This window comes from Acomys minous, assembly GCF_964271855.1.
Source record: "Acomys minous genome assembly, chromosome: 1".
Taxonomy (NCBI): domain Eukaryota; kingdom Metazoa; phylum Chordata; class Mammalia; order Rodentia; family Muridae; genus Acomys; species Acomys minous.
The window spans coordinates 54,576,121-54,715,157 of NC_140483.1; the positions used below are offsets into that span (position 1 = coordinate 54,576,121).

The 139,037-nt window shown below is 50.4% G+C and overlaps 4 protein-coding genes and 1 long non-coding RNA gene across 12 annotated transcripts; 2 read left to right on the forward strand and 3 right to left on the reverse strand.

Moving 5' to 3' along the window:
- Positions 1-38,387: 38,387 nt before the first annotated feature.
- Positions 38,388-60,902, reverse strand: LOC311607467. Its single transcript, XR_014782602.1, has 3 exons — positions 60,693-60,902; positions 57,482-57,565; positions 38,388-38,713 (listed from the first exon to the last, which is right to left on the reverse strand). It is a non-coding gene; the product is annotated as an uncharacterized lncRNA (long non-coding RNA).
- A 12,874-nt stretch (positions 60,903-73,776) lies between these two features.
- On the forward strand, positions 73,777-81,687 carry GPR37L1 (G protein-coupled receptor 37 like 1). Its single transcript, XM_084786603.1, has 2 exons — positions 73,777-74,482; positions 80,306-81,687. Exons 1-2 carry the CDS (start codon positions 73,853-73,855, stop codon positions 81,122-81,124), a joined length of 1,449 nt encoding a protein of 482 aa, XP_084642729.1. The 5' UTR covers positions 73,777-73,852; the 3' UTR covers positions 81,125-81,687.
- Positions 81,688-86,783: 5,096 nt separating this feature from the next.
- On the reverse strand, positions 86,784-96,320 carry ARL8A (ARF like GTPase 8A). Its single transcript, XM_084786665.1, has 7 exons — positions 96,053-96,320; positions 90,818-90,898; positions 90,267-90,340; positions 87,946-88,039; positions 87,755-87,822; positions 87,422-87,492; positions 86,784-87,000 (listed from the first exon to the last, which is right to left on the reverse strand). Exons 1-7 carry the CDS (start codon positions 96,173-96,175, stop codon positions 86,951-86,953), a joined length of 561 nt encoding a protein of 186 aa, XP_084642791.1. The 5' UTR covers positions 96,176-96,320; the 3' UTR covers positions 86,784-86,950.
- Positions 96,321-97,920: 1,600 nt separating this feature from the next.
- Positions 97,921-111,360, reverse strand: PTPN7 (protein tyrosine phosphatase non-receptor type 7). 2 transcript variants are annotated; one of them, XM_084786620.1, is made up of 10 exons: positions 111,175-111,360; positions 109,214-109,387; positions 108,510-108,693; positions 108,187-108,271; positions 107,014-107,090; positions 105,729-105,866; positions 105,275-105,385; positions 103,969-104,123; positions 100,920-101,033; positions 97,921-99,929 (listed from the first exon to the last, which is right to left on the reverse strand). In XM_084786620.1, exons 2-10 carry the CDS (start codon positions 109,333-109,335, stop codon positions 99,836-99,838), a joined length of 1,080 nt encoding a protein of 359 aa, XP_084642746.1. In that variant the 5' UTR covers positions 109,336-109,387; positions 111,175-111,360; the 3' UTR covers positions 97,921-99,835. The 2 variants fall into 2 exon arrangements, with proteins under 2 accessions (XP_084642746.1, XP_084642745.1); XM_084786619.1 differs by lacking the exon at positions 111,175-111,360 and adding an exon at positions 110,359-110,470.
- A 2,209-nt stretch (positions 111,361-113,569) lies between these two features.
- Positions 113,570-136,334, forward strand: LOC311600130 (receptor-type tyrosine-protein phosphatase V-like). Of its 7 annotated transcripts, none has more exons than XM_084786461.1 (37): positions 113,570-113,673; positions 114,266-114,425; positions 114,731-114,854; positions 116,043-116,120; positions 116,381-116,449; positions 116,856-116,904; positions 117,126-117,398; positions 117,580-117,849; positions 118,037-118,300; positions 119,205-119,459; positions 119,558-119,803; positions 119,898-120,173; positions 121,578-121,850; positions 123,553-123,816; positions 123,999-124,265; positions 124,814-125,095; positions 125,351-125,491; positions 125,758-125,968; positions 126,257-126,324; positions 128,193-128,319; positions 128,427-128,474; positions 130,439-130,532; positions 130,630-130,720; positions 130,830-130,906; positions 132,031-132,165; positions 132,784-132,906; positions 133,393-133,553; positions 133,688-133,823; positions 134,160-134,227; positions 134,358-134,445; positions 134,526-134,604; positions 134,697-134,773; positions 134,953-135,081; positions 135,192-135,308; positions 135,422-135,585; positions 135,782-135,917; positions 136,139-136,334. In XM_084786461.1, the coding sequence occupies exons 5-37, from the start codon at positions 116,393-116,395 to the stop codon at positions 136,196-136,198; spliced, it is 5,106 nt and encodes a 1,701-aa protein (XP_084642587.1). In that variant the 5' UTR covers positions 113,570-113,673; positions 114,266-114,425; positions 114,731-114,854; positions 116,043-116,120; positions 116,381-116,392; the 3' UTR covers positions 136,199-136,334. The 7 variants fall into 7 exon arrangements, with proteins under 7 accessions (XP_084642587.1, XP_084642590.1, XP_084642589.1 ...); XM_084786464.1 differs by having other exon boundaries at positions 114,759-114,854; XM_084786463.1 differs by lacking the exon at positions 116,043-116,120 and having other exon boundaries at positions 116,293-116,449.
- The last annotated feature ends 2,703 nt before the right edge of the window (positions 136,335-139,037 follow it).

Sequence of the window (139,037 nt, forward strand, 5' to 3'; positions counted from 1 at the left end):
CAGGCCTGGTGGTACATACCTTTAATTATAACACTCAGAAGGCAGAGGCAGGGGGATGTCTATGAGTTCAAAGCAGACTGGTCTACATAAAAAGAACCAGACCAGCCAAGAAACTATGTCTCAAAAACAACAACAACAACAAATCTAAAACAACCCAAATACCGATTCATTGAAAAATCTATTTGTACCAGGGATGGATGATACAAAGGGAGCCAAGACAAAGAGTCACCCCTTACAAAGCCACAAGAGTAAACAGATCCTGGGATGGCCAGTTACACAGAAGTGGCTACTTGGGTGTATGGATACACGCCTGTGATTCCAGCTACTCACGGGTGGTAGAGACAGGAGGATTAAAAGTTTGAATCCAACCTGGGCTATATAGCAAACTGGCCCATCTCAGAAAGGACAGCAATGAACCTGAGTAGTGATGTTGATGTCGCAGAGCAGAGTCCGGATTCTGGACACACGTGGGCAGGTGCTGGGAAAACAGGCAGACACTCGCCGGGGAGCAGAGAGAGGCAGGGCACCCAGGCAGAAAGAACATCAGATACAAAGAAGGGGATGCGTGAACGGTTCACAGATCATGGAACGTTTTGTTAGGTCCTAAGGACAGGGGTCTGTGGATCAGAGAGACGACAGAAGGCTCTCTCCCGCCTCTGGATTAGATTCCCAGGCTCATGCTCCCTCCCGCTGAGATTCTTTTTCCTCCTTTCGCCTTGGGCCTCCTCCATCCACTTGTTAAGAACACAGACTGGGCAGTTGGCTGAGCTGCCTCACACTTGTCATCCCTGTGCTAGGAGGAGTGTGAGTTTAAGGCCAGTCTAAACAATTTAGGGAAATTCTGATTTAAAAAAAAAAAAAAACTTAAAAGGCTGGGTATGGGGCCGGGAGGCGGTGACGGACACCTTTAATCCCAGCACTCAGGAGGCAGAGGCAGGCGGGTCACTTGAGTTTCAGGCCAGACTAATCTATGGCACATGTCCAGGACAGCCAGGGCTACATAGAGAAACCCTGTCTCAAAACAAAACAAAACTTGCAGATACAAAAAGACTGGGTATGGTGCCAAAGCCTTTAATTCTGGTGCTGTGCTAACTGAGCCCAAGCCCTCCACCCTGCTACCCCTCCCCCCCCTCTTTCTCTCTCTTCCCTCCATCCCTTCTATTTTTTGTTTGTTCGTTTTGTTTTGAGACCGGGTCTCATGGTATATTTATGGCTGCTCTGTAACTTGCTATGTAGACCAGGCTGGCCTCAAATTCCCACAGATCTGCCTGCCTCTGCTGAGATTAAAAAGCATGAGTAAGCCAGGCGTGGTGGCACATGCATTTAATCCCAGCACTTGGGAGGCAGAGGCCAGGTGGATCTTTATGAGTTCGGGGCCAGCCTGATCTTCAAAGTGGGTCCGGGACAGCCAAGGCTACACAGAGAAACCCTGTCTTGAAAAACAAAACAACAAACAAACAAAAACAAACAAACAAACAAAAAGCATGAGTAAAGGTATCATAAAGCACAGGCTGGCCTCTAGCTATTTTATTTTATTTTATTATTTATTTTGGCCTCTAAGTCTTTTTTTTTTTTTTCGTGACAGGGTTTCTCTATGTTATCTTGGCCATCCTGGATTAGCTTTGTAGACCAGGCTGGCCTGGAACTCACAGCAATCCGCCTGCCTCTGCCTCCTGAGTGCTGGGATTAAATGCATGTGTGTACCACCACTTGCCCGGCTTGGCCTCTAATTCTTCATGTATCCCAGGATGACCTTGAACTCCTGAGCCTCGAGCTTCTGCTTTCCTATTGGTAGGATTGCAGATCTGTATGCCACCTTGCTGGGTGGGCTGTTTCCATCCTTCACAGACAGGGTCTCACTATGTAGACCAGACTGACCTGGACCCCTCCATCCCCTTCAGGTCTCAGGTGACAGGCACATGATACCACACCAGGCTACAACTGCCCCCCCCCCCACCCCCTTTCTCTCTCACCTAGTACCCACCCTCCCGCTGCCTTTATGTCACTCTTGCTGTGTTTATGGTTTCAGCAGAGCACACAGCTGTGCAGCCAGCATTCTACAGAAAGTGCTCTTGTCCACGGTAGTAATGACCTCTCAAGTGTTCGGCCCAACAGTCCTCAATAGCTTTTTGAGCTAGCAGCAGACATGCACTGTGATGACATTCCCTTGGCTTGGCTCTCAGGGACACTTTGCTTAATGTCTCCTATGCCCCTGATTGCTAAAAATGAGCCCAACCCAGAACTCGGTTCTTAGCTTCCTGTCTTTCTGTTGTCCTTACTGAGATGTGCCTTAGCCCAGTGGCATTAAATAGCAGGGTCCTCTGCAGGGTCTCCTGCCTCCAGACCCAGTGCTTCAATGTCTTATTTCCTTTTTATTTTTCTTTCTTTTTTTTGAGACAGGCTTTTTGTTTTTTGTTTGTTTTGTTTTTGGTATTTTTGAGACAGGGTTTCTCTGTGTAGCCTTGGCTGTCTTAGACTAGCTTTGTAGACCAGGCTGGCCTCGAACTCACAGTGATCTGCCTGCCTCTGCCTCCCGAGTGCTGGGATTTAAAGGTGTGTGCTCTTAACCACTGAGCCATCTCTCCAGCCCCAAAGGTAGCCTGAACTCATGATCCTTCTGCCTCAACCTCCCAAGTGTGGGACTATAGGCATGTGTCACCATGCCCAGCTTCAGAAAATATTTTTCTTAATTACCTTTCTGCTCACGTCCCTTCCTCCACTATAAGCTCCACCAGGGACTGGTGTTTTGCCTATTTTATTCAGTGTCTATCCCATGGAAAATATTAATTTCTACACAGTTATTTCAGGATAGAAACTAGTTCTGATTTATTTGTTTGGTTGGTTGGTTGATTGGTTGGTTGGTTGTTGGTTTTTTTCTGAGACAGGGTTTCTCTGGGTAGCCCTGGCTGTCCTGGACTCACTTTGTAGATCAAGCTGGTCTTGCACTCCCAGAGATCCACTTGCCTCTAACGCCTGAGTGCTGGAATTAAAGGTGTGCCCCACTATGCCCAGCTCCACTCTCCTTCTTAAGACTGCCCCCCTTTTCTCTTTTGAGACGGAGTCTTACTTTGTAGCTCTGGCTGTGCTAGAACTTATTATGTAAACCAGGCTGTCCTGGAACTCAGAGAGATCTGTCTGCCTCTGCCTCCTGAGTGCTGGGACTAATAAAGGTATGTGCCACCATGCCCACTGCTTTTCTTTCTTTCTTTCTTCTTTCCTTCCTTCCTTCCTTTCTTTTTTTTTTTTTTCTCTTTGAGACAGGGTTTCTCTGGTGCTCTTCTTTCTTGATAAAATGCCTGTTTTTTATTGAAAATAAATAAAAGGGGAGAGAGCATTGTTGTGGAGCGCTTACCTAACAAGCAAGAAGCCCTAGGTTTGAACCCCAGCACAATCCTAAACTGCATATAATGGTGTAAGGCTGTAACCTCAGCACTTAAGGAGGCAGAGGCAAGGAGGGCAGACGTTCAAAGTCATCCTTGGCTACAGACACTTTGAAGCCACTCTGTCTCAAAACAAACAAATACTCACCCACCCCCACCCACCCCCAAAAAAGAGAGAGGGAGAGAGAAAGGCATATACTCCTGGGAGAGAAATTGCCCCTCCCGATATGTCAGGCTTTTGGGCTAAGAGACTGCCCCGCTGTAGCGAGTCAGCTTGACAGCTTCAGTTCAGGTTTTCCCAGGACCCCAGTCTTCCCGCTCTGAGTCACCTTTATTTTAGCCCCAGAAGCCATGGTCTCTGGAGGTTTCCCAACCTCAGTCTTCAATCTGCTCAGATCCTGCCCTGGGCGTCATCTCACCTGTTGACTTAGAGCCTTGAGATATGGGCCATCCAGTAACTGGCTGCCGCCAGGCCTCAGAGACAGATCGGTGTCAGCAGCTGTACGAAATCCCCTGGATGCTTTGTCTTGGGTATTGCTCAAACAGGTTTGAGAAAATGGTAGCAGCAGGCCTGCCATGGAACCAGACTCCTTACTGCAGGCATAGCCCACAGCAAACACCATCTTGCAGCTGCCCCATCAGGCATTTACAGTGTGGACAGCAGGTGAGAGAGCGCCCAGGGCACAGGAGTATAGACTCTGAAATAGCTCAGTGACACCTGGCTCACTTTTTGCACGGGGAGCTTTCACTCTGGCCCCTTTTCCCTCCTTCACTGCCTTCCTTCCATGGCTCCCGGCATGTGTCCCACATTTAGGAAGATCTTGCTGATCTTGGAGGAGGGAGAGCGGCTCCGCCCTTACAGCTGTGCACTTTTAAATGAATTCTCAATTTATTTATTTACGAAAATGGTCTCACTGACTGGCCTGGCAACTCCCTATGTCAACCAGGAGGCCTCAAACTCTCAGAGATCTGCCTCCTGAGTGCTGGGATTAAAGGTGTGCACCTCCATGCCTGGCCACAGCTGTGGAATTTTCCACCACTGGTCACCCTAGACCATTGCCACCTCCTAGACTATTTCTCTTTAAATAGGCTTCCTTTTACATCGCAAGGGTCTCAAAAGGATAAGCAGTGTATGAATTGCCTAGATGAGGAAAGTTTGTAGAGACAGACAGTCGGATGGCAGTTGCCAGGGGCTAGCAGTGAGTGGGGTTTAGGAATTACTGCTTAACAGCCTTTTTTTTTTTTTTTTTTTTTTTTTTTTTTTTTTGGTTTTTTTGAGACGATGTTTCTCTGTGTAGCCTTGGCTGTCCTGGACTAACTTTGTAGACTAGGCTGGCCTCGAACTCACAGCGATCCGCCTGCCTCTGCATCCTGAGTACTGGGATTAAAGGCGTGCGCCACCACCGCCTGGCTCTGCTTAACAGACTTAACAGACAATCTCAAGATAGGGTGGTAGAAAATTGTAGAGGTGGGTGGAGACTGTTGGGCAACAGTGGGACTGTCGATGATAGCACAGGACTGTGCACTTCTGACACGGCTTAAATGTTAAATGTTTGCAGTAATTTTATTACGAATTTAAAAGCTAGGGGATGGGGGGAAGAGGGGGTTTAATAAGTAAAAGGGTTTGCTGGGCACACATGAGGGCCTGAGTTTGAATCCCCAGTACCCTTGTAAAAAGCTGGACATGGCTACCTGTGAGCCTGTAACTGCAGTGCTGTGGGAGCAGAAAGCAGCAGACGCTTGCTGGCCACCAGCCTAGCTCCAGGCTCAGTGGGAGATGCTGCCTCAAAGGGATAAGATAGAGATGGATAGATCTGGACATCCAGGCTCTGACCTCAATGTGTGTGTATTGTCCCATACGTGCTTGCACACACGCACGCAAAAGCTGAGCATTGTGGGTATTTGGGAGGTAGAAGCAGGAAGAGGCTGAGGCAGGAAGAGGATTTTGAGTTTGGGCCCGCCCTGTCTCTACAGAAGACTTGGTCGCACACAAACGAAAACCCAGGTAATAAACATAACATTTTTAATCTCACTCCATAGGCAGTCACATCTCTGTGAGTTTGAGGTTAGCCTGGACTACAGAGAGAGTTTCAGGACAGCCAGGCCTATTACACAGAGAAACCCTGTCTCAGAAACAAAACCAAACCAACCAACCAACCAACCAGCCAAACAAACAAACAAAAACAAGCACACAAAAAGAGCCCTTGGCAGAAGTGGTTCTTCCACCCATCCCTAGGGTCAGGCCCCATGCCTAGCCAAGGAAGTGAGAAAGGGGTCTTGAGAGAGTACTTGGCAGACAGGGACTGGAGCGTCTTCTCCAACAAGCCCTAAGCTTGACCCAGACCCAGCATTCTGACCCTTTGTCCAGCACTGGTTCCTGATCACAGTTCTTGCAGTGTCTAAGGAAAGCCCAATGGCTTCCAAGTATCTTATGTCCCATCTTACCTCTGAGTGCACAGATCTGCTAGGGGAGGGATAACAACACTGACTTGTGTGTGGCGGCTACATGTGTGTCGAGACCAAAGGATAACCACAGACGTTGCCGCTCATGTGCCGCCACCCACTTTGTTTTTTGAGACAGGGTTTCGGAAGGGAGCGATGGCTCAGCCGTTATAAGGCTCGGCTCATAACCAAAAATGTAAGAGACAGGGTCTCTCCCTGGCCTGGGATGCCAAAGTGATTCCTCACCAGGAATCTGCTTGTCTCTGCCTCCCCAGCACTGAGATGACAGAACATACCGTCATGAGTCCTGGGTCCCAGGGCTCAAACTTAGATCCTCATGCTGTCATGGCAACTGGTTCACTGATAGCTATCTCTTCAACCCAAAATAACAATATTCTTATCATTTTTAATGGATTTTTTTTTTTTTACTATTTACAGAATACCATTATATTTGTCATCAACTTGGCTTTTTAAAAAACTGTTTTTGAGGGGGGTCGGGGGCAGAGGCATGGTCTAGTATCCCAGGCTGGCCTCCAATTTGCTACATAGATGAGGCTGGCCTTAAAGTTCTGATCCTCCTGCCTCTATTTCCAAGTGCTGGTGCTATAGGTATGCGTTACCATATCTAGTTTATGTAGTTCCAGACATCAACCCATGAGCACGCTAGGCAAGCGAGCTACCATTTGAGCGCATGCCCAGTGATATATGACAGTTTGGAAGCAGTCAGACCAAGTATTATCTCTACTTTCCAGTAGGAGAAGAAAAGCTAATACCAGAAGCTAGAAAGGCACATGCTCCCAGACTCACTTCCCACAGGACGTGGTGGTGCACACCTTTAGAGCAAGCACCGAGGAGGCAGAGGTAGACAGATCACTGTGAGTTCAAGGCCAGCCTGGTCTGCAAAGTGAGTCCAGGACAGCCAAGGCTACACAGAGAAACCTTGTCTCAAAAAACAAAACAAGGGGCTGAAGAGATGGCTCAGAGGTTAAGAGCACTGACTGCACCTCAAGAGGTCCTGAGTTCAATTCCCAGCAATCACATGGTGGCTCACAACCATCTATAATGTGATCTGATGCCCTCTTCTGGCATGCGGGCAGAGCAATGTATACATAATAATAAATAAATCTTTAAAACAAAACAAACAGACAAACAAAAATAACCCACTTTCAGCTGGGCATAGTGGCGTACCTCTTTAATCCCAGCACTCAAGAGGCAGAGGCAGAGGCAGGAAGATCACTGTGAGTTCGAGGCCAGCCTGATCTACAAAGTGAGATCCTGTCTTTTGTTTTGTTTTGTTTTGTTTTTGAGACAGGGTTTCTCTGTGTAGCCTTGACTGTCCTAGAGTCACTAAGTAGACTAGGCTGGCCTAAAACTCACAGCAATTGGCCTGCCTCTGCCTCCCAAGTGCTGGGATTGAAGGTGTACGCCACCAGGTCTGGCTTTTTTCTTTTCTTTCTTTTCTTTTCTCTTTTTTTTTTTTTAGAGGGGAGAGTCTGTCTCAAAAGACAAAATAAAATAAAAAACCAAATCAAGGAGCCAGACATGGTGATGCACACTGTTAATCCCAGCACTTGGGAGGCAGAGGCAGGTGGATCTCTGTGAGTTCAAGTCCAGCTTGGTCTACAAAGTGAGTCCAGAACAGCCAGGGCTACACAGAGAAACCCTGTCTCGAAAACACCACAAAAACAAAAAAACAAAAAACAACAACAAAAAGCCAATCAAACAAAAATAAATAAATAAATAAATAAATAACCAAATCCAGGCATGGTAGCACACACCTTTAATCCTAGCACTGAGGACACAAAGGCAGGTAGATCTCTATGAGTTCCAGGCCAGCCTGGTCTACAAATCAAGTCCAAACAGCCAGGGCTATATAGAAAAAAATCCTGTCTTGTGGTGATGGGGGTGGGGGCAGGCAAGAAAGCCCACAGGCTCTAAGACAGCTAGCCTCTGGAGCCCTGCCTCTATGCTTTTCCGTGCCAGGCCTCTGATGATCTATCTGTGGCCCTGACCAAAACAGTCCTCCCCTGGTCTTCCCCTGGGTTTCACCGAAACACCCTGGGCAAGAGCACAGCCTCCGGGGCCTCCTTGCTTCCTCCCTGCACTGCTCAAAGTCTAATCCACAATCCACTTGTGCATGTATCTTGGCTGCCGTCTGTCTGGTGCCCCTCCAGAACGGAGGCTGGGGTGGGCCGGCAGAGCATTTTGCTTCCCACTCTAATGTAATCCGTCCCCCTAGAAGGGTGCCTGGAATCTGGTGGGTAGCCAAGAAGTACTTGTTGACTGATTGGAGGGTTTTAGAACTTCTGTAGGGTAAGTAAGTATTGGAAGCCTTCCGCGGAGGCAAACCCTGAGAGGCCAGAGCATACGTTCACTTTCCTCGGTTCCTCCTGACTGGCTGGGGCCCTGTCACAGGACAAGGGCCTCCTGTCCTCTACCTCTTCAGGCGCCTAGAAGCAGAAACGTGAAACCTAAGAGCCCTGCCCTGTGGCCGGCTCAGCAGACTCTAGCCAATGACATGCGGCTAGGTATTGGCTAGCACCATAGACCTGGACCATGGCTAGGAGAAAGAGCAAGTGGGCTGAGGGAAGCCCTGCCCACAGGTGACAGGAGGTGGAGGAGTCTTGGAGGGCAAATAGGGACGGGTCCTTTGCCCTGTGCGCCAGCCCTCCTGCAGCGTGATGCGAACAGACTCTGAGCCCAGCGAGGTGCAAACAAAAGGCTTGTTGCCTTTGTCCTCCTCCTGCCCCTTGTCCTCTGTTTACATCCTTCCTTCCCGTAAATGAGTTGGGCACTGGGCCCTGGTGGCGGAGAGCCAGACACACCTGTAGGACAGGTTGGGCTGAGAGATCTTGTGGGTGGAGAGTGGGTGGCAGTACTGGCAGGTGGTTCAGGCCCTTGGGGTGCAAGCTGTTCCTTCCCATGGCAGCCAGGCCTTGCTGCTGCCGTAAGCCAGGGATTCTTGGCCCATTCTAGAATGACAAGAAGCTTCCTGGGAGCTCCCTTCTCTAGAGGAGGCCAGGAAGTTCTGTGCCAGTAAATAAAAAGGTGGGTGGACTCAAGGTTCTTTGTCCTTAGTGGGTATTTATTTTCCTAGAGGGAAACTGAACAGGCCTGGAGTGACAGTCAGACACCTGCCCCCCCCACTCCAACCTTGGTTGCCTGACACCGGACAGTGCCCTGTGCCCTAGGCAGAGGTGGCTGCCCAGGAGCAAGGTTCTATCCCGCCTGATAACTGAGGTACCCTCAGGGGCTCTTTTCCCGCTCTGGCCTTGAGGCCCAGAGCAGATGACTTGAATAAGTCATGCCTCTAGAATTGACCAGAGGAGAAGGCAGACTCCAGGAAAGGGGGACAGAAAAATTGTTAAGGGCCAGGGCAGAGCCTCCCTCCAAGAGAAGTGTTGGTGTTAGCAGTCAGCTGCATCTGCAAGCCCCAGGCCTGCTTCAGTGGGGGGAGGGTCACGGTCCAGAACCTTGAAAGGGTAGGGAGCATGGGAAAAGTGTGATTCAGTCTGGGAGAGAAGCTTCCGCCTCTGCCAGAGGATTAGCTGACCAGGTTGACGTCGTCGGATTGTTTTCCACCTGGCTCTTCTCTGTCACTCTCAACAGTGATGACAGGTCACTCGGTCACCAAGTATGTACTGACTGCCTACTATGCGCCCAGCCCTTGGGTCATGCTCAGATCATGGCTGTCTGAGTTCACCGGTGACTACCGATACTTGGCATTCATCTTGGTGGGGGCTGTCTGGGCCAGCTTTCTCCCCACTCCATCCCACCCTGACTCCTCTCCTCTTGCCTCTGGATCTTCATCTCCTAATGGACTCTCACCAATGACCTTGCAGAACACGCCTGCTGTCTCCCTTTCTGTTGAATCGATACTTAATTGTTTTCCCCTCCAAGAAGAGTGCTAACCTTTACCTCTAAACTGGAGAGTGGGTCCCTTCCTTGATCAGCTCCTGGGGCCAGGTAGTCAACATGCAGGCTCAGCTCTGAGACTACCTGAGGCATCCTGGACTGGGAGACCTGAGGTTCCCTCATCCTTTCACTGTTCCCGAGATGCCTACTGAGGTCCACTAGCTGCTGCTCCAATTCTGAATGTCCTGGGACACAGGACTTCACCTCTCCCCTGCCACAGACCCCTGCATGTCCTGATGTGGTCGGTTTGCTATGTAGGAATCTGGAAAAGACTTCTTTTGCTCCCTTAATGGGGATGCTAGGTGCTGGGCAGCTGGGTCAGTGGTATCCCAGGCAACTACAGGGAAGGGCTTCTATGCCCAGGTCGTGTCATGGTCACATCCCCTAGACATACAGCCTACTGTCCAATGAGGATCCTTGTTCCTTGAGTCTCTCTGAGCTTTATATTTTTTAAAAAATTATTCCAGGCATGGTGGCGCATGCCTTTAATCCCAGCAGTGGGGAGGCAGAGGCAGGCAGATCGCTATGTGTTCAAGGCCAGCCTGGTCTACAGAGTGAGTCTAGGACAGCCAAGTCTACATAGATAGAGAAACCCTGTCTCGAAAAACAAAAATAAAAAATTATTAATTTTATTATGTGTCTGTCTGTCTGTCTGTCTGTCTGTATGTGCACCACATGCATGCTTGGTGTTCCTGGAGGTCAGAAGAGGACATTGGGTCCCCTGGGAGCTGCCACATGAGTGCTGGGGACTCAAACCTAAGTCCTGTGTGAGAGCAGCAAGTGCTCTTAGCTGCCTAGCCAGCTCTCCAGCCCCTGTCTCTCAGACCTAATAGTGTTCAAAGTTATCTGTCCAAGGCCCGCTGCCTAGAGCCCCTCCCCCGAACCCATGTCACCAGTGCTAGGAATACAGCTTCCCCTCCAACACTTTTTAAGCCTTGAATTCCACCTCTACTGAATTTCCACGCCACCGCAGCTGGACCTCCCCTCCTTTACATGAATCTGTCCCCTGCACTCTGGATACCCCAGTGGCCTGGCAGTGACTGAGTAAACTTCAGGACTCCCACAAGGGACCTCAGATACTGCCAGACAGAGGACAGGGTGGAGGAGATAAAAGCAGGTGAGATTTCTGCCTTCAAGAAGCTCCTTAAAGATAAGGGGACTGGCTGCAGGACTTCTCTGCCTGGCCTGTTATTGGAGACCATACATTAAACTGATAAAAGACAGACTATCACACAGAAGAAAGGCATTCAACTTTAATTGATATTTTAATTTTATGTGTGAGAGGTGCGACTCAGGCCTCTGATCCCAGCCCCTCTGGAGGATGAAGCAGCCTGGATTATACAGCAGGATGGAAACCGACCAGGAATACAAAGTCAGAGTCTGTCAGAGGAGAGGGGTTGGGGGTTGGGGGTGGGGGCAGCTGCAAAGAAGCCATTAGTCTCAGAGGCTTATACATACCTCGTTAACAAAAGGCAATGTGGGGGTCCCAACCCAACTGAACTCCAAATTCCCAATTTAGCTAAGAGGTAGAACGACTGGTGAGCAGCCATGAAACCATGGGTTAGGTTGTCAGATCCCCAAAGCTGTGTAGAAATACAGTGTTCAGGAGGTGGAGACAGAATAATCAGCAGTCCAAGGTCAAGCTCAAAGCAAACCTGGGCTGAGACCGTTTCAAAAAAGAAAAGAAAAGCAGTAATAAGAAATGATTAGAGAAGCCTCCCAGCACTCGGGAAGCAGAGGCGGGCGGATCACTGTGAGTTCGAGGCCAGCCTGGTCTACAAAGTGAGTCCAGGACATCCAAGGCTACAGAGAGACCCTGTCTCGAAAAACAAAACAAAACAAAACAAAACAAAAAATTAGAGGAAAGAAAGTGCTCTGGGCTGTTGGAGGTGCTCACTAATGAGAAGGAAAATCAGACATAGGAAGTGAGTGGAAGACAGGGTCTTTGTTGGGTTGGGCAGGGTGGATTGCTGTTCTGTGAAAGGTGGGAGTTTCACTATGAATCCCAGACTGGCCTAGAACTCCCTCTGTAGACCAGGCTGGCCTCAGACTTGCAGCAGTCTCTCTGCCTCAGCCTCCTGAGTACTAGGATTAAAGGTTAAACCACCAAACCCAGCTGATAAGAATTTTAAAAAATTATTATTAGGGCACTGGAGAGAGGGCAGGGATTAAGAGTACTGACTGCTCAGATGGGTGGTGGTGGCGCACGCCTTTAATCCCAGCACTTGGGAGACAGAGGCAGGTGGATCGCTGTGAGTTCGAGGCCAGCCTGGTCTACAAAGTGAGTCCAGCCCAGCCAAGGCTACACAGAGAAACCCTGTCTCAAAAAAAAAAAAAAAAAAAAAAAAAAGAGTACTGGCTGCTCTTCCAGAGATCCTGGTTCAGTTCCCAGCACCCACACAGCTGTTCCCAACCATGTGACTCTAGTTCCAGAGAATCCAGTGTCCTTCTCTGGCCGCCTCAGGCCAAGCACGTAATTGGTGCAACGACATACAGGTAAGCAAAACACTCATGCTCAACATTTTTTTTTTTTTTAATGAAAAGGCAGGGGTCGGGGGGCGGCTGGGGCTGGAGAGATGGCTCAGCAGTTAAGAGCACTGGCTGCTCTTCCCTAGGCCCTGGGCTCAATTCCCAGCACCCACATGACAGCTCACAACTGTTTGTAACTCCGTTTCCGGTGGATCCAACTCCCTCACACAGACATACATGCAGGACAAACACCAATGCACATAAAATAAAATAAAATAAATTGAAAACGGGGGGGGGGGGTTAATTGAAAAGGGGGATGCCCTTACTACTGATTTCTATCCCTCAGATGATAAAGGTTTGTGTAACAAGGTTGCTTTGAGCAGAATCATCCCCAGAAATAAGGGTGCTGTGCCATTCTTCCTGCTGATACAAAATGGGGAGACTCTCTAGAGGGGATGGGTGTCAGTGTATTCATTTATTAGGCTTCTGTTTGTTTGCTTTTGTTTACTTAGTTATTTGATTGTTGTTTCTTTCAAAGCAGGGTTCCTCTGTGTAGCCCTGCCTGTGCTAGAACTTGCCCTGCAGACCAGGTCTGCCTCAAACTCACAGAGATCCACCTGCCTCTGCCTCTTCAGTTCTGGGATTAAAGGGGCGTGCCACTACCACCCAGCTCATTTATTAGTTTTATTTTACAATAGGAGCCAAGGGAATCCAAGTTGACTTTTACTTGGTATATAGCCCAGGCTGGCCTCACTCTCCTGATCCTCCCGCCTCAGCCTCTCACGTGTTGGGATTACAGTTGTGAACTGTCACGCCTGACTACTCTTGCCTTTTCTGGAAAGGACACCCCAGCTCATGTCCCTGTCCCGGGCACGTAGGCATCATGACTTCACCTGTCTATGGCTGTGATTTCTCCATCTCTGTTTCTCTGTGGGTTTCTCTTCCTCTTTCAGAACAGTTCATCTCAGAGTTAGCAGAAGGGATGGGGAGGTTGAGGAGAGGTAGGGAAAGCCGCCACTTCTTAGGTATGGATCTGGGTTATGTGTGTTACCTCACCTAATTCCTGCAAAAAAAAAATCCTTTGAGGTAGGTGTTATCACGATGCCCTTTTTCATGTGAGGAAACCTCAAGAGTCACAGGGTGAGTTCAGTCACCCAAGGCTGGGTTGTGAGCGCTCAGGGATGGAGCCTTTATCCTACAACAGGATTTTCAGAGCCACTCAGACATTTTGCCAGGAAGGATCAATTTGTTTTATTTCTAGTTGGGTTTTGTTCTTGCTCTTGTTCTTTGTATGGACAGGGTCTTACCTTGAAGCTTCAAAGCTCAGGAGTTGGTTTTGTTTTTGCTTTCGGATCTAATAGTGTGGCCGAATGTGGTGCCTCATGTCTGCAACCCTTGCATTTAGTGGGGAAGAGGCAGGGGCATCGTGAATTTCAGGCAACCTGGGCAACATAGCAAAATCCGAGTCAGCCTGGACTACAACAAGATCTTGTCTCAAAAGGTAACCAACCCACAGTGGTGTGATGAGAACACCCCACTCCCCCATAGGTTCATATGCTTGTTTTGTTTTGTTTTGGGGGTATGAAGCCAAGATTATTATTTTGGTTTGGTTTGGTTTGGTTTGGTTTGGTTTGGTTTTTTTTTGTTGTTTTTTTTTTTTTGTTTTTTTTTTTTTTTGAGACAGGGTTTCTCTGTATAGCCTTTGGTATCTCTTTCTTACACAACCTCTGACTTTTAGATCAAGATGTAAGCTCTCAGCTATTTGCTCCACCATCACAGATGCTAATCTTCTGAAACTGTTAGCCTCAAATTAATCTATTTGCTTGTTTGCTTGCTTGCTTATTTTTGAGATAGCATTTCTCCATGTAGCCCTGGCTGTCCTGGAACTCTCTCTGTAGACCAAGCTGGCCTCAAACTCACAGAGATCCCCCTGCCTCTGCCTCCTGTGCTGGGATTAAAGGTGTGCACCTCCAGCTTGCCCTGCATTTTAGTTTGTGTAAATTCTCGTTGTCATGGTGCTTTACCTCAGTAATAGAAAAGTGTCTAAGAACGAGCCAAACAAAATGTAACTCTGTAAAACATCATAAAAATGAAGAGACTCAAGACATGGTGACACATGCCTATAATCCGACCTCTTGGGGAGCTGGGGGAAGGTGGGGGGGTTACTGCAAATTTGAGGTGTCTGCTCTACACCATGAGTTCTAGGCCAGCCAGGGGTTCATAGCTAGATTCTATTTCAAAAAGACCAAAAAGGGACTTGTGGGGATGACTAAATTGAAAAAGTGCTTGTCATGCGAATGTGAGATCAGAGTCTGACTCCCTAGAACAAGCGGAAGAAAGCTGGTGTAGCAATGTGCTCCTGTAATCCTAGTGTTGAGGAGGTGGAGACAGAATTCCTGCCAAAGAGTCTAGCTCCAACAGTGAGCTCCAGTTTCAGTAAGAGACCTCAATGTAATAATAGTAGTAGCGAGGGCCGGGCGTGGTGGCACACGCCTTTAATCCCAGCACTTGGGAGGCAGAGGCAGGCGGATCGTTGTGAGTTCGAGGCCAGCCTGGTCTACAAAGCGAGTCCAGGACAGCCAAGGCTACACAGAGAGACCCTGTCTCGAAAAACCAAAAAAAAAAAAAAAAAAAAAAAAAAAAAAATAGTAGTAGCGGTGGTGGTGGTGGTGGTGGTGGTGGTGGTGGTGGTGGTGGTAGTGGTGGTGGTAGTGGTAGTGGTAGTACCAGCAGCTCACTGGAAGACATCCAAAGTTGACCACACATGCACACACAGACACAGAACACACCAAAACCAAACTAAAACAAAACAAAAGACCAAAAGAGGAAGAGAAAGAAGAGGAAGAGCAGGAGGAAAAACAAATTACAAGCCTATTGCTGTTGTTTTGTTTGTTTGTTTTTCAAGGCAGAATTTCTCTGTGTAGCCTTGACCTGTAGTCTAGGCTGGCCTTGAACTCAGGGATCCTCTTGCTCCTGCCTCCCAAGTGCTGGACATAAAGGCGTGCGCCACCGCGGCAACCACCCAACTACCCATTCTTGTTGTTACTGGGATCAACAAATACATCATATTTTCATTATTGCTATAAAAATTCATAACCAGGCCACGCAGGGGTGGCACATGCCTTTAATCCCAGTACTTGGGAGGCAGAGGCAGGTGGATCGCTGTGAGTTTGAGGCCAGCCTGGTCTACAAAGCAAGTCCAGGACAGTCAAGGCTACATAGAGAAACCCTGTCTCAAAAAACCAAAACCAAACCAAACAACAACAGCAAAAAACTCCATAACCATGGGCCATCAGTGGTCTATAGAACACCCCAATGCTGCCTGCATCTCTGGTGGTCCTTCCTCAGAGCAGCCATTCTCTGAGGCCAGGTGTCAAGAAACACGTCTTAGCTGGGCGACATTGGCACACGCCTATAATCCCAGCTGAGGCAGGTGGAGCTCTGTAAGTTCGAGGCCAGCCTGGTCTACAGAGCGAGTTTCAGGACAACCAGGGCTACACAGAAAAACCCCATCTCAAAACAAAATGAAAGAAAAGAAAGAAGAAGTCTGGGCTCTGTGACTTGCTTCTTTCATTCCAGCGCTTGAGAGACTGAAATAGGAAGATCCTCAAGTTTAAGAACAGCTTGGGCTACGTTGTAATACCCTTACTCTAAATAAATAGACAGATTTATAAAAGTTTAAATTACATATGATAATAGTCTATAAATCCTAAAATTATGCAAATGTGGAAAGACATTGCTGCATCTCAGTGACTCCCAAGGCTTGAGAGAGGCACCCGCAAGCAAGAATTGCTCTCGGACTGATCTACCAGACTATTTAATCCAAACCTCCTCAGACCCCCATCTTTTAAAGAATATGTATCCAAGAACATGTGTTGTCTGAGCAAATCCAGCAGTTCTGGGTTGGGAAATGCAGAGGCACCTAGGCCCCATCTTTTGGTCTCCCACTGGTCCTTTGTGGATGGTTTACCCTACAGAAAAATCATTAGGCAGCCTGTGGAGGTGGTGGTGTCACCCATAGCAGTATGGGGTGGCACTAAAGCCTCTGATAAGAAGTGCCTTCTCATAGGAGACTAGGTAAGTCACTTGGCACCCGTGCAGCTCCAGTGTTACTGTGGAGAATGGCTGCAGATTCAGAGCTGAGTAAAAGAAAGCCAGTAAAGGCAGAGAGCATTCAGAGTGACGTCATTTGGGTAACATTTCCCACAACTGTAGGTGTGTTAAAATTGCCTGAGGCTAGATTAGAAACTTAGTGGTAGATCACTAGCCTAGCATGCACAAGCCCCCAAGTTCAATCTGGGGCACCGCAAAAGAGAGAAAGGAAAGGAGAGCTGGAGAGACGAGTCTGTGGTTAAGGCCACTTGCTGTTGTTGCAAAGTGTAGAGTTGCTTCCTAGCATCCATACGGTGCCTTACAACCATAGATAAGTTGAGATCCTGGGATACAACATCCTCTTCTAATTCTATAGGCACCATACATGTACATGGTGTGCAAACATACATGCAGCAAAACTCATACACATAAAAACATAAGCTGGAGAGATGGCTCAGCGGTTGAGATCACTTGCTGTTCTTCCCCCCCCCTTAGATTTATTTATTATTTTGTATTATGTGTATGAGTGTTTTGCCTTCATGCATGCCTTTGTGCACTACATGTGTGCCTGATGCCTTCGGAAGCCAGAAGAGGGCATTAGTTAGATCTCCTGAGACTGGAGTGACAAAAGATCGTGAGCAGCTATGTGGGCGAGGAGAATCCAACCTGGATGCTCTGCAGTAGTAGCCAGGTCACTTAATGTCTGAGCCATCCCCTAGGCCAGACCCTCTGTTCTTGCAGAGGGTCTGGGTTTGGTTCCCAGCACCTACATGGCAGCTCACAACCATCTGGATCCAGGAGATCCAAAACCCTTTTCTAGCCTCTGTGAGCACCAGGCACACATGTGGTGCACACACATACATCCAAGCCAACCAGACACATAAAATACATCTGAAAAAATGTTTTTAAAAACTGGGTGTGGCCAGGCGGTGGCGGCTCATGCTTTTAATCCCAGCACTTGGGAGGCAGAGGCGGGTAAATTACTGTGAGTTTGAGGCCAGCCTGGTCTACAAAGCAAGTCGAGGACAGCCAGGACTATAAGAGAAGCCCTGTCTTGGAAAAAAAAAAAAAAGCTTAAAAAAAAACATAAAAACCAACAAATTTAAAAAGAAGAAGAGGGCTGGAGAGATGGCTCAGAGGTTAAGAGCACTGGCTGTTTTTCCAAAGGTCCTGAGTTCAAGTCCCAACAACCACATGGTGCCTTATAACCAGAAGGTGCCCTCCTCTGGTGTGTAGGCACATGCAGGCAGACTATGTATAAATAATAAATAAATAAATCTTTTTTAAAGGTGGGGGAGACTGGAGAGATAGCTCAGTAGTTAAGAGCACTGTCTGCTCTTCCAAAGGACCCAGGTTCAATTCCCAGCACCCACATCACAGCTCCAAGAGATCTGACACCCTCACACCAATGCACATAAGGTGAAATTAAATAAATTATATATTTTTTAAAGAATTATTTATTTATAGCATATACAGTGTTCTGCTTTCAAGTATGCCTCTACACTAGAGGAGGGAACCAGATTTTATTATAGATGGTCATAAGCCACCATGTGGTTGCTGGGAACCGAACTCAGGACCTCTGGAAGAGCAGACAGTGCTCTTAACCACTGAGCTATCTCTCCAGCCCCCAAATTATATTTTTTTTTAAAGAAGAAGAAGAAGAAGAAGAAGAAGAAGAAGAAGAAGAAGAAGAAGAAGAAGAAGAAGAAGAAGAAGAAGAAGGGCCAAGTGTGTCTCCACAAACCACACAACACTCTCTGGGTCCCCATGACCCTGGCCACACATGACCTGTCACAGAGCAGGCTTCTGGAGAAGCACCTTCTAAGCTTAGCCTGGTTCCCATGATGTAATGGCATTTAGGCTGAGCGTGACTATCTATGGATGTACATACAGACACCGAGCATCTGGCTGGACACTCACAGACAGGTTAGCAGCTGCCATCTTTCACAGTAAGATTTAAAATGCCTTCCATTCCTCTTTTCACTTGTTTGACATTCTTTGACTCATAGAGTGACATTTTTAAAAAATAGTAGCATTGGGCTGAGAATGTAGCTTAGTTGGTACAATGCTTGCCTAGCATGCGTAAAGGTCTGGCCTACACCCTCAGCACTGAGTAAACGGTAGGCTTGCTGTCACACACCTATAGTCTTAACTTTGGGAGATAGAAGTTCAAGGTCATCTTTGGCTACACAATAAGTTCTAAGCTACAAAAGACATGTATTTATAAAAGAAAAACTAGCTTGTTAAAAATCTAATACACACTCACTTAGCATAACATTGAGAGTCCCTACCTCCCCTCACTGTTTTTCTGTGTTTTCTTTTGGCGTGAGGCATGAGGGCGGTCATGCTCTATAGCCCAGACCAGCCTAGTTCTTGTTATGTACATAGCCAAGAATGACTTTGAACTTCTCCAATCCTGCCTCTCTGTGCCTACCTAAAATCTGCCGTTTCAAAGACTATAATTTGGGATAGAGAGATGCTCAGCCAGGCTCACAACCAAAATGTCAGTATAATTTGATGATTTTTAGTAGATTCACAGTTGTGAACCGTCACTTAGACGTTTTCATCACTTAGAAAACCAAGCCTGTCCCTTTCTGTGATTGCTCCCAACCCTCCCTCCCCATGGCCCTGACTGACACAGGAGTCTGTTTGCCGCCTCTATAGGCCAGCCTATTCTGGATATTTCAAATCAATGGAATTATACAATACATGTTTTTTTTCACTTGGTATGACATGTTCATCTCTGCCCACCATCTGCTTTTTCAAGTCAAGGTCTCCTGTAGTGCAAGCTGGTCTGGAACTTGGCTATGTAGCCAAGGCCTTTTGTCTAGCACTAAGGATCAAACCCAGGGCTTTGTGTAGGCTATGCAGCCAAATTCCTTATTAACCGAGCTCCGGGGTGTCATTTTTAAAGAGTGATGAAAAGGCAAGAGAGATGGTTATGAGCACTGGCTGCTCTTCCAGTGGACCTGGATTCAAGTCCCAGCACCCACATAGTGGTTCTAACTGTCTATAACTCCAGTTCTGAAGACTCCCCCGATGCCCTCTTCTTGCCTCTGTGGTCTACTAGGTCCATACACAATTCACAAACATACACAGAGACTACTAGACACAAACACACATAGAGGCTAAACATGCATGCACCTGCAATCCCAGCACTCAGGGGGCAGGGGCAGGTGGATCTCTGAGTTTGAGACCAGCCTGGTCTACACAGCGAGTTGCAGGACAGCCAGGGCTACACAGAGAAACCCTGTCTCCGGAGGATGGGGGACAGAGGGCGTGGAAGAAAAGAAAAAAGAAAAACCAAACCAAACCAAATACTCATACACATAAAGTTAAAGTAAATTAAAAAGAAAGGGTCCATAATTTAGATCATGGAGTAAATCTGCTTTTTGTGGGGTTTTTTTGTTTGTTTGTTTGTTTTGTTTTGTTTTGATCTGTTTTTGTTGAGACAGGTTGTCACTATAAAAGCCCAGGCTGACCCTGTTCATCTTTTCTCAGCCTTTCAAGCGCTAGGACTACAGGTGTATGTTGCTATAGCTCCATGTCTGCTTTGTAATTCAGGCTTTTGAGGGTTTGGTTTGGTTTTGTTTTTTGGCAGGGGGGGCCGTGTGTCCTGAGAGGTGGGGTCCAGACAGGTCCTCATGCATCCTGGCTTGGATCTAAGGATGACTTTGAATTTCTGGTTCCTCTGTTTCCACCTGCTGAGTGTTGGGATTACAGGTGCGGACCACACCCTACCGATGGGGCCCTGCAGATCAAAGGCTTCATACATGCTATGTAAGCACCTACTAAGCGAGTTATAGGCCAAGCCTTGGTAAATCAGCTTTTAAAATGTGGTACATTGGACTGGGATACTGAAAAAAAAAAAAGATAAAATTATACCTGGGCAGTAAAGCCACAGGACTTTGCTGGTAAATGGAATTATATAATACACGGGTTTTTCACTTGGTAGGACATGTCCATCTCAGCCCACTACCTACTTTTTCAAGTCAAGGTCTCTTGTTAGTGCAGGCTGGTCTGGGACTTGGTGAGGCAGAGGAAACCAAAGAACCTGCCATGGGGTGAAAGGATTTTAAGGGAGGAAGGTGATGCTGAGATGGGCATAGGTGCTCATAGATTCCAGAAGCTCCTTGTAATTGCTAAGGCTGTCTGGGACGTAGTCCTTAGGCCTGGGATCACAGTAGGGAAGGGCTAAGTCTAGGGCTAAGGCTAGACTTAGGAGCACAGGGCAGGTATGGACAAGCCTTGGGTAGCTCAGTGAGGCACTGTACCACAGGAGATGAACCCTGGGAGAAAGGGAGTGGGGCTGCCCCTGCCTTTCGGTATCTAAGACAACCAGAGTTGCCGCATGCTTTGACTCCGCCAGAGATCTAGAATGGGCCAAGCTGTGTTCCTCAGCCACCCAAGCTACCTGGGGGGTGAGGTGTGGCCTGCTACCCAGCTCCCAACCTCCTTTGTACCCCGGGTTCCATGGTTGGTGTAACCTGAACTGCCTTCATTTGTGTGTGGGCGGGTGTGGTCCTGTGGGCCCAGGGCCAGCGAATGGAGCTCAGCTTCAGCTCTGTCAGCTGTGCTGGGTGCCAGCACTCTGCAAACAGGCTGAAGTCACGAACCCAACAAAGAGTTCAGCGGGGTTGTCATTGAGGTGGCAGCACCAGCACTGAGAGCAACTGTAACTGCACAGGGTGGGGCTGCTGACCGCTGTTCCCGCTCTGGTCTCCTGGTGACTATCTTAGGAGATGGCACCCCGAGAAGACCGATGGCAAAGATTAGCTGGGGAAGCCCAGGGCCCTGAGAACCTCCAGGAAACACTCGGGTAGTGGGAGTGGAGGCCAGTGGGGACCAGGTGAAACTGCCTTTTCTGGACTCTTTCCCCACAGCCCTTCCTGTAGAGAGGAAAATCTATACTGCAGGGCTCAGTTCAACAAGGAAGGGGGCTGGGGGCTGGAGAGATGGTTCAGCAGCTAAGAGCACTGACTGCTCTTCCAATGAACCCAGGTTCAATTCCCAGTACTACATGGCAGCTCACAACTGTCTGTAACTCCACGATCTGACGCTCACAGACATGCAGGCAAAACACCAATTCACATAAAGTAAAGGTAAATTAAAAAATTTTTTAGAGCCGGGCATGGTGGTGCATGCCTTTAATCTCAGCACTCGGGAGGCAGAGGCAGGCAGATTGCAGTGAGTTCGAGGCCAGCCTGGTCTGCAAAGCAAGTCCAGGACAGCCAAGGCTACACAGAGAAACCCTGTCTCAAAAAACCAAACCAAATCAAACCAAACCAAAAACAAAACACCTCCCCCCCCAAAAAAGGAGGGGGGAATATGGGGCTGAGAGATGGACCAGTAGTTAAGAGTACTTGCTACATTTGCCCATGGCCAGAGTTTGGTTCCTAGAACTTGCTCTGTAGACCAGCTGGCCTCTGGACTCACAGCGATCCACCTGCCTCTATCTCCCAAGTGCTGGGATTAAAGGCATGGGTTACCACACACAGCATTATTCTTTTATTTTTGACACAGGTTCTCACTGTGTATCCCTGGCTAATTGGGACTCATTACATAGACCAGGCTGATCTTAAACTCACAGAGATCCACTTGCCTTGGCCTCCCAAATGCTGGGATTAAAAGTGTGTACCACTATGCCTGGCCACAGTTTTGATTTTTGATCATAGGATTTGTTTTCTCTCTGTCTATACAAAACCTCTTTATTCTTGGAATAATAGAAGTTAGTTAGCTGGGCGGTGGTAGCGCACGCCTTTAATCCCAGCACTTGGGAGCCAGAGGCAGGTGGATCACTGTGAGTTAGAGGCCAGCCTGGCCTACAAAGTGAGTCTAGAACAGCCAAGGCTACACAGAGAAACCCTGTCTCGAAAAACCAAAAAAAAGAGCTGGGCATGGTGGCACACGCCTTTAATCCCAGCACTCCGGAGGCAGAGGCAGGCAGATTGCTGTGAGTTCGAGGCCAGCCTGCTCTACAAAGCAAGTCCAGGACAGCCAAAGCTACACAGAGAGACCCTGTCTCGAAAAACCAAACAAAAACAAAAACAAACAAACAAACAACAACAACAAAAAACAAAAACAAAAACAAAAAACAAAACCCCCCAAAAAAAGAAAAACCAAAAAAAAATAAGAAGTTGTGTTCTTTCTACCTAAGATGTTGAATTTCCAAATACTGATTTGGTATCCGGTATGCACTACCACCCTGAAATTTGAAGGGTATTTCAGTTGTTTGGGGGTATTTTCTTGATTTAGTGCAGTGATGACTCCTCTATTTCAGCCCTGTCCCTTTACGAAAAACAATGGCAACAACATTGCTTTGTTCTGAGACAGGGTCTTACTGTGTAGTTCTAATGGCCTAGAACTCATATAGATCTTCCTCCCTCTGCCTCTCAAATACTGGGATTAACGGCATATCTTCACCCTACCCCAGCTATTTTATTTTATTTGTGAAGATTTACTTTATTCGTGTGTGTGTGTGTGTGTGTGTGTGTGTGTGTGTGTGTGTGTGATCTTTGTGTGTCTCTGTGTAGGTATATGCACATGAGTACAGGTACCCACAGAGCCCAGAAGAGGGTGTCAAATACCCTGCAGCGGGTACACCTACATGCCTTCAGAAGTGATCTTGTTTTTGTTTGTTTGTTTGTTTGTTTGTTTCAAGACAGGATCTCTCTATGTAACCCTGGCTGGTATGGAACTCATTTCATAGAGCAGGCTGGCCTCAAACTCACAGAGATCCACCTGTCTCCTGAACTCTGGGATCCAAAGCATGCACCACCACAGCCATCATGATTTTTGGGATCCAAAGCATGCACCACCACAGTCATCATGATTTTTGGCAGGAGGTCCCAGTCATTCTTCCCTTCATAATGTGAGACCGTGTTGTCCTGTTAAGGGACAACAGGCTGCTCCCTCCACTCCCCCAAGAGCAAGCAATGAGAAGGAATACAAATTGAAAACGGCAACACACACCTGTAACCCAGAACTAGGAAAGCAGATACAGGAGGCTCAAGAGTTCAGATCATCCTTGCCTACAAAGAGAGCTGAAAGCCAGCCTGTCTATGAAGTGAGACGGGACATAGTCTCAAACAAAACAAAAGCCATAAATGGGTCTATATCACAATCTTCCTGCCTAAGGCTCAGGGACCATGCGTCACAGGGGAAAACCCATGGGTGGGGAAGGCCTGAACAGAAACAGTGTTTTCTGGTTCTTTTAGGACCATTGCACTCATGAGTAGCAGCTGTGGTTGCCTGGATAAGACCAGCAAAGCATGATGGGAAGGGACTCACAAGCTCCCATCCGCAGAAGAAGAGTTGATGGCTTCTGGGGGAGGGAGAGCCAGTTTTCTTTAAGGGTGTGGTCCCTGGTTGGTCCTGGGTATGGTCCCACACCCATGAGTATATGGGAAATACAAACTGGAATCAGCCAGCTGTAAAAGGAAAAAAGAGGTCAAGTGTTGAAGTGCATGCATCTAGAACCGTGAGTCTCAACGCTCCTAACGCTGTGACCCTTCAATATTGTCCCTCATGCTGTGGTGACCCCAACCATAAAATATTTTTTTTTTTGCTACTTCATAACTGTAATTTTGCTACTATTATAAGCCATAGTGTAAATATTTTTGGCGACAGAGGTTTGCCAGAGGGGTCGCATGACCCACAGGTTCAGAACTGATGCTTTAATCCTGGCACTTGGGAGGCAGAAGCAGGTGGGTATCTGTGAGTTCAAAGCCAGCCTGGTCTACATAGTGAGCTATCAGCAAGACAAGGCTAATTGACGAAAAAAAAAAAAAGCATATGAAGTTAGGAGTGGGTGAAAGATGAGGGGTAAATCTATCAGGAGTTAAGGGATGGTTGGGGATTGAATATAATCAAAAGATATAGTATAAGTATATAAATTCTCAACATACACACACAGGTCTGGTAGGGTGATGCACAGCTTTAATCCCAGCACTGAGGGGTTGGGGCATAGAGGCAGGTGGAACTCTGTGAGTTCAAGGCCAGCCTGGTCTACAGTACGAGGTCCAGGACAGGCAGGGCTGTTACACAGAGAAACCCTGTCTTGAAAAAACATAAAACAATAAAAAGAATTATGAAGGTACACTCCATTTTCCTGCCCCTTGCCACTAGCTGCAGGTGGGAGAGTTGGCACTGAGGTCATGAGAATGGGAGAACAGGCCCTCCACCTTGCCTGGGCAGCCGGTCCCGTGGGCATGAGAGCCGGAGAGCTGCACCTTGCTAGCTGCCTCATTGGCTAAGCTAGCCTGGGCAGAAGTGGAGAACTCACCCTAGTGGTACCAGCACAGGAGAGATGGTGGGCTGACCAACTTAGCTACTGCCTAGGCCCAGATCCAAGCCTTTGAATTGGCCTACCCCAACATGTACACCATCTATGACCTGTTGGAGCACATAAAAGGACCAGCCCTGCAGAACCAAAGCTGGAGGGTCTCCATTGACATGGGGTAACAACAGGCCATCTCAGAGGAGTCCCCAGAAGGATGGGTATTAACAGTGTAGCAGAAGTCAGAGGCCTCAAACTAGACCAACGACTCATTGCAATGGACATTTGCAAAGGTGAGTGACACACTACAGCTTCCATGACAAGATGATTTGTTAAAATTCTTATTTTTTATTTGGTGAGGGCCTTGCAAGGCTAGAAGACAGATCCGAAGTGACAGGAAGATGGGTGAGATTAGGGTGCATGATGTGAGATTCACAACGAATAGATTAAAAAGTTTACAGGGCTGGAGAGATGGCTCAGCAGTTAAGAGCACTGCCTGCTCTTCGAGAGGTCCTGAGTTCAATTCCCAGCAACCACATGGAGACTCACAACCATCTGTAATGTGATCTGATGCCCTTTTCTGGCACTCGGGTGTACATGCAAATAGAGCACTCATATACTATAAATAATTTAAAAATTAAAAAAAAAGTTTACAAAAAAAATTATGGAGGTTTAAGCCAGTAGTCCTAGCACTTGGGAGACTAAAAGGTGAGGGGGCAGGAGAATTATGATTTAGAGCCAGCCTGGGCTACAGAGGGAGATCATGTCAGGGGGGAAAACAACAACAACAACAACAAAAGCTAACAGAGTTACTGCATAAGTCAGTAACTCCACTTTTAAGCCTATACCCAAAATAAATAAAAACATAGCCAGACAGTGGTGGCACACGCCTTTAATTCCAGCACTAGGGAGGCAAAGACAGGTGCATCTCTGTGAGTTCGAGGCCAGCCTGGTCTACAGAGATAGTTCCAGGACAGCCAGGGCTACACAGAGAAGCCCTGTCTTGAAAAAACAAACAAAAAGAAAGATAGAGAAAGAGTCTGCCTAAAAAAAAAAAAAAAAAAAAAAAAGAAGAGAAGGAGGAGGAGGAAGAAGAGAGAAAAGAAGTAGGAAAAGCAACAGAGATAAAGGAAAGGACATGGAATGTGATGGTGGTCCAGCTACTGGTACCCTACCAGAAGACAAGGGATAGCTGAGAGGAGCAATGAACAGTTGAATGCAGGTGAAGAAGTTAGCCGGCGCCGGGCAGGTGTGGTGGTGCACGATTTTAATCCCAGCACAGGCTGTTCAATGTGAGTTCAAGGCCAGCCTGTTCTGGTCTACAGAGTAACTCCAGGATAGCCAAGGCTACACAGAAACCCCTGTCTCAAACAAACAAACAAACAAACAAACAAACAAACAAACCAAAAACCAAGTCAGCCCGCCTCTGCAGTACAATGCAAAGACACTCTTCTCAGCTAGAGTATCAGCGCCCAGAAAACTGAGGACAAAGCCGTGGCTTAAATAGCCAGGGTACCCATACGTCAAAGTTGGTCAGAGAGCCAGAGAGCAGGCTCGGTGGGTACAAGCGCTGACTGCTCAAATGTGAGAATCTGAGTTCAACCCCTGGATGTGCTTCCTCCCTTCCCTCCCACACATACAGAAGCCTGCACACATGGTGATAATAAAGGTGATGACGATGACGACGATGATGATAAAATGTTTGAAAGCTGGTCAGTCATCCAAAACATGTTATACAAAAGTGAGAGCCCTGGCCTAGGACCCCTACAAAGGCTAAGATATCTACAAATGGCCCTGCCTCCACTTTTGTAGGTTCCACTGTCCCAGCACCTCTGAGTATGGCATTAGCATTCTTCTTCCCAGTGATAGCTTGGAAGCAGTAATATAGGGGCTGGCCGGGCAGGGTGGCGTATGCCTTTAATCCAGCATTTGGGAGGCAGAGGCTGGTGGATCGATGTGAGTTTGAGGCCAGCCTGGTCTACAAAATGAGTCCAGGACAGCCAAGGCAACACAGAGAGACCCTGTCTCGAAAAACCAAAATAAATAATAATAATAATAATAATAATAATAATAATAATAATAATAATAATAATAATACAGGGGCCTCCCATGTCTCAGCAGGGACCACCCATTGCCTGTGAAGAGCCTGAGGTTTTAATTCAGGTTAAAGATATAAAGGGAGGTGAGAAGCTGGACCTCACTTCTTTCTCTAGCTAGAGAAAAGGGGTTATATTTGCACACGAGCTGCAAGAGCTACTCCTCGATGCCAGAAGGGCCAGGGGAGTTTGACTTAAACTAGATTCAGAGCATGCTTGATTTAGGAGCCAGAACATAAAACTTGAATGTATTGTCTTTATTGAGGTGTCATGAGAGATAGGGCTTAGTACCCTAAGTAAAAGGTCCCCGAGAAGTGATAGGAACTTCTGGCCGGCTCGCAGTAGTGGAGAATGTGACTCCTCGCTATGATGAATAGTTCAGCTGTGCCAGGAGTGCTATGGCAGATGGAGAAGACCTACAGACCTAGGGGCAGGAGGACACAGACACACATTTCTGCTGTGTGGGGAGCCTCACCCTGTGCTTGGTTTCTGTGGGAAATCCAAGGATGTATCAGTGGTAACGTTACGGGAAAGAAGGCAGGGATGGCCTGGAGGGTAGCATCACTCAGAAGTGGTGGTTTTTTCTTTAGGTTGTGGCCCCCTAAAGGGGGGCCTTGTTAATCTAAATGGGGGATAATAGGACCCAGAAACAGCAGAGCCCAGCTAGGTGAGCTAATGATAAGAAACCAGACTTGGGGGTTTGGGAGATGGCTCAGCTGTAAAGAGCACTGGCTGCTTTTTTCAGGGGACCCAGAGTCAATTTCCAGGACCCACATGGCAGCTCACAACCATCTGTAACTCCAGTTCCAGGGGAAATGTTAGCTTCACACAGACATACATGTGGGCAAATCACTGATGCACATAAAAATAAATTGAAGATGAGGAAGAAGGAGGAAGAGGAGGAGGAGGAGGAGGAGGAGGAAGAAGAAGAAGGCGAACACTGATAATAGTCGAGGGGCTGGAGAGAGCTATAGAAATGGTTAACAGAACCTGGTGTCTGGAGGAACAGACAGATGTGCAGTTGGTAAGCCTGTGCTGCCAGAAGAAATCTGGGATTACAGCTAGCTGATCTAGTTCTGGGGGCTTTCCAGCATTATAAGACACGTGGCAAGTACCCTGTGGATTCATACACATGGCGGCTACCTGGGTTCTTTGGTCTTCATAGATTCTACAGCCAGCAGTCCAGAGAAAAGTCACCTTTTCTTTCTTTCTTTTTTTCTTTTTTGTTTTTGTTTTGTTTTGTTTTGTTTTGTTTTGAGACAGGGTCTTTCTGTGTAGCCCTGGCATGTGCCACCACACCCAGCTACTCTACATCTGCATATACGCACCTTGTATAAGGAAGTGTGACAAGTAATAGTTGGGGTGGCAATAATTGGGCTTTGTTGGTGATGGTAATGCTTTTTTTTTAACGGTATTGCTATTTCTGCAGGCCAGCCTCAAGCACATGGTAATCACACTGCCTTAGCTTCTTGTGTGTTGGGATTACAGGTATGAGCCACCATGCCCAGGCACCAATGCTAATTGGTTCTTGACGTATGTGATGGATGGTTCCAAGTGCTTTCCCTCTGATCCTCACGACAGATAGAAGGCGATGGGGATTTAGCTCTGTTGGTAAAGTACTTGCTGGGCGTGCAGGAAGCCCTGGGTTCCGTCCCCAGCACCACATGAAACCAGGTGTGGTGGCACACAACTATAATCCTAGTACTTGGGAGACAGAGGCAGGGGGATTTCTATGAGTTCAAGGCCAGCCTGGTCTAAGTAATAAGTTCCAAGCAAGCCAAACTATTGAGAGACCCTAACAACTTTAATCCCAGTACTCAGGAGGCAGAGGTAGGCTGCCAGTGGAAGAGGGCCCATGCTCAGTGAAGCGGTCCTTTCTAGCTGGACAAGCCCTGAAGGATCTGAGCGTTGGAAGTGTTCACCCTCTCTACGGTCAGGTGTCAAGTCCTTCCTCACAGTTCACCCTTTACCTTCAGTCACTGAGTGTCACTGTTTTATGTCTGCTTAAGCCTTGCTTCTGAATGCAAGTCATAGGCAAGCGTCAGAGCAAAAATTATTGCAGTTTCTCAGTTTCTGTGTGTGTATGTATGTGTGTATCTGTGTGTGTGTGTGTGTGTGTGTGTATGTGTGTATATCTGTGTGTGTATATCTGTGTGTATCTGTGTGTGTGTGTGTGTGTGTGTGTGTGTGTGTGTGTGTGTATGTGTGTGTAGCTGTGTGTCTGTTTTGTGTGTGTAGGCTACAGGTCAGCCTCATGTGCCTTTCCTCAGAAGTCTTCCATCTTGTTTTTTGAGATGGAATCTCTCTAGGACTTCACTCAGGAACTACTGAGCCCTGTGGATTCTCCTCCTGTCTTGCCCTCCCCAGCCCTGGGATCACACATATGTGCTACTGGGCTTGGCTCTTGCGTGAGAACTGGGGATGGTCCTTTTGCTTGTACAGTGGGTACTTTTCCAACAGAGCCATCTCCCCAGGCCCTGTTGTTCTTCTTTCTGGTTCCTATGGTATCCACTCCCTGCGATACCTGGGAGCCCAGTGATGTTCGTCTGGAGGAGCGGCACTGAGAGGCTGACCTCTGGTCAGACTAGATTGCTCAGGCAGAGGCTTTGTATCTACTCAGACATAGGAAGGTGCCTCATTGGTTATTAGGTCCCACATGTACATTTCTCTATCCTGTGAGTGACAGCAGGCCAGTCTCCTGGTGAGTAAAGTCACTTACTCATATAAGAAGGTGACTTTTAGCCAGGTGTGGTGGCACACGCCTTTAATCTCAGCACTCAGGAGGCAGAGGCAGGTGGATCTCTGTGACTTCCAGGCCAACCTGGCCTACAAAGCAAGTCCAGGACAACCAAGGCTACACAAAGAAACCTTGTCTCAAAAAACCAAAACCAAAAACCAAAAACCAAAACCAAACCAAACCAACCAACCAAACAGAACCTAGAGTAATGGTCCTGCCCAGTTTACCTGATTTTTGTCTATTGCCCCATATTAGGAGGGGCCTCCTCTCACTCTTCGATATATTCTAGTTTGGATAATTATTTACACTGTCTGAATCATTAGAATTCTAGAAGCGAAGGCAAGGCATGTTGCTCGGTGGTGGAGCACTTGCTTAACATGTATGAAGGTCTGGGGTCCATCCTCAGTACTGGAAAAACTAACTATGAGGGAGTTAGTTCTTCTGTTACTGCCCTGCCTGATTGTGACCCCACATAGCCCTTTATAAACTTTTCTTTCTCAAAGTAAAGAAAAAAAAATCTGAAAAAAATAAATTGAGGGTGTTGCTAGGCTACAGCTCCAAGGTGTAGAGCACCTGCCTGACATACATAAGTAAATCTATGGTTCAAATACTGATATCCCAACTGTTTCCCCACTGTACAGGTTTAAGGTGGCCATTTGGGCTCTTGATGACAGTTTTGTCCTTTAACTTGCAAGGACCCCATACCCAGATGAAAAGCAAGTCATGGAGACTCCCAGCAGGCTGACTGGGAAAGCCAGGAGCTCATGAGGGACAGGAAAAGGTGGGGGTGGGGAGGACAGGATAGCCTGGACGAGACTATGCCCAGTAGAGCCCAGCTGCCAGCCGGCTGGCTGGTGGCTAGGCTGTGACAGTTGGCCCTGCCACACCAATACACACGGGCACTCCCAGGCAGCCCCAAGTTTCCTCCCAATTGGGTCACTGCCCTGGCCAGCCTTCTTTTCCTTTTTTCCTCATTCTTCCATTTTCCAATTTTAAACAAACATCTTCACTCTTGCCACTGCCGAGGCCCAGGTAGGACACCTTACCCTCAGTGAGCAAGGTCCTCCGGGTACTGTGCAGCTGGCTCTAGGATCCATAGGGAAGGGAACTGTGGATGAGGCCAAATTTACCAAGCTGTCATTTGTTTGCCCTCCCTTTTTGTGACACTGGGGGCTGAAGCCAGGGCACATGTCACTGAGCTGTTGTTCATCAAGTTCTGTCCACCAATTACCCAGCTCTTTCCTTCCACTTCTCTGCTTTTGTTTTGTTTTGTTTTGTTTTCAAGACAGGGTTTCTCTTTGTGGCCCTGGCTGTCCTGGGACTCAATCTATAGAAGCCCAAGCTGTCCTTGAACTCAGAGATCCACCTGACTCTACCTCCTGAGTGCTGGGATTAAAGGCGTGTGTCATGTGCCACTACCACCCAGTTGTGTTTTGTTCTTGTCCCTACATTACCAAGTGGAACCTGAGCATGAGAGAGTGCCTTGTCATCATCAGAGAGTGCAGCGGGAATTCTGACCTGGACTTGTCTAAGGGCCTGGAATAAAGAACTGACCTAGCAGCCCAACACTCAGGAGGCAGGCAGGCAGATCTCTGTGAGTTCAAGGCCAGCCTGGTCTACAAAGTGAGTCCAGGACAGCCAAGGCTACACAGAGAAACCCTGTCTCAAAAAACAAAAACAAACAAACAAATAAACAAAAAAGAAAGAAAGAAAGAAAGAAATGGGCTAGAGGAGTGTGTGGCGGGATATAGAAGGAAAGAAAATATCCTCTGGTCACCCATGCAGTTGGGGCAGAGTTATGTGGTAAGATGATGGTAAACACACTCTAGATCCTGGGCTTACTCCTAGTTAGTGAAGATTTCAGAGGTGTGCACTCATTCAATAAGCATTGATCTGAGTTCCAGAGTGTCTTTGTGTTGTTGTTTGTTTGTTTTTGTTTGTTTGTTTTTGGAGACAGGGTTTCTCTATGTAGCTTTGGCTGTCCTGGACTAGCTATGTAGACCACACTGGCCTCGAACTTACAAAGATCCACCTGTCTCTGCCTGGAGTGCCGGAAGTAAAGTCGTGCATCACCACAACCGCCTTAGAGTGTCTTGACATCTTGAAAAGATGAGCTTCAAGCCAGGCATGGGTTTATACCTCTACTCCCAGCACTGGGAAAACTGAGGCAGGAAGATTTCTAGGAGATTGATGTAAGCCTAGGCTACAAAGTGAGTTCCAGGCTAGCCTAAGCTACAATGTGAAACTCAAAAACTGAACAAAACAAGCTAGGTGGTGGTGGTAGCCCACACCCTTAATCCCAGTACTCTGGGAGGCAGAGGCAGGAAGGTCAATGTGAGTTCTAGGCCAGCCTGGTATACAAAGCAAGTCCAGAACCCTCAAGGCTACACAAAGAAACCCTGACTTAAAAAATAAAAAGAAAGCACACACACACACACACACACACACACACACACACACACACACACACACACTCCTCGCATGCCCACATACACACATTCATCTTAACCCTAAGGACAACACTGTACAAATCTTCTCTTCCTCTCTCTTTCTTGGTTTTGTTTTTTGAGACAGAGTCTCTCTGTGTAGCCCTGGCTGTCCTGGAACTCACCAAGATCTGTCTGCCTCTGCCTCCCGAGTGCTGGGATTAAAGGTGTACGTCATCATGAGCTTCTTCGGTTTTTTTTGGTTGGCAGAGTCAGGCCTGCCAATTGTCACTGGCTGACCTAAAACTCAGGTATTGTAGACCAGGTTGACCTTGAGTGTTTGGGGACGCCCTGCTTCTGTCTTCCCAGTGCTGGGAGCAGGGTATGCACCACAGTACCTGGGCTGCCTCTCTCCCCTTTGCACTATACTGTGTCTCGCTACAGGCTGTGCACCGCTGACTATGGGATACCCTCTCTATTTCCAGTAGGCAGAATCTTTTGCCAATCTGCAGACCCAGGGCTGCTCACCCTGTATTTTGGCCCTTTCACGGCTTTTCTGCCCATGCTCAGCTGTGAGATCTTTAATTCATCTCAGCAGGCTGCCCACCATCCAAAATTTGCCCATGCCTGTAGCCTGTTGGCCTGTCTCCTATCTCTACCTTCCTGGTCTCTCACATCCACCTTCTCACTGAAAAAAGATCTCTTCGGGCACCAATATGCTGGCCCCAGTTTTACTTTTTCACATACTTCTCACTTTTGTTTGTTTGTTTGTCGAGAGAGGGTTTCTCTATGTAGTCCTAGCTGTCCTGGAACTTACTCTGTAGACCAGGCTGACCTCGAACTCACAGAGATCCACCTGCCTCTGCCGCGAAAGTTCTGGAATTGAAGGCATGCGCCACCACACCCAGCTCCCCCACCTTTTAAAATTTAATTTAATTTAATTTTATTTTATTTTAATGTTTTTTGAGACAGGGTTTCTCTGTGTTATCTTGGCTGTCCTGAACTCGCTTTGTAGACCAGGCTGGCCTCGAACTCATAGTAATCTGCCTGCCCCTGTGGAGAAAGAGGAGCACTCCTTCATTGCTGGTAGGAATGCAAACTTGTACAACACTTTGGGAATCTATCTGGTGCTTTCTCAGAAAACCAGGAATAGGGCTTCCTCAAGACCCAGCTATTCCACTCCTTGGAATATACCCAGAAAATGTTCCACCACATAACAAGGACATTTGCTCAACCATGTTCATAGCAGCCTTATTCATAATAGCCAGAACCTGGAAACAGCCTAAATGTCCCTCAGTTGAAGAATGGATAAAGAAACTATGGTACATTTATACTATGGAATACTACTCAACTATTAAAAACAAGGAAACCCCAAAATTTGTGGAAAAATGGATGGGATTAGAAATGATCATACTGAGTGAGTTAACCCAGAAGCAGAAAGACTCACATGGTATATACTCACTTATAATTGGGCACTAGCCCAAAAGGCACGTCCCACGAAAGTCTTCACTTACCAGGAGATTGGGATAGATGTGAGGACATCCTACTGAGACTTTAGGTAAGAGAAATATAGGAGATGGGGAAATAGAAGGACCCAGAGGGTCCTAGAAACCTACAATCGTGGTGGGTGGATCTGGGCCCAGGGGGGTCTGCTCAAACTATTGAACTAACTAAGGACAATACAATAGTAAACATTGAACCCCTACTCTGATCTACCTAATGGGCAGGACATTCTCCACAGTTATATGGAGAGCAGGGACTGACTCTGACATGAACTCTGGTGCTCCATATTTGACCACCTCCCCTTGGTGGGGAGGCCTGGTGGCACTCAAAGAAAGAATAATCAGGCTACCAAGATGAGACTTGATAGCCTATGACCATATAGTTGGGGATGAGGTCCCCCTAGGTCATAGACCTAAGGCGGGGAAAGGGGGGAGGAAATAGGGTGAAAGTGGAAGGGAGGGAGGAATGGGAGGATACAAGTGATGGGACAACAATTGAGTTGTAATTTTAATAAATTAATAAAATTAAATTTAAAAGTCCCCTGAATGGGGAGGCCTGGTGGCACTCAGAGAGGAAGGATAGCAGGCTACCAAGAAGAGACTTGATACCCTATGAGCATATACAGGGGGAGGAGGTCCCCCTCAGTCACAGTCATAGGGGAGGGGAATAAGGTGAAAGCAGGAGGGAGGGAGGAATGGGAGGATACAAGGGAGGGCATAACAATTTAGATGTAATATGAATAAATTAATAAAATATTTTTAAAAAGAAAAAAATCTGCCTGCTTTTGCCTCCCAAGTGCTGGGATTAAAGGTGTATGCCACCATGCCCAGCCTCTTTTTTTAAAATATATATTTTATGTGTATGAGTGAGTGCTTTGCCGACATGTATGTGTATGTACCGAGTGAGTGCCTGGTGCTCAAAGAGATCAGAAGAAGGCATCAGATTCCCTGGAACTAGAGCAACAAAGTTTATAGACCACTATGTATTTGCTATGAATTGAGCCCACGTCCTCTGCAAGAGCAAGTACTCTTTAACTACTGAGCCATCTCTCCAGCCCTTCTTTTCCTCATCTGCACCCCGGCAGCTCCAAGGTGCAGTCGGGGGAGGGAGAATGCCTGGTCAACTTTGCTTTGTTTTGTTTCCATGCTGAGGATCAAACCATCAAATCCAGGACTCCAGGAGCTCTGCCACTGAGTTATACACTTAGCTGGGCACCGAGGTAGGACTCAGAGGACTTACTACACTCAGACAGGAGCATCACTTAAGTCCCTCAGTTAAAGGGCTACCTAGGCAACAGAGTATCCTATCTCAATAAATACATTAGCTGGGATAGTAACACAAGCCTTTAATCCCAGCACTCAAGAGGCAGAGGCAAGAGGATATCTGTGTGCAAAGCAAGCCTGGTCTACAGAGTGAGTTCCAGACCAGTCACACTACGCAGTAAAATTGTCACAAGAAAAAAATACAAATAAAATTAAAGCTGGCCGTGGTGGCGTACACTTATAATCCCAGAACTCAGGGAGGCAAAGGCAGGAAGATCTTTGTGAGTTCTAGGCAAGCCTGGTCTACAAAGCGAGTCCAGGACAGCCACGACTACACAGAGAAACCCTGTCTCGAAAAACCAAATAAATAAATAAATAAAAATAACCAATGAAGTAATTAGATAAATAACCCCGTGGACGCTTTCCCAAACATACACATATTTCTTCAGCTAATTGGGAGAAGCAGGATGAGGTGCTGTCGAGTCCTGCGTGGCGAGTGATGATGATGACCCTTCCTGGACCTTCCTCCTGCTCCCACCCCACAGTGTAGCCTAGGCTTTCCTATCTCAAAGGGGCCTGGGCTAAGGCACTGCCTGAGGGTGGGGAGATTTCATCCCGTGGTCTCCTGGACAGAACTTGCTATGCTGTCCAGGCCCGCCTGGAACTCTAGATGCTCACTCCAGCCTCGGCTTCTCAAGTGCTGGAATTATAGGTGTGCACCACCACACCCAGCTCTGACCTTTGAACCTGTGAGAGTCTGGGTCCTGCTGGGCATGATAAAGAAGGCTTAGTTACCGTATCTGCTCTGCCAGTCCTGCAGAGAGACCCAATCTCCTTGCCCGCTAGCTTCAAAGTCCTGCCAGGTAACCTGGCCTGAGTGGCGGGAGGTGCTTTCTTGGGACACTGAGAAACTCACACAGGGATGCTCCCTGGCCAGGACTCCACTCCCACCGAAGGCCTCTGCCATCTGGAAGGTTCTCAGAGGAAGCCTAACACCTGAAGCATGCTTGAAATGCGTATAAAACCAAGCTCAAGCCGGGCGTTGTGGCACATGCCTGTTATCCCAACACTGCAGAGGCAGAGGCAGAGGCAGGCGTATCTCTGTGAGTTTGAGGCCAGCTTGGTCTGCAGAGTGAGTCCAGGGCAGACAGCACTATCACGTAGAGAAACCCTGTCTCGAAAAACGAAATAAATAAATAAATAAAATAAAAATTAAAAAAAGACCAAACTCAGAGCCAGGTGTGATGGTGTACACCTATAATCCCAGTATGGCTGTTGAGACTGTAATCCTAGAGCTCAGGATACTGAAGCAGGAGGATTATGCAGTTCCAAGCAGCTGCCCTCTAGAATAAGATCCTGTCAAAAATAAATAAATAAATAAATAAACAAAGAAACAAAAAAAGACAGCTAATTGCTCAAGGGGCAAGAGGCCCGGCACCTGTCCCCTAGCATGTTGATGCAACCAGCAGGACCCCAGGAACCCTGGGCTGCACTTTTTAGCGCTGATTCTAGCAAAGGTGGCTTCCTGGAGATTCAGCAGTCTCAGGCCCCTGCTTGTGATGGGGCACCCAGGAGGCCATGGCGAGCACAGACTGAGAAGACAACCGGGCCTTTTCTGTGCCCAGCCAGGAGATTTGGCATTGGCCTCCTTGCAGCCAGGGAAGCTGTTATTCTAGAACCTGATAAAGGCCGGGGCTGGGTCGGGCCACTGATAAGAGGCAGCTGTTTGAAGTCCAGGGCGATAACAGCTTCAGAAAAAGTCAATTAAGGCAGCGAGAAGCACGGGTTAAGGCCGCCAGCCTTGCCTGTGTGCCTTTCACCTGTTCTCTCAACTCAGCACTTAACTCCCAAATCAGATACCCCAGCTCAGGGAGGGGGCTCACGGCCACTGGTGTGTCAATGGACAGGAAATGTCTCCAATGTTGGTCAGTGTCTGGGCCTGTGAAGCTCTGCTTCTGCTGATCTGGGGGGCGGGGGGTCTACCAGCAGCCTTCCTTACCTTGGCAACCTCAGCTCTTCCAAACGCTCTTTTCACTCTGTATTCGCGCATTTAACAAATATGTAGAGTGCTCACTTTGGGCCAGACACAGTTCTGGGCACCAGAAGGACAGTGGGGAAGTCAGTGGGTACCTGTCTGTTCTCCTAGGGCTCATGATCTGGATGGCTGGGGAAAAACAATAAACTCCTAGCTATAATGGGTGGTGAAAGCAAAGGAGGAAATGCCAAGGGGATGCAGTGGAGGGCAATTAGGCAGAGAACGCTGGCTTGCTGTCTGGGAGTCAGAGTGACCTTTCTAAAGAGACTTGGTGGGTAAAAATGAGCCAACACTGAGACTTTCTGGGGAGGAGAGAGAAGTGCAAAGGCCCTGGGGTAGGAACTAGGGGGCAACCTGGAGACCAAACAAAAGCTGGGAAGTGGGCGAGGGTGGTAGAAAATGAAAGGTGGGCAGAGGTTAGGGGTAGGTGGCAGGACAGGGCTGGATTTGTCTAGACATGGCTTGGCTGGCACTGTAGTTCAGTGGTAGAGCACTTGTCTGCCATGTTGGATGCCCTAGCTTTAATCCCTAGCACACAGTCAGCGGACAACTATAAAAGATTAGGTTCTATAGCACTCGGGAGGCAGAGGCAGGTGGATGGTTGTAAGTTCGAGGCCAGCCTGGTCTACAAAGTGAATCCAGGACAGCCAGGGCTACACAGAGGAAACCCTGTCTCAAAGAACAAAAACCAAAAGATTAGGTTCTCACCTTCCCCCATGTGGACCCTGGAAGTCAAACTCAGGTCCTTGCTGACAGGGGCTTTTACCTACTGAGCCATCTTGCTCTTCATTGTTTGCTTTAAGGCATGATCTGTCCGTGTAGTCTAGGTTGGCTTCCAATTTATCCCTCTGTCAACCTCCAGCTGAGATTACAAGCCTGCGCTGCCACACCTGGACAGCTGTTAGTGTTTATATAGATAGCAATTGTAATAGGAGAGCTGGGGGGAATTGGGGTTTTCAAGTTGAGCAGACATGGGGGCTGAGAATGAACTCAGAGCCACCTAGGTCTTGGGTTCCATGGCAGCAGGGGCTGCTAGCATTCAATGGGTGGTGCCGTTTTCTTCTCCTTCTGTTTGTGGAGAATTCTGAATCCTGGAAAGGACTTTAGTGGGGTCCTATTAGAATCCCCTCCTTCCTTGCCGGACCTCACTGCACCTGTAGCTTGCCTGACCACAGAGATCAACAGAATTTTACCTACCCACTTGCCTCCAATTTGCTATGGGAATGTGGGGAAATTGGCGGGGGGTAGGGGATGAGGTGGGGGCGGGTTTACATGGTTTATTTCATATCCCTTTTCCTGAGCTAGAGATGTAGTTTTTTGGTACACTTGCCTAGCATGTCCAAGGCATTGGACATTGGTCACCAGCATGGAAAATGTAAAAAAAAAAAAAAAAAAAAAAAAAAATCCCAGCACTCGGGAGGCAGAGCAGGCGGATCGTTATGAGTTCAAGGCCAGCCTGGTCTACAAAGCGAGTCCAGGACAGCCAAGGCTACACAAAGAAACCCTGTCTCGAAAAACCAAAAGAAAAAAAAAATTTCCTCCTATAGCCTTTTGAAAATAGTTATTAACATACCGTATGTCTTGAGTTTTAGTGTGTGCTGCTTTACATGGTCGGAGGTAAATCTCCCCTCTTTGTGATGCTAACATCCTACCTGCAGAGACTAATGATTCGAATCTAATTAACCAGCACCCAGAAAGCCTGACATGTGCTGGTACAAAACGGAAAAGGAACTGGAAGAGAATGGAGGCTTTAATGCAGGTTCATTGCAGAAGGCGTCTGGGGTAAGGCCATGACTGAGTGGTCTGCTAGGAGCGTTCTTGGGGATGAGGCATCCCAGTTGAGTGTGAGGAGCAGCAAGGGGACACAGTACACAGCTGGAACAGTGCAGAATGTTGGTGGGGGCAGGTGTGGCCTCTGCTGAGCCAGTAGGGAGCAGGCTTGGAAGCTCTGTGGCCTTCCCGTTGCCCGTGGGGAATCCTGGACAGCTGGAACTTTGATTACCCTGTGAAGAAGACGTGCAGAAGCCTTGTATCTTGTTCTTTCCAATGGGAAAGTCCCACACAAACACTGGGCGAGACTGGAAAGAGATGATGTTGAGAAGAAGGAAACTGAGGGTATTGGATATCAGGAAACTCAGGCTGCCCAGGTAAAGTAAAATTCTTGGGGACAAGGCTGCAGACGACACACCAAGCCCAGCAAGTCTGGATGAAGGCAGTCTGATGTGCACACATGCACCAGTTTGACCCTCACATGAGCCCAGCCAGCCTGACAGAAGCATGCCAGGGGGGGCCCTCGCAGCCTGCCTCCTTCCCAAGCTGTTCTAGAGGGCTGTAGCAGCCTTGGTGTTATCAGCCATTGCTTGGGTCCCTGAATTTATTCATGTCCCTTTTCTGTCAAGGCTTCTTTATTCTACCTCTGCTTAACTCACAGGAGAGGGCCGGAGCCCAGACATTTGCATTAACCCAGACCACACACAAACCCTTGTGCATAGCCTCTGGCCGGGAGACAAGCCAGGGAAGGGAATCCAAAAGTCGTGGCCCCAGGAGTCAACCTCTGGCCCCAGCTGTGCCGTTAAATGTGCTGAGTGGGTTCTCCAGTATAAACCTCAGTTTCCTCAAAAGTAAAATAACGTGGAATGGGCGAGATCAACGACATGTAAATTGTTTTGAAATACCTAGTAAACCCCATCACCCCCACACCAGAAAAAGGATTAGGTATAAAACACTTTGCATGGCATGGGGTTAGGGGCTGTTCACAGGCTTCTGTGGCTTTGTAGACCAAGCTGTCCTGGAATCAGAGATCCGCCTGCCTCTGCCTCTGCCTCTGCCTCTGCCTCTGCCTCTGCCTCTGCCTCTGCCTCTGCCTCTGCCTCTGCCTCTGCCTCTGCCTCTGCCTCCGTGAGTGCTGGGATTAAATGAGTGCACCACCACCCCCACCCGGCTGGGTATTTTTCTTAATTATGTGCCTATGTGTGCATATCTGTGTGTGGGTAAGTGTACATGAGACACCAGAGGTAGCTCAGGAAGCTTGGGTTCAAGATGGTTGTGAGCCACCCAGTATGGGTGCTGGGGACTGAACTTGGGTCCTCTGCAAGAGCAGTACCTCTTAACCATTGAGCTGTCTCTCCAGCCCCGCCCCCCCCCCCCCCAGGTCTTGCTCTCCTTGAGTTTTAAAATAGGCTTATAGAATAGGTTTGTTTGTAGAGACAAAGAAATATGTGTCTAGAACCTGCAAGCTGTCAGTCTCTAAGGCCGGGAATCTTGGGGATACGGAGGTGTGCATGTGTGATGGAGAATAGAGGCCCACATGGATGAAGGACCACCCTTGTTCCATGCAGCTGGGCGTGGTGACGCACCGCTGTAATCCCAGCACTCAGGAGGCAGAGGAGGGTGGATCTCTGTGAGTTCGAGGCCTGCCTGGTCTACAAAGTGAGTCCAGGACAGCCAGGGCTCTTTGCAACAAAGAAACCCTGTCTCAACAAAACAAAAAACAAAATAAGAGATGCAGAGGGTAGGTTGGGAGGACCTTAAGGTGGAGGAGAGACGGAAAGAGGGAGGTAGGAAGAGGGTGAGGGTGCCACAGACAGAGTGTTTGGAAGCTGTGGGCAGAACAAGGAACCTGGACCCTGTGTCCAAGCAGAGAGGAAGCCATACCCAGGTGGGGGGCGGGGGAGAGTGGCAGGAAGGGCCACTGTGAATCTGAGGGCCTGTGTCCCCCAGCTCTATTCACTTTGTCTGAGGATCTGGGAGATTCAGGTGGCTCTGAGCCAAAACAGTCACCACCCTTTCTCACCAGGTAGTGCCTCTTTGCACGTTCACACCCAGTGCCCTGCTGGCAGGGGCTGTAACTTGAGCCCCGAGTGCCAGAAGGGGGAGAGAGCACGTCTCCCCCAGCTCCCTGTGTACCCCCAAGGCTCATACGGGCCCAGCCCACATAGAAAGTGTACAAGGATTAGGGGCCAATGACAGGTTGTCAGCGGCTCCTGAGGACAGTTCCATAATCCCAGCATCCTACCCCCACCCCCGCCACTCCTGAGCTGCAGTGCCCTTTGATCCAGCCTCTGAAAGCTTGATTATAAGACCCAGCCCATGTTTCCATAAAGGGGAGAACAATTGTTTCCAGCCCAGACAAAGGACTCTTTGTACAGACCTGGGACCCGAGCCCCAGGAGCCTCCTGGGGGGAGGTAGGACAACCCCACCCAGGGCAAGAAGGAGGGTTGATGAGGTGATGAGGCAGGGCAGTGCTGGGGTGAGGCAGTACCAGGGCTCCCGCCAAGCCTTGGGGGGAGATAGACAAAGGCCATTAGTGATGTTTCATGCTTACTGCCCAGGCTCAGAGGAGTAGGGCTCCTTATTGAATTGCCCCCGGCCTTGAGCTCAAGATACATGAAGTCATAGAGAGTTCCAGGACAGCCAGAGCTACATACTGAGGCCTGTCTCAAAAAAACAAAAACAAAAAAACCCAGCCAATCAAACAACCACAAAAGAACAGGCAGTCTCTATCCTTGTAGGAGTGTGTTGGGTACCTTCCCCAACCCTGTCCTCTGTGTTTGGGGAACAGCTGGCTCTCCTCTTTGCCTGTCTTCTACACCTGAGCAAACGGGTGTCGGAACAGGGAGAGAATTTGGAGGCTAACGGAGAATTTTTGGTGGGGAGATAGCCACAGCTGTGAGTGTACAGCTCTCGGGGTCAGCTTGGTGGCTGCAGCTGCGGTGCAGCTTCCCTGGGACATAACCACACATCACCCTCAGACTTTGCCAAGCAAATCAGCCTGTTGCAGGGCAAAGAGCTTTTGCTGTCCTTCCTGAGCAAGGGAGAGAGGGGCATGTGGACTGGTGGCACTTGTGCCCAAGCTTGCTACACCCCGCAAGCATTTGTTAGTTAAATCAACGCCTTCTTTCTTGCCTCTGCTTCTGCAGGCATTGGCCAAGAGGTCTGGGCTTGCTTGACCTGAGCCTTCTTCCCTGACAGGGGCAGCCCTGTTTGATCCCGAGGAAGTTAGGAGAATCACAGCCAGGCTTGGGAGCTTAACAAAGCTGCCCCTGCAGAAGAAGCCAGAATGGAGTATTTAAGGGGAAGATGAATAAACACTGTTGACTGACAGCTCCACGTCCCTTTCCTATCAACTTGGTGAGAGTACCTAGCCCAACTTAGTACTTACCTCGGAGAAAGATGGCCACCTCTGTAGTGTTGACAACTGGGAGTTTAAATTGAAGATCAGTTTTTTTTTTGGGGGGGGGTGTAGACACAATGACATCTGAGCTGAGACTGGAGGATGGCAAGTCCAGGCTGGGCTACAGAGTGAGGCCTTGTTTCTAAGCAGAGAGCTTGCCTCTCATGCAGCGGAGTCCTTGGTACCAGAATGCACTGCCTTGTAATCGAAGGTCTGGGAGGAGGAGGCAGGAATATGACTTCAAGTTCATGTTCAGCTATATAGTGAGTTGGAAGCCAGTCTAGGACAGATGGACTCTAAAATAAATAAATAAATGTAGGCTGGTGAGATGGCTCCATGGTTAAGGGCATTCGTTTTTCTTGCAGAGGACTTAGTTCTCAGCACCCACACTGGGCAGCTCACAACTGCCAGTCACGGCAATTCCAGGTGATTCTACCCCTCCTCTGGCCTCAGAGGGCACCTGCACATCCATGCAGGCACACACATGATGCATATAAATAAATACTCTAATTAAAGATAATGAAGAGCCAGGCATGGTGGCGCAGGCCTTTAATCCCAGCACTCGGGAGGCAGAGGCAGGCAGATCGCTGTGAGTTTGAGGCCAGCCTGGTCTACAAAGTGAGTCTAGGACAGAAGGCTACACAGAGAAACCCTGTCTTGAAAAACCAAAATAAATAAATAAATAATGGATGAATGGGCCTTTCACTGGGGGGAGGGAAACTTTTGAAGGAGGTAAGGTATGAATCACCAAATAATAGTCAGATCAAAGCACCAGGGATTCACTAGCTGCTAGAAAAAGGATATGCCTTTAATCCCAGCACTTGAGAGGCAGAAGCAGGGAGATCTCTGTGAGTTCAACGCTGGCCTGGTTTAGCCAGGGCTACATGGACAGACCTGGCTACCTCCATTGAAGAATGGCCCTTGGATGACTTTCTCAGATAAAGCAAAGTCTTTTAACTGAAGCAGACTATGGTCATGCTAATGTAGGAGGTGAAGATAAAGTCATGTAAAAGGAGGCCAGTGAGATGGCTCAGCAGTTAACCTTTGCTACTCTGGCCTAGGACTTGGTCAGTACCCAAGTGGTTATGGCTTACAAGGGACCCATAGGGACACACATAGTGCACATGCGTGCATGCAGGCAAAACACTCATGCACATAAAATAAGCAAATCTTTTTAAAAATTGAAAACAAATAAATAAAGTCATGCAAATAGCCCTGGACTGTGTGATCTGACCTGTAGTCTACCGCTTAGGTACAAGAAGGTGGAAATGCTCTAGGGCAATAGTTCTCAACCTATGGGTTGTGACCCCTTGGGGGGGGATATTGAACTTTCACAAGGGTTGCCTAAGACCATCAGAAAACACAGGCTATATTAGCATTCATAACAATGGCCATGTTACAGTTCTGAAGTAGCAAGGAAAATAATGTTATGGTTAGGGGGGTTACCATAACATGAAGAACTGTCCCAGCACAGTAAGGCTGAGAACCACTGCCCTGGGGGCAATGGAGCTCACGCTGGGGTGTGGTCACAGGTGTCTGGGTCGATGGGACAGTGAGAAGACCTCGTGGTGCCGAATGAGAAGCTCTGAAGTCGGGGGGAACTAGAGGGAGGGGACCTCCAGCTGACCCCAGGAGAGGCTGAGATGGAGGATCCTGGGCTGGAAACCAGGACTGCAGGTGCCAAACAGGTCCTGGCCCATGGAAACAGGCTTTGTTGACTTTGGCAGTCCCACTCTCAGCCTCCTCCTGCCCCAGAAGGGCCTGAAACTGACACTGGGCCCTGCTAGGGATTGGAGATGTTCCCAGCCTAATCCTGTTCTGGCCAGCTGCAGCAGGCTGCTTGCCCTCCTGGCCTGTATAAAGAACGGCTTGAGAGACAAGGTTGCTGCAAAAGGGTCCTCGGCCCCAGCAGGTGAAGGCCAGCCCTGAGGGACATCAAGACTGGGTGATGGGCCTCTTTTCTGAGACTTCAGGCCCAGCAGAAGGCAGGGAGAGGGGAGGAGAAGAATATGAGGCAATAACTGTCATAAGGAATGCTCCAGGGCCTGCCCTTAAGGGGATGAGGTCACCGCAACAAATTATTTCACAGATAAAGAAACAGGTGTGGCGGTCATCCACCACCAGATGGACTGGGAAGAAACCCAAAGGCAAGGCCAACTCTGCTATACCACTCGTCAGCAGCCTTTGGGGCTGGGTAGACATCTCATTCCTGCTGGCACCTAGGGGGAGCTCCAAGCTGGGCGTGGTGGCACATGCCTGTAATCCCTGTAATCCCAGTACTCGGGAGGCAAAGGCAGATGGATCTCTATGAGTCTGAGGCCAGCCTGGTCTACAAAGGAGTCCAGGGCAGCCAAGGCTATACAGAGAAACCCTGTCTTTAAAAAAAAAAAGGGGGGGGGGGAAGAGATGGAGTCACTTCTGAAGGACAAGATGGAAGCCACCCCTGGAAAGAAGAAAAAAGAAAGGAGAAAGGGCAGTCAATTCATCAAGAAAGGGGATAGAGAACATGTGTATGCACGTGTGTGTGCATATACACACATGTAATGTGTATGTATGTACATATACACACCTGTAATGTATATGTGCATGCTTATTGTTGTTGTTGTTGTTGTTATTATTATGAGACATGTAGGTCTGCCTACCAAGGAACTCACTGTGTAGATCAGTCTGGCTCACACACTTAGAAATCTAGATGCTTCTGCCAGAGCCAGGCGTGGTGGCGCCTGTAATCCCAGCACTCAGGAGGCAGAGGCAGGTGGATCTCTGAGTTTGAGGCCAGCCTGGTCTACAAAGGAGTCCAGAACAGCAAAGGCTACAAAAACAAAAAATCAAAAATCCCCAAATGCTTCTGCCTCTGGAGTGTTGGTATTAAAGACATATACCACTTCATCTGGTCTTAATACTTTTTCTTAAAAGTTTTTCATACATTGTCTCACTTATCCCAGGCTGGCCTTGAACTTGGGACCCTCCTGCCTCTATCTCCCCAGTACTGAGCCACCATGCCCAGTTTTGTGTGGTGTTGGGGATGGGAGTCAGAGCTTCTGAGCATGCCAGGCAAGCACTGTACCAACTGAGCTACACCCCCAAGTCCGGCATTGAAGAAAATGCATTTATTGTTTGCCCAGCTGGCCTTGAACTTGTGATCTTCCTGCCTCTTCCTTCCAAGTGTTTTGATTACAGATGTGTACTCCCCAACCCAGCCCCGGTGTTCCACACTTTGAAAGTTGTTATATTCGTTCCCCCCACCCCCCACCCCGCGCCCTGTTCCTTTTCAGAGAGAGATGAGAAAGGTGATCTGTGAGAAGAACCAAGGAGGGACGGAGAGGCAGAATTAGGGGTATATATGCCTTCCTGGCCAGACAAAAGGGGCGGCAACGGGAGGACAAGAGGAACAGCAGGAGGAGGAGGGGCTAGCCACAGGCCACGGACAACCTGGGCTCTCCTTTAGGCAAGCACCCTTCAGTTTGTCGCCTTGGAGATGGCCAGTCGAGGGCCTCCTGTTTGGTTTCTGCCACCCATAGGTAGTCAGTCTTACAGCCTATAGGGTGTCCCTCTACACAGGGGCTTTAGTGGGCTGGAGCCTTAGGGCTACCCTGGGCAGCTAGATTCCAACAGTCTTTGCTTCCGGTCTTGGGGTAGGTGCCTCTATTTCCTGTGCCCTAACTTAAAGGAAGTTGAGCACTTGAGGCTGCTGTAAGGCAAGGGGAAGCTTGAAGAGGGTGAAAGAGAGCTGCAGGACTTGGGTTGTAAGCTGAGGTTTCTCAACCTAAGTCCTGACTCCATTATCTCTTTCATCCAAACCTCTGCCCATCCCTCCAGGGATCTAGTTACAATAACAGTAAAAACAGTAACAGCTGCTATTTACTGAAAACGTACCTTGGGCCATACCTCCAGATGAGTGCCCTTATTTTAAAATTGCACTACTAAAACTGCAAGTAAAATTCTTTTGTTCTTTAGACTTTTAGTTTAGTTTGTTTGTTCGTTTAGCTCTTGCTGTTTCTCCAGACAGGGTTTCTCTGTGTAGCCCTGGCTGACCTGGACTCTCTTTGTAGACCAAGCTGGCCTTGAACTCACAGCAATCTTCCTGCCTCTGCCTCCCAGAATGCTGGGATTACAGATCTGTGCCACTGTGCCTGGCTTTAGTTTGGTTTTATTTTTGAGACAGGGTTTCTCTGTTGTAGCCTTGGCTGTCTTGGAACTCGCTTTATAGACCAGGCTGGCCTCGAACTCACAGATCCAGCAGTCATTGCCTCCTGAGTGTTGGGATTAAAGGCGTGAGCCACCACCACCCATGTGGTTTTGATTTTTTGAGACAGGGTCTCTCATAGCTCAGGCTAGCATTGGCCAGCCTGAACTGTAGCTGAGGATAACCTTGAACTTTTGATCATCCTGTTCCATCTCCCAAATGCTAAGGTTTACGGATAAATGTTGTTTCCCTTCCCTCCTCCTCCTCCTCCATCCTCTCCTCCTCCTCCTTTTTCTTTTCCTTTTTGGTTTTTCCAGACAGGGTTTCTCTTGTAGTCCTGGTTGTCCTTGACTCACTTTTTAGACCAGCCTGGCCTTGAACTCACAGAGATCTGCCTGCCTCTGCCTCCCCATGAGCTACCATGCCCAACTTTTTTCTTCTTTTTTCTGCATTTGTGTGTATGGTATGTGTGTGTGTGTGTGCACATTCACATGTGTATGAACATATGTGTATGCATGTATGTGTAGAGGCCAAGGTTGATTTCAAGACATTTGGATTGCTCTTCTACCTTCTTCTTTTTAAAATTATTTTAATTTTATTTTATGTATATAAGTGTTTTTGCCTGGTGCCCACAAAAGCCAAAAGAAGGTGTTGGGCCCTCTGGAATTGAAGTTACTGGCAGTTGTGAGCCTTCATGTGCATGCTGAGAGTTGAGCCCCAGTCCAGTTGAACCTCTGGAAAAGCAGCCAGTGCTCTGAGCAGCTGAGCCATTGCTCCAGGCTTTGCTGCCCTGAGCATCCTCTCAGCCAGCCAATGCTAACCTAACTTCCCAAACGTTTCTGTTTTTTTCCCAGTCAAAACGTCTTGAGTGGCAATGATCTTGCTGTGTAGGCATGAGAACTTGGCTTCAGAGCTCAGAAGCCACACCAAGTCAGTGTACTTGTAGTCCCTGCTCTCCTGCAGCAAGCACAGAGGTGTGCACAGGAGAATCCCAAGCCGCCTTCCTGCCAGCTAGCCTGGCTCACACTGCAGTGAAGGAGAGATCCTGTCTCAGATAAAGCGGAAGGTGAGAACTGACTTCTGAGGTTGTCGGACCTGCACTGGAGCAAAGACACACAAAGAGGGAGCCTTGGAGAGGTGTGTGTGTGTATGTGTGTGTGTGTGTGTGTGTGTGTGTGTGTGTGTGTGTGTGTGAGACTAGGGTTGACAAGATGGCTGAGCAGGTAGAGGCACTTGCTGCCAAGCCTGACAATCTGAGTTTGGTCCTCAGAACCCACACGGTGGAAGCAGAGAACTGACTCCTAGAAATTGTCCCGTGACCTCCATATACATATGTGCTGCACACATATACATAAAATAAATAGCTAGGCTGGGTGTGGTGGTGCTGACTGTTAACCCAAGCAGTACAGAAGCAGAGGCAGGCAATCTCTGTGAGTTCAAAGCCAGTCTAGTCTACACAGTGAGTTCCAGGTCTGTGGAGGCAAAGAAACAAAAATCCCACACAAAATAAACAAATAAATAAATGTTCAAGAGAGAGAGAGAGAGAGAGAGAGAGAAAGAAAGAAAGAAAGAAAGAAAGAAAGAAAGAAAGAAAGAAAGAAAGAAGCTACTTCAAGGCTTGGTGCCAGCACACTGTGGGTGGGAGTATAAGACTTTGTGGGTAAGGCATCCTGTCTTGGGGGAAACATCATCTTGATGCAAAAACTGTGGGGTATGTCAGTATTACCAGCTACTGGGGAGGAAAGGCAGAAGGATGGCCCAGAAGTTAGTTTGAACCCACTGTGAGATCTGTTGCTAAGAGGAGAGAAGAGAGAGAGAGAGAATAAAAGCACTCCTATGAGGCACATCTGATATTATTTCTGAAGTACATTGGGGTGGGAGGAATGGGGGGTGGGGGTGCGGGGGTTTGGGGGAGTGGGGGGAGGGAAAGGACTAGAGGGCATAAACACCAAGCCTAGAGCCCTGCTTCCTGGCTAAGCACAGTTTGACCTGACTTGCCCAGACAGTCCCCTTCTACCTGCAGGCCCCTGATGATCCCACCCACCTCTCAGCAAATGAAAGATCCTCTATCTGTCCTGTTCCCTCCCACCCTGCACTCACCGCTGTCAGGTGCTAACACACTGCAACTTGATCACTGATTTTAAGTGAGTTCTGGCGCGTACCAACAACCGTGCTCAGCACGCAATCAAGTCTTGGAGCGGTTCTTTCCTTTTTAAATTTTATATGTATGGGTGTTTTGTATCTCTGTGCACCAAGTGTGTGTGCCTGGTGGCTGCAGAGGTCTGAGGAGGGTGTCAGATCCTTTGGTGTTACAGACAGTTGTGAACCTTCACCATGTGGGTGCTGAGACCTGAATCCATCTGTGCTCTTAACACCTAAGCCATCTCTCCAGCCTCTTTCTTTCTTTCTTTTCTGGTTTTTTTTTTTTTTTTTGGAGGGGCTGGAGGGGGAGGGGGGCAGAAGTTGTTGTTGTTGTTTTGAGACAGGATCTCACCATTCACACCTGGAACTCACTATGTGAACCAGGCGGGCCTTGAACTCACAGAGACAACCTGCCCCTGAGAGAAGCCCTAGATTTGATTCTCAGCACTCATGGTCCCTGCTGCTAACAACCTCTGTAACTCCAAGGGTACTGCACTCATGCGGTACACATGCGCAGGAGAACAAAACAAACAAACAAACACCCCAAAACAGACACAAAGCAACTCTACATGTAAAATAAAATAAATAAATATTAAAAATAAATTGTATTTGTGGATAGATAGATGGCTCAGCAATTAAAAGTATCTGGCACTCTTGCAGGGGACCCCAGTTCGGTTCCCAGCACCCAGTTTGGATGGTTTCTAACCACCTGTAACTCCAGAGCCTGGGGTTACTGATGCACACACATACAAAATTAAAAATGAAATAAACTTTGAGAAAATCACATTGTTGTTATTATTATTGTTGTTGCTATTGTTGTTGTTGTTGTTGTTGTTATTATTATTATTGTTGTTATTGTGTGCAGACGCTTATACCACAGTACGTACAGAGGTGAGAGGACACCTTCCTGGAGTCACTTCTCTCCCTTTAATTTAAGGTGTGCTCTATCACCATGCTTACATGCCACATGTCCTTTTCCTTGAAATCAATTAATTAATTTTGTGTGCATAGGTGTTATGTCTGTATGCATGTCTATATGAAGGTGTTGGAACCCCTGGAGCTGGAGTTATAGACAGTTGTGAGCTGCCATATGGGTGCTGGGATTTGAACTCATGTTCTTTGGAAGAGCAGCCAGTGCTCCTAAGCTCTGAGCTATCTATCTAGCTCCACGCCAAATGTCTTTACCCTCTGAGCCGTCTGCCAGCCATCGAATCTGAAGCATTTCTAGCCTTTGTATTTCCTAGAGCTGGTTTGGGATAAGCTTGCTTCTTCTCTCACCCCCAGATAAGGATTTTTTCTGACACTAATATTTTGCTTTGCTGTTTATCAAAAACAGGGGTTGTCTGTGTAGCCTCGGTTGTCCTGAAACTCGCTCTGTAGATCAGGATGGGCTCCTCAGAGATCTGCCTGCCTCTGTCTCCTGAGCACTGTAATACCTTCTCGGCTGTAACACTATTGTTTTTTTAATTTTTTTTTTTTTTCTGGAGCTGAGGTCTGAACGCAGGGCCTGGGGTTCGCTAGATAAGCATTCTACCACTGAGCTAAATCCCAACCCTGACATTGTTGTTTAACTTTTTCTCTAAGTAGTATTAGGCAGTCTGGACAGTTTTCTGTTTGCCTTGAGGAACACCTATTGCGTGTATGCTTAAATTTTGTTTTGTTTTATTACTATTAATTATTAGTACTGGTAGTGATGGAAGCATACCAAGCAAGACCTCTATTATTGAACTATATCTATCGTCCTCCATGGTGGTTTTTCTAAAAATTATTAATTTTAAAAAATGTGTATTGGAGCCGGGCGATGGTGGCACACGCCTTTAATCCCAGCACTTGTGAGGCAGAGGCAGGCAGATCTCTGAGTTCGAGGCCAGCCTGGTCTACAAAGTTAGTTCAGGACACCCAAGGCTCCCTGTCTCGGGGGAAAAAAATGTGTATTGGTGCTTTGCCTGCATACATGTGGTGACATATGTTCCTGGTACCTGCCAGAGGCCAAAAGGGCGCTTGGATTCTATAAAACTCGAGTTGCAGACAGTTGTGAGACACCACTCCCGTGTTTTCTGGAAGAGCAGTCAGTGATCTTAAGCACTGAGCCATCTCTCCAATCCCTTCCATTGTGGATTTGTTTTTTTATTTTGGGTTTTTTTTCTTTGTTTGTTTTTCTTTTCTTTTCTTTCTCTGTGTAGCCTTAGCTGTCCTGGACTTGCTTTGTAGACCAGGCTGGCCTTGAATTCATAGTGATCCACCTGCCTCTGCCTCCGGAGTGCTGGGATTAAAGGCGTGCGCCACCACCCCCGGCGGTTCATGCCCGGTGGCTCACAACCATCTATAATGAGATCTGATGCCCTCTTCTGGTGTGCAGGTATACATACGGGCAGAGCACTGTATACATAATAAATAAGTCTTAAAAAAAAAAAAAAAGGAGAAGAAGAAGAGAAGGAGGAGAAGAAATCATACTGAACCGAGTTGAAGAGATGGTTCAGTGGTTAAAAGCATTACTTGCAGCTGGGCTTGATGGTGCAGACCTTTAATCCCAGCAACTCTGTAGGCAGAGGCAGAAGCAGGTGGAGCTCTGTGAGTTCGAGGCCAGTCTGGTCTACAAAGTGAGTCCAGGACAGCCAGAGCTGTTACACAGAGAAAACCTGTCTCAAAAACAAAACAAAACAAAAAACCCAACCAACCAAAAAGACATCCTTCCCTTCCAACACACAGCTTCTTTCTCTCGGCCTGAGATGCTCTTCCACCTCCTTGCACCTGTCCGCCTCCTACTCACTTCTCCTGCTGCTCCTTCCCAGGCCAAAGGTCAGAGGTCACATCCCTGCCACTCCTGCCCTGGCTGGCTTTGAGCACTTTCTTGGCGCCTGCAGTCTTCTTTCTGTCTCAGCATCCCGAGGCTGTGGCTGCCAGCATCAGTTGGCTGGCTGGTTGGCTTCCTCTCTGGAAAAAAGAGCTTGCGGTCTTCATTTCTGTACCCTCAGGGCCTAAGCCCAGTGCCTGGCACCCTACGCGTTTGCTGAATGAGATACAGCTAGATGCTTCCTCTGGATTTCTTCCAAACTTTTTGATGAGTAGCCATTCATAAAGCGGTTGCCATGGTTTCTCTCTCCCTCATTCTCCACAGCCGGGGGACTAGAAGAGCCAGCGGACTGGTGAATCCGTGAATAGCCCTAGAAGACCTGGGGGCAGGTATCACACCTATGCATATTGGGTAGTAAGACTCTTGGGTCTCCACACCTTTTGTGTTTTTGTTTACTTGTTGGAGACAGGTCTCCCAATACCTAAGCTGAAATCAAAAGACTGACCCAGCTGGCCTTCACAGCTTTGAAGCCCTGGGCACTATGGGGCTGTGCCATCTAGACCTTCACCCTTGGGCTGGCCTCACTGAGCTCCCTGGAGTTTGGGAAGACAAAGAGCTGCATTCTATGGTAATTTCCTCCTCACTACACGCTGGGCTACCGAATTCTTTGCGCCCTGGAGTGCCTTTTGTTAGTTTGGCTAGTTAACTAAATAAGCCTAGGCTGCTGGACCCCAGGCTCTCAGGTTGGGCTTTGTGCTGTGCTAGACCCTCTATTGTTGTTGGCTCCCTTACAGCCCAAACTTAACAACAGTGCCCCAGCCAACACTCCAGCACAATGGAGAGAAAGAACAAAGCCACAGTGAAAAGAAAACCTAGAAGTCAAGCCCAGAAACCTTTGGTTTGGGGAGCCCGCACTTCCTGTCCGGGCCTCCCTGTTTAAAATGTACCCTTTTAAACAAGGCATGCTGGAGAGCCAAAGGAAGTGACATCAATAATTGTGATAAGTCAACAGCATGAGTATGGGTCCCTTGGGGCTCTTCTGCAGGCTCCCAGTGAAGGCCTCCAGGAGTGGCCCCCACTCTTCCCGTGTAGTCCACTCCAAGGTTACTCTCCCATCTCTCCTGGGAGTTGTAGACGGTATACAAGACCTTCCCACCTAGGGCAGCTGTCCGTCTAAATGAAGAGATAAATCATGGCAAGAGTATTGTGGATGGATTGTGTGTATGTGTGGGTGGGCGGGGGCTGCAGAAGCCTGTGGTGGGGTGCCTTGAGGGGAGTTGGTCAGCTCCTTGGAGAGCTGAAGAAGCAGACATAAATTAAGAGGTAAAGATGTCTGTAGTGGCCAGACAAGGTGGCCCACACCAGTAATCCCAGCACTCAGGAGGCAGAGGCAGGTGGAGCTCTGTGAGTTCGAGGCCAGCCTGGTCTACAAGTTGAGTCCAGGACAGTGAGGATTACACAGAGAAACCCTGTCTCAGAAAAAAAGAAAAGGGGGGAGGGCGTGGCTAGAGAGATGGCTCAAAGGTTAAGAGCTCTGTCTGCTCTTTCAGAGGTCATGAGTTCAATTCCCAGGAACCACATGGTGGCTCACAACCATCTATAATGAGATCTGGTGACCTCTTCTGGCCTGCAGGTGTACATGCAGGCAGAACACCATATACATAACAAACAAACAAATAAATAAATAAATATTTTTTAAAAAGAAAGAAAGAAAGGGGGGGGGGCAAATGCCTGTAGTGAATAGCAGAGAATTCTAGTCAGAAAGAAGAGAGGGTAAGCTGGTTTCTTTGTTTTCTGGTCCAATCCTCTGTAGATCCTAGTCCCCAGTAGTCCTCAATTCAGAAGAACCTACAGGACACTCATCAGCCACCTTGTTCAGAGGAGTGTGTCCCTCTCTGGCTTTAGGAAACCAGGTTGAGTAAGAGAAGGCCAGAAAGAATATAGCACATTTCTTTCTGTGAATGTAAGGCTCAGGACTTTGGCTTATTGTTGTTATTTTTTGAAGATTTTTTTAAGTTGGAAAAATAAAAATAAATAAATAAAAACAATAAATAAATTGCCCCATCAGTGGTGGCACACAACTTTAACCCCAGCATTTGGGGGGCAAAGACAGGTGGATTATTGTGAGTTGGAGGTCAGCCTGGTCTACAGAGTGAGTTCCAGGACAGCCAAGGCTACACAAAGAATCCGTATCTTGAAAAACCAAAACAATGACCGGGCATGGTGGTGCACACCTTTAAACCCAACACTTAGGAGGCAGAAGCAAGTGGTATCTCTGAGTTCGGAGGCTAGCCTGGTCTACAAAGTGAGTAGTGAGTCTAGGACTAGGAAAGAAAGAAAGAAAGAAAGAAAGAAAGAAAGAAAGAAAGAAAGAAAGAAAGACCAAAACAACAACAACAATAATAATAGCTAAATTTTTAACTATATGTATGCATGTGCCTGTGTGTTTCTCACAAATGTTGAGCCAAGACCCTGAGGATGTTAACTCAACAGTAGAAGGAACACCTAGCATGACCTGACTCCAATCCCACTAGCATCACGTATGCACTCACGGACTAGTTGAGCCCATGCCAGGTATTGTGCCTAAGGGACAACCCAGTCATTTCATTTAATCTACACAACAATTTATGGGTAGGTATTGTCAGTCCTGATTTACCGAAGACATTTAGTGAAGGCAGGCCCGGCCCAGATCTCACAGCTGATTGGTGAGGAAGCAGGCTAGCTGATACTGTGAATTCTCAAAATTCCACCACTTAACCACAATGCTATGTGCTGTCAGCAAAAACTCGACTCGGCTTATTCACAGCTCACCACCACAGAAGGGCTGACTCAGTCATGAGGTGTGGGGGTTGGGGGGGGGATGGAGGGTGGGGGGGTACGGGGGGGGTGTCCTGAGATCCCAGGTCTCAGGGGGGTGGGAGGAGGGTTGGAGGCAGAAGGAGTATCAGTAACCCTGCAGTCAACAGACCTACCCAGCTGGCCGCCTTCTCAGGGTGGAACCCTTCACAGCTCAAAGGATCCAGCCCTGTGATGTCATACCACTGGGCAGGGATTGGTGATGCTCAGCTGATGTCAGGGAGGCTGTGGATCCACTCCACCGGGAAGTTGGGCAGGGATTGGTGACGCTCAGCTGACGTCAGGGAGGCTGTGGATCCACTCCACCGGGAAGTACTGTGGTGTGGCTGCCTCTTATCAGGGAGTGTAATTGCAGGTCCTTAGGAAGCCTCTTCCCGGCAAGACAGAGAATATCTACCGGCTCTGGGATTTGAACTCATGGATGATCTGGGAGACCTGTGTATCTCTAGACAAGCCATTTGTCTTCTCTAGAACCTCTCTAGGGGTCAGCCTCCTACCTCCAACAAAACCAAGGGGTTGGAGGATCATTTTCCAAATGCCGGTTCTGGAGTCCTAGGGGGGACAGGGGACCCCCTTGTCCCTGTCCTGGCTTAGTGGTGCCTTCTTCATCTCCACTCCCCATCTATTGCCTGGTAGCTGCAACGCAAGAACGTGACTCACCCTGCTCTCAGCGCCCAGTTTCAGCCTCACCCCACCCCTGCCCTGGGCCTTCCATTTGCTGTTTACTCAGGGAGGGAGGCATAAGTGTGGCTGGTCACCTAACCCCAGAGGGGAGAGATATGAGACTCCAGGATTGGGACCTAGGACTCTGCTGGCCCTACTGCCACAGGTGACGCAGAGTCCTGATAGGGTAGTGTTCCTAGCAAGGTAAAGGCAGTGGGGAGAAAAAGACTCCAAGTGGGCCCCACCAAGTCACCTAGCACCTGAGTCCGTAATAGTTGTAGTTTCTAATCTACCCATCACCCCCTCCACACACACACACACACCCCTAGCCTTCCCCGATCACTGGTGGTTTCAGTCCCCACCCACAACTACACTGCCAGCATTGTTGGTGGATCAGCCCTGCCCCACCCTCAGCCTGAGGACACCTGGCAGAGGTAAGGACACCCTGAAAGTGGCAGAGGCCAGCAAGGCTACTGCTCACTCTGAGGAGGTGTGCCTGGCTAGGCTAGGCCAGGACACTCCCTGTGTTGAGGACTGATATCAGGGAGTAAGAGGTGATCGGACCAGGCACTAATACCCTTGTGTTGGGGCTCAGAACACGAGACCCCAAAGTATGGTATCTTAGCATGCTGCTTCTAGTTTTAGGGCTCCTAACCCTTTGTTCTCCCAAACCCAGTGGAAAATCTTCCCCAAGATAGATCACAGGAACTAGGAGCCCTCTCCCTGAAAGTCATATAAAGTAAGCCTATTTCTCAGGCAGGTGCGGTGGCGCACGCCTGTAATCCCAGCACTCGGAGAGGCAGAGGCAGGCGGATCTCTGTGAGTTCGAGGCCAGCCTGGTCTACAAAGTGAGTCCAGACTACACAGAGAAACCCTGGGGGTCGAGGTGGGGAGGTGATCTCTTCTCCTTTCTCCCCTTGAAACCTTTGTTCCAAGAAATCCTGCTCCTAGGAAGAAGGTAGGCGGCTATAGCCACCCCAGGAGGAATCTAAGTGGCTCTGAATGGACAGGCTTTGCTGGGTCCCCCCAGTCTAATTCCATCACTTCAGTGTCCAGATGCATCTTGCTCTGGCTGCCTGCTCTTCCCCGAGCCTCAAGCAGAGAGAGTGTCCTCTTTGGGTCTCTGAAGGTTCTAGGTTATGTGAGGCATTACCTGGACGCACGTGCTACGCTTTGCTCTTGCTGACCTGCTTTGCTGGCTCTCACCCAGGGAGAGGCGAGAAGCGTCACACCTTTCTCCCACTAAGGCTGCTTCAGATTGGGATGGAGAAGGGCTGGGTGGAGGTGGAGGTGGGGGTGACTTCTTTGGAGGACAAGACAGTGGTGACAGATACTGGACTGTGAGTCTGGAAACTTGGCTCTGAGCTGTGGCTTGGCTACCATTTCCCTCTGTGACCGGAAATATGCCCATTGGCACATCTTGGTGCCAGTGTATAGCCATCTCTACAGTGCAGGGGCTCAGTTAGTAAGTCAAGGCTCCTTCCAGGGCCCAACGTTCTAATGTTTTCTTCACCCATTCCTTCATCTCTTCTAGGGAGGGGAAGAGAGACCCAGTTGGGTCATGGAGTAACTAGGGGGAGGGTTCTTAAACAACCAGGAGCTCTACTCCAGATACCTACGGGGACCTGCCCCTCCCCAGGCCCAGGCTCCAGACCACACAGCAGATAACACAAGCAAGCAGGTGGAAAATTCCCTCTGGCTCCCTGCCCAGGCGCTCTGGATTACAACTGTGCCAGCATAGCCAAGCAAGAGCTGGGAGTCTGGGGTACCAAGCAATAGCCTAGCATCAAGGCCTCTGTAGCTCAACTGCCTCTACGGTCCAGCCACATAAACTGTATTCTGCTCAGGTGGACAGACAGAAGGAGAAGGAGGTGGGGGGAGTGCACGGCAGTTTGTTAAAGTCTGTGTGCATCTCAGAAGTCGGTTCCCCAAGCCAAAACCATCATTGTGTGCTTTTTCTTCCTGGTACCCTGGTCCAGGGGTCCCAGAGACTCTAATGGAGGACTGGAGGCTGTAGCATTTCAGAGGACATGCATAAAGAAAGTTTTGGCAAGTGCTGCAGGGACCAATGTCCCTGCGTATGTTCCCTGAGTTCTGTGACCTTGGGCCAAGCTAGGCTGGTCCCCTTTAGTTCTTGACTTGCCCATCAAAACACGCGGACAACCGTCTGTCCCTGTCCTCCTGAAGGGCGTGATGCCACACCCATACAGGAAAGTAAATAATTATTGCACATGTGACTACAGGCTGGGAGGCAAAACAAGTGCCATGCCTACAAGCCCAAGCATCTAGGGTCTGAAGAGCCAGGGCAGGGTTCATTGCACCTGACTTTTTTCTGCTCTCTGTTCAGACTCCGAAGATCTCTGAGTTTCCACGGCAACACCTCCTGCCCATCGCTATGGAGGATCTGGAATTCATTTCTAAACTGTTTATCCACAAATACTTTAATGCTGCCAGTCATTTCGGGCGGGTCATCCAGAACTAAGGAAACCCCTTTCTGCTAGCCCCTCAAGTCACTCCTCCAGAGCATGTTTTTTGGTTTTTGGTTTTTGGTTTTTTTTCTGTCACTTGAGGTCCAAGGAGCCAGAGTGTGATAAGATCGAGGTGAAAACCGCCACACAATGCTGGGAAAGCTACTCAAAGGGCACGTCCCACTGACCTGGAGTCAGCAGCCCATAAGCGTCATTGCTAATGCAGAGAACATTGTCCGTCTGGGTTGGCAGGCAGGCAGAAGGCCCTAAAGATAAGGCAGGGCATGAACCCATACTCCATGACAGCCCATTAGCTCCGCTCCAGGAACCCAACCGCCGTGACTCACCCACAGCCAATCAGGAGGCCCGACCAGTTACCGCTTTCAGCCAGACACACCTGTAACCTGCTAGCCATCTGTTGGGCCACACCCTTGCCCCAGCCATTCTAGAAAGAAATAAAGATGTATACAGCTGCCTGTGTGGAGCTCCGTAACACTAAGACAGAAGGAGTCGCACGCTGGTACATAATGATTCTAGACGGATACAGACACATAGGTACGCACCTGCATAGCTGAAAACATGCCACTTCCAGCCCCGTTCTCTTCCCCGCCTCTGCCAAGGTCATCATCGTCTCCATTTTCCACCTCCTAGGTCAGAAATGGGTAGGAGAGATAAAGCCTTTGATGCTGCCCTTGATGTAGAGATCTCGTCCACATTCAGCAGTAGCTTTTTGTTGTTGTTGTTGTTGTTGTTCGAGACAGGGTTTCTCTGTGTAGCCCTGCCTGTCCTGGACTCCCTTTTTAGACCAGGCTGGCCTCGAACTCACAAAGATCTGTCTACCTCTGCCTCCCGAGTGTTGGGATTAAAGGCACGTGCCACCACTCCCAGCACAGCAATAGCTTTTTGTTTGTTTGTTTGTTTGTTTGTTGAGACAGGGTTTCTCTGTGTAGCCTTGGCTGGCCTGGACTTACTTTGTAGACCAGGCTGGCCTCGAACTCACAAAGATCCACCTGCCTCTGCCTCCTGAGCGCTGAGATTAAAGGTGTGCGCCATCATGCCTGGCTCAGCAATAGCTTTTTGTGAATTATTATGTCAGCAGTGCTCCAGCCGCTTCTCCTTAAAATGTCCTATCATTCCCTATCAATAGACACAACAAAGCAAACAACAGCGCCTACGGTCATCCTCCGTAGAGGTTGCTTTGGGAACACTGGGTTGGAAAGGCACTGAGAGCTCTCCTAAGCAGAGCCCGCTGTGGCAGACTGGGGCTCAGACTCAGAGAGATGGGGTTCTCTGTGCTGAGGCAGGATCTTCCCAGTGTTATTAGCCAGGTTCTCTTGCCAAAGTTCCAGGAGATGGTCGAACATCGGCTGCTGCTCGGCATGGCGGCGCCCAGCCTTAAGCCTCAGCACTCAGGGACGCAGACGTGGCTGGATCTCTGTCAGTCTGAGGTCAGCCAGGGCTACATAGTGAGATCTTGTCTCAAAACAACAAAATATTGGCTCCTGCTTCTTTCTGGAGGCCCTCCGGGGTGGGTGACCCCTGCTGCTACTGATAGACCATGCATGACCAGAGGAAGGCCTGGGAAAGAGGTCATTGAACTGTGTTTGTCTTGACCTCTCCTCCTCCCTGCCTCAGACCTGCACGTCCAACTGAGAAGATATGTTAGGTCAAAGGCGCTGGCGCTCAGTGCTGTGTTACACAGGGCCCTCAAGCTTCCTGGGACTGAACCCTGGGCCTTGACAGAAGCCTGCGTCATCCTTCTGCAGGGCCCTGCAAGAGACCAAACTATAAGTGTCCATGATGTACACACTTGTTTTGTTTTGTTTTTGATTTTCAAGACAAGGTTTCACTGTGTAGTCTCGGCTGTCCTGGATTTGCTTTGTAGACCAGACTGGCCTCGAACTCACAACAATCTTCCTGCGTCTGCCTCCCGAGTGCTGGGATTAAAGGCGTGCGCCACCACGCCCGGCTATGCACACACTTTAAATAATATATATCTTCATTGTATATTGACTAACTGATAGTGTTAGGATGAGATTCAGAGGGTTGTAAAGTGTTCTATCGCTGAGCCGACATCCTCAGCCTGAACTTCATACTTTGTGTCAAACACCGGAGGCAGGAGGATGGAGTGGGGGGACGGGTGGTGGTGGTGAAGGGAGGGCATCTGCCCCAGCAGTTTGTTCTCCTGAGGGTAGGCATGGCGGCTTTAGAAAAGGCTCCTTCCACTGTCTCCCAACATCACAAACCCCAATCCAAGGCCACAGGTGAGTCCTGCAGACCCACAGGATTTTGGTGCTCGATTAGGTGGAAGGATCCAGATGAAGCGCATAGTCTGGGGTGAAACAGTCCAAGGCATTAACCTGGTGTGGTTAGGGCCCAGAACCCACGGGGTAGAGTCAGGGAAGATTTCTCCTCTCTTAGGCAGCTGGACAGAAGGCAGTGGTGGAAGAAGTTTTGTCTGTGGCTAGAGATCGGTCTATCCCGTCTGTAGGTCAAGTTTGTCTGCAGATCTTGGGCAGCCAATCTAACCCTGCCTATTCTAGGGAATAGAAGCTGGGCTGTGATTCAAAGGCGTGGCAGGACAGGAGAACTGGGGGTGGATCGCTGTGTCTAACTTTAGACTCTTTTGCATGCTGGGAATTTCCTCTGTGTTTCCCACAAGAAGGTGTGACCAGGGACCTTTGCACCCCCCCACTTTGGAGTGCAACCTGAGTCAGAGCCACATTGCTAGCCTGGCCTACTGGGAGTTCTCTGGGCTCTTGTCTGGTCAGGTGCATGTGGGGAGCACCAAGGCGCAGGGGGTTCAAGCAGTGTTCTTAGAATGATTGGGGAGATGAAACAGGTGTAATGTTTGGGGGGCCGGGGGGAGAGAGAGATCCTAGGGAGAGAAGAGGGGACCTGATGTGACATTGGCTGGTCATAGAGGCAGATATACTTGTAATCTCAGCATGGAGGAGGCTCAGACAGGAGGATCTGGAGTTCAGGACCAGCCTGGGCTACTAAATAGACCTACAAGATCTTAGCTTATAACCTTGGTGGGATGGGGAGAACCCCACTTTGTAAACTTTATGTCAAGAATGTGCCATAACACTTACGTTACATAATTTAGCTGTCCAGAGCAATGTGATGAAGGTACATATTTTTGTCCACATTTATAGGTTAAAATCATGAGATTCAGGCCATGTATGATGTCGTATGCTTTTAATTCTAGTACTCAGGAGACAGAAACGAGGCAAATTTCTGTGTTTGAGTCCAGCTTGCCTACGTATCAGATTCTAGGCCAGAGGTCTGCCTGCCCTCGGCTTCCCAAGTGCTGGGATTGAAGGGTGTGTCATCAGCCACTGGCGCGGCTCACACCTTTAATCCCAGCAGAGGCAGGCAGATTTCTGAGTTGGAGGCCAGCCCAGTCTACAGAGTGAGTTCCAGGACGGCCAGGGCTGCACAGAGAAACCCTGCTTTGAAAAACAAAACAAAAGTTGGGCCTAGTGGCACACAGCTGTAATCCCAGCACCCTAGGAGTCAGGGGGCATCTCTGTGAGTTCGAGGCTAGCCTGGTCTAGGACAGCCACACAGAGAAACCCTGTCTCAAAAAGCCAAAAAATAACAACAACAACAAAAACCAAAAAAGGAAAAAAAAAAAGAAAGAAAGAAAAGAAAAACAAACAAAAACAAAGAAGATAAAAGAGAAAAACAAAAACAAAAACAGAGAGAGAGAGAGAGAGAGAGAGAGAGAGAGAGAGAGAGAGAGAGAGAATTTCAGGAGTGATGACTTACCTAGGCTGCACACATAGGAAACCAGGAATTTGTATTTTTATGGCTCTGATCACATGCTGTGCTCAGAATGACCTATCAATGCAGAGCAGAGGAGGGTGGACTCAGCTTGGGAGGACTCCGGAGTGGAAGTCCATCTTTGCATCAGCTCTCACCGTCCTGGGCCCAGGTTGGCCAGGTTGACCAGATGCTGCCAGCAAAGGCCTAACCCCTCCTCCTTTGGCTCTGAGCTGCATTCTTTTGTGCTGAGAAGCTGGGGTTGGCAACTCAGGAAGGGACATCAGAGCAAGAAAGCAGAAAGGACACAGCCAGGGCACCACCTGGCAATGGGTAATCTGCTTATCCCACCCAGTCCTGTTGCCTGTGGCTGAGTGGTGTTGGCTGAAGAGGACAACATCACAAGGGCCTGGGAGCAAAGGGCTTAAGGGGCTGGCCAGCTGACTCTGAGGTCTGGAGCTTGCTTCATTCATCTCGGTTATGATTTAACACCGAAAGTGTGGCAGCTTTCCACACCTCCCAGCTGCTGCCACAGTCTGAGACTTGACTTTCCACTGAAGCTTTGTGTGTGTGTGTGTGTGTGTGTGTGTGCTGTTTTGTTTTGTTGAGACAAGGCCTGTAGTCTGGCTAGTTTGGAACTCACAACATAGAGTAATCTTTCCTGAACTTAGATACTTCTATCTCTGCCTCCCAAGGATTATAGCCTGTGGCAGTATTTGAAAGGATTACACGGATCAGGAGGTATGGTCTTGTTGGAGCGGCTTCGGCCTTGTTGAAGTGGGTATGGCTTCATTGGAGGAAGTGTGCCACTGGGGGTGGGCTTTGAGATTTCAAAAGCCCAAGCCAAGCCTAGCGTTTTGCTTCTCCTGCTGCCTATGGATCTGGATGGAGAATTCTCATCTGCTTCTCATGCTGCTACGATAAGAGTGGACAAAAGCTCTGCAACTATAAGCAAGCCTCAGTCAAATGCCTTCTTTTATAAAAGTTGCTGTGGTCATGGTGTCTCTTCACAGCAATAGAGCCTAAGGATATAGGAAAATGACATGACACTGGGTTTTTCTTGTTTTTATTTGTAATTTATATTTCATGTGCATTGATGCTTTGTCTGCATGTCAGATCCTTTGGAACTGGAGTTACAGACAGTTGTGAGCTGCCATTTGGGTACTGGGAATTGAACCCAGGTCCTCTGGAAGAGTAGACAGTGCTCTTAACCACTGAACCATCTCTCTAGCTCCTGTTATTATTTTTTAATATATATTAAATTATATATATATATATATAATGTCTCATGTAGCCCAGGCTGGCTTGGCACTTGGCATATATCTGAGGATGACTTTGACCTTTGGTCATCTTGCATCCACCCACTAAGTGCTGGCATTATGGATCTAGCCTTCACAGGACCCTTGGAGTGGCCTGAGTTTAAGAACCCCATACAGGGGCAGGGGGTGGAGGTGCACACCTTTTATCCCAGCACCCTGGGAGGCACCCTGGGAGGCAGAGGAAGCCAGATTTCTGAGTTCAAGGCCAGCCTGGTCTATAGAGTGAATTCCAGGACAGCCAAGGATAGACTGAGAAACTCTGTCTCAAAAAATAAAACAAAACAAAACAAACAAACAAAGAACAAAAAAAAATTATTAATTATGTATATAGCGCTAGGCATGGTGGCACATGCCTTTAATCCCAGCTCTTGGGAGGCAGAGATAGGCGGATCGCTGTGAGTTCAAGGCCAGTCTGGTCTACAAAGTGAGTCCAAGACAGTCAAGGCTACACAGAGAAACCTTGTCTTGAAAAACCTAAGAAACAAAAACAAAAAAACAAACAAAAAATTAATTATGTATAGTGTTGTTTCTGTCTGCATGTACACCTGCAGGCCAGAAGAGGGCACCAGGTCTCATTATAGATGGTTGTGAGCCACCATGTGGTGGCTGGTTATTGAACTCATGACCTTTGGAAGAGCAGTCAGTGCTCTTAACCTCTGAGTCACCTCTCCAGCCTGCACCTTTATCTTATAAGCCACCTTGAGAGTCCTCTGAAACATTCTAAGTATCTACTGAATGCCAGGCACTGAGGACCCAGATGGAGGACATAAGCCCTGCTGAGCAGATGCTCAGTGATTCCACTGTCTTAACCAGTGTACCCTCCCTCAGTGCCCTACCCAGGGCTCTGCAGAGGAGACCCTTGCATAATGAGAACACCTTAAATAGTGGATTTTGAACTCCGGTTTGCCTCAGAACATCAGAATCTCCTGGTTGGCCATTGACCCCACCCTTGCAATGTAGTACTACAGGGGCAGAGTGAGGTTTGGAAATGCACATTGAATGCAAATTGCCAGGCGTTTCTGTCCCTTCATACTTTGATAAGTACTGGCTTTCATCCTTAGAAGGCTTATCATTTAAAGTTTTATTTAATTTGGCCAGGAATGGTGGGTGGCGAAGGCCTTTAATCGGAGCATTTGGGAGGCAGAGGCAGGTAGATCTCTGTGAGTTTGAGGTCAGCCTGGTCTACAGAGGAAGTTTCAGTACAGCCAAGGCTCAAACCCTCCCTCAAAATACCTCTGCCCCCAAACAAGTTCACTTAATTTCATGTAGAGGGATTTTAATCCAGCAACATAGCTACTCTGGTTAGAGTACAGACACACCCTTAACACATGCCTTAAATCCCTCTGGCTGGAATATAGACACACCCTTAGTACACATCTTTAATCCCTCTGGCTGGAATACAGACACCTTTAGTACACACCTTTAATCCCAAACAATGAAGGTAAAGTTAGTGTGTGGTGGCGCAGGCCTTTAATCTCAGCATTTGGGAGGCAGAGGCAGAAGCAGGTGGATTCCTGTGAGTTTGAGGCCAGCCTGGTCTACAAAGAGAGTCCATGATAGCTAAGGCTACACAGAAAAACCCTGAATCCAAAAAGAAAAAAAAAGTGATGTCTAATTGAGAGGCAGGCAGACAAAGACAAATCAGAGAAAGATTGGACAGAATAGGATATGCCCAACTCTTATGAGAAGAGAGAAGGAAAAAAAAAAAGCTGATTTAAAAGTGAGCAGTTGGGGCTGGAGAGATGGCTCAGAGGTTAATTAAGAGCACTGTCTGCTCTTCCAGGGGTCCTGAGTTCAATTCCTAGCAACCACATGGTGGCTCACAACCATCTGTAATGAGATATGGTATTCTCTTCTGATGTGCAGGTGTATATGGAGGCAGAACACTGTACATGTAACAAAACAAATAAATATTAAAAAATAAAAAAAAAAAAAAAGTGAGCAGCCAGCTGGGTGGTGGTGGCATTTGCCTTTAATCCCAGCATTTGGGAGGCGGAGGCAGGTGGATTTCTGTGAGTTTGAGACCAGTCTGGTCTACAGAGGGTGTCCAGGACAGCCAAGGCTACACAGAGAGACCCTGTCTTGAAAAACCAAAAACCAAAAACCAAAACAAAAAAAAAAGTGAGTAGCTAGAGCAGTTTTACCAGGTCAGTTTTACAGAGATAGGTTGTAGAGAGAACAAGCTAGACCCAGAAAAAGACAGAACAAGCCAGAGAATGAAAAGAAGCCAGAAGATTAGAATACACTCCCAAAGTTGGTATGAGGTCAAGCAATTCAGCCAAAAGCTGAGACAAGCCAGTTTGAATCAGTCATTGTGGAGAAGAGCAAGAACAGCTGAGCTGAACCAGCCAGTCATAGTTCAGAAGGAGATAGAGAGAAAGTGACCTTATTATTTTTTTTTTAAGATTTATTTATTATGTATACAGTGTTTTGCTTGCTTGTACCCCTGAAGGCCATAAGAGGGCACCAGATCACATTATAGATGGTTGTGAGCCACCATGTGGTTGCTGGGAATTGAACTCATGACTTCTGGAACAGCAGTCAGTGTTCTTAACAGCTGAGCCATCTCTCTAGCCCGAGAGTGACCTTATTTATCAGTAAGTCTCTGAGCTGAAAGCATGGTAGGCCTAGATTAGACTGCATAGAGGATAGAAGCTTCCAGGACTAGGCTCAGGTTAGAAAACGGAGGCAGTAAGCCTCCAAGACAACAATTTCTCTATGTAGACCAGGCTGGCCTCGAACTCACAGACATCTGCCTGCTCCTGGCTTGTTACTTTTACAGTTTTCTTTCCTTCCTTCTTTCCTTCCTTTCTTTTTATTTTTTATTTTATTAATTAATTAATTTATTTTTGAGACAGGGTTCTCTGTGTAGCCTTGGCTGTCCTGGACTTGCTTTGTAGACCATGTTACCCTTAAATTCATGGAGATCTGCCTGCCTCTGCCTCCTGAGTGCTGGGATTACAAGCGTGTGTCACCACACTCAGCACTTTTACAATTTTGAGCAATCTTTTTGCATTTATTTTTTTGGCAAGCTGGACACTTAGAGCCTAGGGCTTTGTACACTCTAGGCAAATTACTTTCTCTTTGAGCCACACCCCAGCATGAGGGCTTGTCATTATATATATAAAAGGCCACACAACGACCACATCTTACTGTGACAGCATTTTTAAAAAGATTTATTTATTTATCTATCTATTTATTTATGTACTTTATATACTTAAGTGCTCTGTCTTCATGACTACCAGAAGAGGGCATCTGATCACATTACAGATGGTTGTGAGCCACCATGTGGTTGTTGGGAATTGAACTCGGGACCTCTGGAAGAGCAGCCAGTGCTCTTAACCGCTCAGCCATCTCTCCAGCCCCCATGTGACAGCATCTTGTGTGACTTCAGAGCCAGGATGGCAACTCTACTTCTTTTCAAAGACTGTGTGAAAGCTGGGGAAGTCCCATGAACTTTTGCTTCCCTGTCCTTTTTCTCCATGCATTTCATCACAGTTTAATGTATTGTTGGGAATTAGTTTTTCGGTGGCTGTATCCTTCATAAGAAGGTGAACCCCTCTCTCTCTCTCTCCATCTCTTTCTTTTTAAATTTTTATTTATTATTTTTAATTATTTGTATGTCTATGTGTGAATTTGTGCTTGTGCATGTGAGTGCAGTGCCCTTAAAGTCCAGAAGAGGGTGCTGGATCTCCTGGAGCTGGAGTTACAGATGGTTGTAAGTCATCTGGTGTAGGTGCAGGGAAGTGAACTTTGGTCCACTCAGACCCTCTGCACAGAAACAGGTGTCCTTAATCACTGAGGCACCTCTCCAACCTTCCCCTTTATTTTTCTTCTTCAGTCCCTATATGTACGTTGGGTCCCTATATGTATTTTGGGTTCCTATATGTACCTTGGGTCCCTATATGTACCTAGGCTGGGTGGAGATTTGCTATGCGGTCCAAGCTGCCTCTTGGGGTAATTCTCCCATTTCTGGCATGTACCATCACACCCAGCTCAAAGCTCAAAGGAGAATTTCACTCTTTCTTTAAGCTGCTAGAACAAAGCCTAACACACAGTAGGTACTCAACAAATATTTGTAAAATTAACAACGTATTCAACTTTTTAGCTTTTTTTAAAAATTTATTTATTTGTCTTCTTGTCTTCTTGTAACAGGATCAATAGCTATCTGTTTCCTTCTGCTTTGATCTGCAACGCTATTAAACGAAGATAATAAACAAGTACTCAGCCGGGCGTGGTGGCGCGCGCCTTTAATCCCAGCACTCGGGAGCCAGAGGCAGGCGGATCGCTGTGAGTTCAAGGCCAGCCTGGTCTACAAAGCGAGTCCAGGACAGCCAAGGCTACACAGAGAGACCCTGTCTGGAAAAACAAAAAACAAAACAAAAAATAAAATAAAATAAAAATAAATAATAATAACAACAATAAAAATAATAAAAATAAACAAGTACTCTACGTCACAAGGCTGCTGAGGGAAGAAGTGAATTCGTTCTTGCTAGTGACTAACATTTTTAAAAAATGAGTCGGACACTGTCTCCCTCTCCCCCATCCGCCCTCCCCTCCTCACCCCCCCCACCCACCCCCACCCCCCCCACCCCCCCACCCCGCTTCCCCCTCGCCCCATTCACACTGATTTGCTCAGGAGCCTGTTGCTACCCCACAAGCCGAAGCACAGAGGTTAAGTGCTTGGGCAAAGTCACCGCTACTTAAGCGGCCTGCAGCCTTGCACGGTTTGTTCAGTGAAATGTGGGCTTGGGTTATTTTCCTCGGTGAGGAGCCCTCACCTATTTTGTTGTCAAGGACAATTCCAGCCTCTTTCTCCCTCCCTCCCTTCCACCTGAGTACCATGTCTTTAGCCACCAGCCGGGGGAACTCCCAGGTGGAAGCATGGGGAATTCCTGGGATCATGGAGACACCGGGAGAGGCCGGCTCAGGAGCTGGGCACTCTTCAGTGTCTCGCTGGGGTTCTCCTCCGGCCTGGCCCAGAGGCAGGAATCTACCGAAGCAGAAGCAGCCACCCAGGGGCGAAGAGCACTTGGCAGGCAGTTAACTCCTCAAGAGGAGTGGGGTACAGTGAGCACACCGCACTATCTTCTCTCTCTGGATCACATCTGTGGGCAGCTCACAAAAATCTTTGGGCTGGACTTGCCTGTCGTGGGATAGCTAAGGCCCAAGACAGGAGGGGGACCAAGGCCCAAGCCTTAGCTTCTAATACTGAACGTTTGGTTCCACCTAGTGGCCTCTGGCATTCCAGCTGTCCTAATGGAGAACAGCAAAGACATGAAGAAATGCGGTGTGCGCGTGCGCATGCCTGCTCCATCACTCTGCCTTACTCTTTTGAGATAAGGTCTCTCTCAGTGAACCTAGGACTAGCCTGACTCCAGCAAGCCCGAAAATCCTCCTATCTCTGCCCCCTAGCACTAATATGCAGCCTCACCTGGCTTTTGGTTTTCATTTTTATTTATTTTTGTTTGTTTGTTTTTCCGAGACAGGGTTTCTCTGTGTAGCCCTGGCTGTCCTGGACTCACTTTGTAGCCCAGGTTGGCCTCGAACTCACAGCGATCCACCTGCCTCTGCCTCCTGAGTGCTGGGATTAGAGGGTGCGCCACCATGCCCAGCTTGTTTTTTTATTTTAAAGATTTATTTATTGTCCAGTGTGATGGCACTCGCTTTTAATTCCAGCACTAGGGAGGAAGAGGCAGGGGGATCGCTGAGTTTGAGGCCAGCCTGCTCTACAAAGCAAGTCTAAGACAGCCAGGGCTCTGTTCTACATAGCAAGTCCAAGACAGCCAGCGCTCTGTTACACAGAGAAATCCTGTCTTGAAAAACAACAACAACAAAAATATTTATTTATTAGACGGGTGGTGGTGATGCAGGCCTTTAATGTCAGCACTCAGGAGGCTGGTGGATCGCTCTGAGTTCGAGGTCAGCCTGGTCTACAGAACAAGTTCCAGGACAGCCAGGGCTGCACAGAGAAACCCTGTCTCGAAGAACCAAAGGGGGGGAAAAAAGGATTTATTTACTTTGTGCTTTACTTGCATGCATATATGTGTACCACAATGTGCCTGCTGAATGCCCTGGCACTGGGGCTACAGATGGTTGTGAGCCATTATGTGGTTTCAGGGGAATTGAACCCAGGTCCTTTGCAAAAGCAACAAGTGCTCTTAGCCACTGAGCCATCTCTCCAGCCCCCAACACATGTTGTACGTGGTGCCGGGACTGGAACTCAGGACCTCATGGCTTGCACGGCAAGTGCTCTCACCCGCTGCGTAGCTCCCAGTTCCTCAAGGTTCACCGAGTGTCAGTATGCGCAAGCACGGAATGAGGCGGGATGGGCTACATGTGTGAGTATGAGAGAAAAGCAGAGGCCTAATGCTTGCTTAATTCAGCCCTGGGCTAAGGTTGAGACCAGTGGCTCTCAACCTCCCAAGTTCTGCGACCCTTTAATACAGTTCATGTTGTGTTGACCCCCAGCCATAAAATTATTTCCATTGCTGCTTTGTAACTGCAATTGTGCTAGTGGTATGAACCATAACATAAAGATCTGTGTTTGCTGATGGTCTTAGGTGACCCCCTGTGAAAGGGTCATTTGACCTCAAAGGGGTCGTGACCCACAGGTTGAGAACCACTGATCTAACTCCCCCTGGCCACTGCCCCTGAAGCAACTGAGGCTCCCACAGTGGAGATGTGATTGCCGAGCCTGTTGCCTTAGGACCTGACCTCTCAGGTCTTCAGTTTCCAGTTCTGGAAAGTAAGAGCGTTGGTGTAGGTCACCTCTGAGCTCTTCACTTGTACAGTTCTGCAAACCACAAGGGAACAGGTGGGGGTTTTAGGGTGGAGTCAGATACCCCTTCCTTTGGATCTCGGCAGTCCATCCCTAGCTGTGTGTGTCCTCCAGCAGGCTTCTTTATCTCTCTCCACGCCTGTGTAATAATGTAAAGACTAATCGGTAATTATGAGTGTTTAGGACACAGCCTGGTGTAATGATTAAAAAAATAAGATGCCAGGCAACAGATCTGATACGGAGAAGTTTATTATATGAGTGTGGGGAGAGAAAGGAGGGGAGGGGCACCCCAGAGAGAGAGACAGAGGAAGAGAGATAGAAACAGGTAAGAGAGCAAGAGAGTAAGAGAAATGAACAAGAGAGGAAAAGGGTAAGAAAGTGGAGGAGGGAGAGCAAGAGGGAGAGGTAGGTGGGTTTGTCCTTTTATACACTCCTGGGTAGGGGCATGCCCAGGGGCAGGTAGGTAATGACATCACCGGTTGCTAGGCAGGCTGGGGCAGAACCCTAACACCTGTTACTTAGGGAAGGCTCAGTACAAATGATGACAGCTTTATCCAACTAGCAACAACATAAGACAGAAAGAAGGCAGAGGATTTCAATGACAGCAGCGTAATGTCTTAGGGTTCAGAAAGACTAAAAGGCCAGAGCGCTTGGGGCCAGGTCCGTGCAGCAGTTCTCTGGGAGAATTACAAGAGGCTGGTTCCGAGCACAGAGGAGGGGAAATACTCCATGCTGTCACTCAAAGGAGCATTGCCTTGACCAAGTTACTTTAGAGAGGTCCAGGAAGGGCAAGTGGGCCCCTCATAGCATAAGCAGGCAAGTTGTTGAGGTAGCAGGACTCATAGATTCCAGGAGAGCCAGCAGCACTGAGGGGTCAGGCGGGAGGGAGTTCAGGGTTGGGCCTTGGCACTTCTCCTAAGTTTCCTGAGGACACAGGATGTGGGGTCCCGGCTTTCTCTCCCTGATGACATAAGTGGGGTTGTGTTGGTGATGAAGCTGAGCTTCTGTCTGCCCTGCCAGACTTCAGACAGGCCTCTGGCGGCTTCCCAAGAGTCCTCAGCAGAGGATTGGTGCTCCTATCTTTCGCTTTGTCTCCTCTTTTTCTCCTGAGACCCCTAGTTTTACACAGCACGTGGGGACCTACTGGGTAGGGTGGCAAGGTTCCTGGTCAGGAAGTCTCCTGGGGAGGCTGATTCCAGATTGACTGTCTTGGTGGGAGTGCTCGGTTAATGCTGCCAGGGGACTGTGTCAATAGCTCCCAGCCAGCCCTGTCTCCTGTTTGCTTTGGCCAGTCTCCTTAGCTACAGAAACCACCTCCCTGAACCTCCATCCCAGTGAGCCCTGGCACACAGATTCCCACCTGTATACAGTGGAGTCTTGTGCCACTTCTCCCACCTGTGTCCTCCAGAGATGGGTGGACAGAGTCTATTTACTCGGCATCGATCCACACCCCCTGCAGCATGGACCCCTTCAGTGTTGCTGGCTTTCCTGGAAACCATGGGTCCTGCCACTTCTGCACTTGCCTGCTTATGCTGTCAGGAGCCCACTGACCATCCTGGACCCACCTAAAGTAACTTAGGCAAGCCAAGGCTCCTTTGAGTGACAATATGTAGTATTTTCCCTTGCCTCTGGGATAACACCTTTTTGTTTTGTTTTTGAGACAGAGTTTCTCTCTGTGTAGCCCTGGTTGTCCTGGAACTCACTTTGTAGATCAGGCTGGCCTCGAACTTAGAGATTCACCTGCTTCTGCCTCCCAAGTGCTGGGATTAAAGCTGTGCGCCACCACTGCTTGACTTGGGATAACATCTTAACTCCTTTTTAGGGGACGTTGAGACAGGGTTTCTCTACGTAGCCTTGACTGTCCTGGACTCGCTTTGTAGACCAGGTTGGCCTCAAACTCACAGCAATCTGCCTGCCTCTGCCTCCCAAGTGCTGGAATTAAAGGCTTATGCCACCATCGCCTGTCGTAACTTAACTTCTAATGTTATGGAAGAAGATATAGGCTTTGAAGGTATAGAGATGCTATTTCAGAGTGTCAGCAAAATCACAACTGCTTTTGCAAAGTTCTTTCCTGCTTTATACCCAGAGGGAAATTCTATTTATTTATTTATTTAGTCTTTTTACTGTATTACATTTTTTAAAAGATTGGAAGAGCCAAGTGTAGTGGCTCATGCCTTTAATCCCAGAACTTGGGAGGCAGAGGCAGGTGGATCTCTGTGAGTTCAAGGCCAGCATGGACTACAAAGTGAGTCCAGGACAGCCAGGGCTGTTAGACAGAAAAATTCTGTCTCGAAAAACAAAAAAAAACAAAAAACAAACAAGCAAACACCCCCCCAAGAAAAAGAAAGAAAGAAAAAGAAAAAATTGGAAGAAAGATAGATAAAAACCAAAGGGTCAGTAAATTATATCAGTATGGAAAGGATTGCAGAGTTGGCTGTACAACTAGAGAATTTGCAGGTAGAGGTTGACCCATTTAGAAAGCAAAAAGCACCATTGGTAAAGGGAAAACACCTGGTAACTGAGAGCCACTGTTTTCCACAATTGCTGCACTGCCCTGCTCCACGCACCAGGTGTCCAGAGCACCAGTGTGTGGAAGTGGGGCAGGCGAAAAAAGGGGGAAGCTGGAATGGTTGTAAAGATTCTAGAGGAGCAGGAAAGCAGACAGGCCAAAAGGGCTTTGGAGCCAAGTGCTCCAACAGAGGCATCCTCCAGGGCTACATGACACCAATAGCTTTTCCAGTCTTTGTACAACATATCCCTGGCTTATGATGAGATGGCATGGTGACCAGTAGATATGCTAGCTTTAAAGCATTTTAAAGAGGCTATTGTACGGTATGGGGTGTGTTCATCTTTTGTTAAACAAATGTTAAGTAACTGGGCTATGTAGCATAGACTTATTCCCCAAGATTGGAAGGGACTGGTGTCAGCTGTGTTAGAAGCTGCTCAGCAGTTAACAGTGGTTATCGTGGTGAAGAAAAGAAGCCAGGAGAATAGAACAAGATATAACAAGGGGGTTTTCTGGGTCTTGGTGTTGTTTGGCTGTTCGTTGCTCCACTTTGAGACGCTCCTAGAGAGAACCTCGCCAGCAAAGGCTTTGGGGCTCCAGGTTCAGCTGCTGTTCCAGGTTCCAGCAGTAACTTTGGTTGAATTGCTGGTCTGCTGAGATCCTGCTCCTAGGGGCTGAGTTCACAAATGTCTACTTCTTCTATTCCCATTAACCTCTTGTCCCTCCTAGGTGGGTTGGAAAGGAGGTATAAACGTTAAAGAACCTCAAACAAAGTGGGTTTGGAAAAGGTCAAAGCTTACAGCAAGTACTACCACTAAGTCACACCTCCATCCTAGAGTGTGGGATTTTAATTAATTAATTAATTAATTAATTAATTAATTAATTTTTTGCTGCTGCCTTCCTTTGGGAGTTTGTACGGCTAGGAAGCAAGGAATGGGCTCTTGCCTGTTAGACCAGCACTAAGTTAAAAGCTATGGAATCAGATCCATGTTTTGAGGCAGGTTCTACCTTGCGTCAACTACATAGTCACTAAGACTACCACAAACCTCATATTTTGAATCTAGGAAATGGATCACAGTAGTACTTCCTCATCAAACATATTAAGAACCACCAAGAACCCAACTGTCAGACACCTTTAATCCAAGCACTCAGGAGGCAGAGGCAGGCAAGGCAAATATTTGAGTTTGAGGCCAGCCTCATCTACAGAGTGAGTTCCAGGACAGCCAGGGCTACACAGAGAAATCCTGTCTCAACCAAGCAACCAACCAAGCAACCAACAAAATCAACTGAGTGGCACACCTAGATAAGTATCCAAATGGTTTCAGCAATTATTATAATTCAAGTTTTGATCTTGGCAACTTTTTTTTTTCCAAGACAGGGTTTCTTTTGTAGTCCTGACTATCCTGGAACCAGGCTGGCCTCAAACTCAAGAGATCCACCTGCCTCTGCCTCCCAAGTTCTGGGATTTAAGCATGAGCCACTATGCCCAGCCTTTTTTTTTTCTAAATAAGTATGTTTTTTTAAGATTTATTAATTTATTACATATACATGTATGCCTGCATACCAGAAAAGGGCTGCAGACCTCATTATAGATGGCTACGAACCACCTGGGAATTGAACTCAGGACCTCTAGAAGAGCAGACAGTGCTCTTAACCACTGAGCCATCTCTCCAGCTGCCCCCCCCCCTTTTCTTTTTTAAAGAATAAAACAAGCCAGGCAGCGATGGCACACACCTTTAATCCCAGCACTTGGAAGGCAGAGGCAGGCGGATCTCTGTGAGTTTGAGGCCAGCCTGGTCTACAAAGTGAGTCCAGGACAGTCAAGGCTACACAGAGAAACCCTGTCCCGAAAAACCAGAAAAAAAAAAAAAAGAATAAAACAAAAACAGTATTCTGCCATGACTTCCAAAATGACCTTGAACTCTGTCCTCCTGGCTCAGTCTCCTAAGTGCTGGGATTACAGGAAATAGACACCATACCTGGCCTATCATTCTGGGTTTTTGTTTGCTTTTGCTTTTGCTTTTGGTTTTTCAAGACAGGGTCTCTCTGTGTAGCCTTGGCTGTCCTGGACTTGTTTTGTAGACCAGGCTGGCCTCGAACTCACAGAGATCTGCCTGCCTCTGCCTTCCTGAGTGCTGGGATTAGAGGGGTGCGCCACCACGCCTGGCTCCTATCATTCTGTTTTGAGTGAAGGATCTGCCTTAGAATTGGAAGACCTGTGCTCCAGTTAGCATCCGCCTCTGCAGCCCTCATTTCCCTGGTCCCAGGGACTGGTGACTGGCGCAAATCCCACTGCGGGCTGTTCAGTCTGTTCTGCTGTGGCCTAAGAGCTTGAGAAGGGGTGTGGTGGAGAATGTGATTTGTGAGGGCAACACAGACTGCGCAGTGTCCAGCAGAGGGCCTTAGCCAGACCATGGCCAACAGGATGGGAGGAAGGGCCAGCTATGCCAGCCGCCTGACTGGAGGCGGACCCAGCTGCCAGCTGCCTCTCTTAATTCCGAGCAGCCCTTAGTCCCTTGCCCTCACCTCTCTGAGGCAGCTGCGCCCTGCTCTCCTGGCCATGAGGTGGCTGTGGCCCCTGGCTGTCTCTCTTGCTGTAGTGTTGGCTGTGGGGCGGAGTGGGGTCTCTGGGGTGGCCACCTCGTCTTTGGGTCAGCATAGAGCCAAGGCCCAGGAGCAGCAGAATCGACCCCGAAGAGGCACCAAAGATGAGGAGCCCAAGGAGGTACAGCACTATGTACCTGAGGAGTGGGCCGAGTACCCCAGGCCCATCCATCCGGCTGGCCTGCAACCCACCAAGCCTTTGGTGGCCACTAGCCCCAACCCAGACAAGGAAGGGGCCACCCCAGGTAGTGGACAAGAGCTGAGGGCCAATCTGACGGGGACACCAAGTCAGAGGCTGCAGATTCAGAACCCTCTGTATCCGGTGACTGAGAGCTCCTACGGTGCCTATGCTGTCATGCTCTTGGCTCTGGTGGTGTTCGCTGTGGGTATCATAGGCAATCTGTCTGTCATGTGCATTGTGTGGCACAGCTACTACCTGAAGAGTGCCTGGAACTCCATCCTTGCCAGCCTGGCTCTCTGGGATTTCTTGGTCCTCTTCTTCTGCCTCCCAATTGTCATCTTCAATGAGATCACCAAGCAGAGACTACTCGGGGATGTTTCTTGCCGAGCTGTGCCCTTCATGGAGGTGAGCATGCCTTTTCTGTCTTTCTTTCTTTTTCTTTTTCTTTTCTTTTTTTCTTTTCCTTTTTCTTTTTTCTTTTTTTGAGACAAGGTTTCTCTCTGTATCCTTGGTTGTCCTGGACTCACTTTGTAGACCAGGCTGGCCTCAAACTCACAGTGGTCGGCCTGTATCGGCCTCCTGAGTACTGGGATTAAAGGAGCATGTCTTTCTCTATCCCACTTGTATGTCTGTCGCTCATGGAAGGGGCCTCAGTCTCTCCAGAGACTTTGAAAGCAGATATCTCTCTCTCTCTCTCTCTCTCTCTCTCTCTCTCTCTCTCTCTCTCTCTCTCCGAGACAGGGTCTCTCTGTGTAGCCTTGGCTGTCCTGGTCTCGCTTTGTAGATCAGGCTGGCCTCGAACTCACAGTGATTTCCCTTCCTCTGTCTCCCGAGTGCTGGAATTCAAGGTGTGAGCCACCATGCCCGCTTGAGATCAGATCTCTAGGTGTGTATGATCCCAGAGCTTTGGGGTTCCCACTCAACTAGTTTTCTCTGTGTCATTGGGGAATGAGACATTGGCTCCTGGTAGCTCTCAGGAAAGCAAGTCAGGCCAGATGAGCAGGCAGAGCACTGGCTTGGGACCAGCCTGCTCCTCTGCTTCAGGAGTAACCCCTCACAGAGGACTTGCCTTTCCCTCTAGATTCTGAGCTGTCTCTGATGCTTCTACCTCCAACCCCACCCCCACTCCCCAAAATCCCTTTCTCTTTTGGGGTCTTTCTCTGCTTTTAATTGTGCTTCCTGCCTTCCCTATACCCATGACTCCTCTTTTTCTTTTTTCTTTTTTTAATTAATTAATCTATGTTTTTATCTGTGTAGCTTTGGCTGTCCTGGAACTTGCTCTGTAGACTAGGCTGACCTCGAATTCACAAAGATCCACCTGTCTCTGCCTCCTGAGTGCTGGGATTAAAGATGTGGGCCAACACCTCCTGGCCATGCCTCCTCTTTTTAACCCTTCTGTATCCTGACAACCTAGCAATACCTGAGGGATAGACCCTAGTTGGTTGTTGTTGTTGTTGTTGTTGTTGTTTTTACCAACACCCCCAGGTTGAATCAGTGCTCACTCTCTGTGGATGTAAGCACCTGAACAGGCTCTTTCTCCCTTTCTGACTGAGATTATTGTCACCTTCAAGGTCATCTCTTTTACTCTCCTCCTACGGCCTCTTTGAAAGGCAAGCCCTACCTCTGGGTACTTGTACAAACACTAGGTTCAGTTCTGTTACTGTATTTTGCCTGTCACTTGACAGATCTCATCTTTCCCTGTGTTTCCTTAGCTAGCAAGCATGGAGGGTAGACCAGATGGCTCTTCTAGCTGGCCTGCTCTACAATTCTAAAGTGTAGCAGAGCACCTTTGAATGGGGACTTCCATGTTAAGATAAACACGTGGAGGCCTGGCATAGTGGCACACGCCTGTAATCCCAGCACTCAGGAGGCAAAGGTAGGTGGATCTCTGTGAGTTCGAGGACAGCCTGGTCTACAAAGCAAGTCCAAGACAGGACAGTCAGGGCTACACAGAGAAACCCTGTATTGAAAAACAAAACAACAACAACAACAAAAAAGATAAATACATGGATGAAAATGACTGTGTGGAGACAACTTAATCAAATCACTGTGTGTAAAGGCTGTTGTGTCTGTGATAACACAAAACAGCAGCTTTCATTTTATTTTATTTTATTTTATTTTATTTTTTGAGACAGGGTCTCTCTGTGCAGCACTGGCTGTCCTGGAACTCATTCTGTAGACCAGGCTGGCCTCGAACTCACAGAGATCCATCTGCCTCCACTTCTCAAATGCTGGGATCAAAGGCGTGTGCCACCATGCCCTGAACTTTCCTTTGTTTTCATTCTTTTTTTCTGGTTTTTGAACTTTCTCTCTCTCAGCCAGGCAGGTGTGGTAGCTCACGCCTTTAATCCCAGCACTGGGGAGGCAGAGGCAGGCCAGCCTGGCTACATGGAGAAACCCTGTCTCAAAAAACCAAAAAATAAAGAAGAATAAAAAATAAACTTTCTCTCTCTTTCTCACCACTCTTTTTCTCTCTCTCTACCCCCCCTTCTTTCTCTGTCTCTCTCTGGGGTACCCCTCCCCTCTTTCCCTTCTTCCCCCATGCTCATTTAATAAACTCCTTTTAAACATAAAACAACAACAACAAAACCATTTCTCTCTCCTCTCTTTTCTTTCTTTCTTTTTTTTTTTTTTTAAGACAGAGCTTCACTCTGTAGTTCAGGCCGCTGTGGAACTCACTGTGTAGACCAAGCTGGCCTCAAATTTACAGTAATTATCTGCCTTAGCCTAGTTTATTCTGTCTGTCTGTCTGTCTGTCTGTCTGTCTGTCTGTCTCCCTCTCCCTCCCTCTCTCTCTCTCTCTCTCTCTCTCTCTCTCTCTCTGTGTGTGTGTGTGTGTGTGTGTGTGTGTGTGTGTGTGTGTGTGTGTTTGGTTGGTTTTAGATAGGCTCTCGCCATGTAGCCCTGGCTGGCCTGGAACCTGCCATGTAAACCAGGTTGGTCTCTAATTCATGGAGATCTACCTGCCTCTGTCTCCTGAGTGTAGGAATAAGTGCACCACTGTGCTGGGCCAGCACATCGTTTGGGGACTGAACAGATTATATTAGAACCTGTGCTCTTTGTCCACTGCTGGCCAAGTGATCTTGGTAAGTCATTTAACCTGCCTAAACCTCAGTGTTCTCATCTAGGATGGTAACTGAGTTGGGCTTCACACTTCACATACTAAACATGGACACTTCAAGCTCCAAAGCTTTTTGTTATTGTTGCTGCTACTTTGAGACAGGGTCTTCCACTGAAACCCTGGCTGACCTGGTAGTCCAGACTCAAGCTAAGGGCAATCTTCTACCTCTGCCTTCAAAGGGTTGACTGTAGGTGTGTGCCACCACATCTGGCCAACTAACACTTTCTCTCTTCTCTTTCCGTCTCTCTGTCTCTCTGTCTCTCTCTGTCTCTCTGTCTCTCTGTCTCTCTGTCTCTCTCTCTCTCTCTCTCTCTCTCTCTGTCTCTCTCTGTCTCTCTCTCCATCTCTCTCAATCTCTGACAGTACTTGGGGTTAAACCCAGGGCTTTCCACATAGGCAAGGATTCTTCTGCTGAGTTATACCTCCAGCCCCACTGTCCCCCTCTTTTTTTTAAGGCAGTGGGATTGAGCTCAAGGCCTTGTGCATGCTAGGTCAGTGCCCCACCCCTATTCCTACTGAGCTATATCATCAGTTCTCTTTTTATTAATTTTGAGACAGGTTCTAAGTTGCTCAGGCCAGACTTGAACTCACTCTGTAGTCTAGGTAGGCCTTGAATTTTTTATTCTTTTGCCTTAGCCACCCAATTAGTTGAGATTTTGCTGGGCATGGTGGTGCTCACCTTTAATCCCAGCACTCAGGAGGGCAGAGGCAGGTGGATCAAAAAACCAACCAACCAAGCAACCAACAAACAAACCAAAAACCAATTAGTTGAGGTTTTGTGGGCCTGAATAGCCATGTCCAGCAGCCAGCCCCCACTTATTATTGCTATTATTTTTTAGCGAGGGTCTTATGTAACCCAGGCTGGCCTCAAACTTGCTTTATTGCTAAAGATGACCTTGAATTCCTAATTGTCCGGTCTCAGCTTCCACGGTGCTGGGATGACAAGCATGAGTCATCACACCCAGTAAGTTTAGCCCCAAATATATCTACCTATCTTTCCTTATTTATTCTTTCCTTTTTTCTTTTTTTTTTTTTAAAGGTTTTTCAAGACAAGGTTTCTCTGTGTAGCCTTGGCTGTCCTGGACTCGCTTTGTAGACCAGGCTGGCCTTGAATTTACAGAGATCCACCTGCCTCTGCCTCTGCCTCTGCCTACCCCCACCTGAGGGCCACCACAACTGGCCTCTTTCTTTCTTTTTAAAGACATGGTCTCCCATTACTCCTACTGGACCCAAATCACTATGTAATGAAGGATGCCCTTGACCAACCGATCCTCCTCCTCCTCCTCCTCCTCCTCCTCCTGCCTTCAGAGTGCCAGCATTACAGGTGTCTGTGTCACTCACTGCACCTGGCTAGTCCCAGTTCTTAAAGGGTTAAAATGTGTACTGTCCTTGAAGGGCTTAGAATTCATTTAGGCTGTGGGGGGCTTTTACTTGGGCCTGGCTGAAGAGAGAAGAAGGCATACAGGCTTCTACGTCTTACCTTCCTGCATGTGGCCATAAGCCTCTGCCACTGCCCAGAACTCTCTGGTAGGGAAGACCCCCAGGATGGCCCCTTGGGAAGATTTTGAATAGTGGTTTCTGAGATATAGAAGAGAGAGCATGCTGTTTTTCCGGAGGCTGGAGGCTGCTCCTCTGTAGGCCTGGGCTCCCCTGCCAAGAGAGGGGGTTGGGTCCTTACAAAGGACACTTGGTGGCAGTGCAAATAAGCCGTGGATTGTGTTGCCCCAGCCAGAGAAGGGAAGAAGGGAAGCAGGAGGCGGGAGGGCGCACAAGCCCTGAGAGAGGCCCAGCAGCCAGCAGTTCAGGAGACCGCTCCTTTCAGGCTAGTTGGCACTTCCTTCCCTGCTGCTGCGGCTTCTTCCTCTTAGCTCGACGGGGTAGTTTTCCTGTGTGCTGCTGGATGGACAGTGCACAAGGATGGTGGGCACAGTGGCTCTTCAGGGCCTGCTCCCCGTGACGTTGGCCCACTTAGGACAGTGTGAGCAGGGTGAAAGCATCAAGAGCAGGCCTCATCCCTGGTACTTAATGCAACGGTCTCACATGAGAAGGCAGGAAGTGGAAGCACCTGCCCCCTCCCCAATAAAATATGTGTCCATTCACTGACCCCCCCATCCCCCCACTCCCCCAAGAGACAAGATTTTTCTGGGTAGCCTTGGTTGTTCTGGAACTTACTCTGTAGACCAGGCTGACCTCAAACCCAGAGACCCACCTGTCTTTGCTTCTTGAGCCCCGAGATTAAAGGCAAGTGATACCACTGCCTTCACTCTTTCATTGAGCAGTCATTCTTTCTCTCTCTCCTTTCTTTGCTTCTGTCTTTTTTTTTTTTAAGATTTATTTGTTGTTATGTATAATGCTTTACCTGCATGTACACCTGCAGGCCAGCAGAGGGCATCAGATCACATTATAGATGGTTGTGAGCCACCATGTGGTTGCTGGGAATTGAATTCAGGCCCTCTGGAAGAGCAGGCAGTGCTCTTAACCTCTGAGCCATCTCTCCAGCCCCTCTTTCCTTCTGCTTTGAGACAGCGTCTCATATATCCCAGGCTGGCCTTGAACTTTTTGTATGGCCGTGGTTGGCCTTGAACCCCTGATCCTCTCGTCTCTGTCTTTCAAGTTCTAGCATCACAAGCACGCGCACGCCATCACACCCAGGCTAAGCTCAGAGTTCCTATGTCTTTGTCCTGGTTCTTCCTTAGAGGTGACTCCCAGTGTCTGAGAGACATCAGGGTTTGTGAGAGGTAGGCTTAGCTTACCCTAGCTTGGGAAGTGGAAAAAACAAACAAGGGGATGTACCTACCTCAGTTTTACCACTCAGCAGCTGTGTGACTGTAGGTGGGCCACTGTTTATGCCCCTGTTTCCATTTTTTTCTATGTGATGGTTGATTGGAGTGCTAGGACCACAAATGTGTGTTGACACTACATAGGGACACAACCGAGAGTTTGTGACATATAGGGAGTGCTTGATGGCTAGGAAATGCTTTACCAATTGCAGCTACTATCACTCCCTTTCATGTGTAATTTGTGTTTTTGTTCATCCTGGAACCAGGACTTCTTTACCCCCATAATCCTTCAACTGGTCACTTTGTCTCCTACGTCCTTGTTCACAGGTCTCCTCCCTGGGAGTCACTACCTTTAGTCTCTGTGCCCTGGGCATAGACCGCTTCCATGTGGCCACCAGCACCCTGCCAAAGGTGAGGCCCATTGAGCGATGCCAATCAATCCTGGCTAAACTGGCTGTCATCTGGGTGGGCTCCATGATGCTGGCTGTGCCTGAGCTCCTGCTGTGGCAGCTGGCGCAAGAGCCTGCTCCCACCATGGGAACCGTGGACTCGTGCATCATGAAGCCCTCAGCCAACCTGCCGGAATCCCTCTACTCCCTGGTGATGACCTACCAGAACGCCCGCATGTGGTGGTACTTTGGTTGCTACTTCTGTCTGCCCATCCTCTTCACGGTCACCTGTCAGCTGGTGACATGGCGGGTGCGGGGCCCGCCGCCGGGCAGGAAGCCCGAGTGTAAGGCAGGCAAGAACCAGCGGTGTGAGAGCCAGCTCAACAGCACCGTGGTGGGCCTGACTGTGGTCTACGCCTTCTGTACACTCCCCGAAAATGTCTGCAATATCGTGGTGGCCTACCTCTCCACCGAGCTCTCTCGACAGACCCTGGACCTCCTGGGCCTCATCAACCAGTTCTCCACCTTCTTTAAGGGCGCCATCACCCCCGTGCTCCTCCTGTGCATCTGCAGGCCACTGGGCCAGGCCTTTCTGGATTGCTGCTGCTGCTGCTGCTGCGAGGAGTGTAGCGGGACCTCGGACTCCTCGGCCACAGTCAGCGTGGACGGCAAGCTCAAGACCGAAGTGTCCTCCTCCATCTACTTCCACAAGCCCAGGGAGTCACCCCCACTCCTGCCCCTGGGCACCCCTTGCTGAGTCTATGGGGGGGGGCATGGGAGCACGCGCAGAGCAGGTGGGGTGCCATCCCGACTCAAGACAGTCTGCTGATTCCTTCCCACAGGTCTGCCTTTGACCTGTCAACTTGCTGTTTAGAGGAGGACTTGGTTCATTTTGTCCCAGTTTGTGCCAACAGTGCCATTCTTATGCCAGCCTTGCCCTTCCCACTTGCAGGTGGAGATGTATGTGGGTCATTAGATCTGGGTCTGGCCATCCCAGAGCCGGGGCTTGGCCCTTGGCCTGCCTCTTGGAATCTGACTATAGGTTGGCCGAAACCCTTCTGAGCACCGCTTCTCTCCTCCCACCTAGGCCCCCACCCTGGACCAGGGACTTCTCAGAGGCCAACCTAACCAGGCTCAGTAAGCCATCCTCTAAAGTGGGCGTGTCTTAGCCCTGGATGTTCCCTCCCTTTTCTCAGAGGGTTCTCACTTCTGTCTTCCATTCTCTGAGGTACCCCCAGTTGCATTGCCCAAACCCTGCCTCCTTTTAGGAGCTTTCCTGTAGAAGGCCGTTCTGGAAAAACAATAAAGTAGCTACCACAACCCCGTGCCCACTGAACTTCCTTGTTCATTGAATGACAGTGCCTACGCAAGTAGCTGAGCCTTTTCTGGGGCAGGCCAGTGCCCTTATCCTGGGCTTACAGTTCTTGTCCTGCCTTGGGGGAGGGGTCCCAAGGATGTTATTATGGCTTTTAAGGGACGAGGAAGAGGAAAGGCTTCGGGAACTGGGGACTAAACCCTTATCCAGAGCTAAACCCAGATGCCCTTGGGAAGCCAGCCCACTTGTCTCTGGAGCTCCCCCCACCCCCTCACCCCCCTCCCCTCCACCCTCTCCACAAAGCCCCTTCCTTTCATGAGCCACAGAGCTCCTCGGCCTCCTTCACTTGAACAGAGGCTCTTGTTCAGTTTCTTAGAATGGACTGTTTGGCTCTTAGATGGCCCAGCTGCCTGCCCCCCGTGGCCCCCACGGCCCCACCACATCACGCTTCCCAGCAGGGTTCTATAGTATGGTCCAGCAGAGCCAGTAGCCTCTCCTACTGGTTCTTGCCCTTGAAGTCACTTCCCTCAGCTCTAGCCCTGAGGCACTTCCAAAAGACCCCATCTCTCCACTGGGCTGTCAGCCAGAAGCGAAGCTTTCTTCCCTTCCCAAATGCTCAACTTTCTCTGGAGCCATTTTTATCTGGAGTTCAGCTCCGGGTTCCGCAAAGACTCTTGCTCATCAGACCAACCAAGGCCCTCTACAGGCACAGGTCCCCAAGGGTGTGGGGTCAGGAGCGGCCCAGCTCCATTCTTTGCTCAGTCACCCATACCCTTGGGCCTTGGGCTGCTTAGTGCCCAAGTCTCCCTCCCCACCACTTGGAATCTGAACAGCCTTGTTCTCTATCCCTGGCACCCCGCCCCGCCCCTTCTTGAGGTGGGGGGGGGGGGCGCACAGTGATGTTGGCCAAGAGAGAGGGAGTCTGTTGCTAAGTGATGGAGTTGCCATACGCACACCCTTTGTGCTGGAGAATGACACCCACCCATTTCTCGGCAGACCTGTTGCCACAGTGACCAAAGTCTCCAGCTTTGTCTTTAGGAACTTTGTGTGGGGGAAGTTGCACAGGGAGCAAAGGTGGGGCCATGACTCTGAACAGATCCAGCAAGGGTGAGCTTTCTCCACTCTGACCCCCCTCCTCATGCTCCCCCCCCACGCATATACCAATAGCTCTTAAGGGAGGAAATGGGCCGGGTCAACTGAGGTGAAGTCGGGGCAGGGAGAGGACTTAAGATGGAAGGCTAGGAGTAGAGTGGGGTGGGGGTGGGTGGGTTCAGCATCCTGTTTGGTGGCCTCTTCCACAAAGGACACCTCCCTCCTGCCTCCGCTGGCTGGTCCAGAGCTGAAGGGGGAGAGATGATGGCTCCTAGACCCTACCCTGCTGCCATCTTCCAAGCCTGCCAACAGGACTGGCTTGCAAAGCTAGCCAACAGGCCAGCCAGCCTTGGGAAAGAGCCACTATCCCCTCAGCCCGAGCCAGCTAGGGAACAATGTGGCATTTGTTGCTCAGGGGGGTCCCAGTCTTTGGAGGAGGAGGGGGAAGTGGCTGGCTCAAGGGTGGGCAGTGGGTCTGAGCTGTGATGCTCAGAAAGAGAGGCTAACATCCACGGTAGGGGACCAGTCCTCAGAGCCTGATGCCAGGGTTGGGGTTTTCCATGACATCCCCGTGGGACATTTTCATTCTTTCTCGGCTTTATCCTTTACCCTAGGTCCTGAGCGTTCCTGCTTCAGACTTGGTCTCAGCTTCCCACTCTCTGAAACAGAATAATCTTTCCTCCACGGAGGCCTGTGGTCATTAAGTGAGGACACATACATCGTGTGCTGGGGCTGTAGCTCACACTGCTTGCCTAGCATGTCCGAGGCCCTGGGGTCCACCTCCATTGTTAAAAAGGGGTCTAGGAGGTAGTGGGTTAAGCATCTGGCACAGTGCAAGGCTCCATGACTTTTGGAATTCAAACCTCTAGCAATATGGAGTAGACTTGGTCAGGTTTTTTTTTTTTTGAATATTTATTTTTTTTTAGGTTTTTTGTTTTTGCTTTTCGAGACAAGGTTTGTCTGTGTAGCCTTGGCTGTCTTGGACTTATTTTGTAGACCAGGCTTGCCTCAAATTTTCAGAGATCTGCCTGCCTCTGCCTCCCGAGTGCTAGGATTAAAGGTATGTGCCACCATGGCCAGCTATTTATTATTTATTTATTTTTCAGACAGGATTTCTCTGTGTAGCTTTGGCTAGCCTGGACTCACTTTGTAGACCAGGCTAGCTTCAAAATCACCGAGATCCGCCTGCCTCCTGAGTGTATGGGTTAGAGGCATGTGCTACTGTGCCCGGCTTAATATTTATTTTTATAATTCTTAATTGTGTATGTGTGTATCTGTGTGGGGTATGTGCACTTTGGTACAGTGCCTGCAGAGGTCAGAAATGTTAGACGCTTCCGGAACTACCTGACATGGGTCCTAGGAACCAAACATGTATCCTCTGGAAGAACAATAAACACTCTAAAACCCCGAGTCACTTCCTCAGGCCCATGGTGGCCAGGTATCAGAGGACCCAAACACGATGGTTTATCCATACATACTACACATGGTTTGTTCCCTACCCAAGGAACACGTTGTTTAGGCCCTGCTGTGTTGCCTGAATTCACTGTGTGGGACCATGGTTTTTTTTTTTTTTTTCTGAGACAGAGTTCCTCTGTGTAGCCTTGGTCTGCATCCCGAGTGCTGGGACTAAAGGCGCGCACCACCACACTCAGCTTGTTGAAGCATCTCAATGGAGGTGCTTTCTCAGATACAGGCATAGAAACACACCCACCCCCTTGTAGCAACTGGGGCAGGAGACAGAACCTGGGACTATCATCCCCGCCCCCTTTTTTAAAAAGTTTTTCAAAAGACAGAGTTTCTTTGTATAGTCCTGCCTGTCCTGGACTTGCTTTGTAGATCAGGCTGGCCTCGAACTCAGAGATCTACTTGCCTCTGCCTCCCGAGTGCTGGGATTAAAGGTGTGCCCCACCACGCCAGGCATGGGCACATCTTGTACTTGTGAAGGGTTGGAAAGCTAAGAATCAGTTAGCTGGTAGCAAACTCCACCCAGGTTTTCCTCAAATCATTATCCCCACGCAGTCAATGGAAGGCAGGGGCTGGTCTATTGCACACTAGATCAGCACCCTACCATTGAGCGAAATCCCAGACTCTTTCTTCAAATTCCCCCAGAAATGGGAAATCCCCTTCAAGGCTGGGTATATTCACAGCTGGATAGTGGCTTAGTTCAAGTCCTCCCACAAACCAAGGACAAATGTGGCTGTTTCTTCTTGCAGAGGCAGGTTGAAAGGAGATTGGCCATTCTACAGGGGGACTATTCCAGCTGGTGATGAAGGGGAGGTGGAACAGGATGTGTGTATATGTGTGTGTGTGTGTGTGTGTGCGCGCGCGCGCGCGTCTCCAAGAGATGGAGGTTAGTATAAAACCAGACATGGTTGTATTCACACTGAATCAAGGAGTCTCCACAGGCACTCAGGTTGTGGCAAGGTAAGAATTCTATTCAAGCTGGGCAGTGGTGGTGCACACCTTTAACCCTAGCACTTGGGAGGCAGAGGCAGGTGGATTGATGTGAGTTCAAGGCCAGCCTGGTCTACAAAGTGAGTCTAGGACCAGCCAAGGCTACACAAAGGAACACTGTCTTAAAGGGGGGAAAAATTCTATTCAAGGAGTAATGGTTGGGCCCTTTCCAAGAGGCCAGCAGCATGGACACGAAAGATAACAAAGGTAATTCTGCAGGCCCAGCACATCCCTGGAGGACATTTCATTTCTTCCCGGTGGGGACTGGGAGTGAGGAGGAGGTGGAGGCAGAGCTCTGGTTCTGGCTCACCTTTGGCTAGCGGGGAACAAGCAGGCATGGCATGGCATGGCATGGTGAGGGGTCACGGAACTGCAGGGAAGACACAGTGGTCTGGCTTGAACACTGCACGCATGGCCAAAGGCTGGCAGTTCCTTTAATAGGCCCGTTTAGTAGCACTTGGCAGCCTACATGAGACTGAGGAGCTTGAACAGCAGGCAACACGAGAGCCCAGACACATGTGTGGGAGGCTGTTTTGTGACAGGCCTTTGTGTTTCCAGTGTGAGCACGTGTTCCCTGTGGGTGTGGCACCCTGTGGTCATCCCTGTGAGAAGGGGTTGCTGATGTCCCCGTGGGTCTGGTCAGTGACATCTGTGGAGAACAACTGGCACGGCTCGAGTGCACACGCACGCACACACACACACACACCCAACACAAAATTGGTAATTTATTGGTGTCATTATTAGGAGGAAAAAAAAAATGTACAGTTACAAGAATCATTTTCCAAACAGAGGTTAAATATGAGCTGAAAAGTGTAAAAAGGAAGAAGAACATCACTTTACAAATTATTAAATTAAACGAATAAACAAACAAAACCAAAGAACCAAACCCTCCCCCATGCTGAGTTCTCTCCTTGTACAACTGTGTGAAATGAGAACAGAAAATGAGGTGGGCCTGGAGGTGGGGGCCCTGGGCAGAGGCAGGAGCTGGGGCCAGGGACAGTGAGGGTGGGGCTCGCTGGGCTAGCATGGACGCTGGCTTCCTCCTGCTTAGGCCTGGTGGTCCTACCAAGGCTGGGGACAGAAAAGGAGGCTCCTGCTGGCCTGAGTATTCAGGCCCTCTACTGGGAGACAGAAATGCTTTTCAGGACGCGGGAACAACCACGAGCGGCCAGGCCGGTGCCTGTCCCAAGTGCCAGCCTCCGCTTTTTTTTGCATCTGAATTTGCCCCAAGTCGACCCTGACACTGCATCTCTTCCTGTCTTTCCAGTTTGCCCCTCCCAGGTCCTAATTGGCCCCTGCAGCATCAAATGGTTGATCTTAGTCTTTGCTTAAATTAAAAAATTAAAATATATATACATATATATACTGTACACACAGGACAATAACAGAGTGTTGAAAAGGGGACGTAGAGGGTGGGACAGAAAGTTGAGGGCAGGGATTGCGGGGCCAGGGCTGTTGGGAGGGGAGGGAAGTGGGTGAGACTAGCTGAAGGGACAGAGAGCAAGGGAGAGAGGTTAGGGGACCAGGTTGGGGGGGGGGCGATTATTTTACAATAAAAACAGGAGTTGAAACCTCAGCAGAATGGGACTCTAGGAGCCCCAGAGGGCCCTCCCCACACTGGGTAAGGAGGGATGGGTTTAGGGGGACACAACAGGGTGGGCGGGGAGCTCGGCTTCAGGTTAGGGTGACTGTGGTCCCTGGTTGGAAGAAGGAGCCACCGTCTCAGCTTCTCCGTGACTTTGAGTGTTGAATAAGCCACTGTAGGGTGATGTCTGAGTGGAGGAGACAAGAGAGAAAAGTTGTAAGGAAGGCCTTCCTGTGTGCGGGCCATCCTGTGACAGCAGAGAAGGCCTGGGAGGCATAAACAGCTAATGCGGGTTCTTGTACTTGTAGCCAGGATCAAGCTTAGAGCTGTGTCCACCCACCCTTCACCCCCCACCCCCCCCACCAGCCCCAAGCTACCGATGGGAAAGACACAAAGCCGCAGCAATCAAAGAAGGGGTCTGGAATACCCGATCCAACCTGTGAGCATCTCAGAGGTGAAGAGGGAGTGGGCGACTCCCTCTGAGATGCAGAGCTGGGGCCTCCTGGCTGCCTGCTGCACCCAAGAGCTAAAGCGGCAGGCTAGGAACTTTGCAGAGTCCTAAGCTACCACCAACAGAAGTATGCCAGCAACTTCCCAAAGTCACGCACCTATGTTGTCCTTCTCTTTGCAGGAGATGGAATAGCAGCAGATCTCTCGGTCCTGGATAGCAGACAGATTCCTGGATGGGAGATGAGAGCAGACTCTGGAGAGGCCAGCCTGGGCAGTCAGGGGGTACAGGCCAGGGGGGAGGGGAGGGTTTTTTTCCTCCTCTTGGTTAAAGGGCTACAAGAGGAGGAGGGCGAGGCTCCTGGAAAGATGTGTTCTGCTGCCACCCTGTGGTGAGTGGTGAGAATAGCAACGAACCCAGCCCAAGACGTGTTTGGCAGCTGGGGAATTTGGGGGGAGCTGAAGCACACACAAAGAAAGGCCACTTAGCTCACATTTTCTCAATCAGCTCCTTCTCATCTAGTGCTCCTGCGAGGTCTCGCTTGTTACCAAGGACTAGGACCTGTAGAGGAGGGAAGCCAAGGAGGGTTAGGGCAAGGGCACCCCTGCGCGGAGCGGAGCGTTCTCTCCTCCCCAGTGACTTCCAGCCAGCTCCCTATCCCCACCCACTCCATCACCAGCTGACCGGGATGCCTTGCAGCTGCGGCTTGTCTAGCAGGTTGTGGAGCTCATTCTTGGAGGCTTCGATCTTCTCCTGGTCCGCAGCATCCACCATATACCTGGGGAAGGTAGGCGGGGACAGCATGTGGCCACCACGGGCTGAGGCAGGCAGGAAGAGGAGCTGCTGAGGGGAAGAACACCTCCAGTCCCAGCCTGGTCCCCTCTGGAGAAAAGGACCACTCTGGTTTGACTTTCCCAGCCCACAGGCTTCTGTCCTCCATGGAAACTGGGGCCTGTAGGATTAGCTATAAATCTGGCCCAAAGTGACCCATTTATAGTTTCATGGAAAGTCCAGATAGGGCTAGAATAGAAAAAGGAAAGGGTTTTCTCCCAAGAGGGCAGGCGCCGTCGTCTTCTTCCTCCTCCTCCTCCTCCTCTTTCTCCTCATGCTTCTCCTCCTCCTCTTCCTTCTTTTGTTTTTCAAGACAGGGTTTCTCTGTGTAGCCTTGGCTGTCCTGGACTTGTTTTTTTTGTTTGTTTGTTTGTTTGTTTTTGTTTTTTGAGACAAGGTTTTTCTGTGTAGCCTTAGCTGTCCTGGACTCACTCTGTAGACCAGGCTGACCTCGAACTCACAGCGATCCACCTGCCTCTGCCTTTGCCTCCCAAGTGCTGGGATCAAAGCCGTGTGCCACCACCGCCCGCTGGGCTTGTTTTGTAGACCAGGCTGGCCTCCAACTCACAGAGATCTGCCTGCCTCTGCCTCTGAGTGCTGGGATTACAGCAGGCATTTGCCACCACACCTGACTTTTCTTTCTTTCTTTCTTTCTTTCTTTCTTTCTTTCTTTCTTTCTTTCTTTCTTTCTTTCTTTCTTTCTTTCTCCCTTCCCCCCGACTCCACCCCAGACAGTTTCTCTCTGTAGCCCTGGCTATCCTGGAACTCACTATGTAGACCAGGCTGGCTTTAAACTCAAGAGGTCAGCCACCTCTGCCTCTGGAGTGCTGGGATTAAAGGTTTGGTACCACCACCACCACCCGGCTTATTTAAAAATTAGGTTTAAGTTGGGCGGGAGACAGAGACAGGCTGATCTCAGTGAGTTTTGAGGCCAGCCTAGTCTACAGAGTGAGTCCCAGGACGGACAAGGCCACAGAGAAAACCCTATTTTTAAAAACAAAAACAGCCAGGCGTGGTGGTGCATGCCTTTAATCCTAGCACTTGGGAGGCACAGGCAGGCGGATCACTGTGAGTTCGAGGCCAGCCTGGTCTACAAAGTGAGTCCAGGACAGCCGAGATAACATAGAAACCCTGTCTCAGAAAACCAAAAACAAACAACCCCCTCCAAAACAAAAAACAAAAACAAAGGGGCTAGGTGTGGTAGTACACACCTTTAATCCCAGCACTTGGGAGGCAGAGAGAAACGGATCAATGTGAGTTTGAGACCAGCCTGGTCTACAAAGCGAGTTCAGGACAGCTAAGGCTACACAGGGAAATCCTGTCTCGAAAAAACCAAAACTCAAACAAACAAACAAACAAACAAATAAACAAAACCAGAAACCAACAACACAAAAATCAGGTTTAAGCTAGGGGTGGCATGCATGCATTTAATCCCAGCACTTGAGAGCTGAGGTTCTGTGTGTTCGAGGCCAGCCTGGTATACATAGTGAGATCTGGTCTCAAAAGCAAAAAGACAAAACATTGTTTATCTTATTAATAAAACTAAACTGGGCTGGAGAGATTGCTCAGCAGTCAAGAACACTGGCTGTTCTTCCAGGGGACGGGGGTTCAGTTCCCAGCACCCACATGGCAGCTCATACCTGTCTGTAACTGCAGTTCCGGGGTGTGTGACACCCTCGCATAGATATACATGCAGGTAAAACACCAATGCACATAAAATTAAAAAGAAATTATACACACACATACACACATAAAGAAAACTAAACTGGGTGTACATTTTTTCCTCCGTTTCTATTTTTTTCTTTCTTGTGTGTGTGTACATGTGGCACCGGAGTTGAATCCATAGCCTTATACATGCTAGAGCTTTCGGACCAAGTTACGTCCCTTGTCTGGATAAAATTAACAGGCAAGGGCAGGAATCACTTGAACTGTCCCAAATTCAAGACATGGTGACTTAGGTTGGGGGGCAGTGCTAGGAGGCAGGGCAGGCCCACCTGGCTAGCTATCTACTGGGTTGTTATGGCCCAGACTATGTATTTACTAAAACAAACAGCATGCAAAATCAAAGCAGGCCACGTGCAGGCACCAGGCGCGCACCAGAGACCATGCCTAAGTGATTCTGCGTCAGGCCTGAAGCTCCCGCAGGTGGGGGGTGGGAGACAGACCCTACTTACACGATGGCGCTCACTCCTCTGCAGTAACGCTCCCACATGCTGCGGAAACGGGGCTGTCCCCCAATGTCCCAGAGCTGAGTAAGAAGAGAGTGGGGAGAGGAGGCAGCCTCAGGAGCAGGTAGACTGAAAGCCACTGGGTTTCTGAGCTTCCCTTGTGCTGTCCTACTGTCCCCACAACCCTATGGGTCACCTCCTTTCCTCCCTCCTGGCTTTTCTTTTCTTTTCTTTTCTTTTTTTTTCTTTTGGTTTTTCAAGACAGGGTCTCTCTGTGTTAGCCTTGGCTGTCCTGGACTTGCTTTGTAGACCAGGCTGGCCTCGAACTCACAGCGATCCACTTGCCTCTGCCTCCCGAGTGCTGGGACTAAAGGCATGCGCCACCACGCCCGGCTGTCTGGCTTCCTTATCTTCCCTCTCCTCCCTTTCAGAGCTTCAGCTTCCATCGTCTGCCAGTTCTCCAGCAGCAGGATGCCATTCTGCCCCCTCCCCTATGGCTGGCACTTCCTAGGGGCCTTGGTTGCCCTCCCAAACCCTCTGCAGCCCACTGCCCTCACCTTGATGGTCACATTCCCTTTGGTGATTTTGCGCATGTTGAAACCCACAGTGGGGATCATGTCCTCATTGAACTGTCCCGACTAGAAAGAAGAACCAGAATTGGAAAAGATGCACACATTGACAGGACCCAGATATGCCCTCCCTGGGGGACACAGAGCAAGAGGGTGCAGGGCGATGTACCAGGTAGGCAAGACCTTCTCAGATTTTTTTTCCCCTCCTGGGAGGTGTCTCGCGAATGTTTCCTGCTTTTAGGCAGGATGGGTGGTCATCAACCTGTGTGCCACCTGTATCTGGAGCTTGCCCTATGGAGAAGAGGCGCATAGTCCTTAGGCAATCTCAGGGTCTCTCAGTCTAAACAGGGAGGATGCTCTTCCCCTCTTCCCAAGGTCTAACCTACAGGTTTCTTTCTTTTGTGGGGGGCTTCTCCCCCGACCCCCAGACAGGGTTTCTCTGTGTAGCCTTGACTGTCCTGCACTTGATTTGTAGACCAGGCTGGCCTCAAACTCACAGTGATCCACCCGCCTCTGAAAGTGATGGGTTGCAGGCGTGCAACACTATGCCCAGCGAACCTACAGTTCTTGTCAAAAGAAGCCCCTTTACTTAGTCTACAGTTGAGTTAGAAGAAGAACTAATTACTTCTCAGGAAAAGAGGTCCACACAAGAGATTCGGCAAGGGAGGCAGACGTATTATCAAACTAGTGGTAAAGCCAGGTGTGGTGTGCACACCTTTAATCCCAGCATTTGGGAGGCAGAGGCAGGTGGATCTCTGTGAGTTCGAGGCCAGCCTGGTCTACAAAGTGAGTCCAGGACAGCCAAGGATACCCAGAGAAACCCTGTCTCAAAAACCAAATCCAAACCAAACCAAAACACAATAACGAAACAACGACAAAAAACTAATAGTAAACTATTTTTTAAAAAAATTAGAAGAAGCTTAGCACACACCTTTAATCCAGCACTGGGGAGGCAGAGGCAGGTGGATATCTGTGAGTTCAAGGCTGGTCTACATAGAGAGATCCAGGACAGCCTGGGTAGGTAGGTTGGGTCTAAATTCACCACCCACAAAATGCAGTGCAAACTAAACAATTTCAGGACTATGCACAGTATTCATTTGTTGCTCTTTATCATGGATAAGCCACAATCTCTATTATTTACCTATAGATGTGTCTCCCTACTGGGTTGAAAGCTTCCTAGGGAGAGAGAAGCCAGGTCTGTAGTAACAGCATTAATGTTAGCTGATTATCTGGGAGCTGACAGTAATTCCAATTCTTTTCAATTTCTGGTAGTTTTCACTTTTCCCCAATTATTCTAAAGTGGACACAGGCTTCAACTAAGGCCAGACCTGACCCCCCCCCCCCCCCCCCGCCCAGGCCATCTTCACATTAATTTGCTTGAGTCCCATACAGAGGCCTGGCCGCTAGGCAAAGATCAGGAGATAACCAGCTCTCACTCAGTGCCTGGAAGCCTCAGTGAAGTGCCTCAGACGGACTGGAGGAGTGTGCCACTCCCCAGTATCTGCAGCAAGCACCCAAAGCCAATGACAAGGTATAGCAGGGACTCCTCCCCCCTCCCCCCACCCCCATCTGAGAACCACAGCTGGAGGCATTGTGGAGGTCCTCTGAGCTGCACCCCCCCCCCCCCATGTATAATCATCGCAGGGATTGGCCCAGGGCCTGCCTCAAAGTCCCTTATGGAAAGAGCATAGTAGCGTACTACATGGAGTATTGGTACACTCCTAAGACCCCCACCCTCAGGTAGGGGCTAAAGAATGAAAGAGTTAAGTTTGCGGTCAGCCTGGGTTATATAAGAGCCCATCTAAAAACCAAAAACTGCCTGTACACACCTTACATATACTTATTTATTTACTTACTTGTGTGTGTGTGTGTGTGTGTGCGCGCGCGCGCACACACACACACACACACACACACACGCCTGTAGAGGTCAGAGGTCAGAGGATAACTCTCGGGAGAGTCTCCTACAACCTCTATGGAGTCCTGGTATTGAAGTCAGGCTACGTTGCCAGGCTAGCTTAGCGATAACTAAGCTGTGGTACCCTCAAAGTGCCTGATCTTGTCCGATCTCAGAGCTAAGCAAGGCCGGGCCTGCCTAGCACTCGGATGGGCCGTAACTCCTGTACTCAGCAATCCTCCTTCGGGACCCTGTTAGAGCTGGGGCTGTAGGGTTCCTGGCATTGTGGCTATGGCTCACAAAGTGCTTGGAGAAGCTCTGACGTAGCCTGGAACCAGAAGATCCTCGTGTTCCCAAACAGATGAGCGTAGCCTGGAAGGACGTAACCCTGGCAAAGCGGGATGTTAGGAGACCATCAGATAGCCAGGCCCTCTGACCTCCAATCTCTGCTCAGTTGGGAACTGCAGTGAAGTTGCAATCAGGCTATGATTTAATTTTCCTGTTAATGACTCAAATTCTTCCTGTAAGGATGGAAGCAATTTTACGTCATGTAATCCAACCTTTTGTCTCATACTTGAATCTACTCTGAATAATTCTTTTTTTCCTCTTTTTCTTTCTTTTTTTTTTTTAATTAAAAATTTTTTTTTGGTTTTTCGAGACAGGGTCTCTCTGGGTAGCGTTGGCTGTCCTAGACTCACTTTGTAGACCAGGCTGGCCTCGAACTCACAGAGATCCACCTGCCTCTGCCCCCTGAGTGTTGGGATTAAAGGCGTGCGCCACCACCGCCCAGCTTCTTAGACATACTTCAATGGCTCTCTTTACCTGCTTTCTTCCCCATTCACATTAACCCACTAAGTACTGAGCCCACCAAACTCAATTCCCAGTCACAATCAGACCTCACAGAGTTGGGAGAAAAACACAAGGGTTTTTTTCTCTGTTTGCTGAGACAGAGGCCAAGTGAACAGGCAAAGCCAATTCAGAAAGTCAGTGGTGGGGATGGACACAGATCCCAGGGGTCCCAAATCTTTCTGTGACTGTACAGGGAGAGGCAGAATGCCTGTGGGGACTGTGGTGGGTTTAACAATGCTGGAGTTCCCCGGATGCTGGAGTTCCCTGCAGCCCCCTAGGGGTGGTCTCTCCTGTTAGGGTCTCTTTAGGGAAGGAAAAGAAGGCTTGTTCTTTTAGTGGTAAATTTAGTATCAAAATGGAGAATGGGGAACTGGGGAGAGAAGGAATGTTGAAAATCAAAACTATTTTTGTGCTGGGTGTGGTGGCGCACGCCTTTAATCCCAGCCCTTGGGAGGCAGAGGCAGGCGGATCGCTGTGAGTACGAGGCTAGCCTAATCTACAAAGCAAGTCCAGTACAGCCAAAGCTACACAGAGAAACCCTGTCACGAAAACAAAACAAACAAAAAACCAAAAACCAACCAAACAAACAAAAACTAGTTTTGTGTTGTTTTTCTTTCTGAAACTAAGTCTCTCTCTATGGCCCAGGCTGCTCTCAAATTTAGGATCCTCCTGCCTCAGCATCCAGAGTGCTAGGTTTACAGGCATCATGCTTAGTTTCAAAGAAGCTCTTGACTTTGGCAGAAGAATTTGAGAATTTGCCCCTGACCTGTCAGAGCCTTCAATTCTCTATGAAGATGCTGGTCTTGAAGGATAGATGCAACTCAGCAAGTTGGACCCGCCTACGTATCTGTGCATCCCCACACAGAAGCCAGAAGCATGGCTTTACTGACAGTCCAGGAGCAGAGCCTGCCCCGGAACAGGAGGTGATGTCTAGGCAGAGCCCAAGCAGCTAGCTTCTCATCTTGAGAAACACCAGAAACATCTCCCACACATAAAAGTCCCAAACCAAGCCACCAAGGTCTGCAGAGACAGGTGGAAACCCAGGTGTTGATTTCCTGCTCTGACAGCCCAAGAGGCTAACCCATAGGGATGAAGCACGGCAGACAGGAAGCGAGGCACATGTTAGATCAGAAAAACATTGTGTCCCAAACCTCAGCAGAGGCCTTGAGGAATGGTAAGAGTCACTGGGTAGAGGAGGGTGGAGAGGTCAAATGCGAGAGAGAGAGAGAGAGAGAGAGAGAGAGAGAGAGAGAGAGAGAGAGAGAGAGAGAGAGAGAGACGCACACACACACACACGACATGAGACCATGCCCAATCATGTAACCAGTAAGTCTCAAATCCGTCCAGCCTTCCATCTGCGGGGTATCCCTCTGAACCCCCTGCTGGGATGCTGAGCCCTGTGGGACCTCAAGGTTGGGCGACACTATAATACAGGAAAGTGTTGGTACAGAAGCTGGCTGGCCACACACCTTTGCGGACCTACACATCAGCATTTAAAACAAACAAACAAACCTATATCTGGCTAATTCACAGTTCTTGGAAAATCCATCTTTGGGACAGGGGCTAGTTCTGGGGAAAAACTGCGCCCCTGTCCCAGGCCTTGCTGGGTTCCATAAGCCCAGTCTTTGCCTCGCTTTGAAATACAGGCTGCAGCCATTACTGCAGCTCAGCTCACACCCCGGGAGCTCATCTTCCTCTTTTTTAAAGATGAATTTTAACTCTTTCTCCACCATTCCTCTGGCACAGATATACAACTGCAATCACCCACCCTCAGTCCTGACTCCCCAAAGCCCTTGGAGCGGCTCTCTTCCATGTCCCCAGGTGGATGGCGCCCCTCCAGCTCATCCTCTCGGGCCCACGCTACCTACTCCTGCAACTTCTGAGCCAAGTGGAGTCTCCCAACTCCCTTTATGGAGCCATCTTTTCTGGACCCCTGCGACACCGCAGGCCCGGGACAGGTTCCGGGGAGGAGTCTGGGCTACAGCCAGGACCTCAGCTGACTTCGCTGCCTCTAGGGATATCTTTCCCCGCCCCAAAGGGCCGGGGCTTTCGGCGTCCAGCTAGGGGAGGCAGAAGCATCGGGGTGGGGCTGGGCTGGTAGGGCACCCTGGCAACACGCTCGGGCCGCGCGTCCCGTGACCCTCCACGCGTGGAGTGGGAAGGCCCGGGTACTTTCGCCCCGTCATGCCCCCTGTACGCGAACCGCGGGGGCCTGTCAGCCTGCTGCGGGTTCCCGGAGCCTGGAGACCTCCCGGTGCTGCCAGCCCCGGAACGCCAGCTCGACCCCCCTCGTCCTCGCTACCCCGCCCCAAGCCCTGCCATCCCAACCCAGCACGCCTGCGGGTCCCCCAAGAACCGTGCTAGGCCCCAAGCGCCCGGAGCCGGCTCCTCCCTGCCCGGCGCCCGGCGGTGCCCGGCCACGCCAGGCGGCGACTCCGGCTGCACAGGGCGCGGCGCGGGCGACACATCTGCCCTCATACCGCGATCACGTTGACGAAGGTGGTCTTGCCGGAGTACTGCAGCCCCACCAGCGTGAGCTCCATTTCCTCCTTCCAGAACAGGGCCTTGAACCAGTCCAGCAGCTTGTTGAACAAAGCGATCATGGTCGCTGCCACCGGCCGCGCCCGGTGCCGGGTCTCCGCCGCCTTCGCTGCCCTCGCGCTGCGGCCCGGAGCGGCCCCTCCCCGGTGCGGCCGGGTCCCGCGGCTCGGTGAGGGCGGAGGCTGGAGCGCGGCGGCGGCCGACTACGCGCTGCCCGTGGATCCGCTCGCCGATGGGTGTGGCCACAGCGCCTCCTCCTCCTCCTACCCCGCCGCCGCCGCCGCCGCCCTCCCGCAGGCCCGGCCGCGTCCTGCTCGCACCCGAGCGCGCTCCAGTCTCGCGCGCGGCCTGGGCCAGCGCCCGCGGGCGGGGCGGCGGTGACCCACGGCGGCCGGGAGGAGCGTGATGGGGCGCTTAAGCAGAAAGCTGTAATTTTATTTTTTTCTGCTGCCCTCGTTTGCCCTGCCCTGGTTGCTGCCGGGCTTTCTGTCTTGAAGGGTGGTCGGCCCTGGGCTGGTGGCGTCCGGATTAAGCTAGAGCATTTCCAGGATGAAGAAAGGTGGCACGAAGATCTCCTGCAAAGGGAAACGATGTATGGTTTTGTTCCCTTATCCCTCGCCTCTCAGCATCCCTGGGTACCGATTCCACACACACACCCAACCCCCCCGCCCTCGAAGTTCGTGGAGAGTAACAGCTGAATTTAGAGCCCTTAATACTCCATCTTGTTTTGTTAACCAGTTTGCCAGGCCACTTATTTAGGCAACCCAAAGTGAGATTTGAACTTGATGCTGATTCCCCCACCCCCACCCCCAGTGTCCGTCTGTCTGATAAAACGCGTTATGCCACCATGTCTGACTTTTGATACTGGCTGTATTGTCACCATATAGAAGCAGCCAAAAACAGGGCAGGCAATCCCCTGTGAGAAACATCGGTGGTAAAGGAAAAATGTGTGCTGTTTTGGCAGAAAGCAAAGTTTTCTGATAGTGGGTGGTGGAGGGCCTGCCAAGGTGTTCCCACCCTCCCTTGCAGGAGGGCCCGCTCAGTCAACTGGCTGTACTTTCCTGGTCCCTGGGGCAGCTGAGCTCCTTCTACAAAGATCCCACAAGTCTCTCCTTAGAGTGCGGTTTTCAGGCATACTCAGTTGGTGCCTGATGTTTTAGCCAAAGGTGAACTGTTAACATCAACTGTATGAATCAAACCTCCACAAGAGCTGGGTGACCCCCAGCATCTTGGATCAGCCTATTCTGACTTATGAAGTAACATCCGTGTAGCCTTTGCCCTTTGTACATTTTTCTCTTGTTCCGGAGGTACATGATATGGTCTGAACTTTTAAGTTATCATACAAACTAATAGATTTCATTGCTATATATCTTTGTGTCCTTCTCCCAGAGTCATATACTAAAATCCCAATCCTCAAAGTGATGGCTTTATAAGGTGACTAGGTTATGAGGGCGGAGCCATCCTAAATATAAGGAGAGGGCAAGAGCACCTTGATCAATGGCTTTCCCGTCTTTCAAGCAGCGAGCAACATATTTCTATTGTTTATAAGTTATCAGTGTATGGCGCTTTGTTAGGGCACCCTGAACAGGCAAGGTGGTACCCTGTGTCTCACTTCCTATACTGACTGCAGTTTCATTTTGTCACATGTCTTTAGAAACACTAGAAAAAGAGTGTATTTTGGGGCAGTGGGAGATGGGGGCGGGGTGAGGATGTAGCAGCCTGTTCCTGCTCTGGAGAGACTTAACTCTATTGCTAGAGAGAGCTCTAGAGGCCCAAAAGAGACAGAAGTCTAAAAAGACCCAAGAAGTCTTTATTTGTTTGATTTTCTACTTTGCTTTTCCAAAGCCTGTGCCCTCATAAACAGGGTTGGGGGGGTCACAGTGCAGGGAGGGTGCCCATAGGGCTGTGCATCTGCTCCCTTCCAGATAGGCTCTGAGCTCATGGAAATACTAGGTACCTTAGAGCCTACCTTGGGCAGCACAGACCTTTTAGGGGGCTTAGGAAAATGGGAGTGCAAGCTGTCACCCTAAGACTAAAGGAGTGGAGCACCTCCGTAAGGTTAGGTAGAACATTAAGAATTTTAACCTCAGCTGCACCACCACACTGGTTTTGTTTGTTTGTTTTCATTTCTTTCTTTTCTTTCTTTTTTTTCTTTTTCTTAAATTTGTTTTTGAGAGAGGGTGTCATATAGCCAAGGCTGGACTGGAGCTCCTGATTCTCCTGCCTCGGCTTTCTGCGTGTGGATCACAGGCTTGTGACGCCATGCCCAGCAGCAGGGCATGTTCTTCGGAGAGAAGCCATGAAGCAAGAGGCCAGCCGCTCACCAGGACCAGCTCCTGGGGGTTTTCACAGAGCACTCTCTCACCCAGCACATCCAAGACCAGAGAGCAGGAATCGAATCGTGCCCCACCTTCATCCCCACAGGCAGTCCAGGAAGGCTTAGGATTGGTCTGGCTTTGCTGGGGGTATACAGTTCAACCCTGAGATAGATCGTGGGCTCCCTGGAAATTGTGCTGAAGAGACACGGATGAGGGCCGAAGCTTGGTCTCAGCCCTGGGCCTGGACTGGTGCCAGCCGACCATGCTTCTGGCACTGGGTAAGCTATCCAGGTGTGCACTGCCAAGAAATACAAGCCAGGGAAGGTATGGCGGGTAGGCTTTCCAGAAGCAGACACAGCCCTTTGTCTCTTCTTCTTTCCCCTTCCTTTGGTACTTCATGGGTACCCAGAGCGTGCTCTGAAGGCACAGAAGCAAAGCAGAGAGAGCTCAGCTTCCCTAGAGAGGGGTTAGGAGCAGATGTCAGGAAGCCATAGAGGCAGAGGCAGCCCCCCTGATCTCTCCAGAGAGCTCAAGATTGCCTTTTTTTTTTTTTTTAAAGAGAAGATCTTGCTATGTAGTCCCGACTGGCCTGGAACTCAAAAATGTAGATCTAGCTGGCCTCAAACTTGTAGCAATCCTCCTGCTTCTGCCCCTGAGTGCTGGGATGACTGATGGGGTAAGCATCATCACCCCAGAGGGGCTCTTCCAGTGGTCGCAATGGCTAGACTTGGTTACCTCCGCATCTGCAGGCATCTCATTTTATGACGTGTGGAGGCGGGCCAGTCAGGGCTCCTGCTGTCTTCTGCAGGGGCTAGCAACACTCCCAGGTGCATGGGGAGGAGAGGTCCATGGAGGATGTGGAGGGTTTGACCAGACACTCCCCTGCTCTTGCAGCTGGCCTGTGTGTGGCCAAGGTCTTAATGGAAGAGGATCTTGCAGTCACGGTCTCTGCAGCTCCAGCAGCAGGGCTACATCTGGAATGGCTTTCAGGAACATTCTGTTTGCATCTATAATGGCAGCAAAGGACTGGCTCTTTGTGTCACCAACAAGGAAAGAAGCCCACAGAGAGAACATAGAGAAGGCAGCAGCCACTCTTGATTTGTTTTTGTTTTTGTTTTCCTCAATCCATTTCAAGTGCCAGCTCTTATCTGTAAGTTCAGAGCCACAGGAAGCTCCACTATAGTCCACTGGGGGCCACGGGAAAAGGCAGAGGAGTGGTCGGTGGTGAAGACCCGTGGCCCGGCCCCTGTTACTTGCTGGGAGCAATTTCCTGGGATTATAAGCACCCTCGCTCCCAAAGGCTCTCTTCCCTGTGGTTCTGCAGGAACTATCCCAGAACACACAGCCCACTTCTGTCCCAGGCCTGAGGGGAGGTTGGGCCCTGGGCTGGTGGAGGGGCGGGGGTCAGGGGCTGGGCTCCGTGGGCAGCTGGGCTGCATACAGGGCCAAAGTGTGGTGCAGGAACTGGTACTGCTCAGCAGTCTGGATCATGCCTCCTCTGCAAGCAGAAGTTAGAGTAAGGAAGAGTCACGCTCCCTTCTGTCTCACTGCACTGCGGGGAAAGCTCTGACTCTCCCCTCCCCAAAGAGCCACCCTTTTCACCCCCTATTTCTCTTTACTGCCTCTCCCAGGGCAGCCCCAAGGAAGGAAGTGCCCCCTCTCTTGGTCCTCTGTCCCTTATCTACCTAGTTCTTGGGGCAAAATCAGACCTGACTTCTCAGCCGGGCACACCTTTAATCCCAGCACTTGGAAGGCAGAGGTGGATTGCTATGAGTTTGAGGCCAGCCTGGTCTACAAAGCTAGTCCTGGACAGCCAGGCCTACATGAGAAACCATGTATCTAAAAACAAAACAAATGAAAAACAAAAGGGGGGGGGCGAGTTGGGGGGGATGGGGAGGGATTGCTACACAATCATGGTAACAGCTAGTAGCCTACACCCCAGAGTCTGAACCCGCTTCTCTGCTTTCAAGCTCAGTGAATAGCTCACATTACCCATAGCTACTTTGTATCTAGAACAAGTTGTATCTTTAAAAATAAAAATCAAGACCGGGGCTTTCTATGTAGCTCTCCTTGGCCTTGAGCTAACTAAGTAGCCAGGCACTGGCTTTGAACTCACATTCACCTGCCTCAGCCTCCTGAGTGCTGGGATGACAGACATGCAGGTTGTACCTAGCCTCCATGGGAACGTATTCCCCAACTTTTCCCTGAGTAGAGAATTTGGGAGCCTGGGAGGGTAGGGGTGGGGGGTGGGGAGGGAGGGGGGGGAGGAAGGTTGAGGGAAAATTCAGAGTGACATATCTAGCTCCAGGCCCCCCAAGCTAACATTTCAAATGTGGGCTCAGTTATTAGCAAAATAGAAAGTTCTTTCAACAATACGCGTTCCTTGCTTTCCTCAAGGAGGGCCTAAGGGTGTCGTGCCTGCCCAGTGCCTCAGGACCACCAGTGTCCTTGTCAAGCAGTGTGGCTGCGCCTGCTTCCCACGACCCACCTGTCTAGGCGCAGTTGGCACACGATGCCCAGAATGTCCACTTCCCCTCGGGCCTTCAGCTGCTGGCAGCCGATGTGGGTGGCGATGAAGCACCCTGTCCGGCCGATCCCTGCACTGGGGAGGTCACAGGTGACCAGGGAACAGGGGAGACAGGGTGAGCACGGACGGCTCGGGCCAGACTTCAAATGATGAAAGAAGCAATGGGACTGAGGTGCTCTATCGTGGTAGGACCCTGACACCTCCAGCCCCAGCATCCCCGGCATCGCTGATGGAGGCAGACACATTAGCTTATCCTGGAGAAATTTGTAAACTTTACTTATTAGTCACACTCTAGGCCCAGCCAGCTCACCTTTGGCCTTCTGGTTCCTATAGACTAGACTAGACTGGCCTTGAACTCAGAGATCTGCCTACCTCTGCCTCCCAAGTGCTGAGATTAAAGGCATGCACTACTATGACTGGCCCTATGGACTTAAAAAACTATAACACTTGTTAATAATTCACAATTATTATAAATAATAATGGCTATTATTACTACTACTGCTACTACTACTACTACTACTACTATTATTATTATTATTATTATTATTATATAAAGATACTCATGGGCCCAGCCAGTCTGGAACTTGCTATGTAGTTCAGGCTGGCCTTGAACTCACAATGATCTACCTGCCTCTGCCTCCTGAGTGCTGGGACTAAAGGCGTGCGCCACCACACCAGGCATGGTTTTTTGTTTTTTTTAAAGATTTATTTATTTTATTTATTGTATATGAGTGCTTTATCTGTCGAGGAGGGCACCAGATCTCATTATAGATGGTTGTAAGCCACCATGTGGTTGCTGGGAATTGAACTTAGGACCTCTGGAAGAGCAGGCAGTGCTCTTAACCACTGAGCCATCTCTCCAGCCCTTAAAAAAAATTTTTTTTTTAAAGATAAGAGTTTCACTCTGTAGCCCACTGAGGCCTGGACCTTACCATATAGCCCAAATTCACTGTAACCCTTCTTCAGCCTCCTGAGTCCTGGGGTTACAGAAGGGTGCCTCCATACCCAGTATTTTTTTATGTTTTTTGTTTCTTTGTTTTTGTTGTTGTTGTCTGTTAGTTTGAGACAGTCTCTCTGTGTAGACCTTGCTAGTCTGAGACTTGCTGTGTAGACCAGGCTGGCCTCAAACTCACAGAGCTCTGCCTGCCTCTGCCTCCCAAGTGCTGGGATTAAAGCCCAGGTCTGTCCTTTTCCCAGGTTTGTTTGTTGTTTTTGTTTTTGTTTGTTTGCTTTATATTTTTATTTATTTTAATTTGCGGGTGGCATGTGTGTGCATGTGTGCACATGTGCCATCGTACCTGTGTGAAGGTTAGAAGGCAACTGTTGTGAGTCAGTTCTCTCCTTAGACCACGTAGATCCCAGAGACTGAACTTAGGCTGTCAGGCTCTGCCTTTGGTGCCTTTACCCACGGAGGCAACTTGTTGGCCCCTAGCTTTGCTTTGCTTTGCTTTTTGACAATGGCGTCTAGCCATGTAGCCCAGACTGACCTTACACTATCACCCCTACTGCTCTGGCCTTGAGGGTGCTCAGCACCAGGGAGCACCACCACGCCCTATTCCAGTGCAGCTTTTGATGGTGGCGTCTGTTTACAGTCCAAAAGCAGCTAATCCACAGCGCCTGCCTGTGTGCTGGCCATCCCCTGAGCATTCCTTATCTGACCACAACCTCCTGCCAGCTTCAGATCAGCTTCCACTGATGTCCTCTGGCTTGCATTTTCTCCTGTTGTCCTCTTCTCAGCTCTGTCACCTTGAGACTTCTTTCTCTCTGTCCTCACACCCTCTCTTGCCCTTTCTTGCCCCCCCCCCTTAGGTCTTACCTCTAATAGAGGCCACAAGTGAATCTCAGCACTTAGTTGGTGTGCCACCTCTGCATGGTCCAAGCATTCCGTTTGCACTTTTTGTCTCCTCCTCTTCCTCCTCCTCCTCCTCCTCCTCTTCCCTTCTCTACATAGCATCATATAGCCCAGCCTGGCCTTGAACTCTGTGTGTTTGTTTAGACCGGCTTTGAGCTCCTGATCCTCCTGAGTCTACCTCCCAAGCGTTGAGAGTACAGAAGCACACCACAATGCCCAGGCCCAAGCCTTATTTTTAAGTGATAAATCTGGGGTGTTGGATTCAATTCCCAACATCAACAAAAAGTAAAGCAAAATGGCAAATCTCAGTGTTTTAGTCAGTCTTACAAGTCCCCTTCATGAAGCCCTTAGCTGCCTTCCAGATTGGTTCCTATCAGTGTCCCAATATATAAGCTTCAGGCTTCCTCTCTGACCCTGCTCCTCACAGTGTATTTACCATTATTATTATTATTATTATTATTATTATTATTATTATTATTATTATTAATTTATTTCCTTAGCAAATACTACTCTCCCTCCTTGAGTGTTTTCCTTTCCCCCACAGGTGTTAGGTGACCTGACCCTGTGGACTCTGTCCTACTCCATCCAGCTTTCATTGCATTGTAGACCATTTAATTGTTTAATCTGCTGCCTTTCTGATTGAGCTATGAGCATGCCAGGGAAGAAACTAAACTGTTTTATTCTTAGCTATGTTCTTATGTTTAACATGGTGCCTGACAACAGCAACAACAGGTTTCCAACAAACCCACTCTAGTTTATTCCTGTGATCCCCAAAGGAAATCGAGAGGCTGGGGCAGGAGGATTGCCATGAGTTTGATAATTAGCCTTGGCTACAAAGAGGGTTCCTGTCCCCAAAACAAAGCAAAATAAACAAACAAACAATACAACACAACAAATCTAACAAAAACAAAAATAAACCCAAACACTAAAAGACCCCAAGCAAACAAAAAAGTTGGCCAACGATTAAGTAGACCGCCTAACAGCAGATGCCATGTTTATCTCATCTCTGCCTGACTAGACACTTCCTACAAGCCAGGGCTCCATCCAGGTAAGAACTGGGCCCGTCCTGTGTGGTATCAGCTGGATGCCTCTCTACCAGAGACCTAGAGGGTAGGGAAGGCAAGCACTGGGTCTAGGCTGGGGCTGGGGAGGGCCTACCTGCAGTGAACCACAATAGGCCCAGAGTTGGCAGCTGCCTCTGGGCTCTCCACCTCAGCCACCAGGCGCAGCAGGGGCCCAGCCGACTCTGGAGTCTGGTGATCCGGCCAGGCTGAGAAGAGGACGTGCTTCACTGGCCGGCATTCCTCTTGGTACTGGGGCCATGAGAAAACAGGAGAGTAAGGCATGACAACCAGGATGTGGTGTGAGTGCTGCCTGCTCCTGGTGCCAGCAAGTGAGTGCTGGCAATCAACTCAGAGCAGGCAAGGCCCATCCTCCTGCCCACTTTGCTAACTCACCTTCCACCATGACCCACTCCAAAACTGAAGGAAGGAGCAATGTTCTGAGAGAGGGAGAGAGAGCCAGGCTCAAGTCTTGCCTGTGCCTCTATCTATCGCAGGACTAATGGGAAGTGTGTAATTCTCATTTCTTCCCTAGTAAGTGGGCACAGGGATATCTTTTTGTTTGCTTCCCAGGCTGCTTGGGGAACAATGAACTGATACAGAAATCATTTGGAAGTGTAAGACTGTGTCCAGTAATAGAAAGCTCCCCCTCTCCCTCCCCACGTGGTCCCTCCCTCCTCCCTTTCCTCCTGTTCTCTCTCCCTTCTCTCTAGATAGGGAATCTTGCTTTGCTGTTCCAGTCAGTTCTCCTCTCCCCCACCATGTGGGTTTTCAGGATTGAACTCAGGTCATCAGGCTTGGCAGAAGCGCCTTTACCCGCTGAGCCCTCTCTCTGTCCCCTAGAGAGAATTCCTAAGTACATCACATGTACTTTAACATTGTTGGCACACTTCTTTGACTTCTCCTCACTCTCCTGGATCTCTCTTCTCTCCTGGTATATAGCATTGGGGGGGGGGGGCTGATTCCTGATGGTGCCTATTGGTTTGTTGGCACATCCCTTCTTAATTACAGGTACCTTGATGGCTGTACCCATTTCTCTTTATTTTTCTTTTTCTTTTCTTTTCTCTTTTTTTGTTTTTTTTGTTTTTTTGTTTTTTTGGCTTTTTGAGATAGGGTTTCTCTGTGTAGCCTTGGCTGTCCTGGACTCACTTTGTAGACCAGGCTGGCCTCGAACACACAGCGATCTTCCTGCCTCTGCCTTCCAAGTGCTGGGCTTAAAGGCGTGCGCCACCACGCCCAGCCCCATTTTTCTTTCTTTTGTGGCACCTCTTTTAAATGTGAAGACCAAGGTTTAAATTAGTGGACTTGGTGAACTTACTAAACTTAGTGAAGGGGGAGCCTGAGTTCCAGAGATGCTAGAGTGGCCCAGACCTCCCATTTTGGCCAGCTCCAGGGGATGGTACCTGGATGGTAAGCCGCCTCACAGTATATTCTGGGTGTTCTTTCACGTCCTGGATGCAGACCTGGAAGGGCCCATAGGTTTCCTCTTCTGTGGGCCAGTAGTGTACACATTTCTAGAAGGGAGGGAGCTGGGAGTCAGAGTGGGAGGGTCCATCAGTGGAGCAAGGCTGGGTCAGCAGACAGAGGCCTAGTGTCCCCTTGTCATATCTTACCCCATGACCCAGGCCAGGGACTGGAGTCTGGCCCTCCCAAGCTTAAACTACAGCGTCACTCCACCCACATTTTGGCTGTGAACAGCTTCCCTGGGTTGTTGTGTGTATCTCAGGAGCCCTCCTGAGAGACAATGCCCCGGGGGCCTGTCAGGGCCGTCAGCTCCCAGTGAGGCCTCTACTCCACTCTGCATGAGTGGTGTGGGAGGGGAGGGTGCCACCCTTTCTGGGTGACCCTGCCTCCTACCTCCTTGCCTTCTCTGAGCTGGGTGAGCATGACAACGAGGGACACTTCCTCTTGCCACACCATCTCCCAGAAGTCTGCTACTGTGTTGGGCATGGGGCCCTGGGTGGCAATGTAGACCTTCTCCTTCCCATCATAGCCCTGGGGAGAGAAAGCACAGAAGGAGACAGATGCTGTGAGTTCAGTTAGATGTACTCATGCGCGCACACGTACACACACACACGCACACGTACACACACACACACACACACACACGCACGCGCACGCACGCGCACACACACACCAGAAGCCGCATGCTAGAGGAGGAACACCCGAGTTCAAATCCCTGTCCTGCGGTTTCCTAGCTAAGTGGTCACGGGCACGTCGGTGTGAAACTCCACCCCACCCCATGGTTTCCCGACCTATAGGCGGTAGCTAATGATTGTAGCGTAGTGTGAATTAAACTCAGTAGAATGTATTGGCAGCCTCCCACAGAGCAGGCACCAGGTACCTGCTTGTCCGTGGCCTCTACTGCTTTCTTCCAGTGCAAAACATAACAGCCCTCAATATTTATAAACGAAAAGTTTCACATTTCATGAATCAGTTTTATATATTTGGCACCAAACAAAATCCAGCATACATTTCCTAGTCTGCTCTCCTCTCTCCCATCATCCTTAGCTTCCATGCATCCTACTGTTTGTTCTCCTGGTTCCCTGGTTCCCGCAGGCAGACAGAGGACCAGACCATCTAGCATGCTTTCTGGCTGACTGCTTTGCTACTCAGCACCCAGACTACTGTCCTACCATATCTGACCACAAGGGGGCACTAGTTTTACATCCACCTACCAAAGGAGGTGAAGTTGGGATAGATGGTCCATCTTGCCTTTAGAGTGCTACTAGCTGGACGTGAATCAGTCTCTACAAAGGAGGCACTACCTGGTGCGAGGTCGGGGGTGGGGGTGGGGGGTAGGGAAAGACTGAGTGTGGAAGCCACCAGCCTTTAAGAAACCAGTGACTATGCTCAGCCGTGTCAACTTACTGCCGAGTTTAGAGGGTTGTAATGTATAAGATAACAGGGTAGGTTAAGGTGATTTGCAAAGTTTGACATCTTTTCTAGGCTGATATCTCAGGGGTCATTCAGGATGTGTCCCCTCCCCTCCTCCCCTAGTCTAGCAGAGAGAGCTATGGTAGGAGGGAGTTGGAGTGAAGAGGGCCCTGGAGGCCAAGTCACAGCTGGGTGGTATCATGTGGCATTCTCATTTTTAAAGGCAGGCCTGCCCCCACTGCAGCAGCAGCAGCCAGCCACTCACTCGGATGTAGTTGGCGTTGATGTAGTCGCTGTCCTCCTGGCTCTGTGCCCGGCCAAGACAGACACGGCTCTGGGGATCTAGGAAGGGAAGATCAATGGAGGTGAAAGGTCAGAAGGTGAGCAACAAATGTGGATCCTAACAGAGTCAGAGGGAAGAGTGACCTCACACTGTTTGCAATACTTTGTTGACTTATTTTACAAACAGACAACGTAATACCTATGTATTATAAAATGTTTCCAGCTGGGCATAGTGCGCACGCCTTTAATCCCAGCACTCAGGAGGCAGAGGCAGGCGGGATCGCTGCGAGTTCAAGTCCAGCCTGTTCTACAAAGTGAGTCTAGGACAGCCAAGGCTACACAGAAAAACCCTGTCTCAAAAATACCAACCAACCAACCAACCAAAAAACAAAAAGGGAGGAAACTGATAAGAATAGAGATTCTGCAGAGGAAAACTTTTTTTTTTCTGATTAGGAGAACAAGCTTTAGATGAATACATTATCTAACCATGAGGGAGATCGGGCTCGGTCTCCAAAGGTGTGGGGTCTTTCTTTCCCCAGTCAAACCGGATGACGGATGAAGGCGCTGGCTTCCCCTCTTTGGTGGTTGTAGAGCTTGCTAGAATTAGGCCAAGGCCAAAGGCTAACGAACTCACGTTGACAAGTGTTCACAGAACCCCTGGTCTACTCTAGCAGGCAGTGAGCCGCTGTAGTAGGCTCCAGCTTGCCTCTGTAAAGTGGGAGGTGCTAGGCCTGGGTCTGTCTGTGCGTTCGCCTCTGTCACACAGGCTCGAAGTAAGCTTCTGCAGATGCTGTCCACCTCCTAGCCGACAGGGTGTGGTATTACTGTTTCTCTGTTGAAAGACGGTGTCCCAAGCACTATTGTTCCTCCTTGGCTGCACTGAGTTTTTTTGTTTGTTTGTTTGTTTGTTTTTGTTTTTCATTGTTGACGTTTTTTTGTTTTTATTTTTGTCAAGGCCTCGTTTAAACCAAGCTAGCCTAGAACTTGCTGTATAGCTGGGACTGACCTTGAATTCCTGATCCTCTACCCCAGCCTCCAAGTGCCGGGATTATTATAGGCTACGCCATGAAGCCTGGCTTCAAGGTGTACACCCAGTCTTCTCAAGTCTTTCCTCCCCAGGGATGCTGTCCTCCCTCATCCCCACCGTGTTCCTTACTTGGCAAGATGGTCTTGTATCGGTCTTTGGAAGCATGGCCAGGGATATCCAGGTCTTCAGGGTTGACGAAGTTGGAGGGGATCTTCTGATGATGGGGGATAAGTGAGTTAACATCTGGTCCCCTTCCCAGCTTCCTTTCCTCCCTTTCCATCCTCTGCGCCCAGAGTGGAAGAACAAGGATGGGGACAGCCTTCTCTGCCGAGCCCCAGGCTCATCCCTAAGGACCCCCCACCCACCCACCCAAGGAGAAGGGAGGCCCAAGGAATCCATGACAGTCTGAGATGGAAGAACAAAGTGACGTGGAGTGGACCCCAACTTCTTACCAAGAATTCCTCCTCTAGCTGCTTGGGGCTGGGTGGCTGGTGCTGTAGACCCCAGCATGTAAGGGGGTGTCCAGCCGTGCGCAGAAAGTGTAGGGTGACTTCCCGGGGTGTGTTCACCGAGCAGATGGGTTCGACGGTGCCCAAAGACCGCACATCCAGCATCAGAGCCACGCTGGAGCCTCTTCTGCAAGCACAGTCCGCCAGTGCCCAATGAACACCCTGGAGCACTCGCATTGCTTTCAGTGGCTCCTCGGTTACAAAGCTTGTCTGAGGAGGGCCACACTTGGTCTTTCTCTTGACCTAGAGGCCCAGGGCACTCAAGGGTCAGACCTTTACTACGTTCCCCTTTCTCTTTATCAGAGAAGAACAGAGTGGCCTGCAACGCCTTTGCTCCTTCCTGCTGCCTACCTCTCCGACTCCCATGCCGGCGCCGAGGCTCCCGCCCACACCCAAATGCCATGAAGGGCCCTAGACTTGTCCCAGAGGTTGCTCATCACAACTTGAAACTTCGGGAGCAGGCAGGCCCACGGCTGACATGAAACTTTGTTGTCTCAGACACACGAAGGATGGGCAAGCAACCTGCAAGTTTTGAATCGTTGGGTTTTGTTTGCTTGTTTTCCTGGCCTTGTGGACTCTGTTGTTAGAACTGGAAAGGAAGGAAGGCTACCCAGGGCTAGGAAGCTTCTGTCTGTGAGAGCTCTCACCTCTCCTGCAGCCGCACGTGTTTCTTAGCTGGAGCTTTGGTGGGTGGAGGCTGGGTCATGGCTGTCCCCAAAGACAAGGTTGGCAGCTGTGCTCTGGAGCGCCCCTCGCAGGCCTGGACCATGCTGTGGTAGGTTGCTGGGCCCAAGGGAGGCTCACTCAGCCATGAGGCCTGCCTGAAAGACAAGGTCATGCGGGCCTTGCTAGCTAGAAGGAAGCTTCTAAGCCCAGCCTGGCCATCCTCTCAAGGAAGTGGCCTTTCATCCCCGCAAGTGCAGGAGCTCTTTGTTGGGGCGCAGGACGGAGGGAGATGGAGAAGTCTAGGTATGGGTGAAGGTAGGAAAGAATCTGGAAGGCGGAAGAGACGCAGTACCCAGGTCCCCAGGCCTCTAAGCTGGGGTACGAATGGGAACACAGACCTGCTGGCCACACAGAAGGGAGGGAGTTAGCTCACAGCTCTCTAAGTCTAGCTAGCAGTCTTCTCCAGAATGAGAAACTGAGGCCTTTAGTAGCGTTGGAGCCAGTTGGGGACCCCGGCACGCTACACCTCTGTTAGGGTCTTCTAATTGTTGGCAGCTCCACTCCAAGATTAGTTGTGGCTTCTGGGGGGTGGGGGGGGTGTCTCTGTCCAGGGCGGTAGGCCGGGGGTGTTTCCTTCCTCCTCCTACCCATCCCCCAGTCTCCCGCCTCTGTAACTGTCACAGGAAATGGCCTCACTAAGCCCTAGAGCGCCAGCGCATGGTGAGGCTACAGTTGAGGGTATAGAAGGGGCACAGAGGTGATGAGGGCATTGCCTTTTGGGGGCAGTCCCTATCTCTCAGAGCTAAGTCATAGGCCCCCATGGTGGTGGGGTTAGGGCTGCTGACCCACACGGCCAGAGGCCTGGGAACAGTGTGGGCCACCCAGGTGTGGCTGGGACAGCACTCTCCCACAACAGGAAGGGGCCTCTAGCCTCTGCTCTCTTGGTGTTCTGTGTGGCTTCTTTGCCCTCCAGCCACAGGGACACCAGATATGCCACTATTCATGCCCCATCCAGGCATGGTAGCCCCAAACTCAGGCAGCCTCACCCCATCCGTGGAGCCCTCCCATTTCCAGGGTGCCCCCACCGTGGGCCATAGGATGACTGCGCCCCACTTCAAGTACTTACTGGAGCAGCTGTGTCCTCCCAGGCTGCCTCCTGCCAGCTGTCTGTCAGTCCGTCTATCTTTGAGGACTGAGAGGCTTCAGGAAGCCAGCTTCCTCCCTCCGCCCCTCCTGGCTTCCACCCACGCACACCCAGCTGCAGGCTGCCCTCCTGCGCCTGTTGCAGCTACCGCCAGGGGTCGGGCATCCTCCCTGTTCCCCCCTAAGAGGAAGTGGGGTGCTGCCCTGCCATCCTTGCTGGGTGCCAAGGCTCTGGGAATGGATAAGGGATAGGCCTTCCCTGACCACCCCAGGTCTCCTCCTCCAGGTCCTTGTCACCCGCCCCCCCACCCCCACCCCCACCCCCCACCCGGCCCCTCCTGCCTCTACCTCCTTGCTGAGAAAACAGCCATAGGGATCCCTCAGCTCTTTTGGCTGTGACCTTGGCTAAAGACTCAATGCCACTTCTCAGCTTCTGCCCCTGTAAGCCCTTGTTGCTTCAAAGCCTGGGAATTTGTGGCCAAACCCAGGCCATATCTGCCCCCCAAGCAGAGCAGATATGTCACATAGCTGCAGGTTGGGCAAAGAGGAGGCAGGACGCCTCCTTCTGTACAGGCAGGAGGGGCCAGGGCTAGGCAGGAAGGGTAGCATCCAGGCCCCAGAGTCGCTCAGCCTGCAAGGCATAGGCTAGTCACCAGAGATCAGATAGCACTGGTAAACTGGAGAAGAATCTGGGGTTGCTTCTGTAGGAGCCTTCCTCCCCCTCCACCCCCCCACCCCCCGCCCCCTGACTACTCTTCAGGGACTGTCTTAAAACCCTGCGTCTCCTCAGAAGACTTACAGATAGTCGAAGGCTGTGGCCCTCACATCAGGGACTTCCCATGTCCTCTTCACCACTGGGCCACTTGGATGCTTGTGGTGTGGGGAGGAAGCGGTCCCCAAGTCCAAGACTCCGCAGCCCCCGACCCCGCCTGGCTTTGGCAGGCAGGCCCCTTGCCGGGCCTCAGCCCAACTGGTTCGTGGTTCATGCTTGCTTGCAAGACTCCTTTACTCTGTGATGGTTCCCCAACCCCTTCCTGGCCCCCAGCGCTTGAATTCCACATCCTCTCTCTTTTCCTCCCACTTCTCTGATTCAACTGTCAAATGGTGACACCAAAAAAGAAATGCTGTGCAGTAGGCACAGGGGTGGCACCTGAGAGAGATGGGAGGAAGGGCTGGTCTCCATCGTGGCCCCTAGGGGACGAGGTGAGGACCAAGGATGACCCTTGGAAGTCAGGAAGCTTGGGACAGCTGTCCTTGTCCTTGGCTGTTAAGTCAGAGGGTGACTCCCTGGGGCCTCTCACGGCTGGGTGACTCTGCCTCCCTCTTGGATGTAGCCTGTTCTCCTCTGAGGTACAGGTAGGCTCTCCCGAAGGAGAAGCGGGTGCCGAGATAAGGTGACAGAAGCAGGAGCCTGGAGGCTGGGCCCTGCCTTCATCTCCTGACAGGAGTGTTTGCACTGGCACATAGAGGAGAGGGGTGGGAATGGCGTGGAAGGAGGGCCACCCGCCCTGGGCCAGCTGTCGATTGTGATCAAGAAAAGGAAGTGAGGATACCACAGGGGTGGGGAGAAGGAAGTAGGCGAAGCCCCTCCCCCACAGGTCGGCCCAGTGTCCCCAGTTTGCAGTTCTAGCTTGCTGGCTGTGAGTGCACCTCTCAACCCTCACAGATGGGGACCCAGTGAGGTTCAAGAAGTGGGAAGCTGCGCTCTTGGGTAGAGAGCAAAGAAGCTGAGAGATGGAGTTGGTGGGGTGAAGGTCAAGCTAAGCATGACGCAAGCCCCCCCTCCGCCAAGCCCCCCTAACCGTGCCCCCCCCCCCCGCTCTACCCCCCTTCCCCGGTCAGGCTCTCTCTCTAGGTCTCTGGCTGGCTTCTACCTTCCTGCCCACTCTTTCTCCCTATTCTGCTTGCGAATGCCTGAGCACCCACAAAACCCTGCAGCCAGAATCTCCACCCTAGGCCTCGGATGGGACAAGACACGTGTCCTTGCCGGGCATGGTAGCACACGCCTTTAATCCCAGCACTCGGGAGCCAGAGGCAGGCGGATCTCTGTGAGTTCAACGCCAGCCTGGTCTACAAAGTGAGTCTAGGACAGCCAAGGCTACACAGAGAAACCCTGTCTCAAACAAACAAACAAACAAAACAAACAAACAAAAAAGGACACGTGTCCCTGTCCTGCCCCTGCCCTTCCCCATTATCTCTGGAGTAACCTCTGCCTTGTCCATGCTGCCAGGAAGCTCCTGAGGGTGACATCCCATCCTCCGTAGAACCTTCCCAGACCTGGGGGCTGGGACCCATACCATTAAGAAGCGTCCGTCTCTCACGTTGCTGACTTGTCTTTCTGGTTGGGAATTAGGTCCCAGTACCTTCAACTTAAGAGAACATAAAGTCATCCCTGGAAACCAGAGGGACTTGCCTAATGAGCAAGCTGATGCTTAGTGGCCCTGTGACCTTGGCCAAGTTACTGGACTTCCCTGAGTCTCAGATTCCCCAACATCTTTCTTCCTTCCAGGGGAAGATAGTAAGGACAATGGCCTCTTGTCAGGAAGATGTGCGCTTTGCCCACAGCCCCGGTGCTTGGAATCACAGACACCACGAGAAGCTGGCAACACTGACTAGGGTTTGGGAGCTGGGGGGCCCCACCTGGTGGTGAGAGTGGAAGTGGGGTTGAGTCTTTCCTCCATCCAAGTTTTCCCTTCTTCCCCTTCCTTTTTCCAGCCAGCCCGCATCTTTTGGGGGGAAGCTCCACTCTAGCCCTGGACAAGTCCTGGAAGGAGTTACTCCCAGCAGCCCAGAATGGTCAGACCCCCTCACAGCAGAGTGGGTGGCAGTGCCTAGACCCCAGCTGGAGTTGGGGAGGGGGTCACAGCAGGGCCAAGGTCTTACCCCACTTGAGTCTCACCTGTGGCCCTGTGGTCAGCCTGCAATTTCTCCCTCCCCCTCTCTCCCTGATGGAGGCCTCCCACTCATCGGTCCTATTCCAGGGGCCACAACTTCTGTCCCCAGTGCAACTGCAATTCCCAGAAGTCCTTGTCCCTTGCAGCTCTTGGGGAGCCAGATGGCTGTCAGTCCCCAGAGACAAAGGCTGTCACCCTGTAACGTTGCAGGGTGCTCTGGATGGATGCGGGGATGATGGCGAACCCCTAGGATGCTAGGTGGCTGTTCCCGATCGCCTCCATCCTCCTCAAATACCGAGGCAGCTACTCTTTCTCATATCCCTACAAGCCTGGGCTTGTCCTTGGTGGTGTAGGGGAGACTGAGCTCACCAAGCAGGAGTCGGGAAGAGACCCAAGGAGACAGGGTGAGTGAGGCAGAGAAGTGCTGCTAAGCCAGTGCATGAAGGTGGGGGCACCCCAGCATAGCCCAGGCTGCGCCTCTGCGACAGCTGTCTCAGGTGCCCCTCCCTGCCCCAGTTTTCCTCCTGCTACCTTTTCGATGCCTGCAGAGGTTAGGACTTTCCTACACCACTCATCACTGGCGGAGAGGACCAACAACAGCACAGGGGAACCATGGCTAGGCTAGCCTTCCCAGAGTGTCAGGAAACTAACTGCCCTGCTCTATGCCTGGTGCCAAACTCACTGTCCTGGCAGAGTGACTTCAAGCTGAAGGAGATTCCTTTTCTTCCAAGGCCAGGGCCAGAGGGATGGACACCTGTCACACAATGGCCCCTTTATGGCCTTGATACAGGCTTATGCATACTGTTAGTCCCCCTAACACACAGCACGTCACTGCCTGCCCTCTCTAGCTCCCGTGCTGACTTCCCTCAGCCTGCTTAGTAGAAGCTGGACCTTCCCCCTTTCCTGGTGACCTTCCCTAGTTTGTGGGAGGGAGAGGGGGCGACTTGTTCTCTTCTGCCTGGTAATTATCTTGCTTTGGTGTGGGGGATGCCCAAGGCCTGGCTTCTGGCTGTGGGAGAGCAGAGGAGGAGCCGGAAGAGCAGCCCACAGCAGCTGCCGGGAGGGAGCAGGCTAGTTCGCACTTGGAAGTTGGGATGGCAGGCCCAGTCCTCTGTCTTCCTCTCCCTCCTGACCAGGCTCACTCCACACTGAGACGGTAGGCTTCAAGACCACGGGGTTTTCTAGGCAGGGGATGTGGGTTTGTCTGTGGGGGTGGCTGCTGGGGAAAGAAAAGTTACATTTTTGCTAAATAGAGAATCTTGGCCTGGGGGTGGGCGGTGGGGGTGGGGCAGGGGTTTCTTCCTTACTCTCTTCTGAGCCTATCTCTCACCCCCAAGGCTGCTTTAACAGGGTGAGGCTGGTAACTGGGCCTCTTCAAGGCTGGGTCTGTAGGACTAGTTATGAAGCGTGCTCTGTCCCTACAGGCCTCTCTTTCATAGGACCCCAACCCTTTACCCACAGGTGGGCACTTTATGTCTCCTCTGTTCAGAATCTGAGGTAAAAGATGCTTTCATCTCTCTCAACCCATCCTGGCTGCTCACAGAGACTCCACTAGAAGAAACAGAGGGAAGTGTCCCCAGGTGAGGTAGGGTTGGTGAAGGACCAGGTTAGGGCATTTCCTCTACATCTTGGCCAGACTGAGGCCTGAGACTGCCCCCCTCCCCCGGCACACCACCACCACCACCACCTCCCTTCCTCACGCTTTCTCTGTTGCTAGCCTGCCTCCCTGCGTCTTTCAGAAGTGCCATGTATGCACATGTAGACACACACACTCACGCACACAGCCTGGAAAAACTGATGAGTCTGCAGTACTAAGTTTCCAGGACCCCATCCAGGCCGGTGGGCGGCTCTGAGGTTTGGGGCTGGACAGAGCTGTGGAGGGGGTGGGGCAGGCAGCTGCCCTTGATGCCAGGCTGAGGGAGGAGGCAGGCCAGGCTGGTTTCTGATGCAGGCCTGAGCTCCTTGCTGAAGCAGACTAGGAGTCTATACCTGTCTGTCTGTCTGTCTGTCTGTCTGCCTGTCTGCACAGCCTCCCACTCTCTTCCTGAGCTAGCTGAGTTCTGGGCTTCCTTCCCAGGCCTCAGAGGCCCTGACTCTGCTCCCTCCCTTCCCACGGCTGAGTCTGGCGCAAGAGCACCTGGGCCAGCTGCACCAGGTGGGCCCCTGGCGAGCCTGAGCCCTTAGGTTGTTGGCCAGACCCCAGCTGGGTCATTGGAAGGGCTGGGAGAGGGCAGGCTGGCTCCTGCTGACCGAAGGAGAAGAAATAAGGAGAGGGGAGAAACCCCCCCCCTCCAGGAATGTCAATCACTCCCAGCTGCTTCCCAGCACAGAGGACTTGAACTGGGGATGGGAAAACCTTTTGCCTTCTCTGCTCATTGGAGTCAGAAGTCACGGGTTCAAGTCCAGCTCCTTTCCTCACACGCATGGGACCTGAGGCTGGACTCTGTGGATGTCAGCTTCTTCATCTGGGCAGTTAGGGATGTGAGAGATGGGATCCAGGGGCCAGGCAAGCTCTAGACCCACACGCCATGGGCTTCTGTGCCTCTGGCTGCTGGAGCAGGTTAGGCAAGAGGGGCGACACACAGCTGGCTTACCTACCGCATGTATTCAGGACACACACCTACCTCCCCTCGTGCCTGCCTTGAAACCTCACCCCTGGAAACACTGTCTACCAGGAAGGCACAGGGGAGGGGACCAATGGACACCAAGCCCTCTTCCGGGGACAGCGTGGGGGGGGAGTCAGGCGCTTCAGTTCTGTGTGTTTGTCTGCAAGGCCACCACTCCTCAGTCTTCCACAAGAGCACAGGGCGGTTCTCCTTCCCAGAGAGCTGACTGCTGGCAGCCAGCGGAGGTGAGGGAAACAGAGGAAAGAGGTGGGCTCGTGGGCCACCCGAGAGCTGCTGTTCCCTTGGGGCCAGATGCTGTCTGTTTTTCCTCCACTTCGTAGCCTTGGCCAGACCAGGCCAGCGTTGGGGGGTCAGGATCTGCCGCCTGTCACCTATCCAATACTCCTCCCTTTCCAGCCTTGCCTGCCTGCCAGCCAGCCACCAGGGCAGGGGAGGGTGAGGGGGTCTAGACCCCCGCCTCTGCCTCCCAATTTTGACTCTGCAGACTCCATCCACGATGAGGCTCTTGACTCTGTCCGCTGCCCTCCTCTGGCTCCAGGGCCTTTTGGCAGAGGTGAGGTGGGCATTGGGGGTGGGGTGGGGTGGGTGGACCTGTTCTCTGGGGGCATGTCTAGGCTTCCTACCTCACTGTGGGGCTCCACAGCTGGTCCGCATTATGGTAGAGGGAAACTGCTTCCTTTCCAACCCAGGCCAGCACAGAAGCGGGAGGACAGATTGCTTCAGCCTTGTCGGCTGCTGGCTACTGCCCGCTGGCTGTATGGTGGTGCACTTTTGGGAAAGGCCTCTTCAGCTGTGTGTGGCAGGGGTGGGGGTGTAGGAGGCAGGGGTGGGGGTGTGGGGGGCAGACACAGAGGGAATTTTTCTTTCTGGTCTGGATCCTTACTCCATGGGCTATCCCAGAGGGCTGGGCTGCAGAGGCTTCTGCACATCTGCTTCCCCTATTGCTGTCCTTCCTACAGGAAGATGTGTGTCCATCTCTGGAAGGGAGCCCAGACAGGGAGGGTGGAGGTAGGTGGAGAGAGAGAGAGAGAGAGAGAGAGAGAGAGAGAGAGAGAGAGAGAGAGAGACAGAGACACACGGGACTCTGGATGTGGGCGGTGGGCGGGTCATCGGGCTAATTTCTCCACCGGACTCTGCCTCCCCCTCGCCCTCCGTCCTGGGTCTTGCTTTCCTTTTTCACGGCAGAAGGGGTACGAGGTGACTGAATGCTTGCACCCCTGTCCCCTAAGGCTCACTCCTGAGTGTGAACATCAGCAGCCAAGGAGGACCTACCAGCCTGTTTCTGAGCTGGCTAGCTGCAGAGCCAGGTGGATTCGACTATGCCCTCTGCCTCAGGAGCTTGAACACCTCAGGCGCTCCACAAGGGCGAGAGTTCCGGGCTCACACAAATGAGTCCAGCTTTGAGTTCCGCGGCCTGGTGCCAGGGAGTCGCTACCAGCTGGAACTGACTGTTCTAAGACCCTGTTGGCAGAATGTCACGGTTAACCTCACTGCCCAGACAGGTACGAAGCCAGAAGGCTGAGGGGTGGTGGTGGTGGTGGTGGTCTTACTTGGGGTTGAGGCAGGAGATGACAGCTGCTCTAGAGGACTGGTAGTAGGGTTCAGAGAAACCAAGAGGGGGCGCCTCTCAGGATGATGAGCCCTTTGCACAGACCCTGGTGCTTCTCTTGACGTTTGGCACAGCCCCGTCAGTGGTCCGTGGACTGCAGCTGCATAGCTCTGGGAGCCCAGCCAGCCTGGAAGCCTCATGGAGTGACGCCCTCGGGGAACAAGACAGCTACCAGCTTCTCCTCTACCACCTGGAATCCCAAGCTCTGGCATGTAACGTCTCTGTGTCCCCCGGCATCCTGTCTTACAATTTTGGCAACCTCTTGCCAGGTAGTCAGTATGTCTTGCAGGTTATCACCTGGGCTGGCAGTCTCCAAGCGAAGACCAGCATCCACCAATGGACAGGTAAGGTGGGTAGCTGGCCAGGGACCCAGGTAGCAGCTAGAATGGGGACTTGAGAATGATGCTGAGTCTGCAATGTGTAGGCAGTGTGTCCCAGGTTTCTGGGATCCCTCCTGCTACAACTGGTGCCGGCATCTTGCTCCCGAGTCCTTCCTCAAGGCTGCCTCTGCTCTCTTCATGTTTCCTGCAGAGCCTGTGACTCCAGATCGCCTAGTACTACGTGCCTTGGATACCAGCAGCCTGCAAGCCTCCTGGAACAGCTCTGAAGGGGCTGCCTGGTTTCACCTGATGCTCATAGACCTTCTAGAGGGCACCAACGTGACTGCAGTGCTCAGACGAGGGGCCTCAAACCACACCTTCCTCCGCCTGTCTCCAGGCACACCTTATAAGCTGAAGCTCTGTGCTGCTGCTGGGCCTCACCAGGTTGTGGGGCCCAATGCCACCGAGTGGACCTGTGAGTGCTTAGGGGACACAACAGAGGCTCCTCCATTTTCCTCTGGCTGAGTAGTGAAGAACAGGGCTCCCCCCTCCCCTCCCCACCCCCAAGGCCTGGAAGGGTGTGCCCCTCTGGATGATTTGTGATTGGCAACTGCCTGAGGAAACGGCAGTGGTACTAATGGTTAAGATCCATTGAACCCTCTCCAGATAGGCTCTGAGCCAGCTACTTTCTGGGTATGGCTTCACTGGATCCCCAAAGAGCCTGATAAAGGTCTTACTCTCCTGTGTTGCTACAGGCACAGAGGTACAGAGAGAGCCCAAATCATACTGTGTATATATGTGGCTGACTCTGAACCTCAGGCTGGGTACCTGTCTCTGCCACCATGATACCATGTTTTCACTCTGAGAAACAGCTGTGTGGTGGTTAACAGTTTTTGCTACCTGTTGGCCGCGTGTCTCTGGGCAAGGTGTTTACCTTTTCTGTGTTTTAGTTAGGCTTAGTGTCGTGGGAGGTGCTGTGTGTGGAATCCCCCCAGGCCAGGCTGGCAGGCACAGCTGTGAGCACTTGATGAGCTTTTGTATCTGTTACTGTTGAGTTGCCCGGGGTCAGTTGGTAGCTTCCGGCACTTGGCAGTCATTGGGATGAAAAATGAGGCTGTTAGGCAGGTGTGGTGGTGCACACCTGTAATCCCAGCACTCGGGAGGCAGAGGCAGGCTGATCTTTGTGAGTTCGAGGCCAGCCTGGTCTACGAAGAGAGTCCAGGGCAGTCAAGGCTGTTTCACAGAGACACCCTGTCTAGAAAAACAAAAACAAAAGGAAAAGGAAGCTGCTAATACCCAAACATGAGGCCGGCAGGTACGTGTAGTGGTTAGTGCACAGAATGGGTTTTCTTACCTTCTGTATTTACCTGTTTCCTTAGATCCCTCCTCCCCGTCTGGCCTGGTGCTGACTCCTTTGCGTAACGAGCTCTGGGCAAGCTGGAAGGCAGGGCTGGGAGCCCGGGACGGCTATGTACTGAAGTTAAGTGGGCCAGTGGAGGAGACTACCATCCTGGGCCCTGAAGAATGCAATGCTGTATTCCCAGGGCCCCTGCCTCCCGGCCAGTACACTTTGGAGCTAAAGGTTATAGCTGGACCTTATGATGCCTGGGTGCAGGCCAGTTCCTGGCTGGGTGGTGAGTCTGGCTGGAGTGGGGCTCAGGCTGGGAGCCTGTGTAGGGGAATACCAGTGTCCTCACTTTCTGCTTGCCCCCCTTCCCCACTTCTCCTCCAGAATCTGCTGCGCTTCCCAGGGACGGTCCTGGTGCTAGACTGTGGCTAGACGGACTGGAAGCTACTAAGCAGCCTGGGAGGCGGGCACTGCTCTATACTGATGGTGCCCTAGGCCTCATCGGAAACATCTCCGTGCCCTCTGGTGCCACTCACGTCACTTTCTGTGGCTTGGTACCCGGAGCCCACTACCGGGTGGACATTGCCTCATCCATGGGAGACATCACTCAGAGCCTCACAGGCTACACAAGTGAGTGCGAGCATTTGAAGTCCTTCAGGCCTGGGCCTAGCGGAGGTGGGCAGAAGGGATCACAGGGCTCCTTGCCCAATTTTCCCTTCTTCAGGTCCCCTGCCACCGCAGACACTGGAGGTCATCCACAGGAGCAGCCCATCTGACCTGACTATTGTTTGGACTCCGGCACCAGGGCAACTGGAAGGTTATAAGGTCACCTGGCATCAGGATGGCAGCCAGGGGTCACCTGGAGGCCTTGTTGACTTGGGCCCTGACATATCCAGGCTGACTCTGAAGTCTCTGGTACCTGGCTCCTGCTACACTTTGTCTGCATGGGCCTGGGCTGGGACGCACAGCTCTGCCTCCCGGAAGATCCACAGCTGCACACGTGAGTTCCTGCCCTGCCCCCTGGAGGCTGCCGAGGGCAGTGCAAGTGGCCTTGTATCCTTTACCTGGCTCTTCTCCATGGTGAAAATGGAGGCCTTTCCCCAATCAAGCCCCAGGCTACTTCCTGTCTCATGGCTGGCTAGCCATACCTACCCATCAGTGTGCTCCGTCATCCATCCACCCATCCATATATTCCTCTATCCTTTTATTCATCCTTCTTACGAATATATATTTAATGCTTCTCAATTTTTTAGGAATGAGGTTAAGTGCTAAGGCTAAAGATTATGAACAAGGCCAGAAAGGAAGACTGACAAACATGGTTCATATGCCAATGATGTAATGGTTTAATACATCATATTATAATAAACACAAAAGTATTAGTAGGAATATGCATGATGTATTAATTTGAATCACACAAAAACGGTTTTCTTAGCTGGGCACTGTGGCGCATACCTTTAATCCCAGTGCTTGGGAGGCAGAGGCAGGTGGATCACTGTGAGTTCTAGGCCAGCCTGTTCTACAAAGGGAGTCCAGGACAGCCAGGGCTGCACAGAGAAACCCTGTCTTGGAAAAAACAACAACAACAACAACAACAAAACCAAATCAGGGCTGGAGAGATGGCTCAGTGGTTAAGAGCACTGGGTGCACTTCCAGAGGTCTTGAGTTCAACTCCCAGCAACCACACGGTGGCTCACAACCATCTATAATGAGATCTGGTGCCCTCTTCTGGTGTGCAGGCACACATGCAGGCAGAGCACTGTATACATAATAATAAATAAATCTTTAAAAAAAAAAAGAAAAAAACCAGTCAAACCAAACCAAAAGCAAACAAACAAAAACAAAAACACAAAACAAAACAAAAAACAAAAAACAAAAAAACAAAAAAAACCAAACCCCTAAATACCAAAAAAACCTGTTTTCTTACAGATTAAAATGGCTGAATATCAGGACTAGTATGTGGCCTAACTAGATCTTTTCGGATTTATAGAAGGGACACCTGCTTAGGGAGTCAGAACAGGGTTCCTAGAGGAGGAACAGGGGGATGAACTGAAAAAGAAACCTGTGTGGCTAGGCAGGGTGGATGGCGGGCCTAAGCTGGCCAAGGGCATGTTGACAGACAGCATATTAAACCCACCAGTGAATGATTGCAGCGTGAGGCCCTGAGGAGCGAGAGGCAGGCCCCTGAGCTGGCTATAGTGTAAGTGAAACAGACATGTGCTTAGGGAGCCAGGCAAGAGCCAGGCGTGGTGCAAGGGGTAGGTTTTGGGCCCCATCACTGCAAGAGATTTTCTTGGGAAATCAAGACAACAAACTCAGAGCCTCCTGGAAGTTGGGACACTGGGAGCCTTGGATCTTGTTTGATGAGGGTGAATTCGTATTATCCTATCTCTTCCTGTCCTCCAAGGCCCTGCTCCTCCCACCAACCTGACCCTGGGCTTTGCCAGGCAGCCTGCAGCACTGAGGGCTTCCTGGAGCCACCCACCAGGTGGCAGGGATGGCTTTCAGTTACGGCTATACAGGCTGAGGCCCCTGGCACTGGAGAGAGAGGAGGTCCTACCTCGGGAGGCCCAGAACTTCTCCTGGGCTCAGCTGGCTGCAGGCTCCGAGTTCCAGGTACAGCTGTCTACCTTGTGGGGGTCGGAAGACAGCAGCAGTGCCAACGCCACAGGCTGGACACGTGAGTGCCTCACCCTCACTCTCCTTCCCCGGCCCTGTGGGCTCCCAGGGGCTCTGAGCCCGTGAGTAGGAAGCTAGGCTGTCCGTGGGGTCTGTCTCCGGGCCTGAGGCACCAGGAAGCTCCTCACAGGCCCCTCTAGGGATGTCTATGTTTGTGCTCTTGCACAGTGCCACACTGATTTTTTTTTTTTTTTTTTTTTTTTGGTTTTTTGAGACAGGGTTTCTCTGTGTATCCTTGGCTGTCCTGGACTCACTTTGTAGACCGGGCTGGCCTCGAACTCACAGCAATCCTCCTGCTTCTGCATCCCCGAGTGTTGGGATTAAATGTGCACCACCACCGCCCGGCTAAAATGTTTCTTTCTTTCTTTTTTTTTATTTTATTTATTATGTATACAGTGTTTTACCTGCATGTGCCCCTGCCCTCCAGAAGAGGGCGCCAGATCTCAGTATAGATGGTTGTGAGCCACCATGTGGTTGCTGGGGGTTGAACTCAGGACCTTTTGGAAGAGCAGGCGACGTTCTTAACCTCTGAGCCGTCTCTCCAGGCCGCCACACTGATTCTTGAGTTGCCCAGCTCTGTAGCCTGGCCTGGGCTGTGACCCCTTAATAACAATAGTCACAGTACTCACGAGGCTCCTTGCGTATGGTCCTACTCATGTTCTCTCATGTACTCACTGTGACAAGATTAGGAGCTTGACACTTGTGGTCACCTCGATTCAGAGGTGCAGGAACTGGGGCACAAGGTGAAAAGGTAACTTTTTCTTAGCCTTACGAGCAAAGTTGGGACTTTTGTCCAGGCAGTATGAACAGAATAGAGGCTCCCTGCCACAGCCAACCCCCAACTCCGCATAGCGGGGGGATGGGGGGGATGACGACGCAGAAACACAGAGGTACAGAGTATATGGCAAACACCCCACAAAGAGTCCCAGGGCCCGCAGATCTGGGTTTGGAAACCCCCTTTCACACCCACTTCATTTCTTGGGCTTGTTTAGCCTGCAGAGCTGTTGGGGGCCGGATGAGTAGGTGGAACCTTCCCAGCACAACCTTCTCCATTATGTGGACTCTCCATGCCTGCCTGTGCCTTCCATTTGGGCTTTTGTCTTTCCTCAGGGGTACTAGACTTCCCCCAAGGAATGTGAGGCCTCAGACATCTGGGGATACTAGGAAGAAGTCTGGCCTAAAAGCCAGGGAACCCGGCTTCTAGCTGCGGCTTGGCTCTGAGAACAAGTCTTTGCTCTCTCCTAGCCTCAGTTTCCCTATCTGTAAAGAGAGGTGTTACTAGTTACTGTGTGGTTAGACCACGATCATAAGACTCCAGATCCCAGGCTTTGAAGGTGGATGAGGCAGTGCCTAGGCCCAGATAACCATCTGCTGACATGGGTTTTCAACCTCTTTGGCTGTGGGGCCTGGGGAGGACCACCCATCACTCCTAGGATGCTAAGCTTAGCTTTGACTTCCAGAGGGAGGCGACAGGGCCAGAATGAGCGATAAACTTTGAGATTGTTCCCCGTTGCCTAGGATACACGGTAGGTCTGTTTTCAGAGTCTAGTCAGAGGCTTTACCTGCTGCCCGGAACTACACTGGACTCAGGCTCTGGGGCCAAGGATGGAAGGAGCAGGGATAATTCTTTTTTTGGAGGTGGGGGGGATTTAATTTAGATGATTTCATCTTTATCTGTGCCCTTCCACTTGTTTTCTCTGCAGCCCCCTCAGCTCCCACATTAGTAAATGTGACTAATGAAGCTCCTACCCAGCTCCGAGCATTGTGGGTCCATGCTCCTGGGGGCCGGGACCGTTATCAAGTGTCCCTATACCTGGAGGGTACCCGGGAAGCCACCAGCATCATGGGACCCAAGGCAGACAATGCAAGCTTTTCGGGCTTGACTCCTGGCACTAAGTACGAGGTGGAAGTCATCTCCTGGGCTGGGCCTCTTTACGCTGCAGCGGCCAGGGTTTCTGCCTGGACATGTGAGTAGGGTGTGAAAAGGCATCGAGGGAGGAGACGCCTGGACACATTAGCTCTACTTTGAGTCCCACTTCTCAACTCCCCACCAAAGGCCTTGAACGAGGTCAGCCAGCCCCAACACTGTGTGAGGCATTCTCAGGCCTAGGGCCAGGGGCCTGGCTGACCTGCTACCTTCTCTCCACAGACCCACTCACACCCAATGAGTTGCTCGTGTCAATGCAGGCAGGCAGCGCTGTGGTTAACCTGGCCTGGCCCAGCGGTCCCTTGGGGAGAGGGACATGCCATGCCCAACTCTCAGATGCTGGACACCTCTCCAGGGAGCAACCCCTGTCACTAGGCCAAGCTCACCTCGTGTTAAAGGATCTGACACCAGGGCATACCTTCTTGATGACTGTGACGTGTCGGGCGGGGCCGTTCCAGGCCTCCACTCACCCCGTGGTGCTGTCTGTGGGTAGGTTTCCTATCTATCTTAGGTTCCCTTAAGACCTGTGGGTGATTGTTGGGCGTGGTGGTGCATGCTTTTAATCCCAGCACTTGGGAGGCAGAGACAGGTGGATCGTTGAGAGTTCAAGGCCAGCTTGGTCTACAAAGTGAGTCCAGGACAGCCAAGGCTACACAGAGAAACCCTGTCTTGAAAAAACAAAATCCAAACCAAACCACCCCCCCAAAAACAAAACAAAACAAAACAACACCAAGAAACCTGCGGACATCTTAAGGGAGGCTGGTATGCCTGAGAAGCTTTGCCCTTCCACTCTGAGTTGCCCTCTCCTCCCAGGCAGATGTCTTGCCCACCCTGGCCTGGTTTATGCCTCCGATGCCTCTCCCGATGGGCAATGATGCCCCAAAAGACAAGCTGTCTCTCTGTGAGGCTGGTGTCCCATCCGTGGGCATAAATGTCAGCCCCTCTGTGCCCCCCCCTGGTTTTGAGAGTCCCTGGACCAATGGGACCCTCTTAGAGAACACTGACGCCTACACAATGTAAGCTTTTTGTTCCCTCAGAGCCTGGCCCTGTGGAAGATGTGCTGTGCCAGCCTGAGGCCACCCACCTGGCCCTGAACTGGACGATGCCTGCTGGAGACGTGGGTGCATGTCTGGTGGTGGTAGAGCAGCTGGTGGTAGGAGGGAGTGCTCGGTTTGTCTTCCAGGTCAACACCTCAGAGGATGCTCTCCTGCTGCCCAGCTTGATGCCCGCCACTTCTTACCGCCTCAGCCTCACTGTGCTGGGAAGGAATAGGCTGTGGAGCCGGGCAGTCACCCTGGTGTGCACTACTTCCGCCGAGGGTAGGCAGTTCCCACCGTTTCCTGTTCTGTCCCCTGAGCCTGTTCCTCTGCTGAGCCTGGCTGCCTGGCGCTCTCCTTGCCCACAGCCCCAGCCCCATCCTCAGACCCCTGGCTTGTATTTGGGAGCACCCTAACCCAAGAGCCCTCCCAGGCCTTACTTAATTGGTCACTAGCCATTTGTAGAGGAAGGCATGGCCCGGAAGGCTGATTGTTAGTTCTGGGTCAAGGTCTTCGTTTTCCCTTCTCTGTCTCTAGTTTGGCACCCCCCAGAGCTAGCTGAGGCCCCCAAGCTGGAGCTGGGGACAGGGATGGGTGTGACGGTCACACGTGGCATGTTTGGCAAAGATGACGGGCAGATCCAGTGGTACGGTATAGTCGCCACCATCAACATGTCATGTGAGTTCTGGGCTTGGAACGGTCAGGGCGAGCATGGCTGTGCAGGCAGGGGCAGAGTGGGGACTGGGGTGCCCAAAGAAATCGGGGGGGGGGGGACTGGATGAAAAGCTAATGCCAGGGCCAGTCTGTAACAAGAAGGGGCTTGACGGTTATTGAGGGTAAGGCTGGTGTGAGATTGTGAGTGGGGGTACATATTAGAGATATCGGGGAGCCTCCAGACTGACCTACTGCTCACCTTGCTCTGCCTCTTGTCCATTCCTCCTCAGTGGTTCGGCCTTCCCAGGAAGCCATTAACCACACATGGTATGACCATTACTACAGAGGACATGACTCGTACCTGGCTGTCCTGTTCCCAAACCCCTTCTACCCAGGGCCTTGGACTGTGCCAAGATCCTGGACAGTGCCCATGGGTACAGAGGACTGTGGCCACACCCAGGAGATATGCAATGGGCATCTCAAGCCAGGTTTCCAGTATAGGTAAGGGCTAAGGGCCGCAGGGAGGGCAGGGAGTTTATTCTAAACTCCACTTTGTTAAAAAGAAGTGGGGGATGGGTTCTTTTGGGACCCTCAGGAAATTCAAGGCTCTCCAGGTTCCTATATGCTCCCAGATCAAGCCAGAGAAAAGGGAAAGAAGCCAGAGGTGGTCCCTCTTAGGGTGCTGGGGGGCAGGCTGTCCAACCTGGAAATAGGACAGGAAGGAAGGTAGCGTCGCCGTACTCGGCAAGGATTTCCTTCCCAGGATAAAGTGTCGTTTCTGTGTCCCAGGTTCAGCATCGCAGCCTTTGGTAGGCTCAGCCTTCCGGAAACCATCATCTCCTTCTCGGCCTTCTCAGGTAGGCCAGGCGCCTCTTCCTCCTGCCAGACACTGGAGAGGGAGAGGTGCTGACATCCCTCTTGGGAGGCGCCACTGCATTCAGAGGTGGGAGGGACTGAGCTTGTGCCTGGCAGTGTGTTGGGTACCACGATCTCAATGACATGCTCTAGACTTCAGACCTGCGATGGGGGGCTCTGAGCAAGCGTGAGAGAGGCAGAGAGACCCTGAGGGGGTTGCTACCGTGCACAGCCCCTGGCGTCTTCCCGCACCACTCTCTGCAGCTGGCTACTCCCAGCCCCACTGTGTTCAAGAACAGCTTTGCTCTGAAGGAACGTTAGGAGAGTCTCCAATGGAGCCAAACAGTATATATAACTTAGAATTTCCTAGTAGGTACATTGGAAACTAAAATGAAAGAGGTGCCTGGGTGTAGTGACATATGCCTTTAATCCCAGGTCTCCCACCCCCTCAGGAGGCAGAAGCAGGCAAATCTCTAAGCTCACCTTGGTCTGCCTAGTTCCAGGCCAGCCAGGGCTTTATGGTGAGATCCTGTCCCAGCAAACAGCAAACAAACAAACAAACAAGCATCAGAGTAAACACAATAGAAAGAAGGAACACAGCTGCGTGTGGTGACATACCAATAATCCCAGCACTCGGGAGGCAGCGGCAGGTGGATCGCTGTGAGTTCGAGGTCAGCCTGGTCTACAAAGTGAGTCCAGGACAGGCAAGGCTATGCAGAGAAAAACAAACAAACAGACAAACAAACAAAAAGAAAAAAGAAAAAAAGAAAAAGAAGGAAGTAACATTTACTTTTAGCAACTGTTTTATTTAAAGCAGAATATTTAAAATTAAGTTAATGTCTCAAAATTAAAAAGTGAAGCCGGGCATGGTGGCGCACGCCTTTAATCCCAGCACTTGAGAGGCAGAAGCAGGCGGATCTCTGTGAGTTCGAGGCCAGCCTGGTCTACAGAGTGAGTCCAGGACAGCCAAGGCTACACAGTGAAACCTTGTCTCGAAAAACCAAAACAAAACAAAATCAGAATTAAAAAGTGATTGAGAATCTGGGGGTAGGATGCTTGTCTTCCTTGGATCCCTAGCACTCAACAGATGAGGCCCCATGGGCCACACAGTAATCCCAGCACTTGCAGGGTGGACGCGGGAGAATCAGAAGTTCAAGGCCATTGTCAAATATTTGGTTGGAAGTCATCCTGGAATACTTGAGGCTGTCTAGAAAAGCAAAGCGAAAACCAAGCAAATGAAAACTACTGAGATCTTTCTTTTCTTTTCTTTTTTCCTGAGCCTTCGGCCTCTCATGTGTTCTCAGCGTGTGTCACACAGATCTTAAATTAGCGTAGCTACGCTGTGGGTGCTCGAGTACCCCATGTGGCTGCTGGTCATTCCAGCAGCTGGCACAGTTCTGGCCAGGCCTTCAACCCCGTTCCTCTTGAAGGTGTCGGGGAGGAGAGCAGGGCCTGTGGGGTGTGACCAGCACTAGGAGGAAAGCTGTCTGTCTATCTGTCTTCACCAAGCTCCAACCCCAAACAAATATTTCTGGGCTCTGTTTGGTATCTGGGACTTCTGGGAGCTTGGAGAGATACCACTGCATTCTCAGAACCTTCCTGATGCTGTAGTGGTTCCTCTAATACAGTTCCCCAGTGTCGAAGTGACACCCCCCCCAACTGTAAAATTATTTTCATTGCTACTTCATAACTGTAAGTCTGATACTGTCATAAATCATAATGTAAATATATGATGTGTAGGATATCTGATGTGCAAAGCCAAAGGGGGTTGTGCCCACAGACCTAGAAGGCCCAGGCCCAGGAGAGACTGGCATGGCTTGCAGGCTCAGCTGTAGAGTTGCCGTGTCCCATCGTGTCTTGTCTTCCCCAGAGCCCCAGGCCAGCTCCTCACTGGCGGCAGTGCCCCTGACAGTTATGGTGGGGACTGCGGCCGGCTGCATCCTCATTGTGTGTGCGGTGCTCTGCTTGCTGTGCTGGCGGCACCTGAAGGGACCAAGGTGAGGAGGAGGAGGAGGAGGAGGCAGATGGGACTGGGAAGCTCCGTGGGACTGGTCAGTCGACTGTGACCCTAGCTTGTCTCCCATTCGCCTCTCCGCTGTCACAGGCCAGAAAAGGATGGCTTTTCCCATGAGATGATGCCTTACAACCTGAGGTGAGTGCGGTGAAACATGCTTCCCGAGGATGGGGCTGCGGCAGCGTGGCCCTACAGTATAGTGTGCGAGAGGCTCCCTGGCATTGCACTAGACAGAGGGCTCTAGACTCCACTAGCTCTACCCCCAGCTCTCCTCAGGCTTTTCAACCACTGCCTCTCTTCTTTCAGCTCTTCTCCTTTCTCCTCCTGTGCAAGCCCACTGTAGAAGTCAAGGCCTTCAGAGTGGGCCTCTGACGAGGTAGCAGGCCAGTAGCAGGCCAGAGACCCAGTGAAGGGTCTGAGGGATGTGCTGGCAGAATTCCTCTTAGTGGGGACAGGTCAGCCTTGGTTGTATTAAGGCTTTTAATGGATTGGACAAGTGATGCTCACCTTAGGGAGCATCCTCTACGTGATCCGTACTGCTGTTACTTTCGAAGGGCCAAAGAGGGCTGGAGAGATGGGTAAAGCATTTGCTGCGCAAGATCGAGGGCTGGAGATTTGGTGGTTATGGCGGCCCCCCTGTAGCAGTGCCCCCTGCTACTACAGGTAGTAGGGCCTGAGGAGCAAGTTTGCTTGCTAGAATAGCCAAAGTGGATCATTCTAGATTTATTGGAGACTGGATAAGGTGGAGAGCGACTAAGAGTGATACCTGATCTCAGCTTCATGTGACCACACATTCATATATGGGGGTAAAAAAAAAAAAAGCTGGGAGGTGGTGGTGACTGTAGTCCCAGTTCTCAGAGGCAGAGGCAGTCAGATATCCGAGTTTGAGGCCAACCAAGTCTACAGACCAAGTTCCAGAACAGCCAGGGCTACACAGAGAGTCCCTGGGTTGGGGGCAGGGAGTTGGGGGAGGCAAAAGGTTAATTTGATTTAAAGAAAAATTAAAAAGTCTGTTAGATAAGTTAAGTGTTAATCTCACCCACAAACTGTTAGTTCACAAGCCAACCTGCTAGCCTGCTAGCCAATCTGGTCGGCTCTAGGTTGCTTAGCAACCTCTGACATCATCATCCGCAGCCTGCCACCAGGTGTGTACTTGAGGCACCAGATATAAAAGCACAAACTGCCACCTTATTTCTCTCACCTCTCTCTCTCTCGCACTCTCTCTAAGGGGTGTCCCCTTTCCCTTTCTCTCTCTCCCACTGTCTCTCTGTCTCTGTCCCTCTCCCCTCGTGACCCACGCAGGCCCTAACTCCTGTCCCCTTCCCTTCCCCAGATAAATCCCTTCATATCAGATCAGTTTTGTGGCATCTCATTCTTAATGATAACAACATCTTCATAGCAACATCCAGAATAATGTTTAGCTACAATTCAGGAGCCATATCCGAGCCAAGGTGGGACATATATCAAAGTGCCCCACTCCCCTTTTCCAGTCCTTGCCCACTGGCTTTCTGATAAGCCATGTGGACTTAAAAAAAAAAAAAAAGAAGAAGCAGTTTGTCGAAAAATATGTTAGAAAAGGCAAAGTGATAGGAATTTAAAATACACTATAAAAGATGAAGTAAAAGCTGGAGAAACTGCATGGATTGAATCAGGCCAGATCTCTTTTCCTTATAGTGACTTCCTGTTGAATTGACCCCACATAGGCTGTGCTCTAATTCAGCAGTAGAGTATTTGCCTACCATGCGCAGGCCTTCGGTTTGACCCCAGTATGGCAGAAACCCCTGAACAAACCAACAAACCATCCACTGTATCCAAAAGCCCTGACATACATATATGTGCACTTCCTGCCTCTGGCCTGTGTCCCTCACCGGTCCCCTCTTTGATCAACCGTGGCTTTGTGGGCCTGCTGGGTCCTAGAGAAACTTTCTGATCTACACAGGGAGGGCGGGGCATCCTGGGGCATCCCAGGTCTGCATGTCCAGTGCCTGCCTTCCCTGTGGCCAGATTGTGCAGCTAGCTTTGCACCTGTCTCCTTGCAGGGCAGGGCAGGGCAGGGCTCTGCACACCCAAAGCTGGGGTCTATTCCCTTCCTCTTCTGCCAGGCGGACCCATCGGCCCATCCCTGTCCATAGCTTCCGGCAGAGCTATGAGGCCAAGAGTGCACATGCACACCAGGCTTTCTTTCAGGAATTTGAGGTAAGTCCTGTGCCATCCTGGGCTCCGAGGAGGGAGGACCAGGACACATCCTCATGCCTGCTGTGGGTGAGATGGGTCTGCCTCTGCAACTTCATAGGAGCTGAAGGAGGTGGGCAGAGAGCAGCCCAGACTAGAGGCTGAGCATCCTGCCAACATCACCAAGAACCGGTACCCACACGTGCTGCCCTGTGAGCAAATGCCGGGAGTAGGAGGGAAGAACGGGCAGCGGGCTAGAGCTTGGCCCTACGGAGGGGCCACGTGTCCTGCTTCTGAATGTATATCATCTACTTTCTGCAGATGACCACTCCAGGGTCAGGCTGACCCAGCTGGCAGGGGAACCTCATTCTGACTACATCAATGCCAACTTCATCCCAGTAAGGGCTACCTCCGGGCCTAGGGGGCGTTCTTGTTGGGGTTCTGCAGGACATGGTCCTGTGCTAGCTGACATCATTGTCCAGGAGTATCACCTGTTTCTTTAGGGTCATCTGGCAAGTGTTTTGGGAGGCCCACTGTGTGCCAGGCTCTATACCGGGCCCCCAGGAGGCAAGGCTGGCTTAACCATATACATATCTGCAGAGCCCATGGTGTGTGTATGGGGGGGGGGAGAGGAGATAGAAAGGGGCAGGGAGGGGAAGGAAGAGAGAGAGAGACAGAGAGAGAGAGACAGAGAGAGAGAGAGAGAGAGAGAGAGAGAGAGAGAGAGAGAGAGAGAGAGAGAGAGAGAGAGAGAATTTTCCTAGTGTGACAGGTGCTAGGACAGAGACACAAGCCTGGTACTCAGGTGCATGAAGGAAAATTTGGTACACTTGAGTCATCAAAAAAGACTTTAGAGGAGGATGGATTTGATCTCTTGAAGGATAGGTGGGATTTTGGTAAGAGATCAAAGGAGAGAAGGGCATCCTGGGTAGAAGCATGGAGAAAACAGCCAGGCTGGGATGGTGTGTGTGTGTGTGTGTGTGTGTGTGTGTGTGTGTGTGTGTGTGTGTGTGTGTCCCCAGTGGAATGTAGAATGAAGTGTCAAATGGTGAGAGGTGAGTTTGGATTGGATGAAGGATAACTTTGATGGAATAAGCCTGAAGGCTCTGATTCCGTCTGCCCAGCAGTGGCAGCCATGGATGACTTCAGCGTGCGTGTACACACACACACACACACACACACACACACACACACACACACACACACACACACAGAGCTTGGCTTTAGGAAGGTTGCTCTAGAGCTAGGCATAATGGCAGACACCTGTAATTCCAGCACATGGGAAAGCTAAGCAATCTCTCTGGGGTTAGTGAGGAGGGTGGCTGGGGAGTCTGTTCTTAGCATGTTGGGATCTTGTATTTTTATGCACGTTTTTTTCACACTTTCCAAGTGGGACATGGGTCACCCTCCATGATCACTCTTCCTGTGGGTCATACATGTGATTATACCCATTGCTGAGTATTTGATGGGCCCAGGTGGCCAAGACACTGCCAGGTAACATGCCTCGAACCTCACACCTTAGGGCTACAGCCACCCACAGGAGTTCATTGCTACCCAGGGGCCTCTCAAAAAGACGCTAGAAGACTTCTGGAGGCTGGTGTGGGAGCAGCAAGTCCAAGTCATCATCATGCTCACTGTGGGCATGGAGAACGGGCGGGTGAGTGCCCTGCAGTTTCACAGAATGACCACCAGGTGGCATACGTCCGCCATGCAGGAATACCCCCTCTCTCCATCTTGGGTTGGGGCAAGAACAGGACCTGGGAGTTGGTAGGGAGTTCTCAGGATCACCTAGGATGACGAAGCAGGGGGAAAGACAGGGTTTGTGAGTTCCTGGCTTGATTCACTTCCTCCTGGTCACTTACTCTAGCAGTGCAGGAGCATAGAAGCCTCATTCTCTGTAAGCCCATGGCCACCTCTTCTGTGCTGTGCATGTGCAAGGCTGGTCTAGAGCAAACAGAGGTGGCTGAGTGTGTTTTCCCGTTGAGGCAATGAGGAAAAGGCAGATTCTTCCTAAATGGAGACCATCTAGTTTTCTAAGATAGCCAAAGCCAACACAGAGTCCTAAGGGTACTGGAGCCCACTCAGGGGAGGGAAGCTTCTGGAAGAAATGGCCCCAGAGCTGGATGGAGGCAAAGAGCAGAATTTCATTAGAGTGGCAGGAACCAAAAAAAGATGGGTGGGGCTGCTTGCGCCTGGATGCAGTATGGGACAGCACTGAGGAGGCTTGATGTGACACTGTGCTGTTTCTCCTTACACCCCCCCCCCCCCACTCTAGGTGCTATGTGAGCACTACTGGCCAGCCAGCTTCACACCTGTCACCCATGGCCACATCACCATCCACCTCCTGGCTGAGGAGTCCGAGGACGAATGGACCAAGAGGGATTTCCAGCTGCAGCACGTGGGTGCCCAGGGGACAGGGCTGGTGGCAAGGACGCTAAGGCTGAGACGCTCCTCTCCTGCCCCACATGGCCTGTTTCCTGATGAGGGCCATAGCATGTGCGGAAGGGGTCAAAAGACACAGCGAAGGTCAAAGACCGAGCCAAAGTCATACTGATGCATAGAAAGAGCAAGTTCTGCTGCCCTGTGCTCAGCTCAGAGATCCCCGGCCACACCCTTATGGTTATCCCAGGCTGTGAAGGTTTAGTGCAGGAAAGCCAGGGATTAGAATGGCCTCTCTGCCTGGCTGTCTTTTGGAGGTAGAGATCAGTCAGGAGACTAGAGGAGGGTCAAAGGTCCACGCCGTGGCAAGGACATGGGTCCCATATCAGTGACCATCAGTTTGAAGACCTCTGCCCTTGAAGAGTTGGTGAGGGAGGTTCCCGGGTAACCCCAGAGGGGCCCCAGGATTAAAAAAATGAGCACAGTCCTTCTCCACCGTCCTCAGGGTGCCCAGCAAAGACAGCGGTGGGTGAAGCAGCTTCAGTTTACCACGTGGCCAGATCACAGTGTCCCCGAGGCTCCCAGCTCCCTGCTTGCTTTTGTGAAACTGGTACGGGAGCAGGTGCAGGCCACTCAGGGCAAGGGACCCATCCTGGTGCATTGCAGGTGAGGACGGGTGGGGGTAGGGGGTGGCCCCAGGGTGCTCCCCCCCCAACCTGACCTTGAGTCCGGGAAGGGCTCTGGCTTTCTAGGAGCCCTGTCCTTCCTATACTTAGCTCTTTGGGGGCTGTCCCCTACAGTGCGGGCGTGGGCCGGACGGGCACTTTCGTGGCCCTCTTGCGGCTACTACAACAACTAGAGGAAGAGCAGGTGGTTGATGTGTTTAACACTGTGTACATGCTGCGGCTGCACCGGCCCCTCATGATCCAGACCCCGGTGAGGGCCCCATGCACCGGGCTGGGCAGCTTAGACCCAAAGGAGTGGAGGAGGGTAGATGGACCCCCATGGGAGCATGGAAACAAGTTCCCGAGGGCATGCAGAAGATTCTCACTTTCCTCTCTCTAAAAGGAGAGAAGGAACTGGCCCCCTCCCCCCCCCCCTGGATATTGTGGACAACTCAGGGAAAGTTCCCTAAAGGCTCTGCAGTCCCACTTGCCATATCCCTGCCTGGTGGGTTGGGGGCCAGGACCATCCACCTCCCCGCCCCCTCCCGCCTCTCCCCCACCCCCTACAACCAAAGCCACTTAGCAGGCTAGTACCCTCTCCCTGCAGAGTCAGTACATCTTCCTGCATAGCTGCCTGCTGAACAAGATTCTGGAAGGCCCCTCTGACGCCGCAGAGTAAGTCAGCTACCCCTCAGGTCCAGGCAGGTGGACACTGGTGTCGCGGTGCCTTCCCACTAGGTGCCCAGATCCCGCCGACGGGCAGAGGCTGGACCACCAAGTCATTCCTCTTTCCTCTCTCCTCCAGCTCCGGCCCTATCTCTGTGATGAATTTTGCACAAGCTTGTGCCAAAAGGGCAGCCAATGCCAATGCCGGTTTCTTGAAGGAGTACAAGGTACACTTGGGGCCAAGGAGCGAGTGACCATGGAGCACAGTTCTCCCTGCTCAACCTCACCAGGTTTCTCTCTTTCCCAGCTCCTGAAGCAAGCCATCAAGCATGAGACTGGCTCTCTGCTGCCCCCTCCTGGTTACAATCAGAACAGCATTGTCTCGGGTGAGTCTCACTGGATACAATGTTGGGTAGGGTGGAGGACATTGGTACTGGAGAGACGCCTGGCAGCCCTCATCCACATCTTCGTCCCCCAGGTGATCACCCTCAGGTGCAGCTCACCCTGGTGGAGGAGAGCCCTGCTGATAACATGCTGGAAGCCTGGCTCTTCCCTGTGAGTTGACGCCGATCTTGCGGCCCCATTACTTGCGCTCTCTCTCTGACTTTTTGGGCTTCCTGGGCTGGAGCCGGAGCCCTGGTGGGGTGGGGGGTGGGGCGGGGCGGGCTAACTGTACAGCTGGATGGTCAGGGTGACACCGTCATCCCTGGAAGCCAACAAGCTGTGCTCTGCAGGGTGGGCCGTCTGGTCGCGACCATGTGGTGCTGACTGGCTCTGCTGGACCAAAGGAGCTCTGGGAACTGGTGTGGGAGCATGGCGCCCGCGTGCTGGTTTCCCTGGGCCTGCCTGATACCAAGGAGAAGGTGAGGGGAGTGGAGGGACAGGATGTGTGGGCTCCAGGGGCGGGACAGGGAAGGGAAGAATATGTGGCTGAGACTTTGGAAGCTGACCGAGAGTCCTGATTTGGTCCTAGCCGCAAGACATCTGGCCAATGGAGACGCAACCTGTTGTCACAGATAGGGTGACGGTGCACAGAGTAGCCGAGAGCAACACAGCTGGCTGGCCTTGTACCCTCTTCAGAGTCATACATGTAGGTGTTGAGACCACAGGATATTGCGTGGAGGGCTGTGATAATGAGATCCCCATGGTGGCGTCCCTCTGTCACCATCCCCGCCAACGGTGTTGATCTTGCCCTTGTTCCAGGGGGAGAGCGGAACTGAAAGGCAGGTTCAGCGCCTGCAGTTTCCATGCTGGGAGTCTGGGTGTGAGCTCCCAGCAACCACCTTACTGCCTTTCCTGGATGCTGTGGGCCAGTGCTGCTCCCAGGGCGAGAGCAAGAAGCCAGGGACCTTGCTCAGCCATTGCAGGTGCTGTCGACAGAGGCCATGTGTTAGCTTGGGTTATGGGTCAAAGGGGAGTCTCCCAACGCTGCCATCTTCGCTGCTCCATCTCCAGGGATTTGGTAGGGCTCTAGCCTGACCAATTAATCAAGTACCTCGCATTCTTTCCCAGTCCTTAGAACTAAATTTGGTTTCCCCACGTCTAACTCTGGGTCAATTACAGCAAGGGCACACACCAGCTGGGCACATTCTTGGCCATGGAACAGCTGTTGCAACAAGCAGGGACTGAGTACACCGTGGACGTCTTCAATGTGGCCCTGAAGCAGTCACAGGCCTGTGGCCTCATGACCCCAACGCTGGTGAGAGGCAAACAGGGAGGGGCTTGCTGTGAAAGGGATAAAGTCAGGCAGGTTCTGGTCCAGCGACAGATGACTGTTAGGGTTACACCATTTAGGCCACCACCAGGTGGCGCTGTGGACCACCATGCTCTGCCCAGATGGAGTAGGGTTTGGAGACCCCTGAGAGCCTTCCTCAGGTTTGGGCAAGCAGGTGAGGTACCTTGCCTGTGTCTACCCCCCAGGAGCAGTATATCTACCTCTACAACTGTCTGAACAGTGCACTGCTAGATGGGCTGCCCTGAGCTGCCAAGTGGCCTCTGCCCTGCTAGGCATCCTGTTCCTGCAAATCCACCGAGGCCTGGCTTCCCCGGGAGAGCAGATCCACCGGGACTCCTGCTGTCACAAGGCAGAGCCAGGGAATAAAGGTCCATGGTCACACTCACGGTTGTGTTTTGTTTCTCTAGTCTTCAGCTGGAGGCAGGGATGGCAGCTGGGGCCTGGGTCTAGCTGAGCCACCAGCTGACCTGTATCTGGCATGCTCTTGCCTTTCCCCCGGTGTTCCCTGTCCTCAGACCTTCTGCTTTACCAGTGTATTCACACTTAAGCCTTTCTACCCCTAGCATCCTGAGATGCTGAACCCCAGAGCTGCGTCCCATTTATTCACTGTTTGCAACCCCAACTGTGTAGGAATTATCTAGTTTTCTACTCTTCGTCGTCTGCCACCCCACCCCCTTGTCTATCTACCAGACTTCAGGGGCAGGCTCCTTGCCAGGGTGGAAATGCTAGAGCCACACTGTGACTTTTAAGTAAGGAACTAGGACTCGGGCTGGACCGGCCAGGTTTGCCTGATCTCTTCACGTTCTTTCTCTATTTTATATAGGCCACGCCCATAGGGGAGTGGCCAGGGTTCTCATTGGTCAACTTGATTCTTAGCCAGCCCTGTGCAAAGGGTCGGTCAGGTTGGTCTGAGAGGGTCCTTCTCCGGCCTGGGTGGAGAAGGGGCACAAAAACTTTGTGGGCCCTGGGAGGTAGTCAGTCTATAGAATTCTTGTCTAGTATGCACGGTATCCTGGCTTTCAGCCCCCGTGCCACACAAACCGTGCATGGTCGCCTATGACTGTAGCCCCAGCACTCAGGATGTGAAGACAAAAGGACTGGAATTCAAGGTCATCCTCAGCTACATAACAAGTTTGAGGCCAGCCTGGGCTACCGGAGACCCTGACTTAAGGAACAAAAGCATAAAAACTAAATAACAAGAAAGTGGGCCTGGGCTGTTGAGGTGACTCAGTGGGTAAGAGTGTTTGGTGCCAAACATTATAACCTGGTCTCAGAGCCTGTGTGTGGAAGGGGAGAACCGACTTCCACAAACTGTTCTCTGATCTCCAGACTTATGTCATGTGCCATAGCAAATGTGCCCACATTACCCATACATAAGGGGTGTGTGTGCGTGTGTGTGTTTTGTTTTTTGTTTTTTGTTTTTGAGGCAGGGTTCCTCTGTGTAGCCTTGGCTGTTTCCTGGACTCACTTTGTAGACCAGGCTAGCCTTCAATTCAGAGATCCGCCTAGCTCTGCCTCCCCGAGTGCTGGGGTTATAGGTGCATACCACCGTGCCCAGTGTGATTTGTTTCTTAAGATTTATTTGGTATGTATACAATGTTCTGCCTGCATATATGCTTACCTGCCAGAAGAGGGCACCAGATCTCATTACAGATGGTTGTGAGCTACCATGCGGTTGCTGGAATTGAGCTCAGGACCTCTGGAAGAACAGCCAGTGCTCTTAACCTCCAGCCCATGATTTTTTTTTTTTAAGTGAAGCTTTCTGCTAGCTGGGAGTCTTCCCAAAGTGAGATTGGGATTTGATGCTCCCCTGTAAGGACTGAATATCAACGTTGTCTTCAGCACTGCGTTTCTCAGGAATCTAAGGAGTTAGCTCTTGAATGAACCTCCCATAGGCAAGATGGAAACTCAGCTCTGAGCCACCCAAGCCTACTTCAGAAGGCTGCTCCAGAGATGGAACGGGGCCTAAGTGTAGTTTTCCAGCCTTGGTTGGAGTCCTGAAACAAGCGGGGGGGGGGGGGGGGGGAAGTGTTGGCAGAGCCAAGGTGAAGGCAAAGGACAAGTGAGGCAGAAGGCAGAGAGGACTTCTTTCTGCAGGTCTGTATGGCTGTGGGGGGCCGTGCTGTGGCCTTCCTGCAGCCTCATCTTCTGTCATGGCCTCAGCTGGCGCCCTGGAAGCAGAGCTCTTCTGGCTCCTTGGTCTGAGTGTGAAGCTCTTTCCATGCCAGCCCCAGAGTGTCCACAAAGAGCAGAGAGGGGTTGGTGAGAGCTTTTGGGGTATAGAAGTAAGGGGGGAGGGTGTGTTGACTGCCTCTTATGTCCGCATGTCTCTGGTGCGGATCACTGGGAGTCAAAAGGCTCCCAGCCTCGTCCGGTTCTACTCTAGGGCTTAGCTAAGAGAAGGATCTGGAGACCGGATGAAGGGCCCACTGCCAGCTCTCTGTGGCCCCAGAGAGAGCAGGGTCTTGACTCCAGTGCCATTCCCCATGCTCTCCAAGGTCCTGGGATGGATTATGACTGAGCTGCATCTGCACCACTGAGCCTCCAGGTGGCGCCAGGGCACCGACTCGCTGGCAAGCTCTGTGCAACCAGTTGCACAGAGGGCAGCCCCTCAACTGTCCTGGGTCCTGAGATCGGGGATGGGGTGATCTGTAGACCTCAAATCTGACAGCCTATATGAGTTCATTTCCATGGCCTGGGCACCTGGTGGAATCCACGACAGTTTCTTTGGTGTCAGGACGTGGCTCCTTAATGAGGGGTCCCTCGTCGTTCTTACTGCTAACCTGCCAGGAACCCCTCCTAGCCCAAGACCGCCTTCCTTCCCCGGTCAACAAGGGTGCAGAGGACCCATTTGAGCGCTAGCTCTGAGGTTATTCCCGTCAGCCGTGTGACCTTGAACATCTCTTTCTCTCGGGTCTCTCTACATTTCAGCCTAAAATCTGGTAGTGGGGCTGGTGTCTGTGGAACTCTGGAATCTTTTCCTAATGGCCTTCTCTGATCCCTTGAGAGCCCCGTGGCTGTTCCCAAAGTCCCAGACCCAAGCTCTGGGGACACACTTTCTGTACAAGTGCAGGACTCTGATGT

Excerpts from the sequence above, each read along its gene's own strand:
- GPR37L1 (XM_084786603.1), top strand. The coding sequence starts at position 73,853 with ATGAGGTGGCTGTGGCCCCTGGCTGTCTCTCTTGCTGTAGTGTTGGCT. Across the intron at positions 74,483-80,305 it reads GAGCTGTGCCCTTCATGGAG|GTCTCCTCCCTGGGAGTCAC; the intron begins GTGAGCATGCCT and ends CCTTGTTCACAG.
- ARL8A (XM_084786665.1), bottom strand. The coding sequence starts at position 96,175 with ATGATCGCTTTGTTCAACAAGCTGCTGGACTGGTTCAAGGCCCTGTTC. Across the intron at positions 90,341-90,817 it reads AAGGGAATGTGACCATCAAG|CTCTGGGACATTGGGGGACA; the intron begins GTGAGGGCAGTG and ends CTTCTTACTCAG. Across the intron at positions 87,001-87,421 it reads CAAAGAGAAGGACAACATAG|ACATCACCCTACAGTGGCTT; the intron begins GTGCGTGACTTT and ends TCCTCCACTCAG.
- PTPN7 (XM_084786620.1), bottom strand. The coding sequence starts at position 109,335 with ATGGTCCAGGCCTGCGAGGGGCGCTCCAGAGCACAGCTGCCAACCTTG. Across the intron at positions 105,867-107,013 it reads TCAACGCCAACTACATCCGA|GGCTATGATGGGAAGGAGAA; the intron begins GTGAGTGGCTGG and ends TTCTCTCCCCAG. Across the intron at positions 101,034-103,968 it reads CCTATTGTGGTTCACTGCAG|TGCAGGGATCGGCCGGACAG; the intron begins GTAGGCCCTCCC and ends TGACCTCCCCAG.
- LOC311600130 (XM_084786461.1), top strand. The coding sequence starts at position 116,393 with ATGAGGCTCTTGACTCTGTCCGCTGCCCTCCTCTGGCTCCAGGGCCTT. Across the intron at positions 116,450-116,855 it reads TCCAGGGCCTTTTGGCAGAG|GAAGATGTGTGTCCATCTCT; the intron begins GTGAGGTGGGCA and ends TCCTTCCTACAG. Across the intron at positions 132,907-133,392 it reads GGGATTTCCAGCTGCAGCAC|GGTGCCCAGCAAAGACAGCG; the intron begins GTGGGTGCCCAG and ends CACCGTCCTCAG.